At 33.7% G+C, this 144179-nt stretch overlaps 2 pseudogenes; both read left to right on the top strand.

The window, feature by feature from the left end:
- Positions 1-32588: 32588 nt before the first annotated feature.
- On the top strand, positions 32589-100790 carry LOC149533531 (uncharacterized protein At5g03900, chloroplastic-like; annotated as a pseudogene).
- A 14612-nt stretch (positions 100791-115402) lies between these two features.
- On the top strand, positions 115403-116047 carry LOC149533530 (uncharacterized protein At5g03900, chloroplastic pseudogene; annotated as a pseudogene).
- The last annotated feature ends 28132 nt before the right edge of the window (positions 116048-144179 follow it).

Here is a 144179-nt window from a genome sequence, read left to right as displayed (position 1 = left end):
AATCCATTGAACTAGAAAATGAAAGATCTCTAATAGATATTTCAGTGTCTTTTCATTTCCCATTGGCCCAACAGTAACTTTCCTTTCTTTCATACTTACTTTTCCATTTCCCATTAAATTTCAAATAATTATGAATAGAGTACCCCATAAGGAAATATCCTCATAATTGAATTCTACTCAGAATACCTCTCCCACGATGGTTAGATTGTTCCCATTCTCATCTTAAGATGTTTTGTGTGTAATTCATGGGCCCAATTTGTTTACATAGTTGATTTTCTCTTAAATGCAAAAAATCATCCTCATGGGTTAAAAACTCACTGAGGAGGAGATGATTCTCATTTATTTTCCCAGGCTTTCTTTTAAACTTTATCCCTTGAGTTAATATTTCTTTTGGGTTCAAAAAATCTAGAGAGGACTACAAAATTTGAAAAGGGGCCCACTTCCTTTTTTCTTTACTTTATAATTGCCTTTGGCAAAAAATAGACTTCATGGGTCAAGAGCCCATTGAGGAGAAGTTAGTTTTGAGTTTTCAGGGTAAGATGATTCTGAGTGTTGTGATGAATCTTGAATGTTTCCAAAGGTAGAATATTGTAGTGAAAATAGAGATTCTCCATAAGAAATCTCATCATCTTCTTACATAGGCCTATAAACATCATTTATTGATCTTCATGGAAAATTTCCTTCATAGGTTGAAAACTCACTGAGAGAAGGTTATGCTCAATTTTTTGTAAGCTTCCATCTTTCATTAAAAACATGATAAGCTGTGAACAAGCCCAACTTTGTGAGTAACCTGTGCATGTTGCAAGAATCCCGATTGAATTATGTACTAAGCTACCCATAAACTCACAACATCAAGGAAAACCACACAACCACTAAATGTTGGAGAAGGGAAAGATGGAAAATCTAATGGAGACTTTTTTCACCTAAGGGAAATTAAAACTAAACCTAGACATACCTAGGCTTAACTAAGACACAAAATTTACTTTTTCAAAATGGTTATAGGGTGAAAAATTGGGCAACATGTTGATATTAGATTGGTTTTGACAAGTGAGTGTCAACACAGTTAAGTTATTTAATTAGTTCATGTCGAAATAGTAATGCATGTCGAGCACAACATGTAAATATTAGACCATGCCAAGTAATAGTGAGTGTTAAGCCACTCATGTGCCAAGTCACTCAAGTGCCAAGTAGAGAGACCATGCCAAGTGATTTAGGAGTAGAGTAAACAATTGATGTTGAGCAATACAAGTGCTGAGTCATAGTACAAAGATTAGTGTATGTCAAGCATTAGAGACTTCATATGTCGAGTAAGATAGTTTAGACATATTTGTTTGTAATGGCACAAACAACTATGTAAAAAAAATTTAAGTTGACTTAAGGATGAATCTCTAGTTTGATTCCCTATGAAATTACATGCAATTAATCACAAAATGGGAAGGATTAAGTGGAAAAATCAATGAATCTCAGCCATAGATTCATACCTAACCCTAGGCCACCAAAACTCTTCTTAAGGAGGATGAAACCCTAAAATTTCTAAGAGTGTTGAAGGAGCAAAGAGGATAGTTTGCATACACAAATAGAGCATTCATGGTGACTTAGAAGTTATGAAGTGGAACCTCATTGCAAAATTAGTTAGAGTAAAATAGAGGATAGAGAAAAGGATACATCAAAGAGACATCTGATCAAGAAGGATCAAGAAATAATTTTTTAGAGGTGACATATTATTAAAAAATTAAGTGTCAACCACAAGATCTCTGCTGACACATGCTAACAAGTTATTTTAGTCAAATCTCTTAACAAAGTAGTCCTAACATGTTGTATGAAATCTTTTAACAGGGTTCTTACTTAGTTGTAAGTTAATGTCCTTTAACCAAGCACACTTCTAATAGGGTGTTGAAATCATCTAACAAGGTGAGACCTAGTAGTCTTTGTAAGCCTTTAATAGGGCAGACCTTTCACAAGGTAAGATTATGTTTGATGGTCAAACATTGTAACCTTCATTGGGTACACTTTATTGCTATAGTAGTAAAGATTTGTGGGTGTCATCCCCATCCTAGTTTTACCTTCTCACTTGGAGGGTTTCTGGGTAATCATATATGGTGTTATGTGTGTGAATGCTTACATGTTTACATGATTTAGATGTATATGATTTACATATCATTTCAATTTACTTATTGAGTGCACGAGATAGATATGTGGTAAAAGTTTTATGGGTCCAAGTTTAAACTACCCTACCCCACAAGAAGTTTACCTTTCCTATTGTATTTCTAATAGAAGCAATTTGGTAAATTTATTTGAGAAAAACCTTGCTCCAAGAAAAGGTATTTTATCTTTTTTTGCACAAAAATTCTTTAATAAGTTTGTATTTGGTGTAATCATGGATATGTCTATAGTTTAGAAAGTTGAGAATTTTGAGAGACCCAAATTAAAGGTTGTTCCTATGAAACCCCTAGAGGATAACCCTAATTTGGCTCTATCAACACTCTGAACAACATAGTTTTCTTGGAAGATGTAGGAAGCTACCTTTGTAGTAAGTTTAAAACCATTGGAAGTGAGGTTATGAACAAAGATTTGAAAATTATTTTCAATCATGATATGACTATTAACCCTAGATATGAGAATTTGAAAGGCATAGACTTAGTTAGATATCATTTTTACCATGAAATTGATATAGAAGAATGGACTTGGATCATATTGAGAAGAATTCATAGTGGAAAGATTTGGATGGGAGACAATGTAGTTAACATCTTTTCTGACCTTATTCATGAGGTCATTGGTATGAGCAAACAAGGCAGTGTACCTATAGCTGAGAAACTAGTTAAGAAAGTTTATAATGGTATAGCAATGGTGATCAGCACCATCAGACAATATGATTTGAGATTCTTGAGTAGAATCATTGCACATTCTATTTGTGCAAGTTCTAAAAGTGATGGGTTGTTAGCAAGTTTTAGTTATCCAGCTTATAAGATATGCATTGAGAAAGAACAAGTGAATTTAAGTGAGATTCTAAGTGTACAACTTCTTGAGAATTTAGATAAAATTAAGAGAATTAAGAATGGTGGGTTTAGATTCCAATCTTTGATTAATCTTTCATTCATGTACTTAAGAGATTTTGATTTTTATTAGTTACTAATATTATGAGTAGAGAAAGATGCACTATGGAAAAGATAACAAATGTATGTAGAAGGCATCTTGTAGAAAAATATTGGATAGCAGAAATTTGATTATGAGAACACTTTTGAATGAGGTGAAATAGAGATATAGAATTACCCCTATAATTGTTGATAGATTTAAGAGTGATGCATGCTTTATGGTGGATACTAACCTAACCTATATTGAAGCAGTAGAACCTCGAAAAATATTTCTTGAGCCCCTAGGTTATGAAATGATGAATGATATAGCTATTAGTTATATTGATTTATTATTAAAATTTGATATAGATCAAGCATCATACAGTTGTGGAACATATAAGGAGATAACCCAATTAGGCTAATAGGCATCATTAGAAAATTCATCTCATAAGAAGATTGCATCTATAATGAAGAAAGTACTATTTGAGGTTGGTATCTCAAAAGAAGAGTCACAGGCAATTAGACTAATAATCTCCAAACTGAAATAAACTGGTGAACAAGGTGTAATGTATGTGACACCTCTATTAGTTGGCCAAGTATATAGTGTATCTATTGTAGAAATTCCTATAGAATGGAGCATTCCATATGTTTCTGTATTAACTAAGCAACCAAGTGGATTGAAAAGATAGTCTAAAAGAGTTAAGTAGCAAGTTGCTAGACTAGAGAAGAAAAAAGAAGATGAAAAGAGAAGAGAAGAAGAAAACAGAAGAAGTTGGAAGAAGAAAAGATAGAGAAAGAAAAAGAAGAAAAGAAGAAAAAAGAAGATGACAAGGGGAGAGAAGAAGAAAAAAGAAGAAAAGAAAGAAAAAGAAAAGAAAGAAAGAAGAGAGAAGGAAGAAGAAGAGATAAAATCAAAGAAGGAAATAGAGAAGAAAAAAATGGAAGATGAGGTGAAAGCATCTATCTCATGCTCTCCTATGGGTGATCCCACAATAATGGGTTCCACTTTTTCACCAATTTTGACACTGAAATCAATATTTTTGAAACAAACCTCACGTTTGAGTGACTATATCTTTAAAACTATGAATAATTTCAGGATGACATAAACTAGTGATTTGTAGTACTCTATTCCTACTTTGTAATCATATTTTTTTATTTTAAAAAAAAATTATTTATGTCAATTTTTTTCTTCTCCTCCAAAAAGTGGTACATGTTAAAATTCAATATTTTTAAAGAGTGACAGTCCGTTTGACACACATAACTTTTGTTCTAGAAAAGATAATGAGGTAATTCTTTTGGTGTTGGATTTGTAACATAAATATCTAGAGGATGCATTTGGTTTGATTCAATTTGGTTGAATATTGTATAGTTTATGAAGTGACACCAATTGTAATTCAGACATATGTTCATTTTGACACAGATAACTTGAACTCAATTTATCACAAATCTAATTTTTTTTTTTGGAATAGAAATCTATCTCAATAAGCTATTTCCTAGATATTTTTCAAAAATTTTGACCTAATTTACTCATTTTCCTGGAGTGTCGAAATCAATTGATGTTTAATCGGTAATGAACCTATAATGAGTTAAACTCATATTTGAAAGTCTTAATGAATATAATATGTATTATAATTATAGTCATTGGAAATCTTGCTCTAAGTAGCACAAATTGGCATTTTTTATTTTACAGTAGGAGATCATTTGATCTCAATTTTAGGGGTCAAAAGAGCCAATTTCATTTTTTTTCTAGAAAACAACACCAAAAATTTGTAATTTGACATGTTCGCACTAACATAATGTTCGCACGAACATATTACACATGTTCGCACAAACATGTAAAATAATTTGTGTTCGCATGAACATACAAAAAAACCAAATTTATCAAGATCTCAAACAAAAAAATGGAATTTTAATAACAAAATTATCATTAAAAATATGTTCGCACGAACATATTAATAAGGTATGTTCATGCGAACCTACCTTATTTAAACTCAATATTTTCACGTGAACATTGTTAGCACCTTCGTGTGAACATACGTAAAATTCAATATGTGAATTTTTCATCATTTCGTGATTTCCTTCATCCCCCAAAAGTGGTACCTAGTATTGTGGGTTCACCCCTATATATCTTGCTAACCTTACAAGTAATGATGATGATCAATCTAACTTCATCTCATCCTTGATAAAATTGTTTGAGAATAGCAAAAAGGTGAAAAGTCTATAGAGAACATTAATGGAGGTGATTGACAGATTGCATAACACCCTTACAGCTAATCACATTGAAGTAGACCAAAAACAAAGAGCTCAAGTAGTTTTAAAATAATTTGATGATGCATTTACAAATTTTTTGAATATTGCTAAGTTAAGGCTCAAATTTCGCATGATGTTAATTTTTTTAGCACCATTTGTTAGAATATTTAGAATGATTTGTTGTGTCTTGATATTTGTATCAAGGAACTCTGAAGATTTCAACAAGTTGGCAAGGTACTATACATCAAATGTTCTTTATCTCATAATTTGACCAAATATTTGGATAGAAAGATTCAAGGGAAGCTGAGTGAGATAGATGATCTAACTAGTTAGATACATCAACCCTCTTGTAGAGTTGATGATTTGGAAAGACAAGTTGTCAGTGTTCACATAGATATTAGGAAACCAGAACTTGAAAAAGACCTAATTTTGAGAAGGCTATCTCAATTTAGAGAATCTATTGCTCTAAAGATATCATCCATTGATAGATATTTGGAAGAATGTGTCAAGGCAAAGGATAGCTATGCAAATTGTGCTACTCTAACATTAATGTTGTTGAGATTGCATCATATGCCTTATGTGTAATGCTCACCACTATTGAAGCAATAAAGGACACTTGGTAGAAAGGTATGAATAGTTTGAAGGAAAATATTGATGATTTTGTGAATATATTAGCAGCTTGAGGTAGCAAGATAGTGTTTGATGGAAAATAGACAACTTTTTGATAGTTTTTAGACTTCTGAACCTTTGTCATTGATATCAAATGGGGAGTAGTTGTAGAAGAAAATTGGGTAGTAAGTTATGTATGTAGCAATAATATACAAAGGAGGAGCATTTGAGAAATTGAGCATTTGTAATATGAAGTGATGTAATATAATAGGTGATAAGTATTGTATGTTTTTGTTAAGGTTTTGTCACTTAGCCAATTTTCCTTACTTTGTTTCCATCAATAGAACAAAGGGATATTTTTGAGAATTGGCCATATGTAGTGATATAATTATCGTCATTAATGGCAACACATGATGTACATACTTGTAGTAAACATCAAAAATAAAGATACTTAGCTTTTGGTACTTAGAAATTGTCTAAGTACGAAATTAGTTTACAATAGTACAATGTTTTGTATGTAAAATATTCTTGATGTCATATTATGACTAGTGAAGATAGATGGAGATAGTATACATGTTGATGATGATGTGTATAACCTTGTACATTAGTACAAATAGTACAAAAAAGAGATATTCATGATTTACTAGTGAAACAAAATAACTGAATTAAAGGTAAATGAATTATTTTGTTTACAAAATAATTACTTGATCAATTAGGACTGACATCCTAGATGCTTACTCTAAGTTGGAAATGTATATTGTGGTCCCAACTGACCTAGCAATTTTTTTTGAAAAGACATGGTATTTATGCAAAGGATATCTTGTAAGATAGAGTGTGCTTTTTGATAGGTGCTTTTGTGATATGAAAAGTGATACGAAAACTTTTTGTAAAGTGATATATGTGAAGTTTTGAGAACCTATTTTTGTGATCTAAGATTGAGCTAATGTGAAAGATAAATCTAGAATAAGTTACAAAATTTGTATTTGGGGAACTTAAAGTTTGGTTACTTGTTTGGACAGTGAGCTCTTCCTATAATTGAAAGTGCATGTTTGGGTAGTAAACTCTTCTTGCATACATTGTACTACAACTCCTAACAGGGTTGGAATCTCCTAACATGAATTCAAAGTCTCCTAGAAGGGACTCTATATACAAAATTTTCTCATTGGCTCCTAATAGGTTCCATCCTCTAACAAGAAACATATATATCAATATATCATCTATTGGGTATAATCCCCACCAAGGTTTTCCTTTGGCTAGGGTTTCTATTGTTAACAAAATATGGTGTTATGAGTTATCTTTATGCATGGTTATTATTATTTTTCAGCATTACTTCTTTATTTTTTTATGCATGGTTCAAAGTAATTAATAATATCTAGTTGGCAAAAAAAGTTTGTAGAATACTGATTCACCCCCACCCCCTTTGAGTATTCCCTATTTCTAATAGCAACATGTCAATACTCTCCAATGATCAAGATAGTTCCAAAAGTATTATTATTAGTATTCATGCTAAAAATCTCCTCCTTTGACATTGATGGAAATATAGATGAAAAAACATCTAAGTTGCAAGAATAGAAAACAATGTTCTACTACTGCTGCCAACCAACATCAATTGTCCACATGCCAAAAGAATTTCAAACACAATATATGCACACATGTGCATACTCCTTCTTAGATATCAATTGTTTTCTTCACACTAAACAATTCACAATACATTAGGTGCATATTCCTACTTTCTTTCATGAATTTTTATAAATCTCTCTAAAGAGATATTTCTCACCCATACTTAGGACATGTATTTTTCATGCATATTCTCCCCCATTGACATCAATGTCAAGGACCTCAATCTCAATTTTATAGCATACCAATTATTAAATACCAATTACCAATATTTTGCACCATGTCATCAACCAGCTCGAGTGTCTAAAGACACTATTCAATACCAAATACCAAGAGTTCTTAGTGACTTCGATCATCACAGATACTCTCCCATACAATAAGTGTCAACATTCAATTTAGGCTAACAATAGTTCTCTATACCAATGGAATGATGCACTCTCTGCATCCTCTACTTAGAAGTAGGTATGGGCATAACTCCAAGCATACCTCTTATGTACACAAATGTATCTTTAGGAAAAGGCTTCATATAGATATCTACAATCTAATCTTCAGTACTCATACTCCAATATAATCTCTTTTTATGTTTCTTTCTCTAACAACACATGATACTTAATAAATATATGCTTAATCTTAGAATGCAATACAAAATTCTTAGACATACTCACTGTACTTGTACTATGATACTAAATGATAATAGTTTCATGAAACTCAATTCTAATATCCTTCAACATCTCCTTAATCCACATAAATTGATTACAATTATTTACTACTAAAACATACTCTACCTCAATATAACTATGTGAAATAAAATCTTTCTTCTTTCTTAACCAAGAAACTAATCTTCCTCCAAGAAAGAATGCTCCACCACTGATGCTGTTTTTGTCATCCATACTATCTACCCAATCTAAATTATTATATGCACATAGAGTGAAATCACACAATATTTCATACCAAATTCCATAATTAGATGTCCCTTTCAAATATTTGAATATTCTATTTACTGCTACAAAATGATATTCCTTAGGATCAGCTTGGAATCTAGCTATAATCCCAATTTATTTTTCTATATCTAGTTTGGTGTGAGATACTAAAAACCTCCAATCATGGATCTATACTATTGGAAATATGGTTAGATATATATCTTGATGATTATCATTTATGGAAACATACATTTAGCATTTCATTTATGCATTTGGTGTTAGAAAATTGTCTAAGTGTTAAATAGTTTATAATAGCACAGAGAACAGATGTTTAGTGTATGGATGGCTATTTGAAATTTATCTCATGTGTAGTTGAAGAAATATTCATGAAAATATGATGATGACATGTGCTAGTGCACATATGTGTATGGATAGTATGACATGGGTTATGAATAAAATTCTAGTTTGGGTATTTATCAGTGTAGAACATAGCATAGAAGAGAATTTTATTATATGGTCTTAAGAATTATTATGGCTATGAAATAATTACTAAGTTATGATGAGCCACCTATATGGATATTAATCCATAAGCTATTTTATATTATGTCAAGCATATGAACACATCTAGGTCGATAGAGAAAAAATTTGTAATTATGCGAGGTATAAGTAAAGATCTTATCTTGTGCAGATAAGTGTGCTATCTATGGTAGATGAGAAAGCATTATGTGATGTAAACTATTGTATGAAGATCTTGGAATATTTATGATCCTTATGTGATGTGAATTCTGATGTATGATCAGAACATGTGCAAATTATAATAGACAAAAAGTATTGTATGTATATCTATTCTTGTAAAGAACTGAATTATATAATTGCATGTTAGGGTAGTGTGCTCTTCTTGAATACATTATATTTTTTCTACCAACTCCTAATAGGTTTGAGGCTTATAATAATCCCCAGTCTCCTCACAAGGTCAATATCATTAATAAGATCCTATTGTTTAGTGAATCATCTAGTGGATATCATCCCCACTGAGGTTTTCCCTTGGCCAAGGTTTCTCTAGTTAAAACATAATGGTTTTATGAGTTATCTATGTACATGAATATATTTATTATTCAAAATTATTTGTTTACTTTTCATATGTGAGTTAAAAACTAATTGAAAATATTTAGGTATGGGCAAAAGTTTGTAGAATATTGATTCAATCCCCCACTCCCCTAGTATTATCTATTTTTAATAATTGGTATCAAAGAATAGTTACTTTGAAGAATTTTAATAGCTTAAGTAAGATCCCTAAAGATATACAACAATTGAAGTAAAACATAGAAGAAGCTCTTGAGCAGATTGGCCTTCTTACTGGGGAAAGGGATAACCTAAAATATAGGTATGAAGATGTGAAAGTTTTCATTGGCAAGTTAAAAGACAAGATTAATGATTTGGAATCTAGAAAGGAATCAATTGTTTAGACTAGTGATAATGATGAAGTAGGAGATCTTCAAAAAGAAAATGAGATCATGAAACATGAAATAAAAATCATTGAACTTAAGCTGAGTCTTAAGAATAATAGCAACAGGAATGACCCAAAACTAAAGATTGAGAACGAAGATCTTAGATTCAAGTTAAGTCAAGTTACATCTAAACTAAATACTATGAAGATTGAACATGTTGACTTAGGGAAGTACATCATTATTATGAAAGGTGAAATGACACAAACTAAGAAACAATTAAAGAAGTGTTATTATAGTAGTGAAAAGATAGATCAGTAGATATTTCACTAGAGACCTTCTTATGACAAGATAGGACTTGGATATCTGATTGAAAAAAATCATCCTCGAATGTTGAAATCAGAAGAGAAGTAGATCTAGTTATTGAATCCCCTAAGGAATTTGATCTAAGTTAGAATCAAGAACATCTATTGAAGTATCAAATGAAGTTGAGTTAATTGATTTGTTAGCTAAACCTAATGAACTTAAGAAAACAAAGCAAGTTGATAATCATAAGCAAGATTAAACACCCAAGAAAGTAAGACATGAGTTCAGAGGTAAATGCTTCATATGTAATGAGGTTGAACACATGAAAAGATATTGCATAGGTAAGTGTTTTAAAACCATTACTAATTTCTATTAATACAATTGTTATGGATATGGACATAGGGCTGTAGAATGTAAGAAACCTAAGTTTGATGGTAATAATGCAAATAGTAGAATGTCTAGGAATACTAACCCTATAGGAAATGAAAGAGGATGATTACATAATAGATCCAATAATGGAGCAAAATTGAATGGAGAGAAGAAATAGTTTGTGAATTACAAGTGTAACAATCTAGAACACATTACAAGAAATTATAGAGCACCTAAGAATTATAATGGAACTAATCAAAGAAGAAATGCACACATATGTTAGTTAGGTAATAACTTCAAACACACAATGAGATATTTTAGAATGGACAAAAGGAACTTTAACAAAAATATGAATAACAGAAGGAACAACAACATAAATGACAAAAGGAATGATAATGGTAGTGACAATAGTTAGAAGGAAGCAATTAAGGAACCTATTGATGAATTCAAAGAAGCATTTGTGATAGCTAAAGATCTAAAAAGCTCTTATATAGTTTTGGAGGAACATTTTTTCAATCCACCTAATAAGACATTGAAGTCATAGATTATTTGTGGCTCATCCTACTTGAATTAAATAGTTTTAGTTGCAGTAGTGCATTAGTTTGCAAGAACTTATTTTAGAGAGAGAGAGTTGGAAGTTGTACATCTAACAAGAAGTTAATGACATAGAGAGAAGGATATGGTCATGTGTGCAAGTCTTGATATGATCATAGTGAGAAGGAATTGAGAAATCAAGCTTAGTGGTAAACAAAGATAGTATTTGACTCTGTGGTAGATACAAATGTAATGTGTAGTGTGATTTGAAATTATTTAAGGATCGCAAGAAAGATTATATGTACCATTTGTTCATGCAAAGTGTCTTGAGATAATTAAAGAGAGATTTGATAGTGAATTGAAGTGTGAAGTGAAGATTGTAAAGAAAAAAGTTGTGGAAGCCCTAAATCATGTTTTTAAGATATTTTGCATAGTTTGAATCTTGTATTTAAATGTTTACAATCACAATTTCAATGGGTAGTCAGAATGTATATGATGTGAGTGATAGACAACAATATGAGTTTAAGAAAAATTCATTTGTTTCATTATTGGATGATAGGTTGGGCACATTTTTCTTAAGTTTCATAAAATGTGTTACATGTTGCGGATATAAGAAGCTATATTTAGTGTAAAATAGAGAGTATAGGTGATGATGCAAATCATCAAGACCTAGGTACCATGTGTAACAATGACTTATCCTTAAAGTTTGAGTACCTAGAAGATTTGAATTTGGTAAGGTATATGTTTTATATAGTGTTTGACAATCATGATTGGACTTGAATAATTTTGAGTAGGGTACATGATAATATGTTGTGGCTAGTGATGCATAGAATGTTATTAACAATGACCTTATTCACAATTTCATAGGATTGAGTAATGAAGGTTGCAATCCTATTAATGAGAAGAATGTTAGGAATATAGTTGAGAAAAACCTAAACACAATGTTTGATGGAAGAAACAAGAAGGTTGACTCCATTCAAGACAAATGAATTAAATTACTAAGAAAGATATTAGGGTCAAGTTAAATCATGGATCAAGGATTAACTTAGTACCATCTATATTTATGCATGTAGCTTATGTAATTTCTATTCAAGGAAGGAAAGTCAATTTGTGTGAGATTATCAAATTGCAACTATTGGATAACATTGAAAAGATTAAGAAAACTAAGAACATAGTTTTAATACTTAAGTCTCTATTGACTCATATATTCTTCTATGCTTAAAGGAAGTTTCCTAGATTGATAAGTTGGGATAACAGTGAGTTCACAACGAAGATGGTGGCTCAATGCTATAGATCTAAGATGAAGAACTTTCAGTCTGAGATGAAATAGAGGTAGAGGATACCTCCCTCAATGGTAGATAAGTACAAATAAGAATTATAAATCATGGTGGAAATAGATAACACCTAAATGGAAGTAGTGATACAAAAGAGTTAAATTTATTGAAGCTATGGGATATGAGATGAGCATTGAGCTCATAAAAGGGTCATAAAAGGGTATGTGCATATCATCCTCTAGCCAGAAAATGGCACAAAATGCTCTAGATGGGGTACTTATCAAGAAAATATGAGAATAGTTCATTCAGAACTATACAAAAAGGAAAATGAGAAAAGGTAGAGAAAGACATAGATTCCATCCTTAAGGAATCTAGCATGACTAGTAAAGAGATTGATGAGATTAGAGACATTACATTTGAGATGAAAGCCATTGGATAGATTGAAGTGTTGGCAAAAACTCCCATTGTTTTTGTAGGATATTCACAAGGAGTAATAGTAGAAAAACCTTGTGCATAGGCCCCTATTGTGCCTTACATAGCAGTTACACAAGTGCAACTAGTTAGAAAAATGGATGTATAGCCTAGGAGGTAAACATAGGTGGAAGCACCTATTGCACAGAGAAAATCTAAGATATTGGTAAGGGTTAAGCAAGAACTTGCACCATCAGCCAAGAAAAGGGTTAAGCACACTACCAATGGACTAGAAAAAATGACAATGAAAATGCAACTAAGAAGTTAAAAAAGTCATGAGGATGAAGTTGAAGATAAACCTATTGAACAAGATGCACAGGAGGCCAAAACAATAGCTAATAAATGAGCTTGGAAACCCAAGATAGAGGATCTAAACATGCAGATAATTAATGATGATAACTTTGTTCAGTTAAATAAGTATTACAAAATGTATTGTAGTATGGATAGAAGACAATTAGAGAATTCTATTACAAGGAATATTGTTTTGAGGAATAAGATGTTTGAGAATATATAGAATAAGATACTTGAAGACCTATACAATAGGTTAATTAATAGGAAGAAGAGAGTGTTAGAAGAGGATCTAATTATGAGGATCACATCAATAAATAAACTATGTGATTTTGACTCCAAAGAGGAATGAGATATAATTTTGAAGGGTATTGAGCCCTTGCTAAGGAACAAAAGAAGAGCAATTATTTTGATGAGAGGCAACTATGAGAAGGTAAGGAAATAAACTAAGGCAATTATAACATATATGACTATAGTTCCTAAGGTGAGTGCACAGTCAAAGCCTGATAGCCCAGTATATGTGCAAGTACATACACCTTCTAAGGAAGAGGAAGAGGCAGAGGAGACAGAATAGGAAATTTCATCACTTCGCATTATTATGGGTACTAAATCCATGCAAGTGGATAGTACAGACATAATTGTGGATAAAAAGGAGAATACTTTTGCAACATTTCACTAATCAATTATTGGGAACATCACTACATATACTAGCTCTGTTGATGAGGAAGAAGTAAAGAAGAAAGAAGAAGAAGAAAAGAAAATCAAAGTAGAAGAGGAAAAGAAAAAGGGAGAAGAAGAAAGAAACAAAAGAGAAGAGGAATAACTGAAAAAGAAAGAAGAAGAAAAAGGAAAAAAGCTAAGGAGGAAGTGAGGAAATATGAATAAAGGATAGCTAAAGAAGAGAAGGTTGAGGAAGAGAAGAAGAGCACATAACTAAAAGTAGTTTCACTCTTTCTTGCAGCATCTCCAGTAACAAGAGTAGCAACATCAATAACAATAGTATTATCATATGATGCTTATGATGATAAGAAGGGTCTAATGAGCACTTTAAGAAAGCTATTTGAGAAAAACAAATCCATGAAGTCTTTGAAGAAGAATGTAGCTAAATTCTTGGATCGAATGTAGAAGATAGTTACTACAATTGTGGTCAATATAGACTTGAAGATCAAGGCTAAAGAGTTGGCGAAGACCTTTTCTAGGGAATTCACAACTTTAATAGAGTAGCTTTAGTATAGGTATGGGTGAAGCATGATGCATCACTATTTCATATAGTATGTAAAAATGTTAGAAATGATATGATAACCTTAGATGTTTGCATCAAAGATTTGAGGAGAACCATAGATGAAGGTAATAAGTTGTATAGACAATGCACAATGTCATACAATTACCTATCATATTTTTATAACAAGATTAGAGGAAAAATGAGTGAGCTTCATATACTCACTATCAGATTACAACAACCAGAGGCCAGAATTGAAGATTTCAAAGATGAAATAGAAAAGATTCACAATGCTATCAGAAGCATTAAGTTTGATAAGGAAAATTTATTCGAGATATTTTCTAGTTCTCAAAGAACACTTATCATCCAAACTTATCATTTTGCAAAGGTAGTTGGAGGAGTGTCTTGCAACTAAGACATCCTATGAAATTTTTTTCTATACTAACTTGAGCATAGTTGAAGTGGCATCTTATGTAATTTATGAACTCATCAGTATATCTAATACAATCAAAGTAAACTAGAATGACCAAGTTGAGACATGATTTTGCATATTGCATTTTTAGAGTGACCAACTGATCAACAAAAGGTAACAAAGTTTTTACAAATATGTCTTTTTGACACCTTTACCATTGATGTCAAAAGGGGACTATTATGCAAAAGGAAAACTATATAAATGTATATGTATATGTAAGGGGAGCTTATGTATATATCAATGTAAAGAAGTGATAAGGAATGTAATGACCCATCAAAACATGAAAAAAATTATTATGTTTTGAAGGCAATTGTGCGTAGTTACTTTTATTTTGTTTTTGTTATGTATGACATCATTTTGGGACTTACCCAATTTTCCCAAATGTTACCATCAATGCCAAAGGGGGAGATTGTTTGCAATATGGTTAGATATATATCTTGGTGATTGTCATTTATGGAAACATATGTTCAACATTTCATTTATGCATTTAGAGTTAGAAAATTGTCTAAGTGTTAGACAATTTATAGCAGTACAAAGAAAAAATGTTAAGTGTATGGATTACTCATTGATAGTTAGCTCATGTTTGGTTGAATAAAGATTCATAATAGTATCATGGTGATGTGTGCCAGTGTAAAGATGTGTATGGATAGTATGATGTGAGTTATGATTAAAATACTAGTACGAGTATTTAACAGTGCAGAAAAGAGCATAGAAGAGAATTGGATAATATGGTTTTAGGAATTATTTTGGTTATGAAATAACTAGTAAGTTATGATAAGATGAGTATGTGGGTATTATTCCATAAGCTATTTTATATTATATCAAGCATGTAAACAAATTTAGGCCAACTAAGTAGAGTTTTGTAATTATGCAGGGTATAAGTAAAGATCTTATCTTGCAAAGATAAGTGTGCTATCTATGATAGATGAGAAAGTGTCATGTGATGCAAACTATTGTACAGAGATCTTGAAAGATTTGTGAGCCTTATGTGATGTGAATTTTGATGTATGATCAGAACAAGTGTGAAGTACCATAGATAGAAAGTATTATATGCATATCTATTATTGTGAAGAACTAAATTGTATAATTGCATGTTAGCACAGTGGGCTCTTCTTGCATACATTGTATTTCTTCTACCAACTCCTAATAGGGTTGAAGAAACTCTTAACAAGGTTTAGGTTTCTAACAAGGCCTAGTTTCCTAACAGGAACTTGAGACAATATAAGTACTTCATAGACTCCTAACATGGTCAATATCCTTAATGGGATCCAATTGTTTAGTGAATCATCTAGTGGGTATCATCTCCATTGGGGTTTTTCCTTGGCCATAGTTTCCCTAGTTAATAAATAATGGTGTTATGATTTATCTATGTGAATGGTTATATTTACTATTCAGCATTGTTGGTTTACTTTCATATGCAAGCTATAAAGTAATTAGCAATGTTAAACTATGGGTAAAAGTTTGTAGAATGTTGATTCACCCCTGCTCACCCCCCCAATATTATCTATTTCTAACATGTACTTCCTCTTCTCTACTTTATATGTCTCATCTTTTTTGGATAACTTGTGACCAGTTATAATAGGTGTACCAACCAGTTTACATCTTTCCAAACCAAATCTTTTCAATAGGTCTTTCAAGTACTTAGCTTGTGAAATGAAAATACCATCACTATTTTGCACAATTTGGAATCCTAGGAAAAACTTCATCTCTCCTCTCATGCTCGTTTCAAACTCATTCTTTCTTTCTTCAGCAAACTTACCACTTGCTTCGGTATTCCTCCAAAAATGAAGTCATCAATAAATATTACAATAATCAGAAAACAATTTTCAACTTCTTTCAAATACAAGTTACTGGCTATCATACCTTTAGCAAATCCAAGCTTTGTCAAATAACTATCCAATCTTACATACTAAGTTATAGGTGTTTCCTTCAGACCATATAAAGCTTTCTTTAATTTTTATACCATGTCTTTCTCTTCTAATAAAGGAAAACCTTCATGTTGCTCAATATATACCTCTTTCTCAAGTTCTCCATTTAGAAAGGATGATTTAACATTCATTTGATAAACTTTGAACTTCTTATTGGCTACACAAGCTAAGAACATCCTTACTACTTCCATTCTAGCTACAAGTGCATATGTCTCTTCATAGTCTATACCTTCTTTCTATGAATATCTGATGTAGGAGCATCCTAGGTGTAAGAGCAATCTTGCATCACCCAAAAATATTTTATTTTCAAGTTTTTCTATTTTAATAAGGAATAGTAGATAAGGGGGTTACTATTTCTAGGAACTTTCCATTTTTAGTAAGTTTTTCATACGAGCTCAAAATTTTCTCATTTTCTACATAAAGTTTCATTTTACAATTATAAGCCTACCATAAAAATCACATTTCCCTAGCTTAAGTATATAAGAAGTTATTGCAGATTTTTACTGGAAAATTTTGTAAAAAAATCTTCAAGCTCACCATTGGAGGCCTTAGAGTGCCTGGATGAGATCTGAAAAATTCTTGGAAAGGTGCTTGTGCTATTCCGAGCCTATAGATTAGGAGCTGGCATTTCCAAAAATTGGTTATAATAGCTAGTTAGTGCAATGATTTGAGAGTTATGGACTTCCAAAGTTGGGCTATCCAAAATTTCTAAAATAATGGTCAAAAATGTATTTGGCTGACTCTATATGTATTGTTAGGGTTTGTTGGCCCTAGGTATTAAGTTTCACTGTCTAGAATGTTGTTGGATGACATAAAATTACCTATTTAATAAAGGCTCAAACATTGTCTAAGACGACTCTAGGTGTAGTTCGTAGCTTAGTCTTGTAGATTACTGTAATGAAGGCATCCATGTGGGTTAGCATATTGTAATTATGAATTCTTTGATTTCACATTTGCAGTGATAATAAGAAGTCTATTTTTTTACTCTCATTTCTTGTTATTTCTTTGTTTCTGTTATGAGTTTATGGTATTAAGGGGAGCACCCTTCATCAAGTGTTATCAAAGAAAAAGTTCTTGCGTGTGTGGATAGATTGCCAACTATGAAGTAGTTTACACTAGGACTGTGGTTTGGGCTAAGCATTTAGATAGACTGTTGATTGTGGGGTAGTTTGAACTAGGCTTTCAGTAGAAGCACAAAAATATCTTCATGAAGAGAGCATGGTGGAAGAGTTTTAGGTGTTACACATAAGGGTATTAGATCCCTCCAAGGATGAGGACAAAGAAGAAAGAAAATGTTGAACTAGAGGTAGTTCTAAATCTAGAAGAAGAGAGGCTCTTTGGGGCCATCTCCAAGATTGGAAAAACACCTAAGTGTGAAGTTCCCACATTTTTAGAAAATCTTAATCTAGAGGAGCTGATCAATTGGATCAATGAATTGGATGAATACTTTGAGTATGAAGATATTAATGATCCTAATAGATTCAAGTTTGTGAAGGTGTAGAAACCAAAGGGACATGCAAAGATCTAGTGGCAAGAGGTTCAATTGGAGTGAAATAGATAAGGAAAGGACAAAATCACTAGATAGGATTGGATGATAGATAAAATAAAGTGACAATTCATTGCTATGGATTATGAGCTTGATCTATTGAATAAAATTCAAGGGTTGAAGCAAGTGGTAAAATCTATTCAAGAGTATACTAAAGATTCTGCCAAGTTCTCAATAGAACTGGTCATGTGGAAGCTGATAAGGAGAATGTGGCCCGTTATCTTAATGGGTTATGGTAAAGTATTCAAGATGAGTTGAGTCTAGTTCAAATAAACAATATTGAGGAGGTATACCAATTTTTCCTAAGAGTTGAGGAGAAACTAAGCAATAAATTTGACAACAAGATTAGTGGAAGAGGTTGCAGTGGAAAATCTGGTGGACAATCTTATGGTAGCCACAATGATGATCAGAAGAACAAGGATGAGGCTAAAATTAGTAGTCAAAACCAATGAACTACTTTGAGGAAGACTACTTTCAAGACAATAGAAGGACTATACAAGTGGTTAGTCATGTCTTTTGGGCTAACAAATACACCAAGCGCTTTTATGGGGCTTATGAATGAGCTATTGAAGGAATTTTTGGGCAAGTTTTTCATTGTTTACCTAGATGATGTTTTGATCTTTAGTAAGACATTAGAGGAGCATTCAATTCACATTCATCAAGTTTTTGATAAGTTGAGAGAAGAAAAGTTGTTGATAAACCTAAAGAAGTGTAGTTTTGCAAAGGAGTTAGTGTACCTAGGATTCCTACTCTCACTAGAAGGTCTAAAAATGGACCCAAAGAATGTGAAGGCTATCCTTGAATGGCCTACTTGAAGAAGTGTGATAGAGGTAAGATCTTTCATGGATTGGCTAGATTTTACAGAAAGTTCATAAGAGGTTCTAGCAATATTTGTGGACCCTTGGCCAAAATAATGAGAGGGGATAGGAGAGAATTTAAGTGGACTATAGGAGCATATAAGAGTCTTAATCTATTGAAAAAATAATGACTAAGTAGCCTATTTTAGCACTTCGTAATTTTAACAAGGTGTTTCAAGTCAACTGTGATGCTAGTGGTATTGTAATAGGAGCTATTTTGAGCAAAGAAGGTAGACTTTTGCTTATTTTAGTGAGAAGTTGAATGATGCAAAAAGAAAATATTATGTTTATGATTAGGAATTTTATACTATAGCTCATGCATTGAAGATGTGGAGACACTATCTTCTTCTAAAGGTGTTTTTTTGTATACTAGTCATCAAGCGTTCCAATATTTTAATAGTCAAGGAAAACTAAACCAAAGACATTTGAAGTGGGTTGACTTTTTGAAAAATTATACATTTTTTTGAAACATAGGAGTGGGAAGTCTAAAAAAATTGTAAATGCTCTTAGTAGAAGACAACTTTTCCTAACAAAAATGCAGATAGAGGTGGTTGGGTTCAAGGAACTCAATACTTTGTATCTAGATAATCTTGAATTTAGTGAAGCATGGAAGGCTTGTGTAGAACTTGTTACACTTGACATGACAAAGTGGTTGGATTTCATGATCTAGGATAATATGTTGTTCATAGGAAGCCAGTTATGCATTCCAAGAAGTTTGATGAGAGAATCCCATCAAGGAGAAACATAGTGGATGATTAGCTAGACATTTTGACAGAGATAAGACCATTGCTTTGGTTGCTAAGAATTATTACTAGCCATAGTTGCAGCAAGATATGAATAAGTTTGTACAAAGTTGTAGAGTATGCCAAATGGTGAAAGGAGTGAAGAAAAAAAGAGTTTGTATCAGCCATTACCTATACAAGAGAAGCCATAGGAGGATGTTAGCATAGATTTTTTTCTTGGCTTATGAAGGACTCGTAGAGGGCATGATTCTATTTTTGTGGTGGTTGAGAAGATTTCAAAGATGACACATTTCATTACTTGTAAGAAGACTAGTGGTGTTGTTCATGTAGCCAAGTTATTTTTTAGAGAATTGGTGATACTACATGGTCTGCCAAAGAGTATAATTTCAAATTGAGACACGAAATTTATTGGGTATTTTTGGTGTAAAATATGGAAGAAGTTAAAGACAAATTTGAAGTTTAGTTCATCACATCATTCATAGACTGATGGACAAACAAAAGTGGTGAATAGAAGTTTGTGAAATTTACTAAGATTTTTGTTTAGAGACAAGTTAAAAGCATGGGATATGAATTTACCATAGGTAGAATTTTCATATAATAATTCAATCAATAAGAGTACTAGTAAATCACTATTCCAGATTGTATATGGAAGTAGTCATAGAAATGCTTTTGAATTATGACAGTTCGATAAGGGAGAAATAAGTAGTGCTAAAGTAGAATATTTTGTTGAACATTTGAAGAACATATATGGGGTGGTGGGGAAACACATCATAAAGATGAATACATAGTACAAGGCTAAGGTAGATATGAAAAGGAGGTATAAGGAATTTCATATTGGAGATGAAGTCATGGTTCATTTCAGAAAGGATCATTTTCTAGTTGGTACATATAATAAGTTGAACATGAAAAAGTTTGGACCGTGAAAGATAGTGAAAAGACATGATTCTAGAAATTCTTATGAAGTGAAGCTGCCTATTGAATTGGATATTTCACTAGTATTTAACATTTTAGGCTTGACAAAGTATCATGGAGGAGGTGGTGGAGATAAATTTGTAGAAGCACAATGGAGTATTCTGGTAGCTAGTTAATTTACAAAGGAGATTGAGGAGATACTAGATAGTTATGTTGAAAAAGGTACAAGGAAAAAAACTTATAAAGAATAACTGGTCAAATGGAAAGAGAGGTCATTAGAGGATTCATCATGGCTAGCAAGGAATAACATTAACCATCTAGGTTTTCCTTTGAATACCTAAGATGTGACAAAGTCACTTCTCAAATTACCCTAGGTGTCTAATGTAGGAGCATCTTGGTTGTAAGGGAAATCTCGCATCACCCAAAAATATTTTCTTTTCAACCTTTTCTATTTTAATAAGGACTAGTAGATGATAAATAAACACACACAATCAAATCAAAAAAAATCAGTACTTTACAAATGGATTGTGGATATCTATTATTGTTGATGATAAATAAAAACACACAATAAAATCTAAAAAACTCAATATAACCAATATTAGAAAATAGTAGATCACACTTAAGAGAACACAAGACACCAAGATTAAATGTGGTTCACCCAATCCCTGGGCTACATCTAGCAATAGCAAGTCCAATATTATTATGATCCAGTGATTACAACCTAATTACAAACCATAATCTCTTGCAGCTCAATATTGCCTTAAGAACCAATTTTTGCATCACACCTTATGAAAATAACTAAACCTAAGCCCTTATATACAATCTTTTTGCTACTTACAAAATTAGGGCTAGAATAATAGAAAAATAGTAGCTGATGAATTTTACAATATAAGGTCCTTTTTGGATTCAGGGGTGTTTCTCCCCAAAACCCTCATAGGGGGTGTTGCCCCTTGACCCCACCCTATATTATGACAAGGAGCACACTTGGAGTGCTACCCTAAAAGCCTACAGGGGCACTTCCCCTTGACCTAATCTTGGGGGAACTACCCTGAAACCCTCATAGAAATAATCTGGAGGGAAACTATGCTGAATGAACCTATGGCTTCCACTAGAATATCAAACCACCCTAGACTCTATTGTTCTTTTATTTTGTTCAATTAAGAAAACCAATTGAAGCTGAAAAGGAGTTTAGCTTCTCCCTTGTCACTACCTTTGTAAACATATCTTCTAGATTTTCATTTGTATGTATCTTCTCTAAATTTAACTATCCATCATCCAAAATTGATTGAATGAAATGTTACCACAACTTTATGTATTTTATCTTTGAATGTAGAGTTGAATTCTTTGCAAGATGAATAGCACTTTGGCTATCTGTGAACAAATAATTATCTCTCTATGGGTGTCCCAATTCTTCCATGAATAATTGAAGCCATATCATCTCCTTGGCTTCCTTTGTAGTAGAAAAATATGCTACCTCTGTAGTGGATAAAGCATTAACCTACCGTAACCTAGAAACCCAACTCATTGTTTCCCTGCCAATAGTAAATACATAACCTATAGTAATTTTCTTGGTATCAATATACCCTACCAAATCTGAGTCAACATAGCCCTATAAAATAGTAGTAGATCCCCCAAAGTGTAAACACTTATTGGATGTTCCTGTCAAATATCTAAGAATATATTTAATTGCATTCCAGTGCCCAATTCCTAGATGACTTATACACTTGCTAACAACTCCCACTACATGTGTAATATCTAGTCTTGTACATACCATAACATAACTCAAGCTTCCTATAGTAGAAACATAAGGTACCTTAGACATCTTATCCTCCTCTTCTTGTGTCTTTGGACACATCTCCTTTGTCAACTTCAAATGACCGGGTAAATGTGTGCTTACAACTTTAGCATTCTCCATAGAGAAATGTTGCAACACCTTCTCAATATAATTAGCTTAAGATAAAATCAATTTCATGTTATTCCCATCTCTTCAAATATTCATACCAAGTATCTATTTTTTTTCCCCCAAATCCTTAATAACAAATGCATGTGCCAACTAGTGTTTCAGTCCCCTAATATGATCCATGTTAGACCCAACTACAAGCATATCATAAACACATAAATATAAAATAATGTAGCTATCATCATCCAACCTCTTAAAATAAACACAATAATTTGAATGACACCTACTACATCCATGCTCATGCATAAATCTGTCAAATTTTAGATACCATTTCTGAGGTGCTTGTTTCAAGCCATATAAACTTTTCTTCAATATGCACACTAAGTTTTTCTTAGATTTAATCCCAAATCCCTATGGCTATGCCATATATATCTCTTCATCCAAATCACCATGAAGGAAGGTTGTTTTAACATCAAGCTACTCCAAGTGCAAATCTTCAGTAGCTAAAATACTTAAAATAGTGTGGATAGAAGTCATTTTACCAATAGGGGAAAATATCTTATCAAAATCAATTTATTTTTTCTTTGCAAATCCTTTTACAACTAACTTGGCTTTAAATCATTTCTTAACTCCATCCTATTCTTTTAACATTTAAACCCATTTATTTTGTAAAGCCTTTTTACCTACATGCAACTTGCATAAATCCTATGTCTTATTTTTTAGTAAAGAGTCCATTTCTTCTTTCATTGCAGACTCCCATTGAATCTTTGTATCTACCTGCACAACTTCATCATAACATTTAGGTTCACTAGCATTAGTAAGTAAAATAGGATATAAAGAAGGAGAAAATATTTTTGGAGGTCTATTGGGCCTTATTGATCATCTAACATTCATTGGTGTGTGTGGTATTTTTTGTTACAGTTATTGCAGATCATGAGGAATTGCTTGAACATTAGCTTTTGGAGTATCATCTAGTAATACATAATCATCTTTTTTCTTCTTATGTTGTTGAAACATATCTTTGTATAACACTTTCTCATTGAATATGATATTCCTTCTTCTTACAATCTTATAATTTTCAAAATCCCAAAGCATATAACCAAATTCATTAATGTCATATCCAAAAAATAAATATTTATTTGACTTATCTTCTAGCTTGGTTCTATTTTTAGAATCTATATGAGCAAGGAATAGGAATAACTCACCTTCTTACTAGTCTATGCTTCCTCTGGAATACCATAGCCCAAAGGAGTAGAGGGACCTATATTAATCAAATATATAGTAGTATTGATAGCCTCCACCGACATGTTTAAGGGCAACCCATCATGCAACATCATGCTTCTTGCATGCTCTATTATAGTCCTATTCATGCATTTAACCACTCCATTTTCCTATGGAGTTCTTGGAACAATTTTCTATCTACAAATACCATTACCAAAGCAATAATCTTCAAATTCATGATTGTAATACTCACCAGCATTATCAGATCTGAGACATTTTAATTTCTTTCTAGTCTCATTTTCAACCAAGCATTTCTATTTCTTAAAAGTTTAAAATACATCAAATTTCTATCTAAGGAAATAAACCCATACTTTTCTAGTTGCATTATGAATAAATGTAACATAATAATGAGAGCCACCAAGGGAAGATACCTGAGGTGGTCCCCATACATTTGTATGCATAAGCTCTAATTTCTCACTTCTCCTTTCCTTCCCAGTTTTCACAAAACTCACTCTTTTTTTTTCTGTACACACAACTTTCATGTAAATCCATATTAACACATTTTAGACCTGGAAAAGCTTTCTTTGAATGAAATACTTTCATATATTTCTCACTCATGTGCCCAACTCTATTGTGTCATAGCACTATATTAGAATCTACATCAACTATTTGTTCTCCTTGCTCAATCGTAGCAATTGTTCCTGAACATTCATTTTTCTATAAAAAAATCAAAGTAGAATGAACAATATAACCTATAAAAAGATATAAGGTTCTTACTTTCACACCTTTTTCTACTACAAGGAAACCTTTTAAAACTTTCCAATTGTTATCATTAAAAGTAACTACACAACTCTCATCACCGAGTTGCCTTGCTGAAATTAATTTCTTACTCAGCCTTGGAAAATGTCGTACCTTATGTAGTAGCTAATAATTCCCATTCTGCAACTTAATCTTAACTTTTCCCTTTTAAAAAATCTAACAAGGTTCATTATCCCCCAAATAACCAAGCCCAAAATCCCCTTAGACATAATCAATAAAATAATCTCTATGAGGTGTAGCATGAAATGAAGCACCAGATTCTAAAACCCATGAATCATCAACACTTTCTAAAGATGGAAGCAAAGCATCCTCTTTAGATTTGTTACTTACCACATTTTCCTCCTTGTTGCTTTCTAGTTTATCTCCTTCATTGTTCTTTCAAGTTCAACAATCTTTCCTCTTATGCCCTATTTTACCATAGTACTAGCAATCTCTCGATCCTCTAGATTGAGTCCTCTTCCCCTTTGACTTTCCTCTTGATTTCCCATGATTTCTAGAATTATTTTCTCTCTTATTCATTTTGCCTCTACTTTATGCATTCAAAGCACTTCTTGATGCAAATCCACCTAAGGATTTCCTATGAGTTTCCTCACTCAAAATAACACCGATCACATCATCAAATTTTAGGGTATTAGATCTAGAAACATAATTAATCACATCCATTATGAAGCCATTCCATCTTTTAGGCAGAGAACACAAAATCAAGAGATCCCTAAATTCTACATCATAATTAATACCCACAAAAGATAACTAACTAGTCACAATATTAAACTCATTTAAATGATCTGCAATAGATCCACCTTCTACTATTTTTATATTAAATAAACATGTCATGAGAAATACCTTGTTTGAAGCAAAGGGCTTTTCATATAGTTTTTCTATGATGTCCATCAACTCTTCCATTTTATTTTCCTTTGTAATGTTGAATGTCACTGATGGTGCCAAGCATAATCAAATGCTTCCAAGTGCCTTTCTGTCTAAAATCTCCTAGTCCTCTTCTAACATAGTTCCATGTTTCTTAGAATTTCTTTCCAATGGCTTCCATAAGTCTTAATAAAGATAGTCTTCTATTTTCTTCTTCCATAACTAAAAGTTATGCCTATTAAACTTCTCCACCTCTAGCTTACCCTCATCTGTCATTGATTCCACTCAACCATGAGACCTTCTTGCAGAGGATTCATAGAAAAAAAAATGATGACTATCTAGCTCTAATACCACTTGTTAGAATTAACCATAGATAGAAATAAAAGTTACATGAAAATATAACCAATATCAAAAAATAATAGATTGCACATAAGAGAACACAAGACATCAAGATTTAACACAGTTCACCTAATCCCTAGGCAACATCCACCAACAAAAAGTCCAATATTATTGTGATCTAGTGATTACAACCTAATTACAATCCATACTACCTTATAGCTCAATACCATTGCAAGAACCAATTTTTGCATCACCCCTTATGAAAATCCCTAACCCTAAGCCCTTTTATACAAGCTTTTTGGCACTTAAAAAATTAGGGCTATAATAATAGAAAAATAGTAGCTGACACCTTTTACAATATAAGGTGTTGCCCCTTGACCCCATCTTGGGGGTGCTGCCCCAAAACCCCCATAAAAATAATTTGGAGGAAAACTATGCCAAATGAACCTTTTAGTATAATTAGGCTCCACATTACAACACTAACATTAACTTGGATCTTATTAACCAAGTAGTAGAATAGATTTTAAGTGAATGGTTGGATGCATTAGCCTCTATTGTGTAGCAATGTGGTAATATTAAGAGATCCATGGTGTTATGGGAAGATCCCATGAAAGAGAAGTTCCAAAAATGATAAGTCCCCTATTATTCATTCAACTAAAAAATCTTTTATTAGTTCTATGTCAGATAAGTTTGGTTCTATGTCTTTGTTCTCTTTATTTTTCAAATTTCCAATCAATTAGTTTCAGAAAGAGAACAATGGAGATAACATAAAAAATAATTGATTATGGTCATAGATGAGCATTATCAAGAATCCCTTGAACCAAAAGAAAGAGTAGAACAACTACATATAAAACTCAACAAAAAAACATCCCTTATTCTTAAGTTTATGAGTTATAGGTCCTCATCTCCTATGTATGCCCTATTTCTTAAGGAATAATTATTGAATTACTAGATGACTTGTATCATGTAGGATAGGTCCCCATCATTGCAAGAACCTCTTCAATTTTCCCAAGCTTTTCATAATTCTCCTAAAACCATTAAGAATTTGTTGTGTTAGTTCTTTCTCCATAATTTAGCAATTCTTAATAATAGAGTCTAGAATCCTTTATTGACCATTGGGGATATCCAATTGAGAGCTCTTATGTCTTGGATTCAAAATGAAATTAGTAGAGAATCCCAAGCCAAGATATATAGGTAATTGGAGGATGAAATTTCCCTCTATATAAGACTAGAACTTAAGGACCCTAAAACTTGTTATTACAACTGGTTAAGGACTAAACCTTCAAACTCAAGCATTAAACACATTTACCTAATTTGGATTAATATTTGATGAGTATGAATAGTTAGCTCATGTTGATTTTCTTGAAGCCATGAACTCTATCTAGTGGCATTGGCTCAACTTAACTAAGGAACTAAGAGATGAGGAGCAACATTCACCTCTTAATTTTAACATGGTAAATAGGTGTGCTCCATGGTATATCTCCTTTGAAAGAGTAAGATAGAGTTTCTAGATTTCACTTACATTTCAGTCACCTTTGCTTGTGTCTCCTCTATTAGAAAATTCAAAGAACTTAGATAGTTATGGTATGGTGTGGGAAGTGAGCAAGGGGGAAAGGTATAGGAAAACCAAATGATTTTACTGGAGTTCTACCAAGGGAGGTGCTAGACAAAAATCAACTTCTGACTATAGGATGGTAGCCAAAACCAAAAACTTTACATTTGTTGTGGGAACAACAAAAGGTCAAGCTGGGGGGGCAATGATGAGCCTAGTTTATGGTTATTTAGTTTATGGATTTCTAGTTTAAGACATGGTATTCCATGACTTTCTCATTACCAATATTTAGACTCTTTATGTTTTATGCTATGCTTATGTGTGTATTTGATACTTTTAAGACTAAATGAAAATGTTGAATATATATAGATTATGTATTATATATGATGGACTATATCATTCTTTCCATTTTAAATTAATGGGGTAATGTTCCTATAGCCATGTGATGAAGATAATGCTAAAGTAGGAAAACTTATTATGAATCTTTATCTTTGGTATGTGTTGTGCTTTTCTGTGTGTGCTAATCTCTTGTAGAAAAGGATAAGTCAGTGGGAAAAGAAGACTCAACATTAAAGTGGAATCATCATGATGAAGGGTGCTCCCCTTAATATCATAAACTCATAATATAAATAAAGAAACAACATCAAATGTTAGAACAAAATATGGACTTCTTATTATTTCCATAAATGTAGAATTATAAAATTCATAGTTACAATATGCTAACCCACAAGGGAGCCATTATTATAGTAATTTACAAGACAAGATATGAACTATCACCCAAAGTTGTTCTAGACAATGTTTGAGCCTTTTTTAAATAGGTAATTTTATGCCACCCATGAAGGTTCTAGACATTCAAAATTAATAGCTAGGGCTGACAGACCCTAACAATACATATAGAGTCAACCAAATGCATATTTAACATTTATTTTAAGAATTTTGGGTAGCCCAATTTTGGAAGGCCATAACTATTGAATAATTGCTCTAATTGGCTATTACAACCACTTTTTAGAAACACCAGCTCTTGATCTATAAGCCCAAAATTGTGCAATTGCCCTTCCATTGAGTTTTTGAATCTCATCTAGGCACTCTATGGCCTTTAATAGTGAGCTTAAAGATTTTTATCCTAAATTTTCCAATGAAAATCCATAATAACTTCTCCAATAGTTAAGTTGGAACAATGAGATTTTTATGGTAGGCTAATAACTCTAAAATGAACCTTCATGTAGAAAATGAGAATATTCTAAGCTCATATGAAAAACCTACTAAAAATAGAAAGTTCCTAGAAATAACAACCCCTTTGTCTACTAGTCCTTATTAAAATAGAAAAGACTAAAAATAAAAATATATTTGGGTGATGAAAGATTTCTCTTACACCTAAAATGCCTAGGGTAATTTACTCTATCACATCTTAGGTTTTCAGAGGAAAACTAAGATGGTTAACCTCCTCTCTTGCTAGTCATGATGAATCCTCTACTAGCCTCCATTTCCATTTGACTAGGTATTCCCAAATAGTTCTATTCCTTGTACTTTTTCCAACATGACTATTTAGTGTGTCCTAAATCTACTTTGCAGTTAAACTAGGGGTAAAAGCACAAACCTGTGTCACCTTTTATAAAGAAACAAGATATCAGAATGTGACAGTTCAACATTAATGAAAAAAAAATGGTATCTATGTTTAAAATATGAAGATTATGTTTAACTAATGAAATGTGTAGAATTGGATGAATTTTATGCCTATAATTTTTATAAATTTTTTGAGTAAGAATTTATTCATTTTATTTTATTTTGAAGTCCATTTTTAACCTGTAAAAAATATAGGGTGTAGTTCCAGTCAAACAAGTATATGCAAATCATTTTTTTTTGTTCTAATTTGAAAATATCTTATAGATGACATGTATAGCTAGTGAACAAAAAAATAAATAATTATTTTTGTTGTATATTTTCATTGTTATAAGTACTCAAGTTTGACCTTATTAGAATCTAAAAATTTTTTCCTCTCGTCAAAACTTTCCTATCAAATCTATACCTTCTTGATAAAAAATTACATATTCATGAAGAGGATTCTCTCCTCTAGAGATAAATATAATTTTATTAATTTTTTGTTATGATTTACTATTTTTTTTTCCTTTTTTGAGGGAGCATCTTTTGAAATGTTGAAATATTGACTTATAATATTTTGAGATTATAACATATTATAACTAATCAAAACACTCAAAAATTTATATAATGATGATATTGAATCTATCATCTATAAAAGGGTAGTTTTAGTGTTTTTTTAAAATTGAGTTTTGATAAAGAAATGAGATTTGACCAAAACAGGTTTTTGTATCATAAGCAGTGACATAGATCTGTGCTTTTACCCCTAGCTAGTGGAATAATCCATTTCACTTCTACAACTTCATCTCCATGACCTCCTTCATAATACCCTATCAGATCTTAAATATTAAATACTGATGAAATATTCAATTTAGCAAGAAACTCCACTAGCATTTCTAGAATCATGCCTTTTCACTATCTTACACGGTCCAAACTTCTTCATCTTAAGCTTATTATATGTACCCACTAGAAAATGCCCCCTTCTTAAATGAACTGTGACTTCATCACCAATTTGAAATTTCTTATACCTCCTTCTCACATCTACCTTAGCCTTGTACTATGTATTCATTTTGATGAGTGATAGAGTTGATAGGGAGAGTTAATACAAAGAACCACCAAATGGTTCTTTGGTGGAGCCAAAGAACCATATATGTTTGTAATTTTAGATGATATATCAATGGAAATGCATTTTTATTTATTGGTGTATTCACTTTGCTAAAATCAGATCTTTATCAAGATTTTTTTTGTTATTTCCCTTTGTATTCAATCAATTCTAGTATGAATTTATATATAATAAGTAAATTGTTGCAGGTTGATAACAATCCCAATTAGGATGATGACATTATGAATACATTTCTCCTATGGGAAATCTGATTGAAAAGCTCATTGTTGAAGACCAAACAGGGAGATTGTTGCAAAGTAGGAAGACTATTGTTAAGAGAATATTTTCAATCATTGTTTTGTCATTGATGTCAAACCTACTATTTGTAAGAATGACATTTGCTTATAAGATCTAAGTATTATCACTTAGTTGATTGATGAAGAGGATTTGATCAACAGGATGTAACAAGACTACCTAAGGGAAAGGTTGAGTTATGATGTTGTAATGAAGTGCAAGAATTAGTTAAGACGATGGTTAAATGATGTATTGATAATATACCCAAAGATATAGAGGTTGGTCACACTTAGAAACATTGAAGGAACAAGTTGTAAAGAGGCTAACTGCAAAGCTTAAACTAAGATCATTAGTGTGTTGCGAGAAAGTTGGTTGAAGCTGAGAAAATTCATAGTTGGAGTTGAGTAATAGGATATTCTAGTGTGTGTCGAGTGATCTTTAAGTGCCAAGCATCAAAAAATCTTAGTTGGTGCAGAGTGATCTTCAGGTTTCGAGCATAAAAAGAAAATACAATTGATGCTGAGTAACATAGTATGTGTTGAGCACTAATATTTCAATAGTGCCGAGCTACTGCATTATTTTAAATAACAAAGATTCACCAAATCTGAGCTGACAAAGTGGTTACCTTGAATTTTGTGAACAAGTTGGAAGATAAGAATGATGAGCTGGTGGCACAAAATTCTATGTAAACCATTTTTAGGCAAATTCAAAAGGATTATTCAAGAACTTTCTAGAGGAAACAAAATATGGGTTAGATATAATGAATCCTACCTATTCCATATGAATTGGAATCAAAAGGAAGGAAGAATCAAGCAAGAAAATAACTCCAAGACTTCTATTTAAGGAGTCGTAGACTAAGAAGCAAATGTTACTGATGTTTTTGTAGCCAAAGAGCCAAATTATGAAGTATTTAGAAGGGTGTCAAGGAGAAGGCATCTAGAAGAAGGAGGAGCACAAAGGCTCTGCTTCTATGAGTGGTTAAGAAGAGATAATTGCATAGGTACATTGATCATGGAGACTTAAGGAGACTAAGCTTGAAAGAGGCCAAGAGCATGGAGACTCAAGGAGACTAAGCTTGAAAGGAGGCCAACATGTCAAAGTTGCAGAGATTGAAGGCAAGGAAATGGTATGAGCTGAGAAGTGATTTGAGATTTTCAAGTTGAGTTGTATGTTGTAGTCAGGTCAAATATTTTCAAATATTCTCTAGCAATTGTATTAGATATGAAAATCCTATGGACTTAGGTTGTTTTAATAGCCATTTGTAAATCCTTTAATAGGATGGCATTCCAAGTGAATGTTCTAAAGTCCTCTAACTAGGCCACTTCTAACAGGGTGGTTAAATCCTCTAATAAGGTCACATTTAATAGTGTGTTGTAAAGCCTTTAATAGGGAAGGCCTTTCACAGGGCATCACTTCAGAAGAGTGAGAATTGAGTAGCATGTTACTGGTGGTTTTTCCTAAATTAGGTTTCCATGTAAATTACTGTGTTATGTGTTATGCTTGCTTGTTGATTTACAGTAACTTGCTGGTTAGAAAAGTTAAAGCTTGGATGAATGAATGAATGAATGAGCTCACTATACTTAGTGAAAAGTTTGAATAGGAAATTTGGACCTTGAATAACTAATTCACTCCCCCTCTTAGTTATTCTACAACATTTATAACAATTGGTATCAGAGCCATCTACTAATTTAGTTTCAAGGTACTAAAAGCAAGAAGATCAAGATGTCCAAGAGAGAAGTTCCCAAGCTCAACAAAGAGAACTTTGCAGTATGGTAGAGTCTAATAAAATTGCACCTTGGATCAATAGGTGACTATGCACAAACCTCAATTGGAAAAAAACATGTAAATCTAGTTGGACCTCTCACTATAGATGATTTGAACAAAAGAAAAGAGAAAAATCAGGTGATTTTGGAGATTGCCTCTACACTTAGATATGTGGAATATGATGAGATCAAATATTGTGACACTGCATTCAAGATGTGAAAAACTTTGCCAGATATTTATGGAGGAGATTAGAATGTATAGAAAGAAAAGAGAGAAAGTCTAAGAGGAAAGTTTGATGACATGAAAATGGAGGAAAGTGAAAACGTTGCTGAATATGCTGCAAGAATAAAAGAAATGGTAAGTTCAATAAGAAGTCTAGGTGGTCAATTGGAAGAAGAAACTATCATCAAAAAATACTTAAGAATTATGCTCCCTATCTATGCTATTAGAGTTTCAGCCATTCAAGAGCTAAGGTGTGTACAAGGAAACACACTAACCTTTGAAGGAATAGTAGGAAGACTTACTGCATTTGAATTGTCCAATTTTGATAACTACTAACCTAAGAACCTTGAATCTTCTTTCAAGGCCAAGATGATAATAAAAGACACTGAGGAGGAGACATCAAGCAAGAAGAGAAGAAAGGGAAAACATGCATCCAGTGATAGTAGTGTAGATGAGGAAGATGTGGAATAATTAGAAGCACTACTAGCTAGAAGATTTCATAGAGGCAAAATTAAATTCAAAGGTAAGCTCCCTATCATATGTTTCAATTGTAATGAGGTAGGTCATATTGCTACAAGATGCACATAGAAGAACAACTATAGAGAAGGAAACAAGTACAGGAAAAAGAGAGAAGATGATAGCAAAGACTACAAGAAAAAAAGGCAAGAGATGCTACATTGTTGAAGAAGATTCTAATGAGAATGATAATGAAGTAGTCTATGTGGCCATGAAGGATGAATAGATAAAGATGAAGATGAAGCAACAAAATTGGTTACTTGTGTGAACAAGAATGACAAGTGCATCATAGATAGTGGATGCTAACTGTTATCACTTAGGTTTGCACCCTTGTCCTCATGCATAGGCTTTGGCCACTTAGGTTTGCACCCTTGTCCAAAGCCTATGCATGAAGACAACCTATTGAAACATGGAAACAACCTCCAAGCTATGGGACTTGAACTGTGAGGTTGAGTCTTTGGAGAAGGCTGACTTCCTCTTACTATTAGGATGCATCTAACTACTCTTGGAGAGGAAAAGGGAGAATGAGAGCATGAAAGCAAATCTACCTAATCTAATCTAAAGAAGTGATGCACCAAAATAGAGTGTTCAGACCAATCTCTACCCATATATGCACTATTGAACTAGAATGAAACTAAGGATATACACATTCAGACTTGCTTTAATCAAATAATCACATGCAGATCAGAAAACAAAGATGAATGACACAAGGAAAGACAGATTCACTTATATTATCATTCACAGGCCAAGGAGATATAGTCATGTAGATTAGAGATCTCTACAAAACACCAATAAGAAGCAAAGAATTCTTGCACTTTCATACCAATGGCTGAAGGAGATAAGATAGAAAATCCTATAGTTCAGAGGCAAAGGGGAATTTACACTGAGAATCTGCAGAGCAGTAATAGAGAAAATAGAGAAAGATCAACCTTTGCGAAATTCACAAAAATTGCCTTGATAGTTTAGGCAGAACTGAGATTTCCCTCCAAAACTATCCTGCAACCACTGCCATCAAGTTTTACAAGGAAAAATCATGGGAAAACCTGATCTGGATGCGGATCCAGATGCAATGATTTTTTATCTTGGTTTTAACAAGGCCTTGAGAAGATAGAAATGGCTCCATTAAGCTATTCTAATCAAGTAGATGGATCAACTAGGAGTGGTGGAGTGTTCTTCTTTGTTTCACATTCACTTTTGGTGGTTGGAAATGATCATGAAGATCATATCACACAAGAAAGCCTTGACTTCCCTAGTTCCTATCTCATGAATCAGCAAGTCAACTTGGTCGACCTAACTTTGGCACCAAGATGAGCCACGTGGGCCAACAATCTTTTATCTTTTTGCCACCCTAAAAAGTCTCCTCGAGTTGACCATGTCTTAACTTTACTAACTGTGCCATTTCCTTAAACTCCAACTGTGATGGCTACAACATAACTATCAATCTTGGCAGGGCCCACAAGGACACATGTCATCTAGGTGCCATGTCACTATGTGTATCCTTTGAGCACTTTCCCATAGTGAGAGAGTGACCACCATTGATTTGAACTTATCTGACGATCATGAAGACTTTCCATAATACTGCATTATCTCCTTAGAACCTCTGGGCCCATAAAGCACCTCAACACACCTAGCATCTGACTCAGCCTGAATTGGTACCATCCCTATAAATTTATAACACTTGGCCCCACTGATCCACATGGTGAAAGTGAACTATGTCACTATGGTTGAAATTCTCATAGCTTTCCATAGCGAGATAGTGCCCATTGTTGATTATCGATTGTAAACAAGCCAATGCTTTTTAGTTAAGCAGGCCTAGTGGTAAAATTTTGCCCATCCCAGTCAATGGGATTTATCTCAAGCCATGTTTCTGAGGGTTTGAGATTCCATGTATATAGTTAGCTTAGTTTTTTTTTCCTATTTGTTCCTTTCTTTTCCAAGAAGTGCATGAGCACAAGTTATCTCTCTGTTAGACAGCTAATTTTCAAAATTTTGAAGGTTGCAGAAGGAAGTTTTGGTCTCTGATTCCAGTTGCAGAGATAGGGGTTTTAGGGTTACCCTCTCAAAGGTAGGGTTAGGGTTTTATAGTGCATAGGATCTACATCTTCTTGACTCTATAGCCCAATGGATGCTCCAGGCCACTGGTCATATGCATAGCAGGCTCACATCCCCTGTGAGTTGCCAAAAATGTTGTTTATTTTTGTGCCCCTGCCAAAATTTGAATTCAAATACAAACCCCACCCAACGGTCACCTCTCCAGTTTAATATTATTTTGAACATCCCAAAATATCAAAAAAAAATTAGATGATCAAACCTTATGATTTGTCTCCTCAGGCCCACAAGTTCACAATCGTCAAATCTTCCCTAGATCAACAGTTGGCACTTTGTCACTATGGAAAGATGCATGTTGTTTTGTGATAGCGACATAGCACCATTTTTCCACGTGTCCAGTGGGTCCTCCCTTTCCTCATTTTTCTCTAGCACCAAGTTTTGTTCCATCCATGATGGGCACCATGGCACTATCAAAAAATCTCTGCTCTAGCTGATAGTGACATAGTGCCCAGTCGAAAAATGTTACTACGGTGATGCCAGTTATTAGGTGGGTCCCAGGTACACCTCATTGGATATCAGTGATAAATTTTTTAGACACGTCAATAGTGCTCAATTTTTCATTGGCTGAGTTATTACTGTGTGGAATGTGGGTCTTGCTTCACTTGGTGGGCCACAAACAAGGGTTGTTAGAAAATTGGCACGTGGCTAGTTCTGATTGGTTGATACATTGAAAGGACAGACCCATCTTGCTCGCTGCTAGATTAAGGAACATCTATGGTAGGCATTATCATGCTATGGGAAGTTCCACAATATATAGCCATAGTGACATAATGCCTCGGTGATGCGTGGAACAGTTGACGTCATGGGCCCACTTTCTTAGAAGGTATCAACAAGTGGCTTATCTTCTGTGGCAGCTGTTAGGCAGGTTAGAGTACAAAGGTGGATCTTATTGGCCCATCCAATTGACCAAGTATACAGTCCTATATAGATTTTGATCACCATTAGATCTTCAAGGATCGAGGGCTGGCGCTTCCCTGCATTATCAAGATGTGAGGAGATTAAATATTGTGGGGAAGCGGTTTGGCAACATGTGTCCTAAGTGATGTCATGGTAGATATTCTCAAAGGTTCAAAAAGTACAAGTTATGTTCACCGTCCAATGTAGGCAAATCAAGGGCTGACACTTTCTCGCATTATCAAGATGCGAGGAAATTTAAAAATGCGGGAAAGCAAGTAGCCGCCACATGTTTCTGCTGGACCAATTTCTTTGTGGGTCGCTAGTTGGATGCCAGGTTGTGCTAGGTGGTTTCCAAGTGGATTCATGGATTAAAATTTTTATGAAGGTAAGTGTAGATCTTCCACGATCATTGATCTCATGGAGATCAATGGTAGGGGCTATCTCCCTATGGAAAGCTGTGAGAATTTTAACCATAGTGACATAGCACCCTTTCGCTACATTGATCAGTGGGGTTGAGTGTTATAAAGCTATAGGGATGGTACCAATTTAGGATGAGTCAGATTCCAAGTGTGTTGAGGTGTTTTGTGGGCCCAGAGGTTCTAAGGAGATAGCACAGTATTGTGGCGAGTCTTCACGATTGTCAGATCAGTTCAAATTGATGGTGGGTGCTATCTCGCTATAGAAAAGAGCCCAAAGGATACACATAGTGACATAGTGCCTGGATGACATGTTTCCTTGTGGGCCTAGGCAAGATTGATAGTTAAAGGCTAGTAGTTATGTTGTAGCCGTCGCAGTTGGAGTTTGAGGAAATGGTACAGTTAGTAAAGTTAAGACATGGTTAACTCGAGGAGATTTTGTAGGGTGGTGAAAAGATAAAAGATTGTTGGCCTACGTGGCTCATCCTGGTACCAAAGTTAGGTTGACCAGGTTGACTTGTTGATTCATGAGATAGGAACTAGGGAAGTCAAGGGTTTCTTGTGTGATCTGATCTTCATGATCATTTCCAACCACCAAAAGGGAATGTGAAACAAAGAAGAACACTCCACTGCCCCCAGTTGATCCATCTACCTGGTCAGAATAGCTTAATGGCACCATTTCTATCTTCTCAAGGCCCTGTTCCAACCAAGATTAGAAATCATTACATCTGGATCTGTATCTAGATCAGGTTTTCCCATGATTGTTCCCTACAGGACTTGATGGTGGTGATTGTAGGATAGTTTTGGAGGGAAAATCTCAGTTATGCCTGAACTATAAAGGCAATTTTTGTGAATTTTGCAAAGGTTGATCTTTCTCTGTTTTCTCTATTATTGATTTGCAGATTCTCAGTGTAAATTCCCCTATGCCTTTAAACTATAGGATTTTCTATCTTATCTCCTTTAGCCATTGGTATGAAAGTGCAAGAATTCTTTTCCTCTTATTGGTGTTTTGTAGAGATCTCTGATCTGCATGACTGTATCTCCTTGGCCTATGAATGATAATATAAGTGAATCTTTCTTTCCTTGTGTCATTCATCTTGGTCTTCTGATTTGCATATGATTATTTGATTAAAGCAAGTCTGAATGTGTATGTCCTTAGTTTCATTCTGGTTCAATAGTGCATATATGGGAAGAGATTGGTCTAAACACTCTATTTTGGTGCATCGCCTCTTTGGATTAGATTAGGTAGATTTTTTTTCATGCTCTCCTTCTCCCTTTTGCTCTCTAAGAGTAGTTAGGTGCATCCTAATAGTAAGAGGAAGTCAACCTTCTCTGGAGACTCAACCTCATAGTTCAAGTCCCACAGCTTGGAGGTTGTTTTCATGTTTCACTAGGTTGTCCTCATGCATAGGCTTTGGACAAGGGTGTAAACCAAAGTGACAACACTCACATCACATGACAGGAGACAAAAGTAAGTTCATTACCTTTACTCAATATGATGGAAATAGCGTTAGATTTGGTAATAATGCTCCAAGTCAAATCAAAGGAAAGGGCTCTATTAAATTTATAGAGAAAATTTCATGTAATAATGCATACTATGTTGAAGGATTGAACTACAACTTGTTGATTATATCATAGTTAGGCAATGTAGGTTGCAAAGTTGAATTTGGAAACAAAACTGCTAAGATTTATGACACTGATGGAAATCTGATAGGAAAAGGTGAACAAACTAGGAGTAATCTGTTTTACCTAGATATGGAAGATGCAATATGTCTTGTTGTTAGACTTGATGATGTGTGGTTGTGGCATAAAAAGTTGTTCCATATTAACTTTGATAATCTAATTAGCATTAGCAAAAAGAACAAGGTTAGAGGGTTGCCCAAATTGAAGAAACTTGAAAACACAATATGAAAATAATGTCAACCAAGGAAGATGACTAAGTCTAGCTTCAAAAGCAAAACATACACTTCCAAAGAAGTACTAGAGTTAGTCCATACAGACTTATGTGGTCTAATAGAAGTGCAAAGCTACCTAGGAGATAGATACATAATGGTACTTGTAGATGACTATTCTAGGATGATGACTACTATGTTTTTAAATAAAAAATCTAATGCATTTCAAATGTTTAAGTGGTATTTGGCCAAAGTTGAGAAGAAAATAGGAAAGAACCTGAAATACCTAAGGTTAGACATAGGAGGTGAGTTCACATCAAAAGAGTTTGAAATATTCTACAATGACAAAGGCATCAAAAGGAAAACATTGGCACCAAGAACTCCACCATAGAATGGTATTGCTGAAAGAAGGAATAGTTCAGTGATTGATTGTGCTAGAACCTTGATGATGGAGAAAAGTGTTGCACTAAAGTAGTAAAGAGAAGCTATAAGCACTGCAATCTACACACTGAATAGAGTTCAAGTCAAAAAAGGTACAAATGCAACACCCTTTGAATTGTGGTATCGTCATTCACCTAATGTTAAACATTTCAAAGTATTTGGTTGTAAATGCTATATTTTTAAAGATACTAGAAATGGAAATTTTGATGCAAAAAGTGATGAAGGCATATTCCTTGGATACTCCACTAGACGTAATGCATATAAGTGTTTGAACACTAACATTAACAAGATTGTGAAGAGTGCAAATGTAAATTTTGATGAGCCTGTAGAAGTTCAGATTGATGAAACTAAGCAATCAAAAGATTATAGATCATTTGTATACTTCTATGAAGGAATGACTATTGACGACAATGTTGCAAATCAAGTTGGGAGTCAACAAAAATTTTTAGTATTAGTCGAGTCATAGCCAGTGAATGTCGAGCTACATTTAGAAGTTGAGCTATGGAATGTAGAAAATGCACATTTTGATTATGAAAATAGTACACATGAGAGAAATAATGAAGTGCTAAATGAAAAAGAATAAAGTGACTCTGAAGCTGAGGGATCAAACATGGAAAGAAGGACAGAACTAAGGTTAGCCAAGTATGTGAGAAGACATCACCCTGTAGATCAAATAGTTGGTGACAAGGATGCTAGACCAATGACAAGGAATAGGCTTATGAATGAATCATGTCTATTGAGAAAGGTTGAACCTAAAACAGTGAAAGATGCACTACAAGATGATGATTAGTATAAAGCTATGGAAGAGGAAATAGATCAAATTATGAAGAACAAAACATGGACTCTGGTTCCTAAACCAACTGATAAGAATGTGATTGGTACCAAATGGGTGTTTAGAAACAAACTTGATGAGAATGGTGAGATAACAAGAAACAAAGCCAGACTAGTTTGCAAAGATTATGCACAAGAAGAAGGACTAGATTATGGGGAAACATTTTCCCCTATTGCAAGAATGGAAGGAGTAAGAACACTGCTTGCATATGCTGCATACAAAGGTTTCAAAGTCTACCAAATGGATGTTAAGTCTACTTTTATAAACGGTATACTAGAAGAGGAAGTCTACATAAAACAACCAGAGGGATTCATAGATGACAAGAACATGGTTTGCAAACTACACAAGGAACTTTATGGATTGAACCAAGAGCCTAGAGCATGGTATGAGAGATTGCACAAATATCTTGTGAAGATAGGATTTGAGAGAATAGATGACAACAAAAACTTGTATATCAAAGATGAAAAAGGTAAAGACATTTTGATATCAAAAATCTTTGTTGATGATATAATATTTGGAGGAAAAGATGTACTTTGCAAAGATTTTGCTAATCAAATGAAACATGAATTTAAGATGTCAATGTTTGGAGAAATCAAATTCTTTGTTGGATTACAAGTACATCGATTGAAGCATGGCATATTTGTGATCCAATCCAAATACATCAAGGAGATCCTCAAAACATTTGGGTTAGAAGAGTCAAAACTAGTTAGCACACCAATGGCAATAGGACATAAGCTGTCTAAGAATGATGAGTCAGCCAAAGTAAATTAGACATTGTATAGATCAATAATTGGAAAGCTGAAATATGTTGTACATAGTAGAATAGGCATTGCATTAGCTATTGGAATAGTGGCAAGATTTTTTGAAAATTCAAGAGGAAATCACTTAATGGAAGTAAAGAGAATACTAAGATACCTAAAAGGAACTAATGAATTTGGTTTGTACTACAAGAGGAGTGAAAAAATTGAACTAAAATCCTACACTAATGCAGATTAGGGAGGTAACATTAATGATAGAAAAAGTACCAATGGAGGAGCACTTTTCTTAGGAAAAAGGTTGATTACATGGACTAGCAAAAAGCAAAGTTGTGCCTCACAGTCCACTACCAAAGCTGAATATGTTGTAGCTGCTATAAATTGCACCAATATTGTTGCGAAGTATGAAGGAAGAAGTAACTAAACTTGTGATACTTTATTGTGATAATACAAGTGCTATCAACATATCAAAGAACCCTGTAATGTATGCTAAAACCAAGCACATTGCAATCAAGTATCACTATGTAAGAGAATTGGTAAAAGACAAATAAGTGAAGATGAAATATGTTAGCTCAAAGGAATAGATCACTGGCATCTTCACAAAAGCACTACCTAAAGATGCTTTTGAGTATCTTAGAGGTAAGTTAGGGGTGATACCCCAGCCAAGGCCACTTGAAGAAAAACAAGAATGCCCTACATCAAATGAGCTAAATGTTGAAGATTTTATACATTGATGCAAAGGATGGTTACTTTAGGATTCATACCTAAAGTAGTAGATGCGTTGAAGTTCCAAATTAGTCATGTTGGAGTTTGAAAACGTTACCCATTTCCAATTACCCTAATGAGAACAAGATGCATCTAGGGGCAGCTAACTCCCATTATCAACACATCCATTCAGACACCAGGCCAACTATAGGGCATGACCCTTCTTCTACTTCAGGCTCTGCAAAACCTAGGCAGGTAGACCTATAGATTCTTTAAATGGTACCAGTTGTCAAAGCATACACTGAATCTAATATGAAGCAGATAAAACCCTTATTTCTTCTATACTCAACCAGGAATCATAAGCATGACCTAGCTAAGAACATAACTCATGAAACTGGCAAGCTAAGTGTGGGTTAACATTGAGTAGATTTCAACATAAAAGGGAAAATTGATTTAATATGTTGATAACAGCAAGACCCAAGTATGAACAACAGAACTTAATGATCCTATCTCTGACCAGTGCCTTATCTATTGGGCAATTAAATGAATCATAACCATACATCTCTTGGAAACCTCAAACGTATCTCTACATTAAGATCCCTGATCTATCTTTCACCTTGTGAATAGATATCTGCTATAGAATGAATCTCATACTCAGAAAATCCTATCATGAAATCTGCAAACCCTGTGACAAATATCAAGCAATTACATGGTTCTTTGTTCCATAAGCAAGGCATTTTAACAACATACATTTCAAAATGTAATGCAACCTAATTCATGCTCTTTGATCACAAATTAGAAGAAATAACAGAGCCATAATCAGGAGACAAGATTCAAACTGAACTTCAAACTTTTGCTGCCCTTTATTTGTTTTCCTTGAAATCAAATACATGAAATGTACAGAAAATAACTCATAGATCACCTAACAGAAAAGAACTATCTGCAAAACTTAAAATGCTGTTCAATACAAGAAGAAATGCTGAAGAATGGTTTCTCAGTGCAAAAACTGGAACCCTTACAAAGTGGAAGAAAAAGATAGATATAGCAAGAAGGAATTCCTGGATCTGTTTTGAAGACGACAAGTGTCCACTTGAAATTCAATCCTGTGCAATTGAAAAACTTCTTTCTTCCTTCATCCCTTCTGATCTGATTTTGTTTCATCATTAATCTGTAACAAACTTGCAAAATATCCTTGCCTAATGATGAAAACCCTTTACTTGCCAAAAAATTTGATTGCCCCATGAAAAAGCCAGTGAAAATGAGTTTTTACTGAGTAAATCAGAACAAATTTGACCCTAACTGCATTTCCATTACCTTCTACTAATATCCAGGTCATTATCTTGACAAAAAACAAATCTAAACTTCCTGGTATGAATATGGTGGCACTTTAGGTACCTGATAGAAAACCTCGTGTAGCTCAAACTGACTAATGCATGTGCAGAAATTGACTCCATAATTGGAAAGTTCGTCTTCTCCCGATTTCGGCGATATATAACACTTCATATTTTGGTTACCGGAAGCGCCTGAAATTGCCATTTGAAAAATGTCCCCTCTGGCTATAAAAAGCTTAGGTCTGCAACTCAAGATTTTAAAAAAAATCAAAATTTTAAAATCTCTAATGTTCAGACTTTGTAAAAATGACCTCTTGAATTAAAAAAAAATTCTGAACGTGCACACCCAATAGAAAATAATTAAAAAATTATTTTTTAATTTCTTTGAAATTTTCCCTTATCCTCTGAATCCGGGGTCAAACTTCTATTGACCAAGTGCCATGTGGCACACTCTGATTGGTTTGGGCCTGCACAATGGATGCCACATGTCATTTTCTCGCTAACTCGCTATGCTAAATCTCGTGCATCTTTCACTTGGCGAGTTAGCGAGGATCGATGGATGCGCCACGTGTCGCAATTCCTTCTCATCTAGAGCATCTCATCGTTCGCCGGATTCCTAAAATTTTCCGGCGACTCGCTAAGTCGCTAGCCAAAATTTCTTAGATTTTCCGGCTAGCGACATAGCGACTAGTTGGATTATTGACTTATCTGGCACCTATCCCTGCTGACATCATCAGATTTGTTATGCGTGTCTGTTTAAAATAGACAGTTGATTTCCACCGGCTGACATCATTCTCATTTAACCTGCGTCAGGGTTGGACCCACCATACCACTTGGCCTTCACAAAAGGCTGTCCTCTTTAAGACATTATGAATTACGCTTAGATTTGTATTTAAAGGTATAAAACACTTCTCCCACGACCCATGTGGGATAAACATGCCTTCTCTGTACAATGCATGATCTTCTACTGTGAGTTCCATTCCTTTAATTTGATGCTCCACTATTGCATGATCCTTCTCGCTGGCTGGCTGTTCCTTTTTATTACTGGTGCTACATTTTATATTGCAAGCATCGTGTGACACGTTTTTGGCCTTTTGCAGTGTATGAAAGACCTTTTATTTCAATGGCACTGTGTTTACTTCCAGCGTATGGACTGGTCTTTCGCAGGGGTGTTCTCTTTCATTTGTGTAGATGTGCTTACTTGCCAGTGGCTCCTCCTTTTCTCTTTCACTTCTTTAGTGTGATTTGACTGAGTTTTTCTTTAGACATCCCCTACAATTTCTTGCGTGAGTGATCCTCTTTTAGCTGCCTGGGTACCTTTTTATGGTTGCTTTAGCTTTATGAGGCTCCCCTGCATCCCTTCTTCTTTTCTTGGATGCTACTTTCTTGCCACAGGCTGCGGATGTCTTGGTGTGGGGTGAAGATTCCACTTTCCCTCCTGTGAGTTGTATTTTCTTTAGCGTCCTTTGCCTTGTGTGTAGACTTTTCCCTTTTTTAATGCATGGACTCCTTTTATAATTGTTGTTGGTGTCTTTTTTGTCAATGCGTGAGACTCTTGCTGGATTGGCTGTGGCTAAACTATGCTAACTGGTACGTGGATTTCTCTTTGATGGCATCTTTCTACTGTGGATATGGACCCTCTGCTCATAATGTGTGAGTTGCAACTATTCTTGTTTTTAACATGGGGTGTCTTTCTATTTTAACATCTCCTTGTTGTATGCGTTGGGAAATTAATTATAATCAGCTGAGCATTTTTCCACATATGTAGGCTAATGTTCATCCACATGTCACAAGAGTAGATCTCAGGCTTTTTCAAGTAGCTCGCTCTACAAAGACTTGACAAATCCACCAGCTCAAAGCATTCTTCAATATACAAAACTTGTCAAGTTTATATGATCTGGAACCCATGACAATCTCTTGAAATTTGAGCATTCCTTAATTTGAAACCTTTTAAGATAGCTTAGACCCACAAAACATAGCTCCTGAAGCTCATCTATTTCACTAGGAGCTTTGTAACATTGCACATTTCTGAGATGTTTTATTTTTATTAATTACAACTCTTAATTGAAACTCTTTCCAGGGAACTAAAATGGACAAAAGATAACTTCTGAAGTTCGTTCTTCTTTTGAAGGATTTCATCAACTAATTTTCCACTTTTAAAATCAAGAGCATTAGAACTTATTCAAACACATCCAATCTTATTAGTCTGATTAATTTAGTCAGGCCCCAAGTGGGTCCGGCTAAAAAAAAAAATTCGTTTCCAGATGAATGAACCTTCAGACTGCTCTATCAGTTATCTCAAATTAATTAGAACCAAGATTGACCATTAAATCAACATTTAAAACCTTAATTCACCTTGTCTTGTAACTTGTCAGTTTTCAGTCAGGAGGCTGTTTGATTGGCCCTTAAAACTGATCCAAACCTCTGACCGGGTCCTGAAAACTGGCATACTGATTCTTTGTTCTGCATACTTCTAGCCTGTCAGATCTCGTCTCATGTTGAATCTTCAGTCAAAAGATATTGATTGTCAAAGCTACCCCTCTAGAATTACCTGCATGAAAACATGTCGGAAAACAACAAACTGGGTTCTGATTTGGCTTGGAAAACTGGATAAATGAGCACATGGGGAGATGAAAACTGGGGCGTTAAAACTCTATCATGAGGTGAGTATTACTATGCAATTTTGGCTCATGACGAATAACTGGGCGTAAATGGTGGACGTTCAAAGTAGGCTACTCAGAATTTTGCAACTGGACATGCTGACAGAAAACAATTTTTGTGAATGGAACTGATCTGGAAAAGTGTGCAAATGGGTTCGCCAAGATTTGAAAACTGGCACACTTGTATTTTTAGTGGACAATACAGGGGAACAAACCATTTGACTTGACCAATCACAGGTTAGGAATTATGAAGCCACGAATAGGGCCGCTAAACAATCTGCAAATGCTGACACCATTCAAAAGATACAAGTTGCAGTTGGAATCGCGTTCGAAAACCTATCAAACAGATTCGTCAAGACTTAAAAATTGAAACATAGAAAGTCTTTGACATTTACAATGCGACGCAAAAGGAATTTTAGCAATTTGATCAATTGGGTCAAAGTTATAGCACATCAAACAGGGCTTCCCAGAAATGTGCGCAAAGTGCAAAAGCATGAAAACAATAACTGACCAACTTTGGGGGTGCAAAACCTAGTCAAACAAATTTGAAATGACTTGAAAATTGAAACATAGGTTCATTGTTATACATACTAAACATCCCCAAAGTGGCTAGTCATGAAACAGTCTTAGGTAAAAAATATTCAAATGCAATCTGAGCCTCTGATCGCTATTTGACACTTGGGCAGAATTGCAAATTTTGACACTAGCTGAAAATGGGACTTCACAGAATGATTTAGGATGGCAAAATAACATTGTGGATCATATGTATATGTCAAATGAAAGGTGTTAAGCCACTCAAACACCATCTAGGCCTCAAGCTACCAACTGACCACATGCATAAAAGGCACTTTAGGACATGATTTTCCAAAATTTTCAAAATGTGACTAAAAATGAAGCATGCAATTTTCAGTCCCAACAAGTCAAAAGCAAGGTGATAAAGGGAGAAATAGAATGAACTTTCAAAAACTACACTAGCATATTAAGATGCTAATGTGTCTTTGGCATTTTTGTCAAAGAGGGAGAAGTTGTCAGAAACTAATCAACAACATGTGATCAAATGAAGATAGAGAGAGAAGTTGACAGAAATAATCATAGGTTGATCAGAATAGTAGAAGATGAGCAATACAAAGGGAGAAAAACAAAAGAACAAGGATACAACAGCAAAAAGAGAGAAGTAGAAATGAAGCAATCAAAATAGTAGAGGGATATGTGAAGTCACAATTTAATTTTTGTCATTTGACTTACTATTCTAACCTAGTTAGCTTGTGGTTGAATAGTTTAGTCTTATGGTTGATTAGTTTGGTTTGCCATCAATGCCAAAGAGGGAGAATGTCGAAAAGCTCATTATTAAAGATCAAAGAGGGAGAATGTTGCAAAGTAGGAAGATTGTTGTTAAAAGAATGTTTTCAATCATTATTTTGTCATTGATTTCAAACCTACTATTTGTAGGAATGACATTTTCTTATAAGATCCAAGTACTATCACTTAGTTGATTGATGAAGAGGATTTGATCAACAAGATGTAACAAGACTACCTAAGGGAAAGGTTGAGTTATGATGTTGTAATGAAGTGCAAGGATCAATTAAGACAATGGTTAAATGATGTATTGATAACATACCCAAAGATATAGAGGCTAGTCATGCTTAGAAACATTAAAGGAACAAGTTGTAAAAAAGTTGACTGCAAAGCTTAAACTAAGATCATTAGTGGGTGCTAAGCAAGTTAATTGAAGCTAAGAAAATTCTCAGTTGGAGCCGAGTAATAGGAAATTCTAGTGTGTGCCAAGTGATCTTCAGGTGCCGAGTATCAAAAAAAATACAGTTGATGTTGAGTAACATAATATGTGCTGAGCACCAGTATTTCAATAGTGCCAAGCTGCTACATTATTTTAAATAATGAAGATTTGCCAAATTTGAGCCAAAAAAGTGGTTACCTTGAATTTTGTGAACAAGTCGAAAGATAAGAATGAAAAGCTGGTGGCATAGAATTCTCTGTAAACCATTTTTAGGTGAATTGAAAAGGATTATTCAAGAATTTTCTAGAGGAAACAAAATATGGGTTAGATACAATGAATCCTACCTAATCCAAACAAATTGGAATCAAAAGGAAGGAAGAATCGAGTGGGAAAAGAAGTCAAAGACTTATATTTAAGGAGTCATAGACCAAGAAGAAAATGTTGCTGATGTTGCTACTACCAAAGAATCAAATTACAAAGTAGTTAGAAGGGTGTCAAGGACAAGGAATCTAGGAGAAGTAGGAGCACAGAGGCTCTGCTTCTATAAGTGGTTAAGCAGAGATAATTGCACTGGTACATTGAGCATGGAGACTCAAGGAGACTAAGATTGAAAGGAGGCCAAGCTGTTAAAGTTGCGAAAATTGAAGGCTAGGCAATGGTATGAGCTAAGAAGTGATCTGAGATCTGCAAGTTGAGTTGTATGCTATAGTTAGGTCAAAGATTTTCTAATACTTTCTAGCAATTGTAGTAGATATGAAAATCCTATGGACTTAGGTTGGTTTAATAACCATTTGTAAATCCTTAAATAGGATGGCATTCCAAGTGAATGTTCTAAAGTCCTCTAATTAGGCCCACTTCTAACAGAGTGGTTAAATCCTTTAACAAGGTCACATTTAATAGTGTGTTGTAAAGCCTTTAATATGGCAAGCCTTTCATAAGGCATCACTTCAAAAGAGTGAGAATTGAGTAGCATGTTGTTGGTGGTTTTTCCCAAATTGGGTTTCCACGTAAATCACTATGTTATGTGTTGATTTCTTATGTGTTACGCTTGCATGTTGATTTATAGTAACTTGCTAGTTAGAAAAGTTAAAGCTTGGATAAATGAATGAATGAATGGGCTCACTATACTTAGTGAAAAGTTTGAATAGGACATTTGGACCTTGAATAACTGATTCACCCCCCCAGTCAGTTACTTTAAAGCATTTCTAACATCTCTTTCATAATCCTTCATGTCCAATTACATTTGATAAATGGTTGAAAGAAGAGGAATTGACATATTTGTAGAAAGAACCCAAAAGATGGCACAATTGGTTAAATCTAAACCTATCACATTAAAAGGTGGAAAAGCATCTCTTCATATTGCTTCATGCTAGGTGGACAAGGTATGAGGTGTTTGACATGGATACGAGAGTGGAACCTATAAATGAAGAGGAACCCCATATGCAGTTAGAAGGGATTGAGTCACGAGAGGGAAGAGACTCAGCATCCATGATTCTCAGTTGTCATGGATAAGTAATCTGAATATAGTAATGAAGAGTTTGAGACAAAAAGGGAAACATTAAGGTTGTCAAGTGCTAGTATTGGGTAATGTGAATGATATTAAAGATTATTCCTAAAATGGCCTTGTTCATGGTTATAAACTATGGATTGGTGAAATTTTATATTTTAATTGGTATTGATATATTTGGTGTAAAGAAGGAGCTCATGTAATAAGATGTAAGAGTCAATAAAAGAAGTCTTATTTAGTATGAGGAAAAGATAGTCAATGTAAGTTGTAATGGAAGAAATCATAATGTAATGATCTATGTCTTGGGTCAAATTTATAGATATTGAATGGTGGGTCTTATGCAATGATGACTATGGAGTGTACGTTAAGATTAGAATCATTATTATTATCTATAGAGGAATGTGGAAATGTTGAGAGTCTCTAATATATGTTCCTAAAGATTGATAGAAGATTATGTAGATTTTTGGATTGGCTCTAATTTCCTTGCATCACTATTTGTCCATCAGTCTGTAGATGATGTGATGAACTGATTTTAACTTTGTCTTTAATTTTTTCCACAATGTGTGCTAGAAATACCCAAAAAATTTGGTATCTTGATATGAAACTATACTCTTTAGAAGACCATGTAGTCTCACCACTTCTCTAAAAAATAACTCATCCACATGAACAATGTCACTAGTCTTCTTGCAAGCAATAAAATGTGTCATCTTTGAAAACCTATCAACTAACACAAAAATATAATCATGATCATGCTACATCCTTAGTAATCCAAGAAAACAATCCATGTTGACATCCTCCCATGACTTCTCTAGTACAAATAATGACTAATAAAACCATGTATTTTTCTTCACTCCTTTCACTAACATAATCTGCAACTCTATACAAACTTCTTCACATCTTGCTACAACTATGGCTAGTAATAATTCTTAGCAACCAAAGCAATGGTTTTATCTCTACCAAAATGTCCACTCAATCCTTCGCTATGCTTTTCCTTGATGAGATTCTCTTTCATTGAAATTCTAGGAATGCACAACTGACTTCCTTTGAACAACATACTATCTTGGATCATGAAATCCACCCACTTTGTCCTATCAAGTGTAACAGTTTTTGCAATAGCTTTCCACACTTCACCAAAATCAATATCCTTTGGATACAAAGCACCGAGTTCCTTGAACCCAACCACCTCTATCTGCATTTTTGTTAGAAAAAGTTGTCTTCTACTAAGAGCATCTACAACTTTTTTTGACTTCCCACTCTCATGTTTCAAAAAAAATGTATAACTCTGCAAAATCTCAACCCACTTCAAATGCCTTTGTTTAATTTTCCTTGTCTATTCAAATATTGCAAAACTTGATGATCAATATACAAAACAAACTCTAGGAAGAAGATAGTGTCTCCACTTCTTCAATGCTTGAACTATAGCATAAAATTCCTAATCATAAAGATAATATTTTATTTTTGCACGATTCAACTTCTCACTAAAATAAGAAAAGGGTCTACCTTCTTAGCTCAATATAGCTCCTATTATAGTACCACTAGCATTACAGTCTACTTGAAACACCTTGTTAAAATTAGGAAGTGCTAAAACAAGTTGCTTAGTAACTTTCTATTTCAATAGATTAGAACTCTCACCTACTCCTACAGTCCACTTAAATTCTTTCCTATCCTTTCTCATTATTTAAGTCAATGGTTCACAAATACTACTAAAACCTCTTATGAACTTTTTGCAAAATCTAGCTAGTCCATGAAAAGATCTTACCTCTGTCACACTTCTTGGAGTAGACCATTCAAAAAAAGCCTTTAGTTTCTCTAGGTTCATTTTCAGACCTTGTGTTGAGACTACAAATTCCAGGTACATCAACTCCATCTTTACAAAATTGCACCTCTTCAAGTTTATTAGTAACTTTTCTTCCCTCAAAATTATCAAAAACCTTGCAAATGTGAATCAAATTCTCCTCCAATGTCTTACTAAAGATAAAAATATCATCTTGTTAAAAATTGACAAACTTACCCAAAAACACCTTCAATACCTCATTCATGATCTGCATGAAAATTCTTGGTGCATTGGTTAGCCCAAAAGGCTTACCCAACGACCCATATAGTCCTTTCCTTGTCTTGAAAGTAGTCTTCCACTCATCATCTTCTCTAATATGAATCTGATGATACCCACTCTTTCTATCTATCTTTGTGAAATACTTAGCTCCACTCAAATAGTCCATAATATCATTCATCCTTAGCAATATAAATTTGTACTTGACTGAGATCTTGTTGATAATGTTAGAATTTGTGCACATCCTATATTATCCATTCTTCTTTGTTGCTAATATAGCTAGTATAGGACATAGACTTAGACTCTCTCAAATCAATCCCTTCTGCAAGAACTCATGAACTTGTTTGTTCAACTCTTCACTTTCTATTGGTGTCACTTTATGTGTTGTCTTGCTTGGAAAACTAGCTTTTGGAACCAAATCCATTTGGTGATTGATCTTCCTCATTGGGGCAATCCATCAAGTACATTATTTGATACATTATCAGAAAACTCTCCCAAAATATCTACAACTTCTGCAGGTACCTCCTCTACTTCTTCTTTGCTATCTTTTAAAATTATAGCAAAATACATATGCTCATGCTTCATACCTTTGAGAAACTATTTTTCATCCTTGGTTAGAGTGTAGGTATTTTTTCACCCATCATGTACAACATGCCTATCAAACTACCATGACTTACCCAAAAATATAGACATATGTCCATAGGTATGATATCGCAAAGTACCTCATCCTAGTAGCCTCCAATCTTTAACTTCACTCAACACTACTCATTGACCATGACCTTGTGGTCATCTTGCACCCAAGCAATACGATATGGATGTAGTTGTTTCTATCTCTTTATCTTCAACTTTGTGACCATCATTTTTGACACCAGATTGTCAGTAATTCCACCATCAATGATCATGTTGCAACACTTTTCTTTACATTTGCACCTTGTGTGAAACAAGCTCCTTCTTTGATTAGGTTCATTCTCACCACTCAATAGGACTCTTATGTTAACTAGGAATTCTCCTCTTTTGGCATCTTCAAAATGTGATGATTTGGCATCTTCATCAACATGTGCAACTCTAGTTTAGCCTTCTATTTTTTGATCTATCCTTCCTTGGTGCTGGGAGCATTCAAATGCTTTACACCCTTTATCTCTATAGAGAAAACATCTCCCATGAAAGCCTCCTCTTCCAAATCCTTATCATTTTCCTCTTTCTCTCTAATCTCTATTGTTATTATTATAGAAATGATTGGAATTAGTTCCCCTCTAGTTCTGACTATCACTTCCAGCCTCATCCATGTTCTTCTGATCATCATTATAGCCCCCATAAGATTGTCCACCAGATCTTGCACTGTGACCTCTTCCATTATTCTTGTTGTCAAACTTCTTGCTTGATTTCTCCTCAAATATTGGGGAAAAATAGTATTCCTTATCAATATTGTGCATTCAAAATAGACTTAGCTCATTTTGAATACTTGGCCTTAACCCATTAAGATAACAAGCCACTTTCTCCTTATCAGCTTCTACATGGCTAGTTCTAATGAGAACTCGATAGAACTCTTTGATATACTCTTGAACATATTTTCTCTTCAATAGATAAAGCTCATAATCCATGGGATTGAATTTTCACTTTAGTTTAGCTATCATCTGATCTTATCTAGTGATTTTGTCCTTTTCCTTTCTATTTCTCTCTAACTAAAACTCCTGTTGCCAGATCCTAGCATGTCCCTTCAATTTTGCCTTTATAAAATTGACTCTATCAAGATCCTCAATATCTTCATACTCAATGTACTGCTTCAATTCATTGATCCCATTGATCAGCTCCTCCAGGTTAAGATTTCCCAAAAATGTGGGAACTTCAAACTAAGGCCTTTTTCCAATCTTGGAGGTGGCCCTAAAAAGCCTCTCTTCCTCTAGGTTTAGAACTACCTCTAATTCAACATTTTCTTATACTTTTTCCTCATCCTCAATTTCATCTCTTACAAGAATATTTATTCATCTATGCATTTGTTCTTCCAATTCTTGCATTTATCTTTGGAGGACTCTAAAACCCCAAGTGTAACACCTTTAGCTCTTCCACTAAGCTCTCTTGATGATGGAATTTTCACACTTTTATTGAAACCCTAGTGCAAACTACCTCATAATTAGCAATTTTTCTACATGCTCATCCCAAACCATAGTCCTAGTGTGAACTACTTCACATTCGATGATATTTCTACACACTCAAGAATTCTAGCTCTTATAGTAATTGATGAAGGGTGCTCCCCTTAATACCATAAACTCATAACAGAAACAAAGAAACAACAGAAAATTCCAAAACAAAATATGGACTTCTTATTATTTGTGGTGCCTTCGTTACAGTAATCTGCAAGACAAGCTATGAGCTATCACTTAGGGTTATTCTAGAAAATGTTCAAACCTTTCTTAAATAGGAAATTTTATACTACCTAGGAAGGTTTTAGAAATTCAAACTTAATACCTAGGGATGATAGACCTTAAAAATACATATAGAGTCAGCCAAATACATTTTTGACATATATTTTAGAAGTTTTAGGTAGCCCAACTTTGGAAGGCCATAACTCTCAAATTGTTGCTTTGATTGGCTTTTATAACCACTTTTTAGAAATGCCAACTACTTATGTATAGGCTCAAAATTGCATAATGCACTTTTGTCAATTTTTTGAACCTCATACGAGCACTCTAAGGCCTCCAATAGTGAGCCTGAAGAATTTTCTCCTAAATTTTCCACCAAAAATCTGTAATAACTTCTTTGATCCTTAAGTTGGAGCAATGATATTTTTATGGTAGGCTAATAACTCTAAATTGAACCTTCATGTAGAAAATGAGAACATTTCAAGCTTTTATGAAAAACTTACTAAAAATAGAAAGTTCCTAGAAATAGAAACCCCCCTATCTACAAGTCCTTATTAAAATAGGAAAGACTGAAAATTTAAATATTTTTGGGAGATGCAAGATTGCTCTTACACCCAGTATGCTTGAACATCACATCAAGAAAAAAAAGTGCTTTCAAGATTCATAATGGCTTTGTTATTTCTAGCTAGAAGTTGTTGTTGTAGACCAAGTCAATTCATTTAGTGGTTGTTTTAGAGGAAATCCATTGGTCATGCATTCCTATGTTTTTGTGTATTTGAATGTGGTTTACTTCTACATTAAATGTTGTTTTTTCTCTTTTAACAAAAATTTTATATAATCATGAATGGGAGGATCTTAGTTCTTGGTAGTTTATTTTTCTAGTTTATGTAAATAAGATGGAGTTTGTGATTCCACATGAGAAATGTTTAGGAAATATACTTTGTAATGTAGTAAGTAGTAAATACAACTTTTTTTATCTTCATCTTGTACTTATGTTTTCATGAATCACCCTTTTGTCAAGTTTTCAAACCTCATTTGGGAAATCTAAGGCCTCCAATAGTGAGTATCAAGATTTTTCTCCTAAGTTTTCCACCAAGAATCCTTAATAAATTCTTCAATACTTAAGCTAGAGCAATGAGATTTTTATGGGAAGCTAATAACTAAAAATAGAAATTTCCTAGAAATAACAACCCCCTATCTATTAGTTCTTATTAAAATAGAAAAAAATTTAAAAAAATAAAAAAAATTGGGTGATGCAAGATTGCTCTTACACCCAAGATGCTCCTACATCACATCGAGACAATGGACTGCTTTAAGGATTCACAATGGCTTTGTCATTTCCAATCAATGGTAGTTTTTGTTGTAGACTGAGTCAATTCATTCAATAGTTGTTTTGAAGGAAATTCAGTGGTCATTCATTCCTATGTTCCTATGTATTTGAATGTGGTTTAATCCTACATTAAATGTTGTTGTTTCTCTTTTAACTAAAAGTTGTCACATTCATGAATGGGAGGATATTAGTTCTAGGTAGTTTTTTTTTCTAGTTGTATATAAATAAGATTAAGTTCATGATTCCACATGAAAAATGTTTAGGAAATACAATTTCTAATCCAATAAGTAGTAAATACAACTTCGTTCTCTTCATCTTGTACTTATGTTTTCATGAATGAAAGAATGATATTTTTAGATCTTAGTCTTTGAGTTTCCAATTTAGTCACTCTTCCATGGGGGCCCACATAGAAGGTGAACTAAGCTTGTGATTAAGTAGGAATTAGACTTAAGCTTTATTGAAGTAATTATACTCTGTTGCTCTTGTAGGCATGTGGTAATAGAACCATTGGTTTTTCCCTATAGCATAGGTGTGCAACTGGGTTTACCATTCGTAGCACTATCTTAGATTTTAAGTTTAGTTTTCATTTCATTTCTAAGCATATATTTCCTTTAGAATCATCTTTGCTTTAGTTGTAATGACTTTAAAGATGAACTAGAGAATATACTTTGTAGTCACCATTTCAATTTTATGCTTCTGAATTGATAAATCAAATGAGTTTAGTATTCTATTTTAAGTAATACATCTGATGTTGTGTAACCATAGAATTATTCTTAAAAGATGTTCAATAAATATTACTAAGGTATTATATTGACTAGTCAATGATTTTGCTAAAAGAAGTGAAGAAATGAGAAGTAGGGAATCAAAAGACTACAAAACATTTGTCTACTATGAGAAGGAACCTTAAGATTTTACCCAAGCCACAAATAGTTGAAACTAAGCAATACACAATGAAACCTGAATTGCAACTAGTTTAGACAGAGGAGCCTATGTCATAGACAAAAGGCACCCAAGTCATACATAGAGGTACCTAAGTTATAGTTAGATCAGCTAGAGGAGCCCAAGAAAAGGGTAGAAGATCATGAAGAACCAAGTGAACCAAATTCAGAAATAAGAGAGAAAGAACCAAGACTTCTAAAATATGTCAAAAGATATCATGCACCTAAATAAATAATTGGAGGAGAGACAGATGACATATTTACTAGGAAACACTAAAAGGTACATGTTTTCTTAGTGAATTTGAACCTAGATCTGTAAGAGATGCTTTAGAAAGTGAAGGTTGGATAGAGGAAATGAATGAAGAAATTGAGAAAATAGAAAAGAACAATAATTGGTCTCTTATACCTATACCCAAGGATAAGAATTTGATTGGCATAAAATGGATATTTAGATATAAGTTAAATGGGAAAGGAGAAGTAACAAGGAATATGGAAATTCTAGTATACAAAGGATATTCACAAGAATAATGTATAGACTATGGAGAAATGGTTTCCCTTGATGAAAGAATTGAAGGAGTATGAATACTACTACCATAATTTGTACAAAAAGGATTCAAAGTATATCAGATGGATGTAAAATCAGTTTTCTTATAAGGAATCCTAGAAGAAGAAGCCTATGTTGAACAACCTAGAGGTTTCATTGACCCAAAAAAAAAGAATTATGGTATATAAACTTCACAAATCTCTATATAGACTGAAGCAAGCTCCTAGAGCATGGTATGAAAGGCTAAATGGTTAGATTTGGTAAGAATCAATTTTGAAAAGATAAATGATAATAGTGATTTTTATATAAAAGAAGGGCCATAGGACAAGATATTGCTAGTAGAAATATTTGTGGATGATATCATATTTAGAGGACATGAGATGTTATGCAAGTCATTTACTGAAGAAATGAAGAAATAATTTGAAATGTCTATGTTTAGACAGATAAAATTCTTTGTTGGCCTACAAGTTCATGAAATGAAGGATGGCATATACATCACTGAATCAAAGTACATCATGGAAACATTAAAAGAATTTAGAATGGAAGATTCCAAACTAGTTCGGACACCTACATCTACTTGACATAAAATTTCAAAGAATGATGATTCAAAAGTGGTAAATTAGACTACCTATAGATCAATGATTGGGAAACATCAATATGGGATACACTCCATACTTGATATTGCATTGTCAATTGGCATAGCTACAAGATTCTCTATAAATCCTAAAGAAAATCACATGATGGTAGTAAAAAGGATTTTGAGGTACCTAAAAGGAACTAAAGAATATGGTTTATGGTATGAAAAAGGAGGAAATATTGAGTTAAGAACCTTTACTAATGTAGATTGAGCAAGAAAGATTCATAACAGAAAAAGCACCAATAGAGAAGCATTCTTTCTTGGAAAGAGATTAGTATCTTGCACTAGCAAGAAGAAAAATTGTATTTCTCAATCAACAACAAAGGCAGAGTAAGTTTTTTTTGAATATGAAGAAAATGAGACCAATCCTCAACCCAAATTCTCAATAGGAATGATCCAAATTGATCAACCACAAGGAAGTGATCAATGCACAAATGGATCAAGCAACATATAATATGAAGAAAAGAATAGATCCTATAGATTAATTTACTTAAATATTGAATAGATAAAAGACAGATACTAACCTTGAAGTAGGATAAGTCTAGAAAATGTTGATTTCTAATGTGTGTGTATAGTTTTGGAGATCTTTGTAACCTATTTTGGACTGGAAATGTCAAGAGGGAGAAAAATTAGAAATATTTTTGTCTTTTTGAAGGGAGGTCAACCTTGACCCAAACAAAGGGGCACAATTGTACCCCAAAAAGTTGACCCTAACCTGCATAGCTTTGATGAATTTTCTTTCGCAGATCCTTAAAGTTTGACAAAAGGGGTATCCAAATCTACATTTTAATTCTCTATTCCATTACTATATCTAAAAGAAAAATGGTTTTTTTTTTTGGATGACGGGTTTGCCTTGGTTTAACCCTGGTTTAGAATCAACCTTAATAATGGCATTGAAATAAGGAGTGCTAGCAAGTATTAGAAGTAAATCCAACAATGAAGCTATGATATTCAATAGATATGAAATTGTATTTGAAGTGTAAACAAGTATATTGATATGAAAGCTTGAACATAACATTAATAAATGTAAATAAAAACCTCCATGATTATATGCTCAACATCCACCTTGATAGGAGAATGAATAGATCTTTAAGATAAACAAAGTATCTTGAAGAAAGATCACACCACCATGATGGGTGTAGATCTAGGGTTTGAATGATGAATCTTGAATGCTTGAACCAAATCTCTTGAAAGGCTTGAATGATTGAATCCTTGATCTTCAAAGGAAAGCTTGAACGCTCAAATGATAAAATGCTTGATAATATCTTCTTATGTAAAGTAGCTAATTGCTCATAGTAAGTAGATAATCATTTATGTGTGATGGATCTTAGATGTCCAAAATAAGGGAAGGAGGCTCCCTTATATAGATATATAGGGCACACACTCCTAGAGAAGGATGACATGGGAGAATTAAATCCCAATTAAAATGGACCTAGACTAAAGGAAATTTAAGAGTCTATCATTCTAAAAGCCAAAACAACTAACCTGAAAGTAGGAAAATGAAACTTTCTAAAGCCTAATATCCCAAAACTCTTGGAAATTGGAAATGGGAGCTAGGGCTAGGGACAAGGTTGACCTTGCCCTAGGTCAAGGTCAAGGTCTTCCTTGACCCAAAAATTCAAAGTCCTCAATTTCATACATAAAGTTGTTAGAAATAGGCTAGAAATATATATATATATATATATATATATATATATATATATAGAAGCAAAACAAGGGGAAAACAACCAAATCCATTCAAAAATCCATTCAAGGCACTTGACATTACCCTAGACCACTTACTCAGAGGGATAAACACTCTTAACATGGAAGTGCTTCCATTTTAAGATGGCACATTTAGGCCCCACTTTAGCAAAAGTATGAACTCAATGCAAATTCTTGGTACAAGAGAGGAAAGAAGAGATCCAAGTGGATTCATAATGAGATAAAATAACACTTATCTAAGGACACAAGCCCTTAGGCTAAGGATTCTAACTCAACATGCATGTCTGAGGGTGTGAAAACAAACAAAAAAAAACAACATAAAAGAAAAGGGTTAGTACTGAACAAACCCAAATCAACTAGCACAAGAAACCTTGCTAAGAAATATTTCTCATATTAATATCATATTTGGAAACCTATCATAAAAATATAAGTGTTTACATAAGAAAGATAAGGGAAACACTATAAATAACATATATTCATGATCTAGTCCTACTAACATAAAAGAAAAACTGAAAGAAAAGAAGAAGTGATTACCTCACCCATTAAGATTCCCATCTTACCATGAATAACAAAAAGAGAGGGAGAGCCAAATAGGTAGCCAAACCTAATAGTTCACCCATAAACTATGCTTGCAATTATAATTCTATCTTCTGACAACTTCTAGAATATCCATAGATCCACCTTCTTGTAGCACTATGAATATGAAATGCATGTCTCCATAGGATTTAGCAACTTATGTGTGTTGCCTTGAGAAGATTTAGCATATTGAAAAATTGAAAAATGTGCATCTCTTCAAGATTTATCAACTTGTGTCCATTAAATTTAGAGGATTTAGCAATGCATGTCCCTTCAAGATTTGGGAACTTATGCTTATTTCCTTCAGAGAATTTAGCATATAAAACATTGGAAAATGTGTGTCTCTTTAGGATTTAGCGACTTATGCGTGTTACCTTCCAAGATTTATCATATAAATAAAAAAATTATAATACAAGGGAGACCCTATATATACCCCCTCCTTATCATAGTTATCCACTAGACATGATAAATAAGAGGAAGAGAATACCTAGTTTACAAAGAAAGAAGATATCCTATTTAACAATAATTTATACTGATGGAGGTACACTCCGCTACCACTGACAAAGGTATGCTTTGATGCCACTTGATGGGGACACAACCCAAGCACAAAATGGACACAACAAGAAAGGAAAAATTTTATTCACTATGTAAATATGCTAATACATTCAATACAGAGAAAATAGAATTCAAAACATGCCCTAAGGGCTTTCAATAGCATAAATCTGGAGATAAATTCTTCTCCCAGTACCTTCTCTCAAACTCAACTCTAAATTGCCCTTTACAATGCCAGAAATGTTCTAAAATAGACACTAGAGGGTTAAGGATTAGGAATACATTCTAGAAAGTGCTAGTTGGCATCCACCGACCAAGTAGAAGGCTCTAGAAGCTGCATTAGAAGTTGGCGCAAATCTAGAAGAATCCAAAAATGGTAATTGAACTTTTGAGAGGCATAACTTTTGAACCGTAGCTCCGATTCACAAACCATTTACATTTTTGGAAAGCTCTCAAAGTGCTCTATAGCCCTATGGACCAGCTTTTATCATCTCCCAATTTTTAGCCCTTTTTGAGGTCATTTAATGCCCCTAACTTGACTTTGAAGCATTCTTAGGATGTCTCCAGAAACTGAAAAACTACAATAACTTTCAAACCATGGGGCCTTTTGACCTGATTCTTTTTCTGGAATGCTCTAAATTACAATGAAAATCATCCAACCAATTTATACCTTCTAGTTCACCAAAATTATGGCTCAATTACATACTCCTATTTTTTTGGCATTTACACATATCCCAAGGTGATTAAACTCTAACCCAAAACACTAATAGTGGAACTATGAGAGTTGGAACCTTTATTTGACCCAAATGTGTATCTAGAAATGGAAAACACATGAAATAGAAACTAAGTCTAAGTACATTTTTTTGGGTGACATAGGATTGTCTTTATACCTCTGGATGCTCTTGCATCAGACACCCAGGGTAGATTGAAAAGTGACCTTGTCACTTTATGAATGGTAGAGGAAAACCCAAATGGGAAACCTCAGCTGTTGAAATCCAAGTTGAGTCCTCTGTTGACTATCCTTTCCACTTGACCAGATACTCTTCATACTACCTATTTCTGGTACTCTTGCCCACATGATGATCTAGAATGTCTTCTATCTCCTCCTTCTTAGAAGAAGGAATTGAACATGGCTCTAACATCGGCTCCTCATCTGCACCATCATCATGATACTCTGTCAAGTCTGTAATGTTGAAAATAGGAGAAATGTAAATACCATCTGGAAACTCCACCTCATATGCATTTCCTAAGTCATGTTTCTTCAGAATTTTGTAGGGGCCAAATTTCTTCATTTTCAACTTGTTCTAAGTACCGATTGGAAATCTTTCTTTTCTTAATTGTACCATGACTAGATTCCCTACTTGGAATTCCTTATGTCTTCTCCTTTGATCAGCCCTAGCTTTATACTCTTGATTCATCTTGGTAATGTGTGCCTGGACCTCCCCATGTAGACACTTGATATGTTCAGCAAATTCTTTAGCTTCAACACTTGTCCTCTCCCCTTACTCTATCTTCCTCAATCCTGATGCAATCCTTAGGCTACTTTCATATACAATTTGGAATGGTGATTTTCCAGTACTCCTATTTACAGAGTTATTGTAAGAAAATTCCGCTTGTGGTAGAATCAAATCCCATCCCTTAGGCTTATCCCCAACTAAACATCTTAGAAAATTGCCTAGACTTCTGTTTGCCACTTTTGTTTGGCCGTTAATCTGTGGGTGATGTGTGGAACTAAATTTCAAGTCTGTTCTCAACTTTTTCCACAATGTTCTCTAGAAATACCCAACAAATTTAGTGTCTCTATCAGAAACTATACTCCTTGGGAGACCATGTAGTCTTACCACTTCTCTGAAAAACAATTCTGCAATATGGACAACATCATGAGTTTTGTGGCATGGAATGAAATGTGCCATTTTGGAGAACCTATCAACCACCACAAATACTGAGTCATTACCCCTTTGTGTCCTCAACAATCCATGAACAAAATCCATACTTATGTCTTCCCATGGCTTTGATGGAATAGGCAATGACTAATATAGTCCAGTATTGTGACTAAATCCCTTGGCAACTTGACAAATCTGACAATTCTGTACAAACTTCTTCACATCCTATGAAATCTGAAGCCAAAAATAATGTTCTCTAAGAATGGCAATGGTCTTATCACGACCAAAATGTCCTGCCATCCCTCCACTATGTTTCTCCTCAATTAGATTTTCCCTCATGGAACTCCTTGGAATGCATAATTGACTGTCCTTGAACAACATACCATCTTGAATCAGTTAGTCTAACCACTTAGTTCTGTCTATAGCAATAGGCTCTTTACAAGCTTTCCACACTTCAGCAAAATTAGGATCCTTAGGGTACAGATTCTTGAGTTCATCAAACCTAACTACTTCAACCTGCATTACTGTTAGCAACAACTATCTCCTACTTAATGTATCTGCAACCCTATTAGATTTTCCACTTCTATGCTTCAACACAAATGTATAACTCTGCAAGAACTCTACCCACTTCATATGTCTCTAATTCAATTTACCTTGGCTATTTAGATACTATAATGCCTGGTGATCATTATATAAAACAAATTCCTTTGGCAACAAATAATGCCTCCATTTCTTTGAGGCTTGAACTATTGCATAGAACTCTTGATCATAAACAAAATACTTCTTTTTCGTATCATTCAATTTTTCACTAAAATATGCAATAGGCTTACCTTTTTGGCTTAATACAGCCCCAATAGCACTGCCACTAGCATCACAATCCACCTAGAACACCTTTCTAAAACCTAGAAGTACCAACACAGGTTGTTCTGTCACCTTCTTTTTTAGTAATTCAAAACTTCTCATAGCTGCCACTATCCATTTGAACTCTTTTCTATCCCCTCTTATTGTGTCAGTCAAGGGTGCGCATATGCCACTAAAATTCTTTATAAATTTCCTATAAAAACTAACCAAACCATGAAATAATCTCACTTCAGTAGCAGACCTTGGATTAGGCCATTCCAAGATGGCTTTTACCTTCTCTAGATCCATTTTGAGACCTTCAGGCGATATAACAAACCCCAAGTAGACTAACTCCCTTTTTGCAAAGATACACTTCTTTAGATTAATTAATAGTTTCTCTTCCCTTAACCTTTCAAGGAAACTATGAATATGCAATAAATGTTCTTCCAAAGTCTTGCTGAAAATTAAAATATCATCCAAATAGACAATAACAAATTTTCCCAAGAATTTCTTAAGTACCTCATTCATAAGCTGCATGAAGGTGCTTGGGGCATTTGTCAATCCAAAGGGCATGACTAACCACTCATAAAGACCCTCCTTGGTCTTGAAGGCTATTTTCCACTCATCTCCTTCTTGTGTCTATAACTAATGATAGCCACTCTTGAGATCTATCTTTGTGAAGTACTGAGCTCCACTCAACCAGTCCATAAGATCATCCATTATTGGCAAAGGAAACCAATTCTTGATGGTTATCCTATTTATAGCTCGAGAGTCTGTACACATCCTCCACTCTCCATCCTTCTTTGGTGCTAGTACTGTAGGTATTGCACATGGACTCATGCTCTCCCAAATCAAGTCCTTCCTCAATAGCTCCTGAACCTGTCTATTTAGCTCCTCAGTTTCAGTAGGAGTCATCCTGTGAGCAGCCTTGTTAGGCAAACTAGCTCCTAGAATTAAATCTATCTGATGATTGATTTTCCTTACTAGTGGCAATCCTTTTGGAAAATTATCAGAGATGATATCTCCAAACTCACCTAGTAAATCTAAAACTTGAAGTGGTATTTCACTACTACCTTCTTTATCTTTCTTAGGGATCAAAGCATAGCACATACACTGATGTTTCATGCCATCTAAAAACTTCCTTCCATCAACAAGACAAATCCTAGCACTGCTACATACCTTTTTGCCTTTCTTTTTCATGGGCTTCAGTTTGTGGCAAACTCCATCCTTTGTTAGAGAGTATGTGTTTGCATGACCATCATATACTACATGCCTATCAAACTACCATAGTCTTCCCAACAATAGATGGCAAACATTGATTGGAATAACATCACAGAGAACTTCATCATGGTAACTCCCAATTTTGAATTTCACTAAACATTGTTCACTTACCAAGACCTTATGATCATCTTTCACCCAAGCAATCCGATAGGGCTGGGGGTATTTCTCCCTCTTGAGCTTCAACTTAGAGACCATCTCCTCTAATACTAAGTTATCAGTGCTACCACCATCAATAATCACATCACAACATTTATCCTCACACTTGCACCTGGTACAGAATAAACTCCTGCTTTGTCCTAGTTTAATCTCACCACTTAGTAGGACCCTTTCATTCACTAAATTCTCTCCTCTTTTTGCATCCTCTGAATGTGATGATTGTGCATCCTCATCCACATGAGCAACCCTAGCTTGACCCTCAGCTCTCCTATCTGTCCTTCCTTGTTGTTGAGGGTATTCAAAGGCACGATGACCTTCTTCATTGAAATGGAAATAGGTACCATAGAAACCTCCTCTTCCTTGTCCATGTCCTCTACCTCTTCCTCTCTAATTTCCAAAGTCTTGATCTTGGGAGTTGTTGAAGCCCTTGTTCCTTCAGTTCCTGCTAGTACCCACATCTTCATTTTTCTTTTGGGTTTCATTTCAGCTTCTAGATGACCTACCACTACCCCTTCCTCCTTGACCACGCCCTCTTTGTCTCCCTTCAAACCTTTTATTTATCTTTTCTTCAACTCATAGGGAAAACTGGTATGCCTTCTCAATGCTGGTCATTCTTACCAAACTTAATTCTTCTTGGATGCTAGGTCGCAACCCACTAATATAATGAGCAACCTTCTCCTTATTTGCTTCTGCATGCTCGACTCTAATCAGAAGTTGGTGAAACTCCTTTGTATATTCTTGGACTGATTTTTCTACTTGCTTTAACCCATGCATCTTCTTAAACAAATCAAGCTCATAATCAACAAGAATGAATTGCTTCTTCAATTTGTCCACCATACGATCCCACCTTGTGATCTTCTCCTTTCCTCTTCTATTTCTTTTAATTGAACCTCTTGCCACTAGATTTTGGCATGGCCTTTCAGTTTGGCCTTTGCAAACTTAACCCTATCTAAATCCTTGATATCCTCATACTCAAAGTACTCTTCCATTTCATTGATCCAATCGATCAACTCATCTAACTTTAGATTTCCTAAAAATACACCCACATCAATTGTAGGTGTTTTCCCCAACTTAGTAATGGCCCTAAAAAGCCTTTCCTCTACCTAATTCAAAACTTCTCCATCAAATTCCCTTTCTAGTCCAATTTCTTCTTCTTCATTGTCATCCTTACTTTCATTGCCTACAACAACATTTGTTCCTCTACGGAGCTCCTCTTGCAACGCTTGTACCTGCCTTTGAAGGGCTCTAACCTCCTTAGGATTAATAGCTCCGACCCTTCCACCATGCTCTTTTCATGGAGGGATCTTCTTAACTGAAACCCACAACCAAACAGTCCTAGTGCAAACTGCCTCACAATCAGTGCTTTGTCTATGCACTCAGGAAAACTAGCTCTGATACCACAGATTGAGGTATGCTCTGCTACCACTGACAAAGGTACGCTCTAATACCACTTGATGGGGACACAACCCAAGCACAAAATGGACACAACAAGAAAGGGAAAATTTTATTCACTATGTAAATATGCTAATACATTTAGTACAGAGAAAATAGACTTCAAAACATGCCCTAAGGGCTTTCAATAACATAAATCTAGAGATAAATTCTTCTCCCAATACCTTCTCTCAAACTCCACTCTGAACTGCCTTTTACAATGCTAGAAATGTTCTTAAATAGACACTGGAGGGTTAAGGATTAGGAATACATTCTAGAAAGTTCTAGTTGGCATCCATTGACCAAGTAGAAGGCTCCAGAAGCTGCGTTAGAAGTCGGTGCAAATCTAGAAGAATCTAGAAATGGTAACCAAACTTTCGGGAGGCATAACTTTTGAACCGTAGCTTCGATTGACGAATTATTTACATTTTCGAAAAGCTCTTGAAGCACTTTATAGCCCTATGGACCAGCTTTTCTCATCCCCCATTTTTTGGCCCTATTTGAGGTCATTTAATGTCCCTAACCTAACTTTGAAGCATTCTTAGGATGTCTCCAAAAACTAAAAAATAGCAATAACTTTGAAACTGTGGGGCCTTTTGACTTGATTCTTTTTCTGGAATGCTCTAAATTACAATGATAATCATCTAACCAATTTACACCTTCTAGTTCACCAAAATGATGGCTCAATTACATACTCCTATTTTTTTAGCATTTACACATATCCCAAGGTGATTAAACTCTAACCTAGAACACTAATAGTGGAACTATGAGAGTCGAAACCTTTATTTGACCCAAATGGGTATCCAAAAATGAAAACACATGAAACACAAACTAAGTCTAAGTACATTTTTTTGGGTGACATAGGATTGCCCTTATACCTCTGGATGCTCCTACATCATATACCATATTCTTAATGAGGGATATTGACCCCTACATCCAAGAGTATAGATAATCATGAAAAGGATATGTCACTTATGTAAAAAGGATCCTCAAAGAAAGAGATATTATCAAAAAGACCTCCAACATATATGAGTTGTTTTGGATAAAATATCATCTTTCAAAGATAAACCAAGCAAGAACAAAGATTCAATCACCAAGCCTCCTATGAAGAAGAGGAAAATGAATCTTTGGAATGAGAAAAACAATTCTAACACCAACGTAGGGGTAAGAGTTTAAAGAACATATATTGCAACATAGATAAGAGGTATTGACCTAGGACAACAACCTCTCATATAAAAAGATTATCCATAATCAAAACATTAGTTTGTATGAAGAAATAATATTTTTATATAGATAAGTACCACTTGTATGCCTAAAATGTGGGCACACTTCTATGATTCATTATATTCAAGATTTCTCAAAAATGAGGTCTCGAATGGCGACTCAGAGCTCCCTATTCATGGGGTGTAGGGGTTTGTAATGGAGGCCCTCAGTCTGACCTAGTTTGTGCCCATGCAAGTACACCACAAAACAAGAGATTAAATGATCTAATATGCATGCAAATGAAAATGAAAAACTAATCTAAATGATAACAATGCAAAAAAATGCAAGAAATGAAATCTAATCTATGAAAAGAAATAACAATGTAGATCTAATCTATGAAAGCAAGATCTAATCTATCAATGCACGATCTAAGCTAACATGAAAATCAAAGTATGGATCATGATGATGGAAGCCATGCATGAAAGAGAGAATGAGACAAGAAGATAGAAGTTCTCCACAAAAGCTTTAATATTCAAAACTCCTTCAAAAATCATTCTCCAAACCTACAACATAACAATAGCATAATAATGGGTGTCTAAAATGAGGAGAGGGCTCTAAAATGTGGGCACACTTCTATGAGTCATTATATTCAAGATTTATCAAAAATGAGGTCTCGAATGGTGACTCATAGCTCCCTATTCATGGGGTGCAGGGGTTTGTAATGGAGGCCCTCAGTCTGACCTAGTTTGTGCCCATGCAAGTACACCACAAAATAAGAGATTCAATGATCTAATATGCATTCAAATGGAAATGAAAAACTAATCTAAATGATAACAATGCAAAACAATGCAAGAAATGAAATCTAATCTATGAGAAGAAATAACAATGCAGATCTAATCTATGAAAGCAAGATCTAATCTATCAATGCAAGATCTAAGCTAACATGAAAATCAAAGTATGGATCATGATGATGGAAGCCATGCATGCAAGAGAGAATGAGACAAGAAGATAGAAGTTCTCCACAAAATCTTTAATATTCAAAACTCCTTCAAAAATCATTCTCCAAACCTACAACATAATGATAGCATAATAATGGGTGTCTAAAATGAGGAGAGGGCTCTCCCTTATAAAGAAGATTGGATGATCTAGATTGAGAGGAAAAAAATATTTAATCAATGGTGGAGAAATAATGATCCATGTGAACTAAAGATCCCCCAATGAGAAAAGTGGAGTGGTTGAGAAGAAAGTGGAGAAAAGATGAAGATAAGTCTCATATTAAGTGTAGATAAAAGATTTATTTAATTTTTAATTTGTTTTAACTCCTTTTTCATCAAAAAGAGATAAGTGGGATATTTTATTTAATTAAAAGGGAGCAAGTTCTTTTAATTAAATAGGAAATATTTAATCAAATTAAAAGAGAGGTTTTTCTCTTAATTAATTAAATGTGGATGAACTATTTAATTAAAAGAGAGGTTTTCTTTTAATTAAATAGGGAATTATTTTATTTAATTAAAAGAGAGTAAGTTTTTTTTAATTAAATAGGAAATATTTAATTAAATTAAAAGAGAGGTTTTCTTTTAATTAAATGGGGACTTATTTTATTTAATTAAAAGAGAGCAAGTTCTTTTAATTAAATAAGACTTAGGATAAAATGATCAACCTTGGAAATAAAAAAAATTGAATTTGATCAAGGAAATTGATTTAAATTGATTTAATAAAATATTGCAAACCATTGATTCAAGAAATTTGATAAATTGATAAATTGAATAATGGGGACCCATAGTCTAGGTGACCATTTTAGGGTGCATGCATTTGCCCCTCTTTGACTAATGTGTGATCAATTTGGAAACATATGTAGTCAAAGAAAGAAATTGAAGTGTGAGGCCGATTTGGGATCACAAAACAACCTAGATGTGTGGTTGAATTGGAAACACAACAGGACAAAGAATACAAATAAATTTTGACTTGAAAAAGTTAGGGATAAAATTGATAAAACTGAATCAAAGATTGAATTTGATGAATCAAAGATTGAATTTGATAATTACTACCCCCTCATGATCGAAATTGAAATGAGATAGAGGAGAAATAGAAAATTGCTAATTTTGATCAAATCAAACAAAAGATAAGGTTCTTGATGTAAGATGAAAGATATAAGAATCATAGAACCAAGGTAGATCATCAAGCATGAAATATTATGACCCAAAGGTGATTTAGAAGAAAAAAAGTAGGGAAAAAAAATGCAAGATAGAGGTTTGGAAGATATGGAAAGAAGAAAAGAAAATGCCCCAAAATCAATCAACTATTTAAGATAGAAATTTTGATTGAGATCACGAAAGAAGATAAGGAAATGAGGATCAAAACATGACCATAGTTGACTAAAAGTCCACAATAAAGATGAAGGGAGAACCCTCTAAAACTCATAATGCAGCCTAAAAATACAAACTAACATGAAGTCTAATAATGCAAGCTACATGAAAATGCAAAGGTGTACTTGCAAAAGAGCAACTGTAACATAGGATTTTTTGTGTTCATCATTCATTAAAGAATGTAAAAGAAATTATTTTCATCATTGGGCTATTATTAACGGACATCAAAAATCACACAATCATCACTAGTCACAAGTGCAACTATGAAGATATGAATGTAATTTATATCGGATTGGAATGTGGAAAGATTCTAACATAAGCATCAAAGACATAAAGGTCAAGATGACTTCAATGTTAGCTTACCCAATTTAATGTAGCAAAACCATGCTCGCATCAAGGCATAGATGCCAAGATGACCATAAGAATGGTTGTACAAACCAATCAAGGATGATGCCTTAAATCTCCTAAGTGTTTCAAGGGGACAACAAGAGACACTCTAGAGTTTCAAGACCACACCCACAAGCAAAAAATAAATAAAAACATGTCCCATGCCCCAAGTCCTCTAGCGATGCATCATGGAGAGACTTATCAGACAAGGACACTCAACAAAAATCAATAATAGTCAGCACACAAAGAAAAAATCATGACATAAGTCAAGCATTAAGTGTTGCATTTAAAATTTAAGTGTGTTAACTAATACTGAGTTTGGAGGATAAGGATCAAATGCTTGCAAGAAGGGAAGATCACATGATGATACTAGGTAAGACCAAACCAATAAGTGTTGAAAAATAGTTGATGTCAAAGGTTGTATTGAAAAATACAATTGGGGTGGTGTTGAAAAACATCTTTTGCAAGGTGTCCTAAAGACTAACACATCCAAGAGACCAAAGCTAACATAGTTATGCCCCTTAGAAAAAGACCAATTCCAAACCAAAGCAAAAAGGACAAGGCATGATGGAGAAAGGCTAAGTGTCGAGGACATGCACTAAGAAATAGGGGTGCAAAGGCATCAAGTAGCACTCGTTTCCAGGTTTTCACCACTTGGGTTTTATTTATTTTTTTGTTCAGGACTTTTTATAAATTTTTTGTATTTTTGCTACCAAGGCGCCTGTTTCCAGGTTTTTACCAAGGCACTTTTTTCTTTTTTTTTTCTTTTTTCTTTTTTGGAATATATAATTTTTTTGGAGATACATCAAAGTGCCTATTGCTAGGTTGTCACTAAGAAGATCATTTTTTTCAAGACATTTTTCAATTTTTAGACTTTTTTATAATATATCATTTTTTTGGATTTTTCTAATATATCAATTTAAAAAAAAAAAAATTTAGGATCAATAAATATATACAAAGATGCCTCTAGACAGAATGGGCATTATGGATAGAACTTCTTCAATTGCAGGACATTTATAGGATTAGGGAGCTGCTCTCCCTTTGCTGTAGATAGTAAATAAGCACTAGAACCAAAAGCTATTGTGATAATGTAAGGTCCAAGCCAATTAAGTTTAAACTTACCCTTTTGATCTCTATTTTGTTGATTCTTATGATTCACACATAGGACAAGATCTCCCACTTGGAACTCTCTAGGGTGAACCTTTTTGTTAAATGCTTTTGACATATGCTTTTGATAGACCCTCATATGGTCAAATGATGCTTGTCATTTCTCATCTAGAAGTTCTAACTCTTGAAGTCTCATGGCATGGTATTCTTCATCTATAACGAGACCTTTGAGAGAAAATCTAAGTGAAGGAATCTCAACCTCTAAAGGTAACATTGCTTTAGTACCATATGTAAGAGCAAAAGGAGTAGCCCCAGTAGGAGTGTGAATACTTGTTCTATAGGCCCACAAAGCTAGATTTATTTGTAAATGCCAATCTTTACCATTCTTATGAACTGTTCTATACAAGATTTTAAGAATGGTTTTGTTTGATGCTTCTGCTTGACCATTCCCTTGTGGGAAATAAACAGAGGACCAATGTTGTTTTATCTTGAACTTCTTACAAAGTTTCTTAAGGTCCTTATTTTTAAACTGACCTCCATTGTTAGTGATAGTCTTAGAAGGAACTCCATATCTACAGATACTATGATTCAAAATAAATAGAGAAACGGTCTTACCCGAGGCAACAGAAAGTGGGACAGCTTCTACCCATTTAGTGAAATAATCAGTAGTAGTGATAATAAACTTGTGTCCAGATGATGAGTTGGGATGAATTTGCCCAACAAGATCAAAGGCCCAACGTGGAAATGGCCAATGAGAAATAGAAGGAATGAGCTCCCTACTTGGAGTATGTATCAGGTTACCATGTTTTTGACATTTTTCACATGACTTTGCAAAAGCTACTACATCAATCTGCATTATGGGCTAATAATATCCTACCCTAAGCAATCTTTGAGCCATGGAAAGACCATTAGAATGTCCCCCGCAGATACCCTCATGGATGTCAACTAATGCTTGATTAGATTCATCCTTTTCTAAGCATCTAAGAAGTGTTCCATATAGACCCTTCCTATACAAATCACCAGAGATAAGGGAATGATGAGAGGCATTTTGAATAAGGTTTTTGTGTTCAGATCAGTTAAAGGTTTCAAGTATAATGCTGTGACGAATGTATGAGTAAATGGCACCATAACGAGATGACTCATGACCAACAAGGGTACATATCACATGACTTTCTTGGGAATCATAGATAGGGTGATGTAGATCTTCCACCAGGAATTCAAATCTTGATTCATGTTGCTCTAATTGAAGAAGTGAAGAAAGTGTAGCCATAACATTAGCTGCCTTATTTTATGTTCAAGGGATTTGTTGAAATGAGATGAATGTGAAGTAGAGTCTCAAGGAATCAACCATTTTCTTGTAAGGTACCAATTTATCATTTTTTGTTAGACAATTATCATTGACTTGGTTGATTATCAGTTGTGAATCTCCATAGATGTGTAACTTTGTAATTCTCCATTCTATGGCCATTTTAAGTCCATTTGTTAAAGCTTCATATTCAGCAATATTGTTTTTACATGGAAATAATAGCTTGTAAGATTTAGGAATTGTGTACCCATGAGGAGAAACAAACAACACACTAGCTCCTGAACCACTTTGCATAAAGGACCCATCAAAGAACATCTTCCATGTTCTTTCAATCATATACATGAGGTGCTCATCTAGGAAATCAACTTGAATAGGTACATCATCTTGTAGTGGGAAATCAACCAATTGATTTGCTATAACTTGTCCTTTGATTGCTTTACACTCAATGTACTCTATGTCAAACTCTGAAAGAATCATCATCCATTTAGCCAGTCTACCTGTGAGGATAGCCTTATATAGTAAGTACTTGAGTGGATCTATTTTTTCTATGAGGTGTATAGTGTGCGCAAGCATATAATGTTGCAACTTTTGGGAAGCAAACACAACTGCGAGGCAAGCTTTCTCAATACTGGTGTAATTAACCTCATATGAAACAATAGTACGACTAATGTAGTATATTTCTCTTTCTTTCCCATGTTCATCAAGTTGAGCTAATAATGCCCCCAAGGAAGATTCTATTGCTGAAACATATAGGATAAGTGGTTTTCTTGGGATAGGAGGCATTAAAATAGGAGGACTTGTCAAGTATTTCTTGATCTGGTCCATGCTTTGTTGACATTCATCATTCTTTACACATTTGACTCCTTTATGTAAGTTCTTGTTGAAATGTTGAGCTCTATCTGCCAATTGTGAAATAAACCTCCTTATAGATTGAAGACATCCTTGAAGACTTCTCATTTGACTAATGTTTTTAGGAGGTGGCATATCCACAATTGCTTGAACTTTTTAAAGGTCCACCTCTATCCCTTTTTCTGAAATAATGAATCCTAGTAATTTGCCAAAGGTGACTCCAAATGCACACTTTTTAGGATTTAACCTTAGTTGAAATTGTTCCATACTATCTAGAATGACTTCTAAATCATCTAAGTGTGTATCTCTTTTCTTAGACTTGGCCAAGGTGTCATCCACATAATCTTCCATGTTTTTATGCATCATATCATGAAAAATAGTTGTCATAGCTCGTTGATTGGTAGCTCCTGCATTTTTTAATCCAAAAGGCATAACATTCCAACAATAGGTACCCCATGCACAAGTAAATGCAGTCTTTTCTTGGTCTTCAGGAGCTATCTTAATTTGATTATATCCAAAAAAACCATCCATTAAGGAATAAATCTCATAACCCGCAGTCATATCCACTATCATGTCTATATTAGGAAGTGGAAAATCATCCTTTGGGCATGCTTTATTAACATCTCTAAAATCTGTGCAAACTTGAATGGTTTTGTCATGTTTTGAAACCGGTACAATGTTTGATATCCATTTGGCATAGTCAATAGCTCTTATGAATTTTGTACCAAGGAGTTTCTCTAATTCTGCCTTGACTAAGAGAGCTATATGAGGATGCATTTTTCTCAATTTTTTCTTAACTGGTTTAACACCTGGAGCTATGGATAAGCGATGCATAATAAGATTAGTGTCCAACCCTGGCATATATAAATAAGTCCATGCAAAATTAATCTTCTTTTCTTGTAAGAACTTAGTATAGGCTTCTTTTTCTTGTGATAATAAGGACTGATCCAAATGTACCCTTTGTGGAGCTTCATCCATACCCAAATTGACTGCTTGTGTTGGTTCAATAAGTACTGAAGATCTATCTTGAAAATAACTAGGAAGAGAATCAAGTACCTCATCCTTAGGTGCCTTAGAGAGGTTTTCACCCTTGGATACATCCTTTCTTTTTACTTTTTTTGGTTCTGACACCACCACATAGTGGTTTTTTCCATTAGAACTCCTTTTCTTTTTCTTTTCTTTTCTCTTTATTTTGCGACTAAGGTGCTTGATATCTGGCTCTATCATACTAGTAGCTGGTTCACTGGTGGAAGAGACTATAGGGTCAATTACATTCAAATAACAGGCTATTTCATAATCATTTTGAAATGTTAAGAGCTTAGGTTCTTGATTGGATTGAGACCAATCAATTAGGTCAAGATGAACAAGGGGTAAATCAATGACAGGTTTGAGGTTGTGAATATGGATGATATCTCTAGTGTTTGAAGATTCAAGGTCTATCAAGTAACTTCCTAAACTACCCAAATCAAGATTCATCCTCACAAGTGAAGAATCATCCACTAAGGCAACATGCAAGTTCAAATCCTCTAATCCTACACATGATTCATTGAATAACTTAGGTTGAGAACTATATGTATGAAAAACATCAACATTTATATCAATTGTGGAATATTCTGAGAAAGAATCCTATTCATACTCATTAGAATCTATTTCAAAGTCTTGACTAGGATGCTTACACCATGAATGCTTGGGATGCCTGGATGTGGAAGCTTCAATATTATTAAGAGTCACACATTCTTGTTCTAAATTGGCAACTATCTCATGAGATACCAGATTGTATGAATCTCCCCAAAGGAGATTATTAGAAGGGACCCAATCTTCATATCTTGTTGTTTTTCTGAATTAGGTATGTATTCTTGTTCTTCTTCACTGTCTGACTTATCAAGGATAGAAACAACATTCTTACTTTGATCCACATACCCTAGGCCAACTGACTTCTTAGACTTGCATCCAAAAAGTTGATGATCAAGAGGTTCAGCTCTAGCATCCAATCTATTACTAAGAGGACCATGTCTAGGATAACCCATTTTCTTAACAAAAGAATACCCTCTTCCATAAGCATTAGATGAAGGAGTGAAATCTTCATTGTGCATATACTTCTCTTCTCTATAAATCCAATCTTTAACAACCACATCTTCTTTCTCATCTTGAATAGGTACTGACAACTATACAAATGTGTCAAATAATGTCATAGCTGAAGAGGAAGGTTTCATCTCTTGTGAAGGTTTACTATAAGACCTAGGTGAAACTGGTAATGCAATGAGGGAGTTAAGTTTATATTCCCCCATGCCAAGGTCTATGGACTTAAACTTGTTCTTGCAATCAGCTAAAACTACATTAAAATCATCTACTTGTCTATTAAGGGGAACATGAGCACTTGCTGAAATCGAGTTGATAGACAAAGTGTTATCCCTAGGAATACATATCTCTATTCCATTGTAATGAAACTTAACACACTAATGATAAGTAGATGGTACTGCTTGCATATCATGAATCCATGGTCTACCAAGCAGAATGTTGTATGCAAGGGGTCCAGCATCAACTATTTGGAATAAAACATCTTTTTCCACAAGGCCAATCCTAACCAGAAGGATAGCCAACCTCTTTGAACTTCTCTCTACCTCATCATAAGTTTTGATAGTAATCTTTCTTTTTCTATCAATAACATGTTCAGAATAACCCAATGTCTTTAAAAGACTCAAAGAACAAATATTAAGACTAGCACCCCCATCTATCAACACACGCCTAACACAGGTCCTATGTATCATAACCTTAATATGAAGGGCAATATTGTGTGGATGGCACAAAGATTTATCTTCTTCCTTCGAAAATGAAAGATAATGAGGGCTTGAAATATGATTAACCATGTTCTGGAATTGATTAATGTCTAAATTATTGGGGACATTCGCCATGTGCAAAGCATCCTCAAGGACCTGCTTGTGTCTCAGAGACAACTCTAAAAGCTCAAAGATTGAAATATGAGCAGGAGTTCTTTGCAATTGATCAACAAGATTATAATTTGACTTGGTATTAACCACTGGTTTTGAAGGAACATTCTTATATTGCACTTGGTTTGGCTTACTTGGTTGGTTTGAACTAGGTCCTTTGATAACAAGGGGACCTTGACTTCGCGTAACAACATTGAGACTTTGGGAAGATGCTTGCTTAGGTTTACTTGATTGGTTTGAATTGGGTCCTCTAATGACAAGGGGACCTTGAGATGACTCTCTAGAGTGAGCACCCCTTAGCACCAAAATAGGTTTTTCACCAAAGGTAGGAGAGTTCAAATTTAAATTATAACCATTGGGATCTTTATCTTCCATCATGTTGACACTTTCTTCTACAACCTCAAGCATATTGACAACATTTTCTTCATTTTTATAAGTATAATTGATTGCAGCCCTACCATTCTTAGGTTGGGAAGCTTCCCCTTTCTCATACTTGGGAAAAGGCTCTTTGAATGCTATGTGATCAGCATTGGTATTTAGTCCATCTATTTTAAGTTTTCCATTCTCAATTAGATCTTGAAAAATATGCTTGAATCTCCCACATTTTTCAATATTGTGTCCAATGCCATTATGAATCTTGCAATAAGCCTTCTCATCCCACCACCATAGCTTAACTTCAGGTATGTAGAACTTTGCAGCATCATAAGGGTGCACAAGATCACGTGCAAGGAGCTTTGTGAATATCTCTTCATATGTCTCACCTAATTGTGTAAAGTTACGTTTCTCTCCTTTAGACCTTTCTTGATATCTTGGTTTGTTACTTTGTTGACTAGCACTAGCCAAATGGAGAACAACTTGGTCTTTAAGGTTTGAGGAATTCATAGCTCCATCATTGACCACTTGTTTGTTCTTATTCCAATTTATGTTCTTTCCTTTATCCTTTTTGTTGTTGTTATTATGACCATTATTGTTGTTGTTTCCATTTTTTGTCAAAATACTTTTCTCTCTCAAAACATTCTCAATTCTAAATGTAGCTTCAATCATGGTATCAAAGGATTCAAAAACCATCTTCTTAACTTCATACTTCATCTCAGGAACCATATTACTAATGAGGATTTCAATATTTTCTTTCTCAAGAATAGTCCTAGAATAACGAGAGCACTGTCGTCTCCATCTTTGCAAGAAAGTAACAAAGGGTTCTCCTTGATTTTGCTTTGTGTGACATAAGTCCAATAGTGAGACAGATCATGAAAGATTGTATGAAAAGTGTTGAACAAATCTTTGAATTAACTAGGGGAATGTCTTAACAGGAGGAGTTATATTGGTAAACCATTCCATGGCTTGAGCCTTAAGACTCCTTGGAAATAATCTCATAAGATATGAGTCCTCATGATGAAACTAAAAACTTATAGTATAGAACTGATGCACATGATCAGTTGGATCCCATTTCCATCATATTTATCATATTGGGGGATGTCAACTTTTCTAGGAAAATCTTTCATGTCAACACTTTTATCAAAAGGATTTGGACAAATTGAATCAAATGAAAAAGAACTCTTGGGTGCTGATATTTGCTTCATTTGTTTCTTCAATTCATAAATTTCTTCTTTCATGGAAGGATCATGCTTTTGAATCTTTTTATCCACATCAAAGTTTTAAGGGACCTTAGCACCCTTTTTGATTAAACGTTGAAAGCATGCATCTCTATTTTGGTCCATATATGCTTCCATACGTTGCTGAAAATGTGGATCTTGTGGTATAGCCATGAAATCATCAGAATTATATTCAAATTTAGAGCTACCACCTCCATATTGTGAGCCATGATGAGCTTGTTGTGAAGGTTTTCTTGAAACTCTAGGAGATGTTGGTCTCCTATAATAATCATGTCTTGAAGCTTTCCTTCCTCTAGGAGCAAGAGACTGTGAAGATGTTCTTGAATATCTCCCACTTTGTGGAGTCTTGGGAGGGGTATATGGGGGAGAGTTGTTTCTACCACCAATGTGGACATTGTTGAATTGATTGTCAAGTTGTGAAGTCTTGAAAAAGTCTTGTTCTTCTTGACGAGATTTTCTTTCCATCTCAATAATAACTTGCCTTTCTTCCTCTAGGTGTTGAAATTGTTCTTCTTTCTTAGCTTTTTCTTCTAGAAGGGCTTTTCTTTCACGATCAATTGCTTTGAGCCTTCCACTTGCATAACCTAGAGGTGTCATGAGCGGTGTACATAGTCTTGATTGTCTAAACCGATTACCAGTAAATGTTGCATTCACATGAGCACTAGAAGGCTCACCAATTTGATCATCATGTTGGGCTTCCTCTTCTTGATAGGCATAATGTCTTCCTTTCTCATCCCTTTGATGTGCATTCAAATACCTATCCTCAATAAGAGGTGAAGTTGGTCTACTTCCATGAGTGGGATCACCACTCAAAAGGTCAACATTATACTCACTACTTTGATTCTTCTTGTATGGCGCTCTTGTAAAACTCATATCCATAGCTAAATGAGGTGATGCTAAGGGTGTACTCAACTCAATAAGATCACTACTAGGGTCACACAAAACTTTTGGAATACTCTCAAGTGATTGAATAGACACAGGTTCCTTTCCCTTATGTCTTCTACGAGTTTGAACTAAGGTTAATTGTTTAAAGACAACTTGAGGTTGCTTTCCTTGATCTACTTGATATCTTTTTGTAACCAGCATGAAAGAAAAGGTACTAATTGATAGGATAACCCTAAGAAATGTTGGTACCAAACTAGGATAGTAAAAGCACTAACTTGTCCAAAAGAGATGTGATAAGATAGAACTTTGCAGTAGGCATAAACCAACACTGCCACAGAGGTGCTCACAACTTTGGGTGAATACCCTAGCACATATGGACCACGAGGATGATTTACCCAAATTATAAATAATTAAAATTGATTTTTTTTTATGAAAGTGAATGGACAAGAGATTACTAAGACTCTCCAAGTGTAATATCAAAGGATCCAAGTGTATATCTTTCTCAACAAGGACAATTTCTAACTCACCAACTCCAAACAAGGTCTCTTGTGAAATCAATGACTACTAATTCAAGAGGTCAAAGCACAATAACCTAAGGTGCAAAAAGACTTCTAACAATGGGGTAAGTAGCCTAATCCAAATAGGATCAACCTAGGGAGACTAGAAATAATGGGATAACAAAGTTATTTGATCATAAAGTCTCAGCTCAAGAACTCAGATTTTGTTCATTTTAAATATCTAACTAGATGTATCAATAGATTCTCTATCATGAACCAAGCACACAAGATAGCAATCAAGGATTTCAAGCAAACAGTCTTCAAACATTAAGCAAGGGGCAAAGAAACCTTGCGCATGAACAAGTATAGTGACTTAGTATTTCTACTCCCTAAAGGTTCTACTTGTGTATGTTCTTGACAATGTTTTAGTAGGCACTTAGAAAACAAAAACACCTTATCAAGTTGTCTACAAGGATATACGTGGCTTTCTAAAAAGAGTCCTCGATATACGCATGGTATGTGAGGCCCAAATCCATAGATGAGAAGAATTCAAAATCACACAGCGGGGGGAGACGGTAACTCAAATCTCCTCCTTCACTTCTCAAAGGTATAAATTTCTTTGAGGCTTAGCCAAGAGTGATATCAAACTCAATTTCCAAGAGAGGTGTCTTTGGATTCACCTCTTGATATTTATACTCTGTCGAAACACAAGAGTTGAGGTCATCCCAAGGGGTGATGAAATCCCCAAGCAGGCCTCCTAGAAATAAAAACTAAGTAATTCACTATCAAAAGTATTCAAAGCACTAAAGGTGGAACACTTAACTCTTCAAGTAAATGTAAAGTGAGTCCAAAAGTGGAACATTTAGCCCTTTAAGATAATGTGAAGCGAGTCCAAAAGTGGAATATTTAACCCTTCAAGAGAATGTGAAGCGAGTCCAAAAGTGGAACATTTAACCATTCACACAAACTCAAAGTGAGTCCAAAAGTGGAACATTTAACTCTTCACACCAACTCAAAGTGATTCCACACCTTAGAAAACAAGTGAATTCCAAAAAGCACAAAAGGGTTGCCTAGTGGAGCAATTAACGCTTCTTTCCTATAGACCCCTCCCCCTTAATGTGGCACTGATCTTGCAACCACGGGGTGGAAATGAGGGGCCGACGGATTAGTGAGTCCAATAACTCAAGATAGAAATCTAGATCAATCACAAGTAATCTAAGACTGCTAATCAATACTACTCACAAATGAAAAAGGGTTGAACAATGGAATATTTAACTTTCCAAGTAAACATAGAGTGAGTCCACAAAGTGGTGCATTCAACTCCCTATGTAAACAAGGAATGAATCCATGCCCTCAATCACTTAATGAGATATTTGATATTGGAACCAAGAATTACTTAAGCTTTAAACACAAGCATTTACTTACACAAACTTGTATGAAAGCAAATCTATGTTCATTCATTTCCCATTAAGAGCATCAATTGAAATGTGTTTTATGAAAGCATGTAAAACACTCAAGCCAAACACATGAGAGGTTTAATTTTAATCCCAAATCTAAAGGTTTTAGAGATAAAACAAAATATTTGGTAATTTTTGCAATGCGTCTTTTCTTTGTTGTACCATTTTGTTTACGCTTGATCGCTCGCTCACAACGAACAAAGCAACAAATAACACAAGCAAACACAAGATATGCAATATATGTCAACTCATGCAAAACTAGAATTAGATCTAAAAATATGATTTTTAAGAGTGATAATAATCAGCAAGTAATCCAAATGAAAGCTCACATCATGCATTGATTTATTGTAAAAATTAAATGCAAGCTATTCATTAAATGCCATTTTTTTCAATTGATTTTTGACTTAGTCATAAAGATTGGATCTACATGATATGAATTCAGATCCAAAACTCAAAATATAGAATAGTAACCCCTATAAAAAATAAGAGAGCTTTCCAAAAATGTAAAAATTTTGAAGAGATCTTTTAATTTGTGCTCTAGGGAGTCATTTTGTCAAAATAGACCAATTTTTGCTAATCAAATTATTGACCCCTAATATGACCTCTAAAATAAAAACACAAATAACCAAATTTGTTCAAAATTCTAAGATCCTTACAAAACTATAAATTTTTCTGAAAAATATGTTAATTTACTCCCAAAAATAATTTTTCATGAAAAATGAATGAAAAATCATAAAATATCGAAAATATTTCAAAAAAATCTAAAAATTGGACCGAAGCTTCTCTAATGCATTAAAAGCTTACAAAAAAAAATTTAGATCAAAATAACCATTCAGCTAAAAAATATGATCAAATATTTCAAATATAGGGTTTCTTTGAGTCTCGAATTATTGACCCCTGATATGACCTCTAAAATTGAAACACAAAGAACCAAATTTATTTAAAATTTAGAGAGATTTCAAAAAATGTAAAATTTTTTGAAAAATATGCTAATTTACTCCTGAAAATAACTTTTTATGAAAAATCAAGGAAAAATCATAAAAAATAAAAATTATTTTAGAAAAACGTAAAAATTGGACCAAAGCTTTTGTGATATAATAGAACTTTGTTAAAAAAAAATGTAGATTCAAATACCCACTCATTTAAAAGATATGATCAAATCTTTCAAATCTAGAATTTTTTTTATTTTTTATTTTTTATTTTTAGTCTACAAATAGATCTGCATAAAATTCAGCAAGCAAAGGTGGGTTGCCCCATGGTCGGTGCCAAAAATGTATGCCTAAAATGTGGGCACACTTCTATGAGTCATTATATTCAAAATTTTTCAAAAATGAGGTCTCGAATGGCGACTCATAGCTCCCTATTCATGGGGTGCAAGGGTTTGTAATGGAGGCCCTCAGTCTAACCTAGTTTGTGCCCATGCAAGTACACTAAGAAAAGGAGATTCAATGATCTAATATGCATGTAAATGGAAATGAAAAACTAATCTAAATGATAACAATGCAAAACAATGCAAGAAATAAAATCTAATCTATAAAAAGAAATAACAATGCAGATCTAATCTATGAAAGCAAGATCTAATCTATCAATGCAAGATCTAAGCTAACATGAAAATCAAAGTATGGATCATGATGATGGAAGCCATGCATGCAAGAGAGAATGAGACAAGAAGATAAAAGTTCTCCACAAAAGCTTTAATATTCAAAACTCCTTCAAAAATCATTCTCCAAACCTGCAACATAACAATAGCATAATAATGGGTGTCTAAAATGAGGAGAGGGCTCTCCCTTATAAAGAAGATTGGATGATCTAGATTGAGAGGAAAAAAAGATTTAATCAATGGTGGAGAAATAATGATCCATGTGAACTAAAGATCCACCAATGAGAAAAGTGGAGTGGTTGAGAAGAAAGTGGAGAAAGGATGAAGATAAGTCCTATATTAAGCGTAGATAAAAGATTTATTTAATTTTTAATTTGTTTTAACTCCTTTTTCATCAAAAAGAGATTTAAGTGGGATATTTTATTTAATTAAAAGGGAGCAATTTCTTTTAATTAAATAGGAAATATTTAATCAAATTAAAAGAGAGGTTTTTCTCTTAATTAATTAAATGTGGATGAACTATTTAATTAAAAGAGAGGTTTTTTTCTCTTAATTAATTAAATGTGAATAAACTATTTAATTATAAGAGATGTTTTCTTTTAATTAAATGGAGACTTATTTTATTTAATTAAAAGAGAGAAAGTTCTTTTAATTAAATAAGACTTAGGATAAAATGATCAACCTTAGAAATAAAACAAATTGAATTTGATCAAAGAAATTGATTTAAATTGATTTAAATTGATTTAATAAAATATTGCAAACCATTGATTCAAGAAATTTGATAAATTGATAAATTGAATCATGGGGGCCCATAGTCTAGGTGACCATTTTAGGGTGCATACACCACTAAGCTAAAGAAAGTATTTCCCTAGAAAAAGAAAGAAAGAAGGAAGAACCTTGTCCCCTAGAGAGGAAGATAAGGGATAACTTCGCAAAAAAAATGTCCTAAAAAATATATCTTTAATAGAATCTGTGAATAATTATAATTATAATACAAAATCATAGAAAAATAGGAAGAAAGAATACCAACTAAGCCCAATAAAAAGGCTTAATGGATCCTAGGAGACTAGACTGAAAAACACCTCTTGCCCCCTTGTCTAGAGACAAGAGGAGAAGAAACCTATATTATATCAGAAGGAGGGAAATTCCCTATATCAAAATTATTAAGGAATTGTAAAACTACCTAAGAATGAGATATAATTCCTAAAGTAACTCCTTCATGAACATACAATCTAAAATGTCTACAATCGGCAAGTAAGTGCATATTACAATAATGAAAAGGATATTTGTACTTTGATAAGATATCTTTTGGTATAGGTTTAAAGATTTTTTTTTTGAATTCATATATTCAACATAAACCTATTTAGCCACCTCTTAATGAATATCAAATTTATCCAAAGTAGGTGTACAAATAATTTTATGAAGAGGAGGATGATGATTAACATCACCTTCCTTAACTTGAGATTTCAAACAACCAATACCATGAAAATCTAGTTTAGAGGGTATATGAATGAGATAATACAATGCTCACTAACTCCAAGCCCTAAACTTTTATAACCTTTTTTAGTTATCATATTATATCATGTAAAGATTCTATAGGAGGTAATTGTTTATCATGGTTATGAGAAAAAGTTGTATAATAAAGAATAATAAGTTTAGAAGAAGTTGTTGGATATAATTGATTAATTGTATGTTGTCTTTGATGTTACACAAATGTCATATTAGTTGATAGTAAGTGCATGCCAAGATCACTTGGTCAGTGGAGATAGTTTTCCTAGTCTACTAAGCATTCCCAAGTTTACTCTATACAGAAGGCAGTATCTATTGAGCTCACTCAGGCATTGAAGGAAGTTATGTAGAAAAGAGTGTTAACCGAGCTCACTTGATTAATGAAGGAAAAGTTGAATAGAGTTAGTATTAACTGAGTTCACTTGGTTACCATAGGGATTTTGTAAGTTCACAGTTTTAACCAAGCTCCTATTTGTTAACACAAGAAATCATGTTAGAATCCATTTATACTGAACTGGGTCGGCTACCAAAGGATTTTCTTATTTTGGGATGTAAAGCTTAATTATTTTACCCATTGATTCTAGCTGACTATGGTAATGAATATTGGTTATTCTAATTTGTATTTGAGCCAACTTGACAATCTGAAAGGTATAAGTAAAAGGTCAAGTTGTGATTTTAAAGTGTGTGATATGCAAGTTGAAGGAATTAGAAGAAATAAGAAGAGAGGAAGAAAACTTGAAGGATAAGCATGTATCCTTGTGCAGTAGAAAAGTGTTATTCAATTAGGAATGATCAAGTATGAACCATAATAGAGATCAGTAATCAGCAATTTGGTTGCATCACAATTAGGTCATTTCATTTTTATTCTCTAACTATTGTAGCAGTGATCTAAAATCTCTTAACAGAGTTGGTTTAATAGCCATTTGTAAATCCTCTAACAAGGTAGCAATTCCATTGAATTTTTGCAAGACCTCTTACAAGGCCACTCCTAACAAGGTGATTACATCTTTTAACAGGGTCACACCTAACAGTGTGTTTTCTAACCTTTAACAGGGTTGGCTCCTAACAGGGCTCACTTCAGAAGAGTGAAAAATAGTAACTAGTTGCATTTGGTGGTTTTTCCCAAATTGGGTTTCCATGTTAAATCCCGGTGTCATATGTTCATGTTATTTCTTTTATTCTTGCAAGTAAAATACTAATAACATCTTAAGATCTGCTAAGTAATGCACACTCTATAGTTACCAAGTTATGCTTACTGAGTATCAATAGTAATCATATTTAACAGTCTAAATTTTACTTGACATCTAAGGGATCTAGGATTTATTTTAGTAGTAACTAATTCACCCCTCCCCTCTCAGTTACCCCTCTTATATTTCCAATAGAATAGTCTTAACCCTTTCCTTTAATATCATCATGAATAAGAGGAGAAGGTATATCAAAGAAGTCTTCCACATCTATATCCTAAACTATGGCTTGAATTCCATCATAAGAATAACAAGGATTAATAGATGGAAAATTAGGCATCGAATTAGGAATAATAAGATTTAGATTAGGAAGTTTAGAATATGGTGTATCATCTACCAAATCCTTTTCATAATCTAAAAAAATAATAATTCTACCACATGAATCCTTAATGAAAGAATTAAATGTAGGAAGACTAGTATTGGTTAAATTCACAAAACCATAAGTGAGAATTAAATGAAAGATCATGAACATAATAAAAAGAAGGTTAATAAGGAACATAACCATACACCAAAGCATCTTCATAGTCTTCATAATAAATGAAATGAGAGAAAGGTTTTTTTGTATTTTATTGATTATATATATATATATATATATATATATATATATATATATATATATGAATTTTAAAATGCAAGAGTAGAAACAAAATCTAATCTTAATGCAATAAAAGACCTAACAAATATGAAATTAAATGTAGCACTACAAAACACAATATGTTAGAAATAGATAATACTAAGAGGGGTGGTGAATCAATATTCTATAAACTTTTGCCCACAATTAAATATTGTTAATTACTTTAAATTGTGCATATGAAAGTGAACCAATAATACTAAATAATAAATATAACCATGCACATAGAGAACTCATAACACCATTATTTGTTAACTAGGGAAACCCTAGACACGGTAAAAATCTTGGTGGGGATGATACTCACTAGATGATTCACTAAACAATAGGATCTGTTAAGGATATTGACCTTGTTAGGAGGCTAAAAATTACATATAGTATCTTAAGTCCTTGTTAGAGGGCTAGGATTTTGTAGAAGCCTCAACCCTATTAGGATTTGATACAATCCTATAAGGAGTTGGTAGTGTAGGATTTGAGAAAATATGCAAATCAAATCCATGAAGCCCACGAATACCTGCATATAGAAAACCTATCATGGAGAAGAAAAAGACAATAAGAGGAAATGATTTGATCTGAAAACATGCAAATTGTACATTTAGATGAAGAAGAGATTAAAAAATGATAATAATTATAAAGAGATCAATCCTTATAAAAGGATATTGAAACACGAAAAGGGTAACCTAACAAGTTACAAAGGGTAATCTAAAGGTGAAATTTATTTAATAATTATAAAATAAATATTAAATAGAGAGCTAAAAAATGCATAAAGCAAAATCTTGAAAAGGGAGAAAATGTGATTTAATAAATTAAATGAAATTATCCTTTTTCTCTAACACCCCCCTTTAAGATGAGCAACAATGTAGTTATAAACAATGCAGAAAGAGCAAGGAAACTACAATACAATGCTAAAATAAAAATTGGGTCCTAGAAACAAGGCCTAATGAGGTACCCAATCACAAAAAAAATCTCTATGAAATGGAGAAATAGAGAAAGCCCAATGGGAAAAACTCTACTCCAAAAAGAGATAGCTAAAAATCTAGTAAAGGACTGCAAAAGCCTCCAACTATAGGAAAGTTCTAGAAAATAGGAACAAAGAGTGATCATGAAGGAAACCACTAAAGCATGAAGAAGCCTCAAACACTATAAAAAAGAAATTGTTGATCTGTAGAACATCCTCTGAAATAGAACCAAGGAAGGCTGCAACCAAAGTAGGAATGAAAAGAAGAGTGTCTATATGGTAAATATTCTATCTCACTGAAATGCATAGGTATCCAACCACTGTAATCACCTAGTACATAGGATCAAATACTAAATATATAGCTCACTCAAATTAACCAAGGAATCATTGGAAATAATAGAACGTCCCCTTAATGCAGACAAGGGTGAGGTGACATGCAATTGAGAAAGTGGGCCAAAAATCTCGTACAAAACAAAAAGAACCAAGAACATCAAGAGTGAGGAAGAGATGTAGACACTTATAAAGGATGTGTCACTGACACATCATGGGGCTAATGTTGTGGAAGGTACACTCACTTGAAAAAGGAAGAAGGCACTAAAAGGCAAATAACTATCCCCCCCATGGCACTTTATAATATAGTGCAAGTAAAATAAATCACAATGATGAAAATGATTTCGAAAAGCAAGGAGTGGCACTTTATCTTAGTGCATTGGCATTGAAAATTCTTAAAAATGACATCAAAAATGATTAGAAAGGGCAAAGAGCCAACACAATAGATAGTACAACCCAAAAGAAGAGATCCCATGCCGAGAAAATGATCCCTGGAACTGAAACACCCAAAATATCCGCCATAGTGTAATACAAAAAAAAAAATGATATATAGATAATGGAGTAGAATTTGAAGGAAATTATAGTATTTTTAAAAAGTAGATAGAACCAGCTTTCCAAAAATATAACATTTTTGAAAAATGGAGATGGGATGCTCAAGATATGGCCTCCAGAGTGAAAAACTAAACATTTGACTTTAACTACCAAAGCAGGTAATTAAACTACATCAAAACCAAAAAAAACCTACACCAATGTCTTCATCTCAGAACTAGCTTTTTGGCACATTTTTTGGATCAATAAATTATGTTTGTATGCTCATGTTATGGAGAAAAAAACCAATAGGGCCCTTGGAAATGCACAATTTTTTTTTTAAATAAAAAAAAAAAAAAAAATTCTTTTATAAATCATTGTTCCTGGGCAGAGGGAGGTAGGCCATGGTGGTGGGAGGTGGGCGATCTACTATGGTGGAGCCACTACGGAATTGCTAGTGGAGTCACTAAGTAGGCTGCTAGTGGTGAAGGCTGTGGTGACCACTGTGGTAAGCATAACAGAGCCGCTAGTGATTGCATAACTGTGGTAGCCCAAAAATGCTAATTTTTTCATTGTTTTTGTAATTTAAAAAAAAAATTCCATCTCAAACTGTGTGCAAAGGCCATATGGATTTGTCATGCAAAAACATTTTGCCTCCCAGATCAACATTGTCTTAGAAAATAGACAAACTTTATATGGAAATGGGGGTTTTGACACCCTCTAAATCCATCTGTGAAGTCTATTTAGCCTCAAAATACTCCAAAAATAGGTGACCCCCCATTTTCTTAGGAAATACCCAAAAAAACTCCAAATCTAATCTGTCAAACCCTTGTTCTCCCTTTTCCTCCAAATATCAAACAAGCTACAACAGATCTGGCTTTGATACCATGTAGGATTTGAGAAAATATGAAAATCAAATCCATGAAGCCCACGAATACCTGCATATAGAAAACCTATCATGGAGAGGAAAATGAAAAGAAGAGGCAAGGGTTTGATCTACAAAACACACAAATTGTATATTTAGATGAAGAAGAGATTAAAAAAAGATAATAATTACAAAGAGATCAATCCTTATAAAAGGTGATCAAAACTCGAAAAGGGTAACCTAATAAGGTACAAAGGGTAACCTAAAGGTAAAAGCTATTTAATAATTATTAAATAGAGAAAGTTAAAAAATGCATAAAGTGAAATCTTAAGAAGGGAGAATAGGTAATTTAATAAATGAAATGAAATTATCCTTTTTCTCTAATAGGTAGAATAATTACAATGTATGAAAGAAGATCCCATTGCCCGAACATGCAATAATACAATTCAATTCCTTTATAAGATAGGTATACATGCAATACTTGCTTTGCTACTATAACTCACACTTGTTCTGATCTTACATCATTTTTCACATCTCATAAGGCTTATAGATTTTTCTAACAATAGTGCGCATGTCACATCTAATCATGCAACTTCCCTATTATCTACACAAGATAAGATCTTTACTTATACCTTGCACAATCATAAAAATCTACATTGTCAGCCTTCATGTCTTCACACGCTTGACATAATATAAAAATAAATTATGGAATAATATCCACATAGGTGGCTCAACATAAATTCATAATTATTTAGCAACCAAAATAATTTGCAAAATAATTCCTAAAGTCATACAACTCTGCTAACTATCATGCTCTATTCTACACTATTAAATTCTTGTATTGTTAATCTTAGTGTAACTTGTGTCATATTGTTCATAAACACATGCCCACTAGTACACATCATGATGATGATGTCACAAACCTTTCCTCAATTTTGCATAATCTAACTCTTTGTGCATCATCCATACTCTTTAAGATTTGTACTCAGTGTTTTTGCAAATTGTTTAATACTTAGACAATTTACTATCTCTAAATGCATAAATGAAATGTTGAATGTATGTTTTCATAAATGAAAATCATCAAGACATATAACTAAGCATATTGCCAAAAATATCTTCCTTTGGCATTGATGGAAAGATTTTGGAAAATTTCCTAAGTCCCAAAATGATGTGATACATAACAAAAACAAATAAAAGTAACTACATAAAAATTGTTGTCAAAACATAACAATTTTATTCATGTTTTGATGGATCATTACATTCCTTGTCACTCCTTTAAATTTATACATGGATAAGATCCCCCTTACATATACATTTACATCCATGAAAATTTTCCTTTACATAATACTCCCCCTTTGACAACAATGACAAAGGTACCAAAATTGTATCACAAAACTTGTTGCCTATTGTTGATTAGCTCGTCATTCTGGATATACAATCTAGAAAATCAATTTTCAATCTATCAAAGTATTTCTTCCAATTTCCTTTTAATGTATCTAATATATTGATGAGTGTGCAAAGTGCATAAGATGCCACTTCAACTATGCTAATGTCAATGTAGGAAATTTTTTCATAAGATTTCTTTGTTGAGAGTTATTCCTCCAATTGCCTCTACAAAATTAAAAATTTAGGTGCCAAATATTCTCCAAGAATAGAGAATCTTCTCATTACCTTCTCCTTTTAATATTCAATGTCTTTGACAACATTTTGGGTCTTCTCAATGTCATTCTCAAAATCTTCAATTATGATCTTAGGTTGTAATCTTCTAGTGAGTGTCTAAAGCTCACTCATATGGCCTTTGATATTTACATCAAAATTTGATAGGTAAGTGTAAGACATCGAACACTATCCATAGAAATTTTGACCATCAACAATACATTTTCTCAATTCCTTGAAGTTTACATTAAGTGCCTCCAAATCATTGTGCACATTGGTGCACACTATGTTAAATAGGGTTGCTTCATGATTTGTTTGTGCTTGTGTTATTGCTATTTGAGATAAGGTTGTGAATTCCCCATCAAACATCTTCACCAAATCTTTTTCCTTGGCTTGGAAGTCTATATTTTCTATAGTTGTGGAAACTATCTTCTACATGTATTCCAAGTCTTCAACAAGAGTCTTCTCTAAAGACTTAATAGTTTTATTCTTCTCAAATAACTTTCTAAGGGTGCTCATTAATTCTTTCTAATCTTCATCATCAGATGGAATAGATGTTGTTGCTGATGTTCTAGCTACCAACACTACTAAAATTATAGTAGCCTTAACCTTATGATCCTCTACTCACTTATTTTCTTCAGCCTCTTTCTTTGCATCTTCTTTCTTCTTCCTTACTTCTTTCTTCTTCTTCTTCTTTTCCTCTTCTTTTTTTCTCTTCTTTACTTCTTGTTCTCTCATCTTCTTGTCCTCTTCTTGTTTTCTTTTATTTTATTTTTCTTCTTTCTCCCTCTTTTCTTGTTCTTCCATCTTCTTTTTCTCTTCTTCCTCATCATCATAACTAGAATAATCATTGATGCTTTGTTGCTTTTGCAATAGGTTAATTCAGATAGGTTGAGCCATAAACAATCTATGACTTCAACTTTCCATCATGTTCATCAAATAATTTATCTTCCAATACTATATGTGAACTCTCTGGATTAAAATCCATCAAAAATGCTTCTTTGAATTCCTCAACATGTTCTTTGACTGCTTCTTTGTGACTATAATTATTTCCATTATCATCGCTTCTACCAGTCCTGTTGTTGTTCCTTCTATGATTAGGGTTATTTTTGAAGTTTCCTCTATCCATTCTAAAAAATCTTTCTATGTGTCCAAAGTTATCGCGTAAGTGACATAAAAGTGCATTACTCTTCTGGTTGCTTCCATTCTAACTTTCAAGTGTTTTTCAATTTCTTGCAATGTGTCTAGGATTGTTACATTTGTAACAAAAAAACTTCTTTCTCTCACCATTAGGTTTCTCTCCATCATTAGATGTGCTCTAAGATCTACTTCTTCCATTACCTATAGGGCTAGTATTCCTAAACATTATACTATTCTTATTATCATCAATAAACTTAGGTTTCTTACATTCTATTGCCTTATGTCCATAACCATGATAATTATAACAATATAAATTAGTAATAGGTTTAAAAGACTTACATACGTAATCTTTCTTCATATGTTATTACATATATATATCATGTACATTTGAATTAATGTCTTACTTCTTTAGATAAATAATCATTCTTAGGTTCTTAAACTTGCTCTATTGTTCTAGGTTCATCATATTCCCCTGTCAATTTAATTCTCTTAACTTCATTAGACCACTTGGACTTTTCTTTAGAGATTTTTGTTATAGAATTTTGTGTTGGAAGTATGAATGCTTATGATACTTCTATGGGTGAGTATTGTAGAAAAATTATTAGATTATTACGAGGATGATATGGTACATTCATGAGTATGTTTGTCATTAATGTCAACATAATAGTGTTATGTGCTATCTAGTAGAAGAATAGTGGTAAAGATCAAGTTGGTACAGATGGATTGTTGATTACTTTCACTAGAGAGGTTAAAGATAGATACTAATAAGTGTCTAGTATATGCAACTAACCTTGGATGCATAAGATATTAATTTTGGAAGAATTTATGCAAGTTTTGGTGAAGAGCATTCTAAGATAGAGTTTATAGAAGTATGTTTTGATAAACATGTTATCTCTTAGTATAGTTGTTATTCTAAGAAGAAATGTTAAAGACATGAAGAAGGTGTCTTCTTCATGTCTTATTAATTGAGAAGGTGTAATAGTTGACTCAAGGAATTTTTTTATGGTTTTAGTATAGAGGAAGGAAATTTTCCTTTATTATTAATGAATGATTGTATGAAGTATGAAGAACAGAATAGAAGAGAAACAAGTTGATATGTGAGGATAAGTAGATCAGAGTTAAGTTGGAGAGAACTTCATTGTCAAGGTTTTATTTTGAGATTTAAGGTTTGATATTTGGATTTAAGGTTCATGACCTAGTCTACAAGGTTTGATAGTGATTGGTCTAGTTGATAGGATAGAGGGAAGAGATTAAAGCACTATATAAACAATTATTCTACAAGGAATAGTTGAGAGATCAATTGGACAGTGAGTTCAGTGGTTTTTCCCTAGAACTTATTTGGACAATGGGTCCTTCTATCTTCTACAACTCCTAACAGGGTTGGTACAACTCCTAATAGTTTTGGAATCTCCTAAGTGAGATTCAAAGTCTCCTAATAGGGACTCTTATGTACTTACTATGTTTATAGGCTCCTAATAGGGTCCATCATCTAACAAGGAATATATATATATATATATATATATATATATATATATATATATATATATATATATATATTTGTGGGCATCATTCCCACTGAGGTCTTGCCTCTAATCAAGAGTTTCCCTAGTTAACAAATCTGGTTTAATTATGTATGTGCATCTTAGTATGGTTTTTGTTTCCTTTGGTTGAATGTTTAATATTAATTAAGCTTGATAAATGTTTTAATTGGATAACTAATTTAACCACCCCCTCTTAGTTTTCTTGGTGGACTATTATTTCTAACAATTAGTATCAGAGCATCAGGTCCTTGAAGGATAAGCTTAATAGCTTTGGGAGATTAGTGGTGAGTTATTTCAAAAAAGATAGTCCTAAGTTTGATGGAGGAAATTTTGACACCAAAAAGATGGAGCTTCTTGATGAGAGATTAGAATTGTGTACAAAATTGAGCATGGAGCTTCTGGGTAGAGGCACAAGTACAGATAGATTGAGATATGAAGAAGACATGAAGAAGACATGCCCTAAGAGATTAAGGAAAACTAGAAAGAGGTCACTTTCTAATGAAGATGAAGAATTTAAAGCAATTATGGAAAAATTGTTGTATGATTGTGATGATAAAGATAATGAACTTGGATTAGTTAAGAAAGAGGAAGTATTAGAAGAGATAGATTTGGTAAGTATTGTTGATGCAAAGGCTAACCATGAAAATGTCAAAGTTATTATTAGCAATGATTTGTAGAATGGGAATCAAATTGAAGACAAAAGATTCAATCCTAGAGTAGAAGAAAGAGTTGAGTTTAAGACTCTTAAATAGAATGGGATTATTGAAAGAAGGAACAAGTTAGTAGAAGAAGTAGCAAGAGTGATGTTATTTGATAATGATGTCTCAAAGACATTTTGGAGAGAAGTAGTTAACACCGTAGTATATAATTTGAATTGAGTACATATTAGAAAAGGTATAAGTAAGACACTCTATGAGTTATGGTTTGGTCATTCACCATAGGTCAAGTATTCTAGAATATTTGGAAGTAAGTGTTCCATAAAAAGAGATGATGATGTTAGTAAATTTGATGCTAGAAGTGATGAAGGTATGTTTCTTGGTTATTCATTGAAATTCATAGCTTATAGATGTTATAATCTAAGAACTAAGACTATTGTTGAAAGTGCAAGTGTAAGAGTTGATGAGAAATTTAGGATACAAGAAAGAATAGTTGACTACAATTATGATGATGAGAATTTTGTTACTAAAATGAATGATGAAGTATTCTTTGACACTAACAATAATTTGTAGAATGAAGGAGAGCAAAGATAGGAAAAAAGTTCAGAACCTAGAATAGAGATAAGGGTTGAGATAACAACTCCTACTTCTTGTGAGAATATGACAAAGAATCATCCACCAAAGAAGATCATTGGTAGTAGAGATAAAGGTGTTATGACAAGAAATAGAATCAATAAAGAACTATGTCTGATATCTCAAGTAGAACCAAAGAATACAGACAAGGCATGTAAATATGACTATTGGAAGAATGCTATGAGAGAAGATTTGGATCAAATAGTGAAGAATGAGAAATGGGAATTGGTCTTGAGACCACCAAACAAGAATGTGATAGGAACAAAATGGTTATTCAAGGAGAAAGGTGAATGAACAAGGTGAAGTTGTAAGGAAAAAAGAAAGATTGGTATGTAAAGGTTACTTATAGAAAGGAGTAGACTATGACAAAACCTATGCTCCTATGGAAAAAATTAAAGTAGTAATGTTATTCTTAGCCTATGCAACACATAAGAAATTCAAGGTATGTTAGATGGATGTGAAGTCAACATTTTTGAATGGATAACTTGAAGAAGAAGTATATAGAGAACAACCTAAAGGTTTTCCTTTAACAAATGACAAGGACATGGTATGGAAATTGAAGAAAACATTGTATGGCTTAAAGAAAGCACCTAGAACCTAGTATGAGAGGTTGGAAAAGAATTTGACAAAACATGGACTTAGAAAAGGTATGGAAAACAATAATCTACAATGGAAAGAAATAGATGATGGATTTGTGATTTTGGTAATATTTTTTAATGATATAATATTTGGAGGAGATGATGATGAAAGTGAAAAGTTTTTAGAAGAAATGAAGAAGGAATTTGAAATGAATATGATAGGTGAGATAAAATGCTTCTTAGGATTATAAATTGCATAGGATAAAGAAGGAATCTTTATTTCTCAAACTAAGCATTTGAAAGATCTATTGAAAAAGTTTGGTTTGGAAATATGTAAACTAGTTGGAACACCTATGATAACTAGACACAAGTTATCTACAAAGGATGATACACCTACTGTTGAGAAGAAGAAGAACATATCTATGATTGGAGGATTGCAATATCTCACTCACACAAGGATGGATATAGAAAATGGAGTTGGAATTGTTGCAAGATTTCAAGTTGATCCTAGAGAACCCTAATTGCAGCAATTGAAAGGATATTTAGATATCTAAAGGGAACACCAAAGTTTAGATTATGGTATGAAAGATCTAATATTTTACTTTATATGCTTATACTAATGCTAATTGGTTAGATAGTATAGATGAAAGAGAAAAAACTAGTGGTGGAGCCTTCTTTCTTGGAGGAAGATTGGTTTCTTGGTTAAGAAAGAAGTAAGATTATATCTCATAAAGAATAGCAGAGGTAGAATATGTTATAGTAGCAAAAAATTATAATCAAGTCATTTGGATGAAGAAGATGGTAAAGGATATAAGGATAGAATTCAGTGAACCTATTGTCATACATTATAACAACAAAGCATAGTAAATATGCCTAAGAATCTAGTGTTGCATTCTAAGGCTAAGGACATTTCTATCAAGTATCACATGTTAAGAGAGAAATTTTTAGAAAAGGAAATTAGATTGGAGTATGTAAGCAGTAAAGAGAAGATTATAGATATTTTCACTAAGCCTCTTCCCAAAGAGACTTTTGAGTATTTGCGAGGTATTTTAGGGGTTATGCCCCTTCCTACATTAGAGTTGAAGATGCAAGAATGTATTAGTCTAGTTTAATAGAGTACCATTATTTGTATGGACTGAATGTTGATGCTTTCTATATGGGGGGTATCTATGATGGATAGAATCATCTAGGACTCTTTTTGGATGATGTTTTTGAATAGTGTATTTGGACACTTGAGCTAAGTAAGAATCAGTTGTTGCAGAGATTGATGGTTGCTAAAATCTTTGATATTGATGTCAATGGGGGAGAAGTTTAGCATGAAAAATAGGTTGAAGAAGTAAAAAAATTGGAGAAGCACAACATAGGAGAATGATTTATGAAGAGGATTTGAAAAGAAAGGTTAATAGTCTTTTGTAGTTGGTATTCTTGGAACTAGATGTTTTTGATCTATGTTGCCATCAATGCGAAAGGGGAGATTGTTGGAAGCATGAATGTTGATGATATTCCTATGGGGGATTATTATAGGAACATGATTAGATCATTATTATGATGATATGTTACATTCATGATTGTGTTTTTCATTGATGGCAACATAGCAGTTTTCTATGTTATTTGACAGAAGAACAATGGAAAGATCAAGTTGGTATGGATAGATCATTGAGTACTTTTAGTAGCAAGGTTAAAGAGAGATAATACTAAACATTTGGTATATGTAGCTAATGTCAGAAGCATAATATATTAATTTTGGAAGAAGTTATGCAATTTTTTGTGAAGATTATTATGAGATAGAGTTTATAGAGGCATGTTCTAGTAAACTTGCTATATCTCTTAGGAGATTTGTTATTTGAGAATCCAAAGTTAAAGATATGAAGAAGACATGTTGGTAATGTCATTTTTAAATTCACTTGTCATAATGTTACATGAATGGAAATATATTCAAGTTGCAAGTTGCAAGATGGAAGATTAATGTTATCACTAAGTGTAACATGTTCTTAATGTGATCCTATAATAATTAATTGAGAAGGTGTAATAGCTAACTCAATGAATTATTTTATGGATTTGATATAAAGGAAGGACATTTTCCTTTATCATGAGTATGAAAAAGAAGTGATTATAACAAACATAAAGAGTGGAATGGGAAGATAAGTAGAGTAGAGCAGAAGTGAAGGAAACTTCATTGCCAAGGTTTTATTGTGTGAATTGTAGTTGGATACTTAGATCTGAGGTTCATGACCTAGTCTACAAGGTTTGATAGTGATTGGTCTAATTGATAGGATAGAGGAAAAAAGTTAAATTATAGTACACACAATTATTCTATGAGGAATAGTTGAGAGATCAGTTGGATAGTGAGTTTAGTGGTCTTGCCCAAAAAGCTATTTGGATAGTGGGTCCTTCTATCTTCTACAACTCCTAATAGGATTGGTACAACTCCTACTAGGGTTTGAATCTTCTAAAAAGGATTCAAATTCTCTTAATAGGAACTCATATGTATGAAATTTTGTAATAGACTCCTAATAGGGTCCATCCTCGAACAAGGTATATTTATATTAGCACATCATCTTGTGGGCATCATTGCCACCATGATTTTCCCTCTGATCAAGGATTTCCCAAGTTAACATATCTAGTGTAATTTTTTATGTGCATCTTGTTATGATTTTTGTTTACTTTTATTGAATGGATAAGATTTTTGAAGGTTGATAAATGTTTTAATTGTTGGATAACTGATTCACACCCCTCCCTCTCAGTTATCTTGGTGGACTATTGTTTCTAATAGAATGTTGATGATGCTTCTATGTGGTATTATTTTAGAATTATGATTAGATCATTATCATGATGATATTTTATATTCATGAGTGTGTTTGTCATTTATGTCAACATAGCAGTTTTCTACAATATCTGAGAGAAGAATAGTGGTAATGATCAAGTTGGTACAAATAGATTGCTGAGTTCGTTCACTAGCAAGGTTAAAGAGAGATAATAATAAGTGTCTATTATATGAAGCTAACCTCAAGTGCATAAGATATTAAGTCTTAATGAAGTTATGCAAGTTTTGGTGAAGACCATTTTGAGATAGAGTTTACACAAGAATGTTTTGGTTAACTTGTTATATCTCTTAGCAGAGTTGTTATTCTGAGAAGCAATGTTACAGGCATACAATAGACATGTTGGTGATGATGTGGCTAAGATCACTCATCATAATATTAAATGTATGGAAATTTATTTAATCTATATGATGAATAATTGATGTTATCACTAAGTATAATGTATTCTTAATGAGGTCCTATTATAATTAATTGAGAAGCTATAATAGATGACTTGAGGAATTATTTTATGGATTTGGTATAAATGAAGGACATTTTCCTTTATTATGAATGAATTATTATATGAAGCACAAAGAGCAGAATAGAAGAGAAACAAGTTGATATGTGAGGATAATCAGTGCAGAGCGAGGTTAAAGAGAACTTCATTTCCAAGGTCTCATTCTAAGATCTGAGGTTTGTTATTTGGATCTGAGGTATGTGACCTAATCTACAAGGTTTGACAGTGATTGGTCCAATTGAAAAGATATAGGAAAACGGTTAAAGTAGAGTACAAACAATTATTTTGCAAGGAATAGTTGAGAGATCATTTGGATAGTGAGTTCAGTGGTCTTGTCCTAGAGGCTATTTGGATAGTGGGTCCTTTTGTCTTGTACAACTCATAATAGGGTTGGAATCTCCTAACTATTATGTATGGAATTTTTTTATAGACTCCTAACAAGGTCCATCCTCTAAAAAGGAATATATATATATATATATACCTTTGTGGGAATCATTCCCACTGGGGTTTTCCCTTTGCTCAAGGATTTTCCTAGTTAACAAATCTAGTGTAATTGTGTATGTGCATCTTATTATGGTTGTTTATTGAATGGTTAAGATTAATTAAGGCTTTTAAATTTTTTAGTTATATCACTGGTTCACCCCCCCTCCCCCCCACTCAATTATCTTGGTGGACTATTATTCCTAACAATTGGTTCTATCATAATCTCATCTGTCTTTGTTGACTTCTCTCCAAGAAGATTACCAAGGTCTGTCCTATCATAAGAAGGTCTTTGATGAAATATTTTTTCATCAACTTTCTCACAACTATTTTTTTTCTTGTGTCAACTCTCCTTCCACAATGATGTTGCATTTTCCTAACTCTATATGCTCTATCTTAATAGAATCTAATTTAGATGTCACTTGACTCAACTGGGATCTAAAGTCTACATTCTCATATTTTAGATCAGGTTCACTCTTATTACCATTAATCTTAAGACTCCACTTTTGTTCAATAATTTTCAACACATGTTTCAAGATCTTATTCTCTTTCTTTAGATTTTTGATATCATCATTAAAACTAATCTCGGAAAAAGGTTCTTTTCCAAATTTAAGATCATCAATTTCATCTTTCAGTTTGCCAATGTAAACTTTTTCATCTTTGTAGCTATCTTCCAAGTTATCTCTCTCTTTAGTAGGAAGATCAATCTATTCAAGACCTTCTTCAAGATTCTTCCTCAACTGTTCCATATTTACTAAGATCTTACTTAATCTATTAAGCCTCTTCAAAGTAATTGTTTTATGATATCAATTGCTATAAATAGATAATATTGGGGGGGTGAATTAGTATTCCACAAAATTTTGCCCACAACTAAATATTGTTAATTACTTTAAAACTTGTATATGAAAGTAAACCAAAAATTTTGAATAGTAATATAACCATGCACATAGAGAATGTTGGGACTCAAAATTGAAGCCCCAATTTTGAGTACCATTGAAAAATCAAGTCCTACAAATGCTTTTGATGCATATGTACTTGGCTGCCCATTTGAGGACTAAGAGGGGTTTAATGTTTCTAACACCTTGCATTCAGTGTATTTATGTTTTCCATGATGATAAATTGTCATTTTGAGTCATTTTGTGAAGTCTCGTTATGAGCAATGTTCAAATCTGCATTTTTTGCCAAGTGTCAAACAACGACAGGAACCTATGTTTGCAATTGAATATCTTGCACCCAGTAATGTTTAACGACTAGATGCTTTGGGAATGTTTAGTGTCCATACTAGAGAACCTATGTTTCATATTTTGAGTTGCTTCAAATCTATTTGACTAGGTCTTGAATCCATCAAAGTTGGTCATTAATTGTTGTCATGCTGATGTGAATTGTTCAAAATTTTGGGAGGCCCTGTTTGCCTTGTTATAACTTTGACCTAGTTGACCAAAATGATAAAATTTCTTCTACATTGCATTCTAGAGGTCAAAGACATGTTATGTTTCAATTTTAAGCTTATGATGAATCCATTTGATTAGTTTTCAAAAGCAATTCCAAGTGAAATTTGTAACTGTTTATTGGTGTCATCAAGTGCAGATTGGTCAAAACCCCTGTTAGGGATGTTCTAACTCAAAATCAATGACAGGTGAGATTGAATGGATTATACCACTGTTTTCTCCTCTAAAAATTCTTTAAGTGTACCAATTTTCAAAACTTGACAAATTTTTCTGCACACTTTCTCAGGTCCATTTTATTTGCAAAAAATGCTTTTTTGACATTGCTTCTAGTGTGCAAATCTGAGTAGCCTACTTTGACCATTTTTGAAATGCATCCTGTTATTCGTCATGAGCCCTGATCATAGATTTATATTTTACTCATGAAAATAAACCAATTCCCCAGTTTTCATGCCCCCAAGTGTCAGTTTGCCCAATTTTCAAAGCTAAATCTGAACACAATTTACGTTTTTTTTTTGACATGCTTTATTGTAGGTAGTTCTGAGAGCAAAATTTTGTTAGTCAATATATTTTGATTGATAATTTTTCATGAGATGAGATTTGAAAAGGTAAGAATATGTGGAACAAAGAATCAATGTGTCAAATTTCTAGAGCCTGATCAGTTGTTTTGGTTAGTTTTTTAAGCCTCCTGGCACTAAGTTAGCAAGTTGCAAAAAAAGTTTAAATGAGTTTTAATTGGTAGTTCAGTGATGGATTTTGATTTGGATTTGTATCAAATGACTAATGGACCAATTTAATAGTTCAATTATTTGAAAACAATTTTTTTTTAGCCAAACCCACGTTGGGGCCCAACTGATTTCATTAGGTAGAAGTAAGATTTTTGCATACCAAGGTGAATAAGAAAAATGATGAATTAACATAGCTTCATGGAAAAAATAATGAACTTAAATGGGGTGGTCAAATAATCTAGAGAAAGTTGAAGATAACTCATGAAGACAATGGGAAGACGAATGAGAATATATTGGGCAGAGAGGAAGCCACAGTGATGAGAGTGATGATAGGTGAAAAATGGTCAGCTTTTTATAAAAGAAGTTAGAAAGATGCTACTTGTATTAACCTTAATGCACAAATTTTTTTTCATAACCTTGCACAACAAAAATCTTTGTTCCTATCATATTGTTCTCAGAATATAAGTTCAAGTTGGCTTGCCCAGTTCTAGTTAGTAGGCTCAAATATTTTCTCATTTACAATTGGTGGTCATGTCCCCACATGGATTTCAATATAGCATTGATTAGGGTGGTTGGCATTGGCTAATGAAAATGGTTCAATCCTTACTTATATCTCTTTAACATTTCAAGAAATCATTTTAATGGCAGCCTTCTTATCCCAAGTAAAGAAATTCCCATTATGACACTATTGGATTAATCTAGAAATTAATTGACTAGAAATATTGCATCTACTTGGTGTCGAGATGGTTAGTGACAATTCCCTAATTGGAAACATTATGAATTTGTGCAATTTAAGTCACATTGAAAAGTTAGATCTGTCAAACAACAAATGGAATGGAAAGATTCCTTCATACTACCAAGTTGTAGTCTACGGCTTTGGAAAGGGATGTGCCCTATCTAGTTTCATTTCCAAAAGATGTGATGAGTAGATCTTGGCATGAATTAAGAGGCCACAACTTATAAAAAGAAAAAAGTTGACTTGCAAGAGGAAGCTATCTGGGCAGTCAAGGAAGAACACGTTAAACAAAGAAAGGTGGCAACAAAAAAGAGGTAAGAGCTCCACGCAAAAAAGAAGAGAAAGGTGGTGGAATGAACTTGTTTGAATCAATATTCTCATTTGTTTTTGGGGATGGAGATCCCAATCAAGATATTGATGAAGAGAGATGCAAGTTTATTGGAGAGTACATTGCTTCACATGGAGGTGTTGTTATAACTAAAGAGCTTGCTCCATATTTAGATGTTTCTTGAGTAGCTGAAGACTAAGGGGACAAATCATATATTTTACTTGTACTACTACAATCTAATAGATGCCTAGAAGTTGATAGCAAGAAAATCAAGTGGACCATAAAAAGAAATGGTGATTGCTTTGGGTGGCCTCAACCTTGTTGGACTTATTGTTTTAGGAAGCATGCTAAAGTTAATTGGAATCATGCGAGGAGGGTTTCTTTCATTTGCCATCAACATTTTCCCCCTACTTTAGGTTTATGCAAGATCATTTTTTGCAATTCCATTAACTCATTGGTTCCTCATTTAAAAGAAAAATACAGACATTGATAAGAGAAATCATGTAGGACAACAACGAGCTCTTACACTCCAGGCACCTGACTCATCTCTCAAATGGAAGATTGAAAGTGCTCAAGATATGGCCGAACAAATAGTTATTGGGAAAGATTGTATTATATACAATAGCCAAAGGAAGCCATTTCAAAATAGGGGCACAAAACATAAAAGAAGATGCCTAATCATCTATTAAAACATTGAGTATGGGTTTGTTAAATACCTAAACCAAGAGGTTGCAGGAAATGAAGGGGGCACCCACATCTGAAGATTAATAATCCCACATTGCCTATAATGGTAAAACTTATAGTGTTTAGATACTAAAACACACTATATGCTTGTTGTCTAAAGACATCTACCTTTTGGAGACAGGAGTAAGCACTTGGTGGGACTCATGGACGATGGCTAGACAGATAATAATGTAAGGAAATTTTAAGTACATTTGATGATGTGTGATGACATGGCAAGCTCAATGACTAAATGCACAAGATGATGACACATGACCTAATTGAATGGTAGGCACTTCAATGCTTTGTGGAAGTGCTTGAGAGATAAACAAAGAGGTAATGTGCCTAGGTGCCATGTGGTAGTGGGCCTAGTTCAAGTACTGATGTGGTGGTCTAGTCAAAGATGCGGTGGTAGTTGACTAGGTAGATAGGCAAGCCAATCAAGTGTTGCCATGTGGTAGCCCAGTCAGGTTTGACTCAAAAAGCTTGGTAGGGGAGAAATGGAAAATGCCAAAAAGAAATTCTTAAAATATTTTCTCGAAAATGGCATATACAATTTTTTAAATTGAAAAAGATATTTTCTAAAGTATGAACTTTAGAATATTTTAAATTTTTTAAAAATAATAATAAGTTTTAGACCAGAGCCATAATAGGTTGCATATTTTTTGAAATGAGTTACAAGGTTTTTCTGATGGGTGAAATATGGCCTTCAATATACCATTGGAAGTGGGATGAGATGAATTTTGTGAATATGAGGATAGATTTTGGCACAGATGCTTATCGATTCACTCTATAAGTAGATTTGTAATTTCTAAGGCATTCTGAACAGAATGGGCAGAATTCATCATTGAGAAACAAAATTAGTTGGAGGGTAGATATTGAAGCTTTTTGAAGCATAAATGGTTCTAAAAAGGTTTATCTTTCCCCTAGAGGTCATTTAACTAATTTTTGCCTTTGCCTTAATCTGAGATCTGGCATCAAAATTAGTTATTTTTCCATCAAATATTTGAAATACTTTATGCTTTTGGGAGGCAAAATTATGGAAGATTTGATATGTAGCTATAGAGAGAGATCAAAAAGATGCTTTCAACTTCTTCAGGAGGTTTTCTAATTGGACAAATGTTAGACACAGAGAAAATCTAGGAATTCATCTTCTCCTATATCTTTCTTTCTCTAATTCAGTGTAAGGGTTCCATTTTTTCACCATGAAACTGGTTGGTTCCAATTTTTGAAAAAATTACTCACTATTGTGATACTATGTGGGTTCCAATCTTGAGTTTTCTTAGATCTATGAGACCAATGGTTCTAGTTTTCATGTGTTTTCATCATTGTGACACCACATTTTCTTCAGCAATTTCTCTTGTATGAATAGTAGTAATGAAGATAATACAAATAATTCTGAACTATTAGGCATTTCTATGTTTTAATTTCATGCATATGAATGTATAATTTCAAGGAAATCAATACAATTGAGAAAAAATCTCTTTAGTTTCATTCTAATTCTTGTCTCCTTCCTCTGTTGTTTGCAATGTTTTGTGTTTAAGAACAAAGAGCTTAAACTCATTTGCAATCCATTAAGGTTGTATGTCTAGATAAGTTTGCTGTTGGAACAAAGAGCCAAATAAATGTTGATTTACCTTGCCAGGGTTGCAAGTTTCATCAGGAGGATATTTAGTAAGTAGTGAGAATTCATATGAAGATAGATGTCTATTTATAAGGTGAATGGATGGATCAAATATCTAAATATATGAGTATGTCTCAGGTATCCATATGTATGTATTTGATTCATAGAATTTCCATATGGATAAGGCACTGGTCTATTATAGGATCAATTAGTTCTAACTACTACATATTTGGAGTTTTGCTAAACTCAACATGATTAATCAAATGTATTTCCCTTCCATGTTGAAGAGCTAAAAAGGATGCCCTCACTCATCTTGTTAATTTCATAGATTTGCAATTTGCTATTGCATATTTTTGTGATTTCATAAGTATTAGGAGATATAAGGGTTCTATCTACTTTGTTAGATTCAAGAATATATGTTTAGCACTGATACCATATTAATTGAATGTAAGGTCCACCCACCTAGGTTTTGCAGAGGCTAAAGTAGAGGAAGGGTTTAGCCTTATAGTTGGCGTTGTGTCTAACATGGTATGTTGAAGATGGGAGTTAGCTACCGCTAGATGTATTTTGTTCACATCGAGGTAATTTTGAACCATCCTTGTTTGAAAACACCAACAAAATGGCAGCTCTATTGGGGATGTATTGAATTTGAATGGTAGAAAAACCTTGAGAATTTAAAAAGGAGATTCAATATAGTAGGAGAAGTGCATAAAAAAGTTGTAGTAGTAAGTTCTCTGATGTTCTTTTCAATTTTCTTACTCCAAATCATGCACCTGAGTGAATTTTTATCCCTTTGCAATAGTAGCTTTGAGGTTGAGTGTAAATTGTGTTGTTAAGAGTGTTCATCTTCAATCAATTTAGTCAGTTGTTGTTTTCAAAGTACTATTGTAAATTTAGAGTCAAAATTTTTCAAAAAATGTTTTATCTCTTCTAAGTGTTTGATAATTTGCAAAGTTCTACAAGTTGAAAATTTAGTTCAAATTTGTCATGTTGTAAATCATGTTTTAAATATTTCTCACAATTGTGAGTGGTGACTCTCTAAAAGATCTATGTACTAGTGCAAATTGGTTCTATATAAATGTTTTCAAGATTTTTTAGCTTGGTTATGCAGATCTAAAATTTATGATTAGATTTAGGCAAGAAGAGAGAATATATAAATTCTTGACTGATAAAGTTTTCAGGTGTTCTATTTGATCTACTATCATAAGAAATTTGAATGTTAAAAATGAATCATAGTAGTGATTTCATTTGGCTCTCCCCAAGGAGATGGTGGCTCTATAAGGATTTGATCAGTGGTGTGAAGAATTGAAGTTTGCACTTATGCCAATTAGCAAATTAGTGATTTTATCATTAACACTTGATGTATTTTATTTTTCATGATGTTCTTGTCATGAAAGAAAGTGGTATACGTATGTATTCTCCATCAAGATATTTTCACCACTAGGAGGAGAATAGTGTTATAAGTTTCATACACTTCAGCATAATAAGTTTTAGCTTGTTGAATAAGGTTTTGTGAAGTGTTTGAAGAGATTCATTTGGTAGAAAGTTATAAGCCTTTTGCAAATTACAAATCAAAATTGTTGTTGATGAGTGTCAAGTTTTTCAAGAATGACAGGTTTCCTTTCATCAAGTATGCAGCTGGTCAGTGATGTTTGTAGGTCTTTTTCTACCAAGAGATACGTGCCATTATGCTTTGATGGTATCTATGGTTTCCAAAATGTTATTCCTAATGATATTAGAAACCGTTTGCCTAAATTTAATGGGAAACATATTGTTTCAGCTAGTCATCATGTTCAAGTTTTTAGTGATTTGATGGGCGAATATGAGATTGCTCATGAGGATGTGCACATGATGTTATTTTTTCAAACTTTAGAAGGTGATGCTAGAATCTAGTTTTCTTTTTTACTTGCATGTTTTATTTCATCTTGGGATTAATTACTTTCAGCCTTTATGAAGTAATTTGGGGAAAGAGTAAGCATCTCTAATTATTTTGATAAAGTCTTAAAGATTCAAATCAAGAATGGTGAGTTAGTTCTTGAATTCAATATCATATTTACAAAGGTTTTAAATGAGATCCCTAAAAGTTATAAGCCAGATGATCAAACATGTTTAGTGGTTTATCCTGATGCATTTGATAAGAAGATGAGTTATCTATTAAGAGAAAAAGAACCTATGAATTTTCATCAGGCATTCATGATAGCAATAGAGATTGAAAATAACATAAAATATAAATTAACTAGGAGTCATTTCTCTAGAAGTGTTTGCTGACAAGATGATGTTCAAAAGACAAATCAATGTCATGAAGAGTTTTTAAATTTAGATCAACAAGTAGGTACCCCTATTGTGGTAGATAATTTTGTTGAAAATTCAAAAGTAAAAACATGTGAACATGAAGTCTCTTTGTTGTAAAAGGGAGATGATTCTATTCTTGATGAATAAAGTGCACATGTTTGTAGTATTTCAGCAGTGGATGACAAGGTAGATTCACTTCATTAGTTAGAAATGATTTCTCTTATTGATAGATTGCATTATGTTGAGAATTTTATAAACTTTGAAGTTGCAAGATATTCATCTCAGTATGAGGTTGAAGAAGCTGAAAGTCATGCTTCAAGTGATGAAGATAAAGTTTCTGATCTAATATATTATGAAGAAGCATCATGTGAAGACAATGATGAGAGTTGTTTCTCAAGTCAAGAAGAGGACAGTGATAATACATGTTTTTCTCCATATGAATCTAATGTGAATTGGGAAGAAGAAAGAATTGATGGAAATGAATATTCCTATGAAAGTAGAGGTATGAGTTATTTCTCTAAATGTGAAAGTGAAATTTCATTTCAAAGTTATACAAGTTAGCTTGAGGTTGAAAGTTGTGAAGAAGACTTGTCTACAAAATATGAAGACAAAGAGATTATTTATAAGGATAGACTACCTAATTGAATAGATGAATATCTTGAAGATACATGCAGCGATAATCAACATATGAGTGATCCTAAGATTAATGCATCAGCACCTATTGGTAAGCTAAATGATGATAGGTGTGCAACATCTTTGAATCACCTTCATGAAGACACTGCAAGTAATATTGACTCATATTCTACATGCTTTGTTGATGGAGTTAATGGTGTGTCTTCTTGTGATGATTTTGATTTTTCTTCTTCACATGCTGAGATTCTCCATGAAGATGAAATGGGTAGTGATTTCAAAGTGTATACTAATGCTTTATATGATGAAGATTGTGATGATGATCAACCTATTTTTTGTCAAAAAGTTCAAATAGAATCATTACATGGAGTTATCAATCCATTGTTTGAAGAAGACATGGAATGTTCAAATTTAGTTGAAGATGATCTTAATGATGATACATTGTCCTACTACTATAAGAGATCAGATTTTTCTTCTTCTAGATGTGATAGTGATTATGATGATGATGTTGTATCTCATGATGTGGATAACAAGGTGTTTGATAAAGTTGTTATTTCAAATTAGCATGCACCTTGTAATGAGTTTTACGATGAATACTCTAATGTGATGAGTAATTCATTTACTGATTTCAAAGGACCATTTGAAGATTTTAGATTAGATTTAGATGCTGACATTGATGACATTTGTGAGTAGAAATCTGATTGCTCATCTGAATATCATCCGGTTATGCATAAGGATGCACAATTTCAAGGTATGTGTGATACCTTTCCCCAAGTTGAGTATGAAGCCCTCATATTCAAGACTGATAGTATGCATGATTTATTTGATTAAGAAGAATTTTAGTTTTAGTCTAATATGTTTGAGCATGTCGATCAAAACTTTAATAATGAGAAAGTTGTTGATGCAGGAGCATCAGAAGGTATAAGGGCAATCCTGTGTCACCCAAAAAAATGTGTACTTAGACTTAGTTTCTATTTCATGTGTTTTCATTTTTGGATACCCATTTGGGTCAAATAAAGGTTCCAACTCTCACAGTTCCACTATCAGTGTTCTACGATAGAGCATTTGAACACCTTGGGATACGTGTAAATGCCAAAAAATAGGAGTATGTAATTGAGCCATAATTTTGGTGAACTAGGAGGTGTAAATTGGCCAGATGAATGTAATTGTAATTTAGAGCATTCCAGAAAAAGAATCAGGTAAAAAGGCCCCACGGTTTGAAAGTTATCATAGTTTTTCAAATTTTGGAAACCTCCTAAGAATACTTCAAAGTTGGGTTTGGGGCATTAAATGACCTCAAGAAGGAACAAAAAAGGGTATGAGCAAAGCTAGTCCATAGGGATATAGAACACTTTGAGAGCTTTTTGAAAATGTAAACGGTTCATCAATCAGAGCTACGGTTAGAAAGTTATGCCTCTCAGAAGTTCGATTACTATTTTTGGAATCTTCTAGATTTGCACCAACTTCTAATGCGGCTTTTGGAGCCTTCTACTTGGTCAGTGGATGCCTAATAGCACTTTCTAGAATGTATTCCTAGTCCTTAACCCTTCGGGGTCTATTTAAGGACATTTCTGGCATTGTAAAAGGTAGTTCGGAGTGGAGTTTGAGAGGAGGTACTAAAAGGAAAAATTATCTCAAGATTTATGTTATTGTAAGCCCATAGGGCATGTTATGAAGTCTATTTTCTCTATACTGAATGTACTAGCTTATTTTCACAATTAATACAATTTCCCTTTTCCTGTTGTGTCCATTTTGTGCTTGGGTTGTTTCCCCATCAAGTGGTATCAGAGCATACTTTTTTTAGTGGTAGCAGAGCCATACTACATTAGTGGTATCAAAGCAAGTTTTCTTGAGTGTGTAGACAGAGCGCCGATTGTGAGGCAGTTTGCACCAGGACTCTGTGGTTGTGGGTTTGAGTTAAGAAGATGCCTCCACAAAGAGAGCATAGTGGATGGGCCAGAGCTATTAATCCTAAGGAGGTTAGAGCCCTCCAAAGGTAGGTACAAGCATTGTAGGAGGAGCTTTGTAGAGGAACAAATGTTGTCATAGGTGACGAAAGTGAGGATGACAATGAAGAAGAAGAAATTGGACCAGAAGGGGAATTTGATAGGGAAGTTCTGAATTAGGCAGAGGAAAGGCTTTTTAGGTCCATTACCAAATTTGGGAAAAGAATTACAATTGATGTGGGTGTATTTTCAGGAAATTTGAAACCAGATGAGTTGATCGACTAGATCAATGAACTAGAAGAATACTTTGAGTATGGGTATATCAAGGACCCAGATAGGGTTAAGTTTGCGAAGGCCAAACTGAAAGGCCATGCCAAAATTTGGTGGCAAGAGGTTCAATTGGAAAGAACCAAAAGAGGAAAGGAGAAGATCACAAGGCGGGATCACATGGTGGACAAATTAAAGAAGCAGTTCATTCCTGTGGACTACGAGCTTGATTTGTTTAAGAAGATGCATGGGTTAAAGAAATCAGGAAGATCAGTCCAAGAATATACAAAGGAGTTTTATTGACTTTTGATTAGAGTAGGGAATGTAGAAGAAAATAAGGAGAAGGTTTCTCGTTATATCAGTGGGTTGCGACGTAGCATCCAGGAGGAATTAAGTCTAGTAAGAATGACTAGCATTGAAGAGGCATACCCATTTTTCCTATGAGTTGAAGAGAAGCTAAATAAGATGTTTGAAGGAGACAAAGAGGGCATGGTCAAGGAGGAAGGGGAAGCGGTAGGTCATCTGGAGGTTGAAATGAAATCCAAAAGAAAAATGAAGATGTGGGTACTAGCAGGAACCAGAGGAATGAGGGTTTCAAATGCTCCCATGATCAAGACTTTGGAAATCAGAGAGGAAGAGGTAGAGGATGTGGAAAAGGAAGAGGAGGCTTCCATGGTACCTATTTCCATTGTAATGAAGAAGGTCATCATGCCTTTGAATGCCATCAATGACAAGGAAGGATAGATAGGAGAGCTGAGGGCCAAGCTAGGGTTGCTCATGTGGATGAGGATGCACAATCATAACATTCAGAGGATGCAAAAAGAGGAGAGACCTTGGTGAATGAAAGGGTCCTACTAAGTGGTGAGATTGAACCAGGACAACAAAGGAGTTTGTTCTGTACCAGATGCAAGTGCGAGGATAAATGTTGTGATGTGATCATTGATGGTGGTAGCACTGATAACTTGGTATCAGAAGAGATGGTCTCTAAGTTGAAGCTCAAGAGGGAGAGACATCCTCAGCCCTATCAGATTGCTTGGGTGAAAGATGATCATAAGGTCCTAGTAAGTGGACAATGTCTCATGAAATTCAAAATTGGGAGTTACCATGATGAAGTTCTCTGTGATGTTATTCCAATGGATGTTTTCCATCTATTGTTGGGTAGACCATGGCAATTTGATAGACATGTAGTACATGATGGTCATGCAAACACATACTCTCTAACAAAGGATGGAGTTCGCCACAAACTGAAGCCCATGAAAAAGGAAGGTGAAAAGGTATGTAGCAATGCTAGGATTTGTCTTATTGATGGAAGGAATTTTTTATATGGAATGAAACATCAGTGTATGTGCTATACTTTGATTCCTAGGAAAGATAAAGAAGGTAGTAGTGAAATACCACTTGAAGTTTCAAATTTACTAGTTGAATTTGGAGATATTATCTCTAATGATGTTCTAGAAGGATTACCACCAGTAAGGAAAATTAGTCATTAGATAGATCTGATTCCAGGAGCAAGTTTTCCTAACAAGGCTGCTCACAGGATGATTCCTACTGAAATAGAGGAGCTAAATAGACAGGTTTAGGAGCTATTGAGGAAGGGCTTGATTGGGGAGAGCCTAAGTCCATGTGTAGTACCTGCAGTATTGGCACCAAAGAAGGATGGAGAGTGGAGGATGTGTACAGATTCTCAAGCTATAAATAGGCTAACCTTCAAATACTAGTTTCCTTTGCCAAGGATGGATGATCTTATGGACTGCTTGAGTGGAGCTCAATACATCACAAAGATAGATCTCAAGAGTGGCTATCATCAGATACAGATACCAGAAGGAGATGAGTGGAAAATAGCCTTCAAGACCAAGGAGGGTCTTTATGAGTGGTTAGTCATGCCTTTTGGATTGACAAATTCCCCAAGCACCTTCATGTGGCTTATGAATGAGGTACTTAAGAAGTTCTTGGGAAAATTTGTTATTGTCTATTTGGATGATATTTTAATTTTGAGCAAGACTTTGGAAGAACATTTATTGCATATTTGTAGTGTCCTTGAAAGGTTAAGGGAAGAGAAACTGTTAATTAATTTGAAGAAGTGTATCTTTGCAAAAAGGGAGTTAGTCTATTTGGGGTTTGTTATATCACTTGAAGGTCTCAAAATGGATCCAGAGAAGGTAAAAGCCATCTTGGAATGGCCTACTCCAAGGTCTGCTACTAAGGTAAGATCATTTCATGGTTTGGTTAGTTTTTACATGAATTTTATTAAGAATTTTAGTGGCATATGTGCACCCCTAACTGATACAATTAGAGGGGATAGAAAAGAGTTCAAATGGACTACACCAGCTGTGAGAAGTTGTGAATTGTTGAAGAACAAGGAGATAGAAAAACCTGTGTTGGCACTTCCAAATTTTAGAAAGGTGTTCCAGGTGGATTGTGATGCTAGTGGAAGCACTATTGGGGCTGTATTAAGCCAAGAAGGTAAGCCTATTGCATATTTTAGTGAAAAATTGAATGATACAAAGAAGAAGTATTTTGTTTATTATCAAGAGTTCTATGAAATAGTTCAGGCCTTAAAGAAGTGGAGGCATTATTTATTGCCAAAGGAATTTGTTTTGTATACTGATCATTAGGCATTACAGTACCTAAATAGCCAAGGTGAATTGAATCAGTGGCATATGAATTGGGTAGAGTTCTTGCAGAGTTATACATTTGTGTTGAAGCATAGAAGTGGAAAATCTAACAAGGTTATAGATGCACTAAGTAGGAGACAATTGTTTCTTACAGTAATGTAGGTTGAAGTAGTTGGGTTTGATGAACTCAAGAATTTGTACCCTGAGGATCTTGATTTTGCTGAAGTATGAAAAGATTGTAAAGAGCCTCTTGCTATAGATAGAACCAAGTGGTTAGACTATTTGATTCAAGATGGCATGTTGTTCAAGGGTAGTCAATTGTGCATTCCAAGGAGTTCCATGAGGGAAAATCTGATTAAGGAGAAACACAGCAGAGGGATGGCAGGACATTTTGGTTTAGATAAGACCATTGCCATTCTTAGAGAACATTATTTTTGGCCTTAGATTTTGCAGGATGTGAAGAAGTTTGTACAGAGTTGCCAGGTTTGTCAAGTTGCCAAGGGATTTAGTCACAATACTGGACTATATCAGCAATTTCTTGTTCCATCAATGCCATGGGAGGACATAAGTATGCATTTTGTTCTCGGATTTCCAAGGACACAATGCGGTAATGACTCAGTATTTGTGGTGGTTGATAGGTTCTCCAAAATGGCACATTTCATTCCATGCCACAAAACTCATGATGTTGTCCATATTGTAGGATTTTTTTTCAGAGAGGTGGTAAGACTACATGGTCTTCCAAGGAGTATAGTTTCTGACAAAGATACTAAATTTGTGGGGTATTTCTGGAGGAGGTTGTGGAAGAAGTTGAGAACAAACTTGAAATTCAGTTCCACACATCACCCACATACTGACGGCCAAACAGAAGTAGTAAACAGAAGTCTGGGCAATTTGCTGAGATGTTTAGTTGGGGATAAGCCCAAGGGATGGGATTTGATTCTACCACAAGCAGAGTTTGCTTACAATAACTCTATAAATAGGAGTACTAGAAAATCACCATTCCAAATTGTATATGGAAGTAGCCCAAGGACTCCACTAGAATTGAGGAAGATAGAGCAAGGGGAGAGGACAAGTGTTGAAGCTGAAGAATTTTCTTAACATATCAAGCGTCTACATGAGGAGGTTCAAGCACACATTACCAAGATGAATCAAGAGTATAAAGCTAGGGTTGATCAAAGGAGAAAACATAAGGAATTCTAAGTAGGGTATCTAGTCAAGGTACACTTACGAAAAGAAATATTTCCAGTCGGTACTTACAACAAGCTGAAAATGAAGAAATTTTGCCCTTGCAAAATTCTGAAGAAACATGACTCAGGAAATGCATATGAGGTGGAGTTGCCAGATGGTGTTCACATTTCTCCTATTTTCAACATTGCAGATTTAACAGAGTATCATGATGATGGTGCAAATGAGGAACTGGTGTTAGAGCAATGTCTAATTCCTACTTCTAAGAAGGAGGAGATAGAAGATATTCTAGATCATCGTGTGGGTAGAAGTACCAGAAATAGGCAGTATGAAGAGTACTTGGTCAAGTGGAAAGGACAGCCGATCAAGGACTCAACTTGGATTTCAGTAGCTGAGGTTTCCCATTTGGGACTTCCTCTACCATTCATAAAGTGACAGGGTCACTTTTCAATCTACCCTAGGTGTCTGATGCAGGAGCATCCAGAGGTATAAGGGCAATCCTGTGTCACCCAAAAAAAATGTGTACTTAGACTTAGTTTCTATTTCATGTGTTTTCATTTTTGGATATGCATTTGGGTCAAATAAATGTTCCAACTCTCACAGTTCCACTATCAGTATTCTAGGATAGAGTATTTGAACACCTTGGGATACGTGTAAATGCCAAAAAATAGGAATATGTAATTGAGGCATCATTTTGGTGAACTAGGAGGTGTAAATTGGCTAGATGAATGTAATTGTAATTTAGAGCATTCCAAAAAAAGAATTAGGTCAAAACGCCCCACGGTTTTAATATTATCGCATTTTTTTGGGTTTTGGAGACCTCCTAAGAATGCTTCAAAGTTATGTTAGGGGCATTAAATGACCTAAAAATGGCCAAAAAATGTGGGACAAGAAAATTTGGTCCATAGGGCTATAGAGTGCTTCGAGAGCTTTTCGAAAATGTAAATGGTTCGTCAATCGGAGCTACGGTTCAAAAGTTATGCCTCTCGAAAGTTCGGTTACCATTTTTGGAATCTTCTAGATTTGCACCAACTTCTAACACGGCTTCTGGAGCCTTCTACTTGGCCGATGGATGCCTACTAGCACTTTCTAGAATTTATTCCTAGTCCTTAACCCTCCGGGGTCTATTTAAGGACATTTCTGGCATTGTAAAAGGCAATTTAGAGTGGAGTTTGAGAGGAGGTACTAAAACGAGAAATTATCTCCAAATTTATGTTATTTTAAGCCCATAGGACATGTTATGAAGTCTATTTTCTCTATACTAAATGTACTAGCTTATTTTCATAGTTAATACAATTTCCCTTTTCCTATTGTGTCCATTCTGTGCTTGGGTTGTGTCCCCATCAGTTGTTGAGACTGAATCTAGTTTTTATTTGCATTATGAAAGTGAAGATGTAAATTTAGTTTTGCCAAGTGAGTTGATTCATGATAATAATCTGATTGGTGAAACTAATAGAAAAAATTTTAGCTGACATCATGAGAATGCTAATGAAAACTAGATATATGATAGAGGTAAAAAGCTTTTGTTGAATTTTGGTGGTCCGAGGCCATCATTTGTACATCATAGGAGTAGTTGTTTCTTTCTTTCAATAAAGTTGTTTGAGAGAAGTTTTTTTCTTTCAAGTGTGTGGTTTTCTTCTCCCAGAGATTTGAATCCATGCCATGCTCACAAGGTACATGCATCCTTAGATAAAACCATTGTTGGGTCTCAAAATTGAAACCCCGATTTTGAGTACCATTGAAAAATTAAGTTCTATAAATGTTTTTGATGCATATGTACCTGGTTGTCCATTTCAAGCCTAAAATCTATTTAATGTTTCTAAAAACTTTCATTTAGTGTGTTTATGTGTTCCATGATGATAAATTATCATTTTGAGTCATTCTGTGAAGTCTCGTTGTCAACAATGTTCAAATCTGCATTTTTTGTCATGTCAAATAGTGATAGGAGCCTATGTTTGCAACTGACTATCTTGCACCTAGTAATGTTTCATGACTCAACACTTTGGGAGTGTTTAGTGTCCATATCAAAGAACCTATGTTTTATATTTTGATTTATTTCAAATTAGTTTGTCTAGGTTTTGAATTCCTCAAAGTTGGTCATTAATTGTTGTCATGTTGATGTTAATTGTTCAGAATTCTAGGAGGCCTTGTTTACATTGTTATAACTTTGACCCAGCTCACCAAAATGATAAAATTCCTTTTGCATTGCATTCTAGAGGTTAGAGAAATGTTATGTTTCAATTTTAAGCTTATGATGAATTTGTTTGATTAGTTTTCAAATGCGATTCCAAATGCAATTTGTAATTGTTTACTGGTGTCATAAAGTGCAGATTGGTCGGTACCCCTGTTTAGGATGTTGTAACTGAAAATTCATGATAGATGAGATCAAATGGATTGTACCACTATGTTCTCCTCTAAAATTATTTTAAGTGTGCCAATTTTGAAAACTTGACAAATTTGTACGTACACTTTCCTAGGTCCATTCCATTTGCAAAAAATGTTTTTATGACATTGCTTCTAGTGTGAAAATTTGAGTAGCCTACTTTGACCATTTTCGAAATGCATCTTGTTATTTTTCATGAGCCCTAATCATAGATTTATATTGTCCTCATGATGGTAAACCAATTCCCTAGTTTTCGTGCCCCCAAGTGTCAGTTTTCCTAGTTTTCAAAGCTAAATCTAAACGCATTTTATGTTTTGTTTTTGACATGTTTTCTTGTAGGTAGTTCTGAGAGGGCAACTTTGACACTCAATATCTTTTGACTAAGAATTTTTCATGAGACAAAATTCAACAGGGTAAGAATATGTGGAACAAAGAATTAGTGTGTTAGATTTTCAAAGCTTGGTCAGGTTTTTTAGTCAATTTTTAAAGCCGGTCAAAGGACCTCCTAGCACTAAGTTGGTAAGTTGCAAAAAAGAGTTAAAATGAGTTTTAATTGGAAGTTTAGTGATGGATTTTGATTTGGATCTGTATCAGATGACTAATGGACCAATTTTCCAGTTTAGTTGTTCGAAAATGAAATTTTTTTAGCCAGACCCACATTGGGGCCTAATTGATTTCAGAAAGCAAAAGTTAGATATTTACATACCAAGGTGAATAAGAAAAATGATGAATTGATATAGCTTCATGGAAAAAATAATGAACTTAAATGGGGTGGTCAAATAATCTGGAGAAAGTTGAAGATGACTCATGTGAAGAAAATGGGAAGATGAATGAGAATATATTGGGTAGAGAGGAAGCCAAAGTGATAGGAGTGATGATAGGCAAAAAATGGTCAACGTTTTATAAAAGAAGTCAGAAAGGTGCTACTTGTATTAACCTTAATGCAAAAATTTCATTTCATAACCTTGCACAACAAAAATATTTGTTCCTATCATATTGTTGTCTAAATATAAGTTTAAGTTGTCTTCCCCAATTCCAGTTAGCAGGCTCATATCTTGTCTCATGTAGTATTGGTGGTCATGTCTTCACATGGATTTCAATACAACATTGATTAGGGCAATTGGCATTGGCTGATGAAAATATTGTTGGCAAAATACCCTCATGGTTATGGGAGTTCAATCCTTACTTATATCTCTTTAACATTTTAGGAAATCATTTCAATGGTAGCTTTGTTATCCCAAGTAAAGAAATTCCCATTATGACACTCTTGGATGTGTCTAGAAATAAATTGACTAGAAATATTGCATCTACTTGGCCTAGAGATTGATAGTGACAATTCTCTAATTGCAAAGATTCTAGTTTGTACAATTTAAGTCACATTGAAAAGTTAGATATGTCAAACAAAAAATGGAATGGAAAGATTCCTTCATACTGCCAAGTTGTAGTCTACAGCTTTGGTAGGGGATGCACCCTATCTAGCTCCATTTCCAAAAGATGTGAGGAGTAGAGCTTGGCATGAATGAAGAGGCCATAGCTTATTAAAAGAAAAAAGCCACCTTGCAAGAGGAAGCCATGTGGGTAGTCAAGGAAGACCATGTTAAATAGAGGAAGGCGGAAATAGAAAAGAGGTAAGAGCTCCATGCAAAAAAGAAGAGAAGGTAGTGGAATGAACTTCTTTGAATCAATATTCTCATTTGTTTTTAGGGATGGTGATCCCAATCAAGATATTGAGGAAGAGATATGGAAATTTATTGGAGAGTACATTGCTTCACATGGAGGTGTTGTTACAACTAAAGAGCTTACTCCATATTTAGATGTTTCTTGAGTAGATGAAGACCAGGAGGATGAATCATATGTTTTACCTATTTTGCTAAAATCTAATGGACACCCAGAAGTTGATAACGAACAAAGTAGGTGGAATTGAAAAAGCAATGATGATTGCTTTGGGTAGCCTCAACCTTGCTGGAGTTATTGTTTTAGGAAGCTTGCTGAAGGAAATTGGAATCATGTGAGGAGGGTTTCTTTCATTTGTCATCAACATTTTTCCCCTACTTCAAGTTTATGTAGGATCATTTTTTGTGATTCCATTAACCCGTTGGTTCCTCATTCAAAAGAAAAATGTGGACATTGACAAGAGAAATCATGCAAGACAACAATAAGCTCTTGCACTCCAGGCACCCGACCCATCTCTCAGATGGAAGATTGAAAGGCTTTAGATATGGTAGAAGAAATAGTTACTGGGCAAGATCGCATTATATACAATAGCCAAAGGAAGTTTTTTTAAAATAGGGGTGTAGAACATAAAAGAAGATGCCTAATCATTTGTTAAAACATTAAGTATTGGTTTGTTAAAGACCTAAATTAGGAGGCCACATGAAATGAAGGGGGAACCCATGTCTAAAGATCAATAATCTCACATCTCCAATGATGGTAAAACTTATAGTGTTTAAATACTAAAACACACTATATGCCTTTTGTCTAAAGACATCCGCCTTTTGAGGGCAAGAGCGAGCGCTTGGTGGGACCCATGGATATCGACCAACCAGATAATGATGTAAGGAAATCTTGATGACATGTGATGACATGGAAAGCTTGATGACTAAATGCACAGGATAATGACATCTGGCTTAACCAGATGGTAGGCACTCCACCATTTCCTAGAAGTGCTCGGGAGATAAACAAAGCGGTAATACACCCAGGCACCATGTGTAGTGGGCCTAGGTCAAGTGCTGATGTGGTAGTCTAGTAAGAGATGAGGTGGTAGTTGACTGGGTAGAGAGGCGGGCCAATCAGGTGCTACCACATAGTAGCCCAGTTAGGTTTGACTCAAAAAGCTTGGTAGAGGAAAAATGGAAAATGCCAAAAAGAAAATTTTAAAATATTTTCTCAAAAATGGCACATACAGTCTTTTAAATTGAGAAAGATATTTTCTAAAAAAGAACTTTAGAATATTTGAATTTTTTAAAAAATAATAAGATTTAGACTAGAGCCATAACAGGGGGCATATTTTTCAAAATGAGTTATAGGGTGTTTTTGATGGGTGAAATATGGACTCCAATATACTGTTGGAACTAGGATGAAATGAATTTTTCAAATATGAGGTCAAATTTTGTACAGATGTTCACTAGTTCACTCTATAAGTAGATTGGTAATTTCTAGGGCATTCTCAATAGAATGGGCAGAATTCATCAGTGAGCAAAAAAATTGGTTGGAGGGTAGATATTGAAGCTTGCTAAAGCATAAAAGGTTCTGAAAAGGTTTATGTTGCCTCTAGAGGCCATTTAACTGATTTTTTCCTTTGCCTTAATCTGAGATCTGGCATCAAAATCAGTTATTTTTTAATCAAATATTTGAAATACTTTATGCTTTTGGGAGGAAAAATGATGGAGGATTTGATATGTAGCTATAGAGAGAGATTAGAAAGATGCTTTTAACTTCTTGAGGATGTTTTCCAAGTGGACACATGTCAAAAATAGAGTAGATTTGAGAATTCATCTTCTCCTATATCTTTCTTTCTCTAATTCATTGCAAGGGTTTCACTATGAAACCAGTTGGTTCCAGTTTTGGAAGAAATTACTCACCCCTATGATACAATATGGGTTCTAATCTTGATTTTTCTTAGATCTATGAGACCAATGATTTCAGTTTTGATTCTTTTTCATCACTATGACACCACATTTTCTTCAACAATTTCTCTTGTATGAACATCAGTAATGAAGATAATACAACTAGTTATGATCTGTTAGGCATTTTTATGTTTTAATTTCATCATATGAAAGTATAATTTCAAGGAAATGAATACAATTGAGCATAAATCTCTTTAGTTTCATTCTGATTCTTGTCTCCTTCCTCTATTGTCTGCAATGTTTTGTGTTTAAGAAGAAAGAACTTAAACTCTTTTGGAATCCCTTAAGGTTGTATATCTAGATAAGTTTTCTATTGGAACAAAGAGCCAAGTAAATTCTTATTTACCTTGACAAGGTAACAAGTTTCATCAGGAGGATATTCAGTAAGTAGTGAGAATTCTTATAAAGATAGATTTCTATTTATAAGGTGAATGGATAGATCAGATATCTGAATATATGAGTATGTCTCAAGTATCGATATGTATGTATTTGATTTGTAGAATTGCCCAATGGATAAGGTATTGATCAATTATAGGATCAATTAGTTCTTAGTGCTAAATATTTGGGGCTTTGTTGAACTCAACATCATTAACTGAATGCATTTCCCTTTCATGTTGAAGAGCTGAAAATGATGCCCTCACTCAGCTTGTTAATTTCATAGATTTACATTTTTCTACTGCATATTTTTTTTATTGCATAAATATTAGGAGATATAAGGGTTCTATTTGCTTTGTTACATTTAGGAATATGTTTAGGATTGGTACCATATTAATTGAATTTGAAGTCCACCAGCCTAGGTTCTGTAGAGCCTAGAGTAGAAGAAGGGTCTAGCCTTACAGTTGGCTTGGTGTCTAACATGGTATGTTGAAGATGGGAGTTAGCTGCCCCTAGATGTATTTTGTTCTCATCGGGGTAATTTTGAACCATCCTTGTTTGAAAACACCAATAGAGAACTCATAACACCATTATTTATTAACTAGGGAAACCCTAGCCAAGGGAAAACCCCAGTGGGGGTGATACCCCCTAGATGATTCACTAAACAATAGGATTTTGTTAAGGATATTGACCCTATTAGGATTCTATGAACTGCATATAGTGTCTCAAGTCCTTGTTAGAGGACAAGGCCTTGTTAGAAGCCTCAACCCTATTTGGATTTGCTACAACCTTGTTAGGAGTTGGTAGAACAATTATAATGTATGCAAAAAAAGTCCATTGTGCTAATATTAAATTATACAATTCAATTCCTTTACAAGATATGTATACATACGATACTTGCTTTTCTTCTATAACTCACACTTTCTCTAATCTTACATCATTTTTCACATCACATAAGACTCATAGATACTTCTCACAGTAGTTCGCATGCCACATCTAATCACACAACTTCCCCATTATCTATGGAAGAAAAGATCTTTACATATACCTTACAAGATCATTAAGCTCTACACTATTGGCTTTTATGTGTTCACACACTTGACATAATATAAAATAACTTATGGAAAAATATACACATAGTTTTTTCAGCATAACTTAGTAATTATTTTGTAACCAAAATAATTCCTAAACCTATACAACTATGTTTACTACAATGCTCTTTTCTACACTATTAAATGCCTGCACTATTAATCTTAGTATAACTTGCAACATACTATTTTTACACACATGTACACTGGTAAACATCATCATGATGATATCTCAAACCTTTCCTCAACTACACATAAGGGAACTCTCTATGTATCATTAGTACTCTTCAGATATGTACTATGTATTGCTATAAACTTTCTAAGACAATTTTCTATCTCTAAATGCATACATGAAATGGTGAATCTATGTTTCCATAAATGAAAATCATCAAGACATCTAACTAACCATATTTCCAAAAAAATAGGGCATCTATTTCCACAAAATAAAATAGGGTAAGTGTGTCGGGTTCATTAAAATGAATAGTAAGAAAATAGGTCCTATCCTCAACCCAAATTATCAATAGGAATGATCCAAATTAATTAACCAAAAGGAAGTGATCAATGCATAAATGGATCAAGCAATGGAGAATATGAATAAAATAATAGATCCTATATTATTTATATTTGAGAAGTATGTTCTTAAATATTGAATAGATAAAAGATAAATACTAACCTTGAAGTAGGATAAATCTAGAAAATGTTGATTTCTGATGTCTATGTACAATTTTAGGGATCTCTAAAACCTATTTCAAATTAAAAATGTTGAGATGGAGTAAACACATAAATCTTTTGTCTTTTTGAAGGGAGGTTGACCTTGACCCAAATAGAGGGGCACAATTGTACCTCAAAAAGTCGACCTTGACCTACATAACTTCAATGAAATTTCCATTCATGGATCCCACAAGTTCGAAAAAAAGGCTATCCAAATCTACACTTTAATTCTTTGTTCAACACCTATATCTCCAAGAAAAATAGTTTTTTATTTAGATGAGGAGATTTCCTTGGTCAAATCCTAGTCTAGAATCAACCTTAATAATGAAATTGAAATAAGGAATGCTAGCAAGTAGTAGAAGTAAATCTAACAATGAAGCTATGATATTCAATAGATATACAATTTTATTTGAAATGTAAACATGTATGTTGATATGAAAGCTTGAACATAACATCAATAAATGCAAATAAAAAATTCCATGATTGTATGCTCAGAATCCACCTTGATAGGAGAATGAATAGATCTTGAAGATAAACAAAGGATCTTGAAGGAATATCACACAACCATGATGGATAGATCTATGATTTGAATGATGAGTCTTGAATGCTTGAACCAAATCCTTTCAAAGGCTTGAATGCTTCAATCCTTGATCTTCAATAGAAAAACTAAATTTTTGAATGATAGAATGCTTGATAAAATCTCCTTATGAAAATTAGGTAATTTCTCATAGAAAGTAGATAATAATTTATGTGTGATAGATCCTAGATGTCCAAAATGAGGGAATAAGGATTCCTTATATAGATATCTAGGGCACAAACTCCTAGAGAAGGATGGCATAGGAGCATTAAATCCCAATTAACCTTAACCCCTAGAAATGGAGCTATATTAAATGCAATTTAGAGTCTACCGTTCTAAAAATTGAAAAGACTAACTTGGAAGTGGGAAAATGAAACTTTCTAAACCTCAATATCTTGAATCTCCAAATAATTGAAAATGAGACCTAGGATTAGGGACAAGATCAACCCTACTCTAGGTTAGGGTTGAGGTTTTTTGTGACCTAGGTTAGGGTCAAGGTTGACATTGTCCTAAAAGGTCATCCTTAACCTAGAAAATAAAAGTCCTCAATTTCATAGAGAAAGTTGTTGAAATTAGGCCAGAAATGGAGGGAGGGAGAGAGAGAGAGAGAGAGAGAGAGAGAGAGAGAGAGAGAGAGAGAGAGAGAGAGAGAGAGAGAGAGAGAGAGTACGGGAAAATAGCTAGACCCATGGAAAAAAAATTCAAGGTGTTTGACATGACTCCAAACAACTTACTCAGAGGGCTAAACACTCTTAACATTGAAGTTCTTCCATTTTAAGATGATACAACTACAATAGTAAATTGTTCTAACATTATATGGATCAAGAAATTATTGTTATGAATGATGGAGGAAATTAAGGAACTAGTGGTTATCAATTTTAATAACACAAATGCAATCAATATATCCAAAAACTCTATGATGCACACAAAGATAAAACACATTGCAATCAAGTATCATTATCCAAGGGAATTGTTCAAGACAAAGTGGTGAGATTGGAATATGTAAACACAAAGGTGCAAATAGAAGACATATTTACTAAGGCATTACCTAAGGATGCATTAATGTGTCTAATAGGTAAAAAAGGGGTTATTCTCCTATTTGATGGTCACTTTAAACAACAAAATACTTTTGCATCAACAAAGTCTCATTGAAGATCTATCAAATTGATATAGTTTCTCGAACTTCAGGTGTGAAATGTAGAACATATTGCAGATTAATCAGTACATAAAGGTACATAGTAAGTTCATGTTGATAAAATTAGTCAATTGTTTGTTGTTTATGATGTTACACAAAATTTCAAGCCTTTATTGATCAGTCACTAATAGCCAAGCTCACTCGGGCATCGAAGACAATTTCCTTTAGATGCTAAGCATTTAGTTATAAACAAGTTTAGGGACAGTATTTACCAAGCTCATTTGGTTGGTGAAGTGAAGCATGTATTGACCAAGCTTAGTCAGTTATCAAAGGAAAGTAAGCATGAAGTCAATATTGATTAAGGTGGGTCAGTTAACATTAGAACCTTGTTAACTGAGTACTCAATTATGTATTAATTGACTATTAGCAAATTAAGTCTAATAAATTTATAAAAATGACTTGAGGAATGATAATTGTTTGATTAAAAGAGTATTCAAGTTGACTTGAAAAGGTGAATCATATATATCAAAGGTCAAGTTAAAGATTCAAGTGTGGAATTATAAAGAAGATGAATTAAGGAATCAAATTTGGACAAATATCTACAAGAGGATAGAGTATCTGAGTTGATAGAGCTACAAAGCACATTCTAATCAAGTAGAATCAAGTAATCAAGCTAGAATAGAGATCTACATTAGTAAATTTAGTTTATCAACAATCAAGTCAAGTCATTATTACTTTCCAATAATTGTAGTAGTGAATCAAATCTCCTAATAGAGTTAGCCTAACAGTTATTTAGCAAATCCTCTAACAAGGTGGCATTTCTAGATTGAAGTGTCTGAAGACCTTGTTGAGGTCACTCCTAATAGGGTGAATTAAATCTTATAATAGGGTCACACCTAACAATGTATTTTGTAACATTTAATAGGGATGGCTCTAACAAGGCTCACTTTAGAAGAGAGAAAAAAACAATAACTAGTTACAATTAGTGGTTTTCCCAAATTGGGTTTCCATGTTAAATCATGGTGTCTCTTGTGTTCATGTTATTTCCTTTATGCTTATTAAAATATGCTATTTATGGTTAAACACATTAAATATCTTAAGATCTAATTATCTATGTGCTAACTGAGTGATAATATTAAGTCCATTGTTAACCAAGTTATAATAGAATATCTAGTTATAACCGAGTTCTTGGAAGGATTTGGTTTAAAGTTGTGTTGATATCTTAAGGGACTAGGATTTGTTTTTGTAGCAACTAATTTACCCCTCCCCTCTCAGTTACTCCTTTGCATTTCCAAAAATTGGTATCAAAGCTATTGGTGCTTGAAGATAAGGTTTCAAGGACCTAAACTAAAGATCAAGATGTCTTACAGAAGGGAAATACCTAAGTTAAATTGAGATAAATTCCAAGCATGGTAGGAACTCATGAAGTTGGATTTGGAAACAATTGGAGACATGGGCCTAAAATATCTAGAGAACAAGTATATGGCACTTGCTAGACCTTTGACTATGGACCAAATTGTGGAAAAGAAGAATCACAATATAATGATGATTGGCATTTCCTCTAGTCTCACTTATGTTGAATTTGATGAAGTCAAAAATTTTCCTATTTCTCATGAAATGTGGATCAAGATGAAAGATATCAATGGAGGAGATGACAATGTGAGGAGAGCTAGGGCAGAAAGTCTAAGAGGTTAGTTTGATCAAATGAAAATGGGAGAAGATGAAAAAATTGTACAATACAATGAAATACTAAAGGAAAGTGTGAGTACAATTAGAGCTTCAAGAGGGAAAATTGATGATGTGAAAATGGTCGACAAGAACTCTAAAATCTTTATCCTATTTATGCAATTAGAGTTTCAACTATTTAATAAATGAGATGTGATTCCAAAAATGATATAACTTTGGATGCACTAGTAGGATGGTTGACAAGCTTTGAGTTAGACAATTTTGATAACTATGTTCCTAACTCTTGTAGCATTTAGTCTTCATTTCAAGCTAAACTATCACTAAAAAAGAAAGGTGGAAAATCTTAAAGCAAAAAGTCTAATAGTGAAGATGAATATCTTTTTGATGATGACCTTGAAGTCATTGAAGCCTTGCTTGCAAGAAGATTCCTTAAAGGAAAAGGAAAGTACAAAGGTAAAATACCTCTAATATTTTTTTCTTGTGAAGAAATTAGACACGTTGTTGCAAGGTATCCAAACAAATAAGGCAAAGAAGAAAAGAAACATGGCAAGTATCAAGGCTAGAAATATTTGAAAAGATACAAAGGTTACAAGGATAAAACTAATAAATCTTGTTACATGGCTAAAAACTCTGATAGTAGTGATGATGATGAAATAGTTTAAATTTATATTAAAGATGAATTGGATGATGAAAATGATAAGACAACCTTCATTTCTCATATTAAAAATAATGACACATGCATCATAGATAGTGGTTGTTCTCATCACATGATTGGTGATAAAACAAAATTTAAGCACTTGGAACACTATGATGGTGGGAGTGTTAGATTTTGAAATGATGAACCTTATTATGTAAAAGGAAAAGGTCACATTACATTAACTGATGAAATCAAATGTGACAATGCTTATTAGTTAAAGGACTAAAACACAATCTACATAGTGTGGTATATTTGAACAATATTGGATTCAAAGTAGAATTCATGAATGGAAAGGCCAAGCTATTTGATGGGAAAGGAAATCTAGTTAGGACTAGCAATAAAACAAAAGGTAATCTATTCTATCTAGATCTAGCCAAAAATAGGTCAAGTAGTGGAAAGTTGGTTATGGTATAAGAGATTGTGTCATGTGAATTTTGATAACCTAGTCAACATAAGAAAGAATAAAAGAGTGAGAGGCATTCCACATCTAAAGAAACCTTATATGAGTATGTGCAAAAATTGCCAAATTAGGAAGATAGGAAAGACAAGCTTCAAAAGTAAGAATTATCATTCTAAAGAAGTTTTGGAGCTAGTTGACATAGATCTTTGTGGACCTATTGGCATAGAACACTATTGTGGAGATAATTATTTCATTTAATTTGTTGATGATTATTCTAGGAAGACGACAATGATTTAATTGAAAGATAAAACTAAAGCCTTTCAAAAATTCAAGTGGTATATGGCTAGAGTGGAGAAATAAACAAGAAAGAAGCTAAAATGTCTAAGGTTAGACAAAGGAGGAGATTTAATCTCAAATGAATCCAATGAATTTTGTAATGAAAGAGGAATCAAAAGATAGGTGTATGCACCTAATACACCTTAGTAGAATGACATCACAAAAGAAGAAATAGATCCATCATGGATTGTGCAAGAATACTGATGATAGAGAAAAATGTTGCAATAAAATATTGGAAGGAAGGAATTAGTACAACAATTTATATCTTAAACTAAGTTTAGTTGAAGAAAGATATAGATCAAACACCTTATGATTATTGGTATGATTGTAAACCTATTGTATTTTATTTTAAAGTATTTGGAAGAAAATGGTATATCTTAAAAGAAACAAGAAAATGAAAAATTGATGTGAAAAGTGATGAAGGCATATTCCTAGGATACTCCAACAAAAACAAAGCATACAAATGTCTGAATCTTATGACTCACAAGATAGAAAGTGCACATGTAAAAATTGATGAGTTTGTAGAAATGAGTGAAGAACAAATTAGTTTAGAATTTGAAATCTATAGAAACTTTGTGTACTTTGAACATGATACAGTACCTAAAATTCAAAAAAATGAAATTGGAAATAAATAATCTTCACCACTCGAGTCCCCTAAATATCTTGCTCAACTTGAGTTGTAGCCAGTATAACCTAAGTCATAGTCAAAATGACCCAAGTCTTAGTTAGAAGGAATTGAGTTATAGATAGTGGGACTCGAGCATGATTTAGAAGATCATTTTGAGCTTGGTGAACCAAGTGAATCAAGTCCAAAATCTAGAAAGAAGGAACCTATACTTTCTAGATATGTTAGAAGGCATCATTCACCTAAGAAAATCATTGGAGATTAGTCAAAAAACACAATGACAAGGAACAAGTTAAAAGGTAAATGTTTTCTTACTGAGTTTGAACCTAGAACTATTAAAGATGCATTAGACAATGAAAGTTGGATTGAGGCAATGAATGAAGAGATTGAAAAAATTAAAAAAAACAAAACTTGGACTCTTGTTCCTTAACCCAAGCACAAAAATGTAATTGGCACAAAATGAGCATTTAGAAATAAGTTGAATGAAAATGGAGATGTATCAAGGAACAAGGCAAGGTTAGTATGCAAAGGTTATGCTCAATAAGAAGGCATTGATTATGGAGAAACATTTTCTCCTATTGGAAGACTAGAAGGTTTTAGAACAATACTTTCTTATGCTATACATAAAGGATTCAAATTATATCAGATGGATGTAAAGTCATCTTTCCTAAATGGAATCCTAGAAGAAGAAGTCTACATTAAGCAACCTAAAGATTTCATAGATCCTAACAAAAGGGATATGGTTTTTAGATTACACAAAACTTTTTATGGTGTCAAACAAACCCCCAGAGCCTAGTATGCAAGATTGTATAGTTCTTTGGTAAGAAGTGGTTTTCAAAGGACAAATGACAACAATACTCTATACCTAAAGGAAGGACCAGAAAATGAGATATTGCTAGAAGAATTTTTTATAGATGATATATTATTCAATGGAAATGATGACTTATGGAATTTTGTTTCGAAGAAATGAGTAAAGAATTTAAAATTTGAATGTTTGGAGAGGTTAAATTATTTGTTGGCCTACAAATTCAACAGAAGAAGGATGGCATCTATAATACCTTAACCATCACAAAAACAATATAACCATAATCCATACATAATAAGAGATTATAAGCCCGAACAATTTTTTTTTTTATAATAAAACTCCATTACAAAATTATCCTTTACACAATAGGTACAGTAAACTACTCATAATCAGCAATGTAACATTTCACAATATTACAATAGAGTATATAACATATTTATACTCTTTTATTAGAAGTACAAAAACTTTAAATACATTCAAATTAATACTAAATTCTAAATATAAACAGTCATTTCTTCTAGATCCATAACCAACCCTTTCTCGATCCTGAAAACCAAAACAACACAACCACAACACACCAAACAGGGCTTAGTAACACTAATTAAATCGATAAAACCTCTAGCAAACCTGCACATTAGATTTTATCACAAAACTATAGTCATTTAAACCAGATAACAGATGTACTGAAAATATAATTTTTTTCTAACCACATTCAATTATAAAACAAGTACAAAATTTCTTACACGCAGATATGTAAAAATAAACTCACACAGAATATGACAATGTAATGATCCAGTAGTCCATGGGTGTTAACATAAGAATCTATGTTCAGCCACTCGTAGAACTCAATATGTCAGGTGCAACCATAATGTTCTTATCTTTTTATATGATTCCCAACCCATGAAATTTTAAATATTACCACTTGATTAACTAACTATCATAAACTTACCCATAAGGATCTAGACTAGTGTCGAAGGGCATCTGGAAACATATTTCTATCATGACAAGTTCCTCACTTTATGACAGCCACCCAATCTAAAGGATCACACTTGCATAATCTAACATACACATAATTGGAAGAAAACATAGATTAATTTTCCAATTCCAACTAATACATTTATTTCATTTGCTTCAATTTAACAATTGAGTCAGCAACAAAAATATCATATGAAACCAAATGAAACCATTTTGTATCCTTTCATATACTTCACAACTCATATTACCAAAACAACCCTTTTAATTTTCACAAGCAACCAAGCCTTTCAAACTACAAATCAACGATATTCTAATTAAATAGTAAAATATTGACTTTTCCAAGATTCACTAAATATACATTTCATTTTAAAATACCAATAATAAAACTATCCACATATACTATTACTAACTAACATCAGAATGTAAACATTAATCAATTTCCGTTTCCAAAACAAGTAATCACCATAATCTCAAAATTACATACCTATGATAAATTCTAACAATTCAATTTGTAAGGAAATACATATATGTTGATACCTATAAATAAATACTTACATATATATATACACGACATTATTTATATATATACATATACGTACTCACTTACATATACCAAAACATATATAAAACCTTAATAATTTAAAGTCAAAATTAAAATAGATGCATAATCTTTTCCATTATTAGTTTTTATAATTTACTATTACCAAATAATTACAAAATCTAATTTCAATAATTTAAAAAAAAAACAACACCTTATTGTTTAAAACTGTGACCCACACAGTGCCCCTAATTCCAATTTAACAACATGCCTCTTCCATCCCAGATATTAGCATATCTAAGGTTTACAAATATCGAATAAAACTTTATGCTATTATTTCTGAACTCAAAACATCAAACACTTTCAACAAAACATTGACTCTTATAACTATAAGAATAAAAGGCAATCCTTAGATTTTTAACACATTGAAAACCTATTAAGAACAAAGACACATCTCTTCCTATTCATTGAAGACTAGTTGTGCACTGCAAAATTCAAAACCCCATAATCATGCTAATGATTGACACCAATCTTTTGCACATGGTTACACATTTTTTTGTTTGACTTAATGACTATGTCTTGGTTCACAAGCATAGCTCAGTAAAATTACTATTGAATACATAATGGTTATTAAACATCTTATCCATAACCTTCGACCATAACCAAGAACAGAACCAAACCCAAACTCATGTTGGTGTCTTTAGTCATATCTCAAATATCTCTACGAACTCGTGGCCATGGCCGAGTTGCACAATCTTGTGAACTTGAGAAATGGGTTCTCTCAAAACTTAGCTCTAAGGAAGCCATATTCCCTCAAGTTTTACACATGTATATACATGTTCACTGCTTCAAGTATATGCTTCTTACCGGTTCAACTCAAAGGAGAATGCATGGTTGGGTAGAACCCAAATACTTTAATAACAAACCCAAATTAATATCTCCCTACTACACATGCAAGTATGGGTGTATGCAAAGTTCAGAAACATACAATGTTGAATCCAACATATATCCATGCTTGGATGTCTATAGACAATAATCAACATTGATAACCATTTGCAAATATGCTAACCGAATTAACAATGCAATAATAAATTGAGAGAGAGAGAGAGAGAGAGAGAGAGAGAGAGAGAGAGAGAGAGAGAGAGAGAGAGAGAGAGAGAGAGAGAGAGAGAGAGAGAGAGAGAGAGAGAGAGAGAGAGAGTAGGGTGAGAAATTACCCCTGAATATTTATCATAAACCCAATCGCAGCACACAACACAGAGTATTTCATTCATACACCTGATTTTGGGTTTTTTTTTCTTTCACATAACAAATTTTGACATTCAATATTCACAAATCTAAATGAAACATAATAATGGCTATAGAAAAGAGTTAAGGAAAATCCCCCTACCTTTGAAAGTGTAGAATGATGCTCAAGAAATGTTGCCCAAAGAGTCCTCTAACTCAAACTCGCAACCCAAGTTCCCAAACATTTGATGCCATTTTTTTTTTTCAGAGATACCATGAAATCTTTTCTCAATACCAAAATCTGAGAAATACAATCATGCAACAACAGAAGAATGAGGAATACGAATTTGTGAGAGTTTATAGAGCTAGAATGAGTCAAAATATCCTTCATGGCTAACTGTTTCCAAAAATTTGCCCCAAGAAACCTATTCAATAGAGGTTTCATGTTGCCTCTACTGGAATCCAATAATGGCAGACTGATCAAATTACAACTATCTCCCAACAAAACCAGTTTAGACATGCGAAGTGATGCTCATTTTTGCAAGCTTATCCCAAAACCCCACTTCCTGAGCTTCCTTCAACACTTGGCAATAGAAGTACAAGCTCGCTACTCGATAAACCTGCCAGCATTAAAGCCCACTAACTCGGCCGCCAATGCCCAGTCCAACATTGCCAAATTCAAACTTTGCATTGATAAACTTAGGCTATGTTTCTAGTTTAGGTTTAGACATGGTTTAATCCATGCGATAGGTTAGTTTAGGCACTAACTTAGTTAACAATAGATATGCATTAATATTAACATCAATACTAGCTAACATTAATACTAGATACTATTAATTCCACTGACATAATAAACGTTGCTAAATGATAAGTATATATATATATATATAATTATTTTATACTAGTACACTTATATTTATATATACATATATATTTATTTATACATTGGTACAATTATATATATATATATACTTAAATTTGGCAATAACAGATACAAGGTGCTGATAAAATTTAATGCCACCTCAATATAAGTCTGAAAGTATGAATCAGACAAAAGTAAGTTTGAAACCATACTAACATTAATTCATTATTTAGAATTTCATTCCTGAATCGAAATTGATACAGATAATAAAATTTTGCATAAAACACAATACTGAAAGTATTAAAACATCTATTCTGAGAATAAGATTTTAGTAACGTCTGAATTCTCATTATGATAAACATAATGATGCCTGAATCACAATAACTTCAACAAGTACCAAATTATCCAAAAAATTAAGCTATCCTCAGAATCCAAGGTATCTAATGTAGAACTGTCAAGGCCATGACACCCTTCCTCACCAGCTTAGGCTTACTTCAAAAAGCTTGAAAGCAATTGAGGATGTGAAGCTTTCACTGCCCCAACATCTTCCCAAGTTGTAAAGGTATCATCATTAAGATCCCATAATACCTTTACCTGCTCCACCTTGCAACCTCTAAGATTTAATTCTCTTCGCTAGACAATCTGCACTGGTTCCAACATCAATTGACCATCCATTACCTGTAATGAAATCCAATTCAAAACATGATTGATATCAGGTATGTATTTCCTTAATACAGACACATGAAAGACATCATGGATTTGAGATAGACTGGGAGGCAAAGCAAGTTTGTAGGCAACTGGACCGACTCATTCTAGGATTTCAAATGGTCCCACAAAATGTGGAGACAATTTGGAACCTTTACCATATCTAATAGGACTTTTTCTAGGTCTGACCTGCAGAAATACTTTGTCCCCAACCACAAACTGACACTCAATCCTATGCAAATTTGCATACTTTTTCTATCTATCTTGTGCTGTAACAAGGTGTTCCATGATTCATTTCATTTGCTGTTCCATATCTTGGAGCATTTCAGGACCTAGGAGAATTCCAAATCATCCCAGCTCAAGGGTGTTCTACATGGTCGTCCATACAAAGCTTGAAATGGAGCCATACCTATAGAGCTATGATAACCATTATTATATGCAAATTCAACTAAATGCAAGAATTCTTCCCATCTGTTCTACATATCCATGACGTACATCCTGAGCATGTCTTCTAGAATCTAATTTACATGCTCAGTTTGCCCATGAATCTCAGGATGATATGTAGAACTGAAATTGAGTTGAGTATGAAGCTCACGTTGCGTAGACCTCCAAAGAGAAGATGTGAAAATTGGGTCCCTATCTGATATGATCTTCTTCAGAATCCCATGCAATCTTACTATCTGTTCCATATAAATATGTGCTACAGATGCAGAATTATATGAAGATCTCACTGGAATAAAATGTGCAACTTTGGTTAACTTATCCACTACAACCATGATTGAATCATGCTGCCTAACTGATAAAGGTAATCCTACAATAAAATCAATGGAGATGGTATCCCATTTCCATTTAAGCACACTGTGAGATTAAAGTAAACCAACAGGATGTTGATGTTCAACTTTCACCCTTTGACATTCTAGAAATCTAGCAACAAAATCAACAATATCCCTCTTCATACCTGGCCAATAGTAATGTTGTTTAAGATCAGCATTCATTTTCTTAACACTAGGATGTGCTGAATAGGACACTTTATGAGCTTCAAACATAACCAAAATTCATAGCTCTCCAATATCAGGAACATAAATACTACCTCTATAGATCAGTAATCCATCAGTGCTGATAGAGTAACCTTCAAATCTGCCTTCTAACATGCTGCCACTATCAATCAAAGCCTTGACACCTAAAAACCAAGGATTAGTAATCAGATTATGTAATATTTTCTCCTTCAAATCCACTGAGAGAGTTAAAAAAGAAAGTTCGTGACGTCTTCTACTAAGTGCATCAGCCACCTTATTCTCCTTACTTTGTACATATTTTACTTCAAAGTTATATTCACACAAAAATTCCATCCATCTGCATTGTCATGCATTCAAATTTGGCTATGTGAAAATATATTGAAGACTTCTATGATCAGTAAGTAACTCAAAATTCTATCCAAGGAGAAAATGTTGCCATTTGGTCAACGCATGCATTACTGCAGCAAGTTCCAAATCATGAGTAGGATAGTTTATCTCATGATCCTTGAGTTTCTTGAATTCATACGCAATCACCCTACCATCTTGCATTAAAACTGCTCCTAATCCATCTAAAGAAGCATCTATGCAAACCAAAAATTCTTTACAAGGATTAGGTATAGCCAATATAGGTGCACTAGTCAAACATACTTTAAGATGCTGAAAAGCTTCTTCACACTTATCTGACCAAACAAATTTTGTATCTTTTCTCTGAAGAGAAGTGATAGAATGTGCTATTTTTGAGAAATTAGCCACAAAACTTTGGTAGTAACTGGCTAATCCCATAAAACTTCTTACTTCCAACACATTTGTAGGTGCTGGCCACTCTACAATAGCTCTAATTTTAGTTGGATCCATAGCTATTCCATCTCTTGTAATAATGTGTCCAAGGTAACTTATTTTTTATTTGAAAAATTCACACTTATCAGGATTAGCATACAGCTTATTCCTTTGGAGACGTTCAAAAACTTGTCTCAAATGTTGTTCATGCTCCTCCAAGGAGTTAAAATAAACTAGTATGTCATCCAGAAAAACAACTACAAACCTATCAAGGAAGGTTCTAAAAACTCCCTACATCAGACTCATAAATACTGATGGTGCATTTGTTAAACCAAAAGGTACAACAATAAATTTGTAATGCCCATACCTAGTTTGAAATGATGTCTTATGAATATCAGCTTCTTGAATTCTTAGCTAATGGTACCCAAATTTAAGATCAATTTTAGAGAACACTTTAGCACCCTTAACTTGATCAAATAAATCATCAATTCTAGGCAATAGATACCTATTCTTGATAGTAATTTTATTTAACTGCCTATAATCAATACATAGTCTAAGCGATCCATCTTTCTTCTTAACGAAGATAAAAGGTGCAACCCAAGGAGAGACACTTGGTCTAATCAGTCCTTTCCCATGAAGTTCTTCAAGTTGAACTTTGACCTCTACCAATTCTTGTGCTGTCATACGATAAGGAGTTTTAGAAACAGGTTCAATTCTAGGCACAAGGTCAATCCTAAAGTCTATTTCTCTCTTGGGTAGAATACCCAGAATCTCTGTTACGAAGACATTTGAAAATTCCTTCAGTAACAAATGGTCTAAACTAGTTTGATTAACCAAAGGTTTAGAAAAATCATTTATAGAAATAGAAAATAGCTTGCATCCTTTCTATAAACACCTTTGAATTTATTTAGCGGAAATAGTTCTAATAGATATAGGTCTCTGAATTCTTGTTATGAATCTATTTGCTCCATTATCATCAATGCATTTAATAATATTTTTGCTGCAATCAATGACAGCTTGGTGCTGATCCAACCAATCCATTCCTAAAATTATATCATAGGTTCCTAAAGGAATAACTTTAAGGTTCACTATAGTGGTAAATTCCCTAAGATGAATTTCACAATCTACCGCAATCAGCCCAGTTTCTACCTTATATCCAGAAGCTAACTCAACTTGCCATGCCAACTTAGCCTTTCTCACAGGAATATTACAATGTTTAACCAAATTGGTAGAAATGAAAGAATCAGTGGCATCTGAGTCAAATAAAATGGAAACTTTTGTGCCTTGATAAGTAACTTTAGCCTCAATCACCATGTTCTAATGTTCTTCTTGATTATGATCCACAGTAGCAAAAATACGGTGGTTCCTTCTAGAATCTCCAATAGTAGCCTCAAAACCCAATGCTCTTGATCTACCCTGATTATTGCCTTTAAGAGGAAAATTCCATTGTAAATGACCCAACTGCCCACAATGCCAACATTCTGCTCCTCTTTTAGTGCTCTTATCCTGTGAGGAATTTTCTTGTGGCGGTGTAAAACTCTATTTAACACTTTCAACAGGCTTAATGGATTTAGGTAGTTTAGGGACCTTAAACCCCTTGTTTGATTTGGTAAATTTGTTGAATTTCCACTTTTGAGATTTACTACCATAGCCACTAGGTGCTTCCTTAGAATCATCCCTGAAGAATTTTTGACTTTTACTACTACTTGGAATAGGTGGGTTAACAACACTCTTGGTTGAAAAACCATTTTTCATTTCAGCAAGCTTAGCCTGATCAGCAACTTCCTTAATTGTTTTAGGTTTGAAAGTTCTTACTTCCTCACCAATCCTAGGATTTAAACCCCTAATAAAGTGCTGCACTAAAGGTTTATCACCTTCATTCCAACCAAAATACTTCTTAAGCTGAAAGAATTTTCTTTCGTACATTTCCATTGTTAAATTACCTTGAAAAATGTTAAAGAATTTCTTAGATCTAGTTTGCTATCAATACTTAGACATGAATCTTTCCTAGAACCTCTCTAAGAACAATTCCCAAGTGACTTGAGAAATATGAAGTCCAAGGTGTTCTAATTCCATTTCCCACCAAATAGATGAAAAAGACCTTAACTGCATTGTAGTCCATCGAACCTTCACATTAGTGTGATAATCATGCAGAATAAAACATCTTTCGATGTTTAGAAGCCAGGCTTCAGCTGCATTACCAGCTTTAGTTCCATTAAAATATGGAACTTTGAGCTTAGATATGTCTCTTAGCTGAGTCCTAATAATAGGATCTACTACTACAACTTGATTGGCATTGGTAATCTGTATACCTTGAGCATTTTCTCCCCCACCAGGAATATTATTCCTAGCTTCAATCCCATCCAAATGTCCAAGAATTTGCTGAAGAATTTTAGCTTGAAATCCCCCTTGCTCCTCAACATGAGGTATTTCATCATCAAGCATTCATTGACGATCTTGACCCCTACCTAGGCCATGACCTCTACCTTGGCCTCGACCACGGCCTCTACGTCCACCTCTGCCTCTGCCTGCATTGGCATCAGCATTAGGGATACCTCATCCCCGTACTCCTCATGTAATAGGAGGCATATTGGAATTCCTATAAAAGAGATTTAATTAAAATCTTGTAGGAAGCATAATGAAACCCCTAATTAAACTTATCAAGTCTTGAGTGTTTAAACCTTGGGCTTTGATACCAAATGTAATACCTTAACCATCCCAAAAACCATATAACCATAATCCATACATAATAAGAGATTATAAGACCAAACAATTTATTTATTTTTATAATAAAACTCCATTACAAAATTATCCTTTAGACAAAAGGTACAGTAAACTACTCATAATCAGAAATGTAATATTTCACAATATTACAACAGAGTATATAACATATTTATACTCTTTTATTAGAAGTAAAACAACTTTAAATACATTTGAATTAATACTGAATTCTAAATATAAACAGTCATTTCTTCTAGATCCATAACCAACCCTTTCTCGATCCTGAAAACCAAAATAGCACAACCACAACACACCAAACAAGGCTTAGTAACACTAATTAAATCGATAAAACCTCTAGCAAACCTACAAATTAGATTTTATAAAAAAACTATATTCATTTAAACCAGATAACAGATGTATTGAAAATATAATTTTTTTCTAACCACATTCAATTATAAAACAAGTACAAAATTTCTTACACGCAGATATGTAGAAATAAACTCGTACAGAATATGACAAGGTAATGATCCAATAGTCCATGGGTGTCAACATAAGAATCTACATTCAGCCACTCGTAGAACTCAATATGTCAAGTGCAACAATAATGTTCTTATCTTTTTATATGATTCCCAACCCATGAAATTTTAAATATTACCACTTGATTAACTAACTGTCATAAACTTACCCATAAGGATCTAGACTAGTGTCAGAGGGCATCTGGCAACATATTTCTATCACCACAAGTTACTCGCTTTATGATAGCCACCCAATCTAAAGGATCACACTTGCATAATCTAGCATACACATAATTCGAAAAAAACATAGATTAATTTTCCAATTCCAACTAATACATTTATTTCATTTGCTTCAGTTTAACAATTCAGTTAGCAAAAGAAATATCATATGAAACCAAATGAAACCATTTTGTATCCTTTCATATACTTCACAATTCATATTACCAAAATAGCCCTTTTAGTTTTCACAAGAAACCAAGACTTTCAAACTACAAATCAACGATATTCTAATTAAATAGTAAAATATTGAATTTTCCAAGATTCACTAAATATACATTTCATTTTAAAATACCAATAATAAAACTATCCACATATACTATTACTAACTAACATCAGAATGTAAACATTAATCAATTTCCATTTCCGAAACAAGTAATCACCATAATCTCAAAATTACGTACCTATGATAATTCTAACAATTCAATTTGTAAGGAAATACATATATGTTGATACATATAAATAAATACTTACATATATATATACATGACATTATTTATATATATACATATACGTACTCACTTACATATACCAAAACATATATAAAACCTTAATAATTTAAAGTTAGAATTAAAATAGATGCATAATCTTTTCCATTATTAGTTTTTATAATTTACTGTTACCAAATAATTACAAAATCTAATTTCAACAATTTTTTTTTTTTAAAAACAACACCTTACTATTTAAAACTGCGACCCACATAGTGCCCCTAATTCCAATTTAACAACATGCCTCTTCCATCCTAGATATTAGCATATCTAAGGTTTACAAATATCGAATAAAACTTTATGCTATTATTTCTAAACTAAAAACATCAAACACTTTTGACAAAACATCGACTCTTATAACTATAAGAATAAAAGGCAATGCTTAGATTTTTAACACATTGAAAACCCGTTAAGAACAAAGACACATCTGTTCCTATTCATTGAAGACTTGTTGTGCACTGCAAAATTCAAAACCCCATAATCATGCTCTTGATTGACACCAATATTTTGCACACGGTTACACATTTTTTTTGTTTGACTTAATGACTATATCTTTGTTCACAAGCATAGCTCAGTAAAATTACTATTTACTACATAATGGTTATTAAACATCTTGTCCATAACCCTCGACCATAACCGAGAACGGAACCAAACCCAAACTTAGGTTGGTGTCTTTAGTCGTGTCTTAAATATCTCTGTGAACTCATGGCCATGGCTGAGTCACACAAACCTGTGAACTTGAGAAATGGGTTCTCTCAGAACTTGGCTCTAAGGAAGCCATATTCCCTCAAGTTTTACAAATGTACATACATGTTCACTGCTTCAAGTATATGCTTCTCACTGGCTCAACTCGGATGAGAACGCATGGTTGGGTAGAACCCAAATACTTGAATAAAAAACCCAAATTAATATCTCCCTACTACACATGCAAGTATGGGTGTATGCAAAGTTTAGAAACATACAATGCTGAATCCAACATATATCCATGCTTGGATGTTTATAGACAATAATCAACATTGATAACCATTTGTAAATATGCTAACCAAATTTACAATGCAATAATAAACTGAGAGAGAGAGAGTAGGGTGAGAAATTTCCCCTAAATATTTATCATAAACCCAATTGCAACACACAACACAGAGTATTTCATTCACACACCCGATTCTGGTTTTTTTTTTTTTTCACATAACAAATTTTGACATTCAATATTCACAAATCTAAATGAAACATAATAATGGCTATAGAAAAGAGTTAAGGAAAAGCCCCATGCCTATGAAAGTGCAGAATGATGCTCAAGAAACGTTGCCCGAAGAGTCCTCTAACTCAAACTCGCAACCCAAGTTCCCAAACCCACAAAATCTTTTCTCAATACCAAAAACTATGAAATACAACCATGCAACGACAGAAGAATGAGGATTATGAATTTGTGAGAGCTTATAGAGCTGGAGTGAGTCAAAATATCCTTCATGCCTAACCATTTCCAAAAATTTGCGTCGAGAAACCTATTAAATAGAGGTTTCATGTTGCCTCTACTGGAATCCAACAATGGGGGACTGATCAATTTACAACTATCTCCCAACAAAACTAGTTTAGACATGCAAAGTGATGCTCATTACTGTGAGCTTATCCCCAAACCCCACTTCCTAAGCTTCCTTCAACACTTAGCAATAGGACTACAAGCTCGCTACTCGATAAACCTACCAACATTAAAACCCACTAACTCGACCGCCAATGCCCAGTCCAACATTGCCAAATTCAAACTTTGCGTTGATAAACTTAGGCTACATTTCCAGTTTAGGTTTAGACATAGTTTAATCCATGCGATAGGTTAGTTTGGGTACTAACTTAGTTAACAATAGATATGTATTAATATTAACTGTTGTCACTTAGGTTTGCACCCTTGTCCAAGGCCTATGCACGAGGAAAACCTAGCGAAACATGGAAACAACCTCCAAGCTGTGGGACTTGAACTATGAGGTTGAGTCTCCGGAGAAGGCCGGCTTCCTCTTACTGTCAGGGCGCATCTATCTATTCTCAGAAGGGAAAGGGAGAAAGAGAGCGTCAAAGCAAATCTACCTAGTCTAATCTAAGGCGGTGATGCACCAAAACAGAGTGTTCAGACTCATTCCTGCCCATATATATACTACAAAACCAGAATAACATACAAAAGTCATACACATCCAGACTTATATCGATCAATAATCACATACAGATCAGAAAAAACCAACTGAATGACACTAGGAAAAGGAGATTTCACTTATGTATTATCTGATAGGCCAAAGATAGATACAGTATGCAGATCATTGATCTCAACAATACACCAATGGGAGGCAAAGTGATGCACATTCACACTGATGGCTGAAAGAGATGATACAGGCTATTACATGGCTTAGAGATGAAGGGGTTTTACACTGCAAGTCTGCAAGCAGTAGCAGAGAAAATCAGAAAGAATCGACCTTCAAAATAGATCATGAAACTACCTTTATAGATCAGGCACAACTGAAGACTTCCACGTTACATTCACTTCTTACCTATTGGCATTAACTTCCCATCTTGAGAATCCAATCGGGGATTTGGATTGAAATCCTGGCCTGCATACCGAGAAATCTCATTTCTTTCTGAGAAGAGCTTGGAGAAGATAGAAACGGCGCCACAACATTCCCTGACATGGTAGATGGATCGACCGGATGGGTGGAGTGTCCTTATGTCCTGCATTCATTCCTAGTAGGTCAAAAATGATCGCGAAGATCAGATCGCAAGATACGTCGATCACCTCTACATCTTGGTTCATGAATCAAATTGGCCTATTAGTCGACCCGATTTCTTATATGCCGACTAGGCCACGCAGGCCAATCGTAATCCTTTGTCTTGCCACCTGGAGAGTCCCTCCGCAGTTGATCACCTACGAACTAACCGCGCCAACCTTATCATCTAACCGCTGGCCGTTAGCTAATCACCACATCGAAAACCAAACTGTGAGGACACGTGTCTTCCGAGTGCTAACTTGCTATTGTAAAATCCATGCAGTTCCTCCATAGCGAGATAGCACCGACCCTAGATTTTTGTAGATCTGATGGTGGAGAATCCACCCCTTAATGCGCTGGTCGTATCAAGAAATTTGGCCCCTCGATAAATTTGTGTTCTGACTCAACACACGGGGTTATTTCTGATTCGCCGTGGACTCTCTTTCCTGTGATTGGGCTCCATCCAAATCGGCGCCACCTCAATGATGCATCCGGCGAGACCTGACCCCACCAACACGTGTCAATCGGGCGCGATGTTGCCATGGTAAAAATCTTGTAGCTTCACTAAGGCAACATGGTGCCTACCGTTGATCTTTTCTCATCTGACAGTCACGAACTCGACCTCCCGTAACCCTCCGCTCCTATTGATTCACCGGGCCCGCTAATACATGGCATCCTCCTATTGGTTTGCTAGTCCCCCCACCCTAACTGCTTCTGATGGCATGAAATGTAGCCCCGCCAGGACATGTGGCGCACGGGCGCTATGTCGCTGATGCTATCTCCCATACAACTTCTGATGACGAGATCGCGCCGACCGTCGATCCATCTAAAATCTGACGGAAGAGAAACTTTGGCAAGTCAGGGCATTAAAATAACAATTTTTTAGGCTAACCGTTGAATAGGCCGTGGATTTGAATTTAAATCTTTTGGCGGTAAAACTAGAGGTAACATTAACATCAATACTAGCTAACATTAATATTAAAATTAACATATACATTAATATTAACATTAATACTAGATACTATTAATTCCACTGACATAATAAATGGTGCTAATTGATATATATATATATATATATATATATATATATATATATATATATATATATATATATATATATATATATATATATATATATATATATATATAATTATTTTATACTAATACACTTATATTTATATATACATATATATTTATTTATACACTTCTATAATTATATATATATATATATATATACTTAAATCCAGCAATAACAGATACAAGGTGCTGATAAAATTTAATGCCACCTCAATATAAGTCTAAAAGTATGAATCAGAAAAAAGTAAGTCTAAAACCATACTAACATTAATTCATTATTTAGAATTTCATTCCTTAATCGAAATTGATACAGATAATAAAATTCTACATAAAACACAATACTGAAAGTATTAAAACATCTGTTCTGAGAATCAAATTTTAGTAATGTCTGAATTCTCATTATGATAAATGTAATGATGCCTGAATCACAATAACTTCAACAAGTACCAAATTATCCTAAAAAGTAAACTATCCTCAGAATCCAAGGTATCTGATGTAGAACTATCAGGGTCATGACAACATCTACATTATTGAATCAAAGTACATCAAAGAGTTATTGAAGAAATTTATAATGGAGGATTCTAGACCAGTTGGAACACCTATGTTTATTAGATGTAAGCTTTCCAAAATGATGATTCCAAAGAGGTAGATTAGACTACATATAGATCAATGATTGGAAAACTTCAATATGTAGTACACTCAAGACTTGATATTACATTAGCAATTAGTATGGTGGCAAGATTTTTTGCCAATCTAAAGGAAAATCATATGATGGCAATAAAAAAAATTGTGAGATAACTATAAGGAACTAAAGATTATGGCTTGTGATATAAGAAGGAAGCTAACTTGGAATCAAAATTCTTCACTGATGTTAATTGGGTAGGAAGTATTGATGACAAGAAAATAAATAGTGATGGAGAATTCTTTCTTGGAAAGAGGCTAGTGTCTTGGACAAGAAAGAAACAAAATTGCATCTCTTAGTGTACAACAAAAGTAGAATATGTTGTAGTAGAAGTTAATTGTTCCAGCATCATTTGGTTCAAGCAACTATTGTTAGGTGAGAAGGAAGAAATCAAGGATTTATTAGTTATGTTCTATGATAACATTAGTGCAATTAACATATCCAAAAATTTATTGATGCATACCAAGACAAAGCACATTGTAACAAAATATCATTTTCTAAGAGAATTAGTGCAAGAAAAAGAGGTGAGATTGGAATATGTGAATACAAAAGAACAAATTGTAGACATATTCACCAAGGCATTACCTAAGGATGCATTTTTGTATCGAAGAGTTAAGCTAGGGGTCATTCCCCTATCTAAATCTTACTAAAAAAAGATGAGTGATGCATCAATCGAGAATTTAAAGATTGATCAAGTTGATACAATATTATCAGAATAAATTGCATATGAATTAGTATATTAGGTACACAAAAAATCCATTGTATGTTGTCTTTGGCATGAGATGTCAAAGAGTGAGATTTTTCTATCATATTAGAGAAATTTTGTATCAGAATGTCAGAGGGAGAGAGTGTAGTCAGAGAAATTAGAGATGTTAGAAAAATTCATTCTAGAGGGAAAGATTGATGTCAAAGGGAGTTCTCATTGATAGAGGGAGTTCTCATGGATGAGAATCAGAATGAAAGTAATGATATTATTCTTACTTCTATTTTTCTCTAAAATTTCTTTATATTATTATTAGTTTTTGTAACTGATCATAGAAGTACTATACATACTTCATAATTCTTTGGACCCTATTTTATCAAGACCTATTTTATCACTAATATTTTATCAGTAATTTTGGGCCAACATATTGTAATTAATTATAACCCTAAAGTGAAAAAAATACTTCTATAAAAGGGTTTAGGATTAGGAATTTTCCCATAAGGTGTGATGCAAAAATTGCTTCTTACAATGGTTTTGAGCTATAAGGGATTACAAATCGTAATCAAGTTGTAATTACAAGATCATAATAATATTGGAGTAGTTGTTTGGTCGACGTAGCCTAGGCTTTGGGTGAACTATGTTAAATCTTGGTGTCTTGTGTTCTCTTCTATGTGATTCAATATTTTCTAATATTGTTTATATTTGCATGTAATTATTATTTATGTCTATGGTATAATCCTAATAAGTGGTATTATAAAAAGGTTGTTTTTTTAGTTATCCTCTATAGGAAAATCTCATTATTGAGTGGGATTCTCATGGTTGAGTGGGAATCTCACAATTGAGCAAGAGCTATGGAAGACAAGGGTAAGTTGAAGGTTGACAAGTTTAATAAGAATAATTTTTAGTTATAGAAAATACAAATGGAGGACTATCTTTATCAAAAGAATTATGGAAGTTGTTGGAAGGAAAACCCAAGAACTAGGGAACTATGAAAATTATGGACTGAGATCTTTTAGACAAAAAGATAGTTGGAAGAATTTGATTATGCCTAGCATCATCAATGACATTTAAGATTACAAAAGTGAAGATGATGTAAGAGTTGATGAAACCCTAGAAAAATTGGATGAAAACCCCTCTACTTCAAATAAGGTATTTATCATGAAGCATTTATTTAATATGAAAATGATAGAAGGTAGATTTGTTGCAGATCATTTAAATGAGTTTAATACTGTTACTAGTCAGTTATCTTCTATGGGTATTAATTTTCATGAAGAAATTAGGGTTATCTTGATTTTGCATAACATGTTCTTTGCTTGAAAGTTGGAATGGCTTGGTAATAGTTGTGAATAATTCTGTTTATGGATCTAATACCCTAAAATGTGATGATGTGATCGGTGTTATTTTGAGTGAGAAAACTCATAGGAAAACTTTAGGTGGATCTACATCAAGAAGTCCTTTGAATGCACAAAGAAGAAGTAGAATGACTAAAAGAGGAAATAATTTTGGAAAACATGGGAAATTGAGAAAAAAGTCAAAGGGGAAGAGATCTCAATCTAGAGGACTGAGAGATTGTTGGTACTATGGGAAACTAGGGCATAAGAAGAAAGATTGGTGGGCTTGAAAGAACAATGAAGGAGATAAGAGAGAAGGGAACAAGGAGTAAAATGTGGTAAGTAACAAATCCAAAGTGGAGGCTTTTCTTCTATATTTAGAAAATGTTGATGATTCATGGGTTTTAGATTCTAGTACTTTATTTCATGCTACACGTCATAGAGGTTATTTTATTGATTATGTCCAAGGGGATTTTGGGCTTGTTTATTTTGGGGATAATGAACCTTTTTAGATTGTTGGAAATGGAAAAGTTAAGATTAATTTGTAGAATGGGAATCATTGGCTACTACATTAGGTAAGACATGTTCCAAGGTTGAGTAGGAATTTATGTTTAGAAGGGAAACTCAGTAATGAGGGTTATGTAGTTACTTTTAATGATAAAAATTGGAAGGTTTCAAAAGGTTCCCTTTTAGTATCAAAAGGTTTAAAAGAAAGCACCTTATGTCTTTTTATAGGTCATACTATTTCTTTTACTTTGATTTTCTTAGAGAAAAATGAATCTTCAGGAATAGTTGCTACAGTAGAGCAAGGAGAACAAATAGTTGTTGTACATTTTGACACAATGTTGTGGAAAAATAGACTTGGGCACATGAGTGAGAAATGTATGAAATTAATTCATTTAAAGAATATTTTACCACATCTAAAATGTGTTAAAATATGGATTTGTGTGAAAGTTTTGTGTATGAAAAATAAAAGATAGGGAGTTTTGTCAAGAGTGGGAAGGAAAAGAAAAGTGAGAGATTAAAGCTTGTGTATATAGATGTATGGGGACTATATCAAGTATCTTCCCTTGGTGGCTCTCACTATTATGTTACATTTATTGATGATGCAACTATAAAAGTATGGGTTTATTTCCTTAGATAAAATTTGATGTATTTCAAACTTTTAAGAAATGGTAATGCTTATTTGAAAATGAGACTGATAAGAAGTTAAAATATCTTAGATCTGATAATGGTGGTAAGTATTGTAGTCATGAATTTGAAGATTATTTCTCCACTAATGGTATTCATAGATAACAAATTTTTCCAAGGACTCCAAAGGAAAATGGGGTGGTTGTACGCATGAATTGGGCAATAATGGAGCATGCAAGGAGCATGAGGTTACATGTTGGGTTTCCCTTAAACATGTGGCCAAAGGGTGTCAATACTATTTTATATTTGATTAATAGAGGTCACTCTACTCCTTTGGGCTATGGTATTCCAGAGGAAGCATGAACTGGTAAGAAGGTGAGTTATTCTTTTCTCAAGACCTTCAGTTGTGATGAATTTTGTCATATAGATTCTAAAAATACAACCAAATTGGAAGCTAAGTCAAAGAGATGTATGTTTTTTGGATATGACATTGATGAATTAGGTTATAGGCTTTGGGATTTTGAAAATCATAAAATTATAAAAGGAGGGGATGTCATATTCAATGAGAAAGTGTTGTACAAAGATCT

This window comes from Cupressus sempervirens, chromosome 10 (assembly GCF_028749045.1).
Source record: "Cupressus sempervirens isolate cs-2001-9-10 chromosome 10, ASM2874904v1, whole genome shotgun sequence".
NCBI classification, from domain to species: Eukaryota; Viridiplantae; Streptophyta; class Pinopsida; order Cupressales; family Cupressaceae; genus Cupressus; species Cupressus sempervirens.
The sequence above is the reverse complement of the archived record's forward strand: the minus strand, read 5'-3'. Positions and strand labels throughout refer to the sequence as shown.